At 57.0% G+C, this 135037-nt stretch overlaps 7 protein-coding genes and 2 long non-coding RNA genes across 11 annotated transcripts; 6 read left to right on the top strand and 3 right to left on the bottom strand.

The window, feature by feature from the left end:
* Positions 1-15492: 15492 nt before the first annotated feature.
* On the top strand, positions 15493-21921 carry LOC148592276 (uncharacterized). Its single transcript, XR_015913957.1, has 2 exons — positions 15493-15566; positions 21823-21921. It is a non-coding gene; the product is annotated as an uncharacterized LOC148592276 (long non-coding RNA).
* Positions 21922-21983: 62 nt separating this feature from the next.
* Positions 21984-33931, top strand: MEF2D (myocyte enhancer factor 2D). Of its 2 annotated transcripts, none has more exons than XM_088535522.1 (10): positions 21984-22144; positions 23167-23370; positions 25765-25902; positions 26281-26491; positions 28670-28726; positions 30699-30886; positions 31009-31029; positions 32368-32494; positions 33303-33492; positions 33606-33931. In XM_088535522.1, exons 1-10 carry the CDS (start codon positions 22091-22093, stop codon positions 33925-33927), a joined length of 1512 nt encoding a protein of 503 aa, XP_088391648.1. In that variant the 5' UTR covers positions 21984-22090; the 3' UTR covers positions 33928-33931. The 2 variants fall into 2 exon arrangements, with proteins under 2 accessions (XP_088391648.1, XP_088391647.1); XM_088535521.1 differs by having other exon boundaries at positions 32365-32494.
* A 14460-nt stretch (positions 33932-48391) lies between these two features.
* LOC148592275 (uncharacterized) lies at positions 48392-63042 on the top strand. The gene is made up of 3 exons (XR_015913952.1): positions 48392-48437; positions 50355-50379; positions 62964-63042. It is a non-coding gene; the product is annotated as an uncharacterized LOC148592275 (long non-coding RNA).
* Positions 63043-86742: 23700 nt separating this feature from the next.
* Positions 86743-90690, bottom strand: RHBG (Rh family B glycoprotein). Its single transcript, XM_088535419.1, has 10 exons — positions 90507-90690; positions 89810-89996; positions 89500-89650; positions 89226-89376; positions 88921-89087; positions 88558-88695; positions 87997-88130; positions 87712-87833; positions 87283-87356; positions 86743-86898 (listed from the first exon to the last, which is right to left on the bottom strand). Exons 1-10 carry the CDS (start codon positions 90688-90690, stop codon positions 86743-86745), a joined length of 1464 nt encoding a protein of 487 aa, XP_088391545.1.
* A 1350-nt stretch (positions 90691-92040) lies between these two features.
* HAPLN2 (hyaluronan and proteoglycan link protein 2) lies at positions 92041-94933 on the top strand. The gene is made up of 6 exons (XM_088535413.1): positions 92041-92089; positions 92223-92336; positions 92456-92806; positions 93598-93714; positions 93833-94018; positions 94650-94933. Exons 2-6 carry the CDS (start codon positions 92249-92251, stop codon positions 94931-94933), a joined length of 1026 nt encoding a protein of 341 aa, XP_088391539.1. The 5' UTR covers positions 92041-92089; positions 92223-92248.
* A 750-nt stretch (positions 94934-95683) lies between these two features.
* Positions 95684-104557, bottom strand: BCAN (brevican). The gene is made up of 13 exons (XM_088535418.1): positions 104473-104557; positions 104014-104400; positions 103261-103435; positions 103050-103177; positions 102582-102875; positions 101130-101357; positions 99930-100577; positions 98284-98394; positions 97999-98157; positions 96917-96999; positions 96515-96659; positions 96233-96415; positions 95684-96000 (listed from the first exon to the last, which is right to left on the bottom strand). The coding sequence occupies exons 1-13, from the start codon at positions 104555-104557 to the stop codon at positions 95975-95977; spliced, it is 2652 nt and encodes an 883-aa protein (XP_088391544.1). The 3' UTR covers positions 95684-95974.
* Positions 104558-112499: 7942 nt separating this feature from the next.
* On the top strand, positions 112500-118882 carry NES (nestin). Its single transcript, XM_088535417.1, has 4 exons — positions 112500-113312; positions 114295-114419; positions 114794-114867; positions 115281-118882. The coding sequence occupies exons 1-4, from the start codon at positions 112500-112502 to the stop codon at positions 118880-118882; spliced, it is 4614 nt and encodes a 1537-aa protein (XP_088391543.1).
* Positions 118883-124642: 5760 nt separating this feature from the next.
* Positions 124643-128154, top strand: LOC104567292 (dnaJ homolog subfamily A member 1-like). Of its 2 annotated transcripts, XM_088535396.1 has the most exons (7): positions 124643-124781; positions 124863-125064; positions 125862-125966; positions 126726-126953; positions 127029-127259; positions 127708-127808; positions 127903-128154. In XM_088535396.1, exons 1-7 carry the CDS (start codon positions 124650-124652, stop codon positions 128128-128130), a joined length of 1227 nt encoding a protein of 408 aa, XP_088391522.1. In that variant the 5' UTR covers positions 124643-124649; the 3' UTR covers positions 128131-128154. The 2 variants fall into 2 exon arrangements, with proteins under 2 accessions (XP_088391522.1, XP_088391521.1); XM_088535395.1 differs by having other exon boundaries at positions 124643-125064.
* A 3573-nt stretch (positions 128155-131727) lies between these two features.
* On the bottom strand, positions 131728-134277 carry CRABP2 (cellular retinoic acid binding protein 2). Its single transcript, XM_088535409.1, has 4 exons — positions 134199-134277; positions 132721-132899; positions 131940-132056; positions 131728-131784 (listed from the first exon to the last, which is right to left on the bottom strand). Exons 1-4 carry the CDS (start codon positions 134266-134268, stop codon positions 131734-131736), a joined length of 417 nt encoding a protein of 138 aa, XP_088391535.1. The 5' UTR covers positions 134269-134277; the 3' UTR covers positions 131728-131733.
* Between the last annotated feature and the right edge of the window lie 760 nt (positions 134278-135037).

Raw genomic sequence — 135037 nt, 5'->3', positions numbered from 1 at the left:
TCGGGGCCGCTGTGGATTTTGGCAGCTAATGGGGAGCAATAGCTGGTGGTGGGGAGCTCGATGCCATGGGGGTGCCCAGTGCTCGCTTTGGGGAGCTCGCAGGGATGCGTGCAGCGAAAATGAGCCAAAGTTGCAGAACTAGCCCCAAAACGGTGCCGAGGCATCGCTTACCCCCCTTGCTGAGCACGGCGGAGGGGCGTCACGTGCCGCCGAGACGCTAATCCCGCTCTGCAAACCCTCTCCCGGCTAATCCGCCGCGCCGGCGCGCTCGGACGGCCTCTGGATTTACCTCGGCGCGGCCGGAGCCGGGATTTTCCTCACCCGGCGCCAAGAGAGCCGCTCGCATCCGTGTCCTCCGGTGGCCTCGTCCTTGAGGATGCCCCGTGCAGGGAGGTGCTGAGCCCAGGCTGGTTGGATAGAGCCCGGCGCCGGCATCCGCAGGCCTTCCCGCGCGCGAGATCCAGGAATCCCGGGAAAACGAGCTCCCGAGGTGGGATTCACCCCGGCGCGGTGCCCGGAGGTAGGTGAGCGCCCGCAGCCTCCCCTGGCACGGCTGCATCCCGGCATCGCGGCGCGAGCATCGCCCTTCCCGGGGCTGCCAGCAGCTTCCTTGTGGGAAAGGGGGAAAAAAGCACAAAGCAGAGCGGGGAGGAAATAAGAGGGGAATGTTTGCCGACTGTCTGCTGAGTGTTGTTGCTGTTTTGTTGTGTTTCTGCCGTTGCCTGGGCAACCCCGGGGAAGATGTGCCAGGCTGGAGCATCGCTCGGGCATCGGAGCGCTCCGGCAGCGCCGAGCGGGACCGGCCTCCGGAGAGGCCTCCGTGGGGTTTGCGTGGATGTGGTTGCCCCCGTGGCTCTATGGGACAACGGATTCGCCTCGTTCATGGGGAAAACGGGCCCCAAAGGCTGTTTTTCCATGCGCTGGGAGGACCTGGGACACGGGGGCATCCGCTTGCGGGATGGGGAGATTCCCAGCGCGCATCCGCAGCCAAGCAAGGAGCACCGGGTCCAGATGGCAGGAGCGGCACCGCACACCCCGCGGGCACTGTGGGCAACCTCGGCACTGTTGCTGCTAGCCAAGGGCTCGCGGGGAGGCTGGGGGGACTCGCTCGCTTCCCTTTCCCTGGGCACCCACAGGGTAGTGGCGCCCGTTTAATTAAGTGGCTTAATTGCCCCATGGTGCTCGTTAGAAGCCAGACCTCGTTTGGGAAGCGGCAGCTTGTCCCATGGGGAATTCTGCCTTGCAGGGGGAGGGAATTTGCTCCTAGCCACAGGATCAGTGCCGCTGTGCAAAGAAACACATAAAATTCCCTCCACTCTGCATAAAAACTGGACGCTGGAAAAAAACTCCAATTTGGCTGGATGAGGGTCCAAAAAATCCCTGCCAGAGTGCATTAAACCCTGTAGAAGCTCCCAGCTCCCGTTTTGGAGGGTTCCCTGGTGCAAACCCAGGTGTCGGGAGCAATTCCTCCCGCTCCGGCTCCTTTCCCAGCCCGTGCCCCCGTCCCCTCCCTGCTTCCAGCCCAACGGGTGCAGCCGAGAGCGGGAACAGGTCGAGCAGGCGCTGCCCGGCCGGGGCGGAACGGGGAGATTCCTCCGGCGAGGGCGCAGCCGCCGCGACCCTCCGGGCCAAAAAAATCCCTTTTTGGTGCACGGTTTCCTCCAGGGAATGAGTGAGTGAGTGAACAGGAGCGGGCAGGTGCCAAATCTTGGCTGGATTAGCCAAAGGGATCAAGCAGTGCAGGGATTAGCGAGCAAAACGGAGCCCTCCGCACGCGGATGCGCGGGAGGCCGGAGGGGAAGAGCGCCAGGCCGGGCGCAGCATCTCCATGACCCCTGGAATAAGCACATTTCCTTAAATCGGGAATCCACTGCTTGATCCTGAGTCTGGGTGCGGATGCACAGGGAGGTGACAGCCAAGGGGTGCTTTGGGGACAACCCATGGGACCATCGCCGCGGCCAAGCACGCAGGACGGTTGCACCAAGCCCGTCCCTCCCATCCCAGGAGGCAGCGAAATCTCCAGCCCCGAAACCTCCCCACCTCATTTTTGGGGGGGTTTTGGGTGAATTTCCCTCCCGTTCACACCCACGGGTTTTGCTCTCGGGGCGGAGGGCGGCCGCACCCCTGCGCTGGGGAGGGGACGCGGCCGTCCCCAAATTCCAAGGCATTTTGAGGGAAAACCCTTTTGCTCCAAAATCAGGGGAGGAAAAGAAAAAAAAAAGGCTTCGAGCCCATCAGCTTTTCTCGATCCCAAATTCGGTCATTATTGTGTTTTTTTAAAAAATTTTTGGCTTGCAAACTCTCTAAATTGTCTCCCTGTCGTCAGCGCATGAGGGAAACGAATGGGTGCAAAGAGCCTTGGCCGGCCTCGCGCATCCTCCTCGTTAGCCTGACCCTTCGTTACACCCGGCAGGCTCTGCATCACCGCCGTTGCCGGGGCGACGTGTCGTCGCCGCGGCAACCGTGACAACCTTATGTTCATTAATTTAAAAAGGGTCCCGGTGTAGCGAGGGAAACAGTTTGAAGCTTGTCGGGGTGTTTGGGAGCGAGCGGTTGACAATTCCCTAATTTGGGATGCTTTTGAGGCGTTTTGAGGCAAATTCTTGCAGTTTTGGGGGCAAAGCATCGCTCGCTGCTCCATTTTTTAGTGCTGGTTCTAAACTGCAGGTGATGGCCTTGGTTGGGTACTGGCCAAAAAATGAGCGTTTTGGTTCAATTCGGGATTTGGGGTCCAGTGCTTTGCAGGAGGAGGTTGGGGCTGGAGACGGACCCATTCCTGATGGTGCTTCCCAAGCTCCAGAGCCACTTGGGATCGGACGTCACAGTGAAGGAGTCAAGGCCAAATTGGGTTTTTTTGGCCTTTTCCCTGAGGTTTCCACCGGAGGGATGGAAACAGTCCCTGCTGTCCAAGAGGGATGATATCGCTCCTTGCTTTTCCTGGGAAACTGGGGAATGAAATGTTTCCGTGTCCTCATCCCAGCTGGCACAACCCTTCAGACTCACCATAGCCCAGTCCCGGATCACAACAATCCCAGATATGTCCCAAAATAAGGGGTATTTAACACATTCCTGGACTGTCAGTCCATGCATCCATGCAAATTCCCAGGATGGGAATTGCATTCCTATAGGAAGTGTTAAAAGAGGAGGGGAACCTTGCCAGATGCCATTGTGCTTCCTGGGATGCGCAGGCCTCCGATCGGCATCCTTAGGAAAAGGGGTTGCAAATGCAGCGGAGCACCCGGATCTGGCGGGTTCCTGGCTCAGGATGGGGGGGCACATCCCATTCCCAGCTTCCCAACCCGGCCTTTGCAGAAAAATTCCCTCATAGGGAAAGGCGGGCGGCTCGGCTGCGCGTTACATAACCGGGAAAAACGCGGCCTCCGGAGCGTCGTGGCAGCCGGCCAAGGGCTGGCATCGGAGCGGAGGGATCCGGGACGGAGCCGGGAGCGCTTTGGCCTTTTCCCACCCTCCTATCCCGATGCAGCCGAAGGGACCTGGTGCAGGGGGGGGCGCATCCATCCAGGACCCGGCTCTGCTCCCTGCTCCACGCAGCCAGGCTGCTGCAATTCCTGGGAATTCTTGGGAATCAGGCTGCTCCCGCTCAGCAAAGCTCCTCCCTCTATCTCCACGCTGCTCTGGTGACTGGAAAAGCAGAGCTGCCGTGTCCAGGCTCGGGCAGAAAACGGAGTTAATTTGAAATGGCAGGATGCTTTTTTTTTTTCCCCCTTTTCCTTTCTTTTTGCCTTTTTTGGGGGGGAAAGGGGGGTGTATTAGAGTTTAGGGCAACTGTTCCCCAATGTCAACCCCTTCCCACCGCAGACCCTTCCCGTCCCGGAGCAGGGAGCTCCGGCATCCACCCCCTCATCCTGCTCCTTAACACGGCCCTTTTCCCCCGGGAAAGGACGCCGGATGCCGCAGCAGGAACGGCGCCTTTCCGCGCTCGGCTTTGCCCCAATCCTGGCGTTTCTGCCCCCAAAACGGGGTTGTTTTTTTGGCCCGGGGGGGGTGCCCAGCGCTGCCGCTTTAAGCTCCGGCTCTGCCACGTGCCGTCTGGTTGTGCTGGCGACGGTGACGCAGGAGGGACGTCAATGGCCGCGGTGGGAGAATTCAGCGAGGAAGAGCAGGGGGGGAGCGGGGAGGAAGGGCCCTGGCATCGCACCCGCTCCCTTTCCAACCCCATCCCGCCCTTGCATCCCCGCTCCGCAGGGTGGATAATCCGCCCCCGGAGCGCCGGGATCGGTGGTGGTGGCGGCAGGGGGGGGACAAGCCACGTGAAGGTGACGCGTCCCCGGGCCACCCCCCACCCCCGCGTGGCACGTGGGCCACCTGCGGCCACGCGGGTCATCGCTGCGGCGAGCGCGTCCGGCCTCTGCTGGCCGCCAGCTTGGCCTGGATCCCCCCCCTTCCCAAAGCCCCGCATTCCATGCCGTGCTGGGACAGGGAAAAGCTGGAGCAGCCCTTTGCTTTGCCCACCCTGGTCCCCCACTTGACCCCAACTTTTCCTTGGGGGATTCACCCCACTCTTAGGAATCCTGCCTGTTTTGGGGGCTTCACATGGGGAACATCCCAGAGGAGCCCAGGAAAGGAGCAAATCTTTTCCAGGTTTTTCCTTCATTTCCTTCTCCCCCACAATTCAGCTCCCTATAATCCCCCCCATCACAGCCAGCCTGGGAAGGGAGCAGCTCCGTGCTGGCTTCCCAAGGGAAAAGCCAAAAAAACACATCCCAGGCCGACTTTCCAAAATACTTTGGAGGCTCGTAGTACTCCTCGACTCCAGCTTGGAAATATCCAGCCTTGGATCCTTCCCTGCTTTCCGACGGCAGCTCGCCGAGGCGGCTTGCCTGGTGCCCGTAATGATGACTGGTTTTATTTTATTTTATTTTTTATTTCTTTGGCTACATGATCCCAGACGATTGGAAAACAAACCCCGGAGAAGCCTTGAGGAGAGACTGCAAACAGCTCCCGGTGGGATGACTAATCCCATCCCCAGCTAAACCAACGGGGCACTAAAAATAGCCCCTTTGCTAACAATAAATATAATAAAATAACCCACCGCCAACAAACAGCCCCAAAAAGCCAAGCGGATGGCAAAGTCCAACGGCAGGGCCCTTTTTCCGGATATCGGGCCTGGCCTTTTCCAGCCTGCGGCTGCAGCGGATCCATGGTCGGGATCCGGCGCTGCTGGGATCCACGGGCTGCTGTGGCCCCCGCGCTGGGTAGGGGGGCCCAGGCGTCCTGGGGGCTGCCGAGACAGGGAATTAGGAGGAAATTAGGGAAAGGGCAGGGAGCGGGGGCAAATCCTTGGATGGAGGCAGAGCCGCATGGGAAGATCCAGGTCTTGCAAGCCCGGGAGAGGGTCTGAGCTGCTCCCCATTGCAGTGCAGGGGGGGGCTGCGCTCCTGGCAGCCCCCCCGAGCCCCAAATTAGCCGGGAACGGGGCTGTCCAGAGCAGCCGATTCCCCGAGCAAGGAAGCGACATCCCGAGCGCAACCGGGGTGCGGAACCGACCCCCCCCTTGCAAGGGACGGGGGCAGTTTGCACCCCCCCCCGGGGGCAGAACACCCCAAATTACATGGGGGGGGGGGGCACCCTTGCACCGGGGCAGAGCAGGAGGAGGAGGAGGAGGAGGAGGAGGAGGAAGGCGCCGGTGCCGGAGCCTTCCCCGCCCCGAGCGCCGCTTCCTGCCGCCGCGGCCATTGGCTGCCGCCGCCGCCCGCCCCGACGGGGCCGCCCCGGCCATGGTCGCTGCCGCCGGCCCCGCCGCAGCCCCCCCGCAGGTGCGTGGCCGCCGCTTCGCGTTTCTCCCCCCTTTTTTTTTTGTTCCTGTTTATCTATTTCCCCCCCCCCCGCACCCCCCATTTCGTTGCGGGGCAGGGGGAGGTTTTGCCGTTTTTATTTTCTCCTTTCATTCGCGTTACGCTTTCGGGGCGATTTGCGCTCCTTCCTCCCCGCCTTCTTCTTTCCCCTGCGGCTGTGGGCGGGGAGGGGGGCGGGTGGAGCTCCGTGGTTTTTTTGGGGGGGCTAATTGCACCCCCGGGTGCCCCCTCCTCCCCCCCGCAGCCCCGAGGCGGCGGGGATGGGCGCGGGCGGCCGGAGCGCGGCGCGCGGGCGGCGGGGGCGGAGAGCGTAGCCTTCCTCTTCCTCCTCCTTCTCCTCCTTCTCCTCCTCCTTCCCTTCCCTCTCCTCCTCCTCCTCCTCCCCGCCGCTTCAAAACAAACCGTCACCAAAATGGTGCAGAGGTGAAGGAGGGAGCGGGAGGAAGCGCCGCGGGGGGGCAGGTGAGCGGGGCGCGGGCCGGGATGCGGGATACGGGCCGGGATGCGGGATACGGGCCGGGATGCGGCTCTCGCTTTGACCCCCGCTTCCCCCCTTTTGGAGGGGGGGGCCCTTAGCGAACGTAGGCCGGATTGGGGGGGGGTCCCTGGCCCCGGTGCCCCCTTGGACCCGCCGGGATGCGCGGCCCTGCGGAAACCACCGGGATTTGAGGGATTTGAGGGATGAGGGGGACAGGAGGGACATTGGGGAGGGGGTGGCAGCGGCACGGCGCGATGCTGCGGGGGGAGAGAGGGCGGTGAGGAATGGCACGGGGGGTTTGATTGGCAAGAGCAGCTTTTTCCGAGCGGACGGCGGTAAATCGAGTCCCAGAGCTTGGCCGGATGCCGCTTCCCGAGCCGACAGCTGGGATTGTTTGTTCCTGCCCGGCCGCGGCGGGGACGCAGGGATGGGGCCGCCGCCGCGTTGGGCCCCCCGGCTTTGCCGGTGCTGCTGGCTGCCCTTGGAGCGATGCCGGGCAGGACATCCTGGCTGCCGGGTTCGTTCCTGCTTGCCGTCCCTTTGTCTCCTTGCGAGCGGCTTGTCCTCCTTGAGGCTTTGTTGTTGGCTTTTTAAATTATTATTTTATTTTATCATTATTATTATTTTTTTACCCTCCTTGCCTGCAAGAACAGGCATGGGACGCTTGTACCCTCTGGCATCCCGGGATGCCATTCCCATGCACTTTGCGCTCCCCCTGGATCGCTGCGTTGTTTTGCTCAGCTTCCCGTCCCACCCTGGGACCCGATGTGCTTTTTTCCCCCTGTTTTTCCCCCTGAAAATCCCCCCATACCGGTTTTGGGATGGGGATGCCCAGCACGGAGAGGCCTGATCCTGCACAGGGTGCCAGGCCCATGTGGCTCCAGACCGGAGCCGTTTTCCTGGACCTTTTCTCCCACATCCCCTTTTCCGCCTTCCTCTGGGCGGCTCCACGGGCCGGCAGAGGTTAAAAGCGGAGCCGCTGGGATCGCTTCCCGTGAGCTCCTGAAGGTCACAGACCTTCCAGGGCCCTGGAGGCTCCTTTAATTTTCTTATATCCTTTCCTTTCCTCCCCCTTCTGCCACCGCTTTGCCCTGCGGATCCGGTTATCCCTGCGCCAGGATGCTCCGTGCCCGGGAGCACCAGCACTGCAGGCGGCCGGCGTGGGAAGTGACCAGCCCCGGGGCTGTCCCTTGTCACCGGGTGACCTTGGGCCAAGGCAGGTGACTTTTGGCCCCGCTGCCACGCAGAACGAGGCGGCTTCTCACCAAAAATATAGGGCCTAAATATGGTCACAAACTGCTGGTGTTGAGGGTCTCCGTGCGCTTCCCGCGTGCTGGAAAAGCAGTTTGCGCCAACTGAGCTCAAAGTGTCCCCTTAAGAGCATATCTGTGTGCACGGGCCATGCTGATAGCACATATGTTTGCATGCAATGTATTTTATCCCTTTGCTTTTGTTTCTCTTATTTTGTTTTTCCGCCTGGAATTCAGGATGAGCCAAAACGCGGCGATCCGGGTAGCCGAGTTTGTCCCGTGTCCCCCCGTCCCGGCGGGAACCCTGCGCCCCAAAGGGAGCCCAAAAGCGGCACGGGGGTGTTTGCCCAAACCTGGGGCTACTGGTAGGGCAGGGAGATGGTGACATGTGTCAGGCGGAGCCACCATCCGGGTGTCACCCGCCTGTCCCCGCCGTGCACGTGGCCAGCGGCACCGGGTGCCTTTTATTTATTTTAATTTTTGCAATTAAAAGTCGGGGGCCCGGTGGGGGGTGGACGTCATTCCGCCGCTTCCCGTCCTGGGAATGGAATCGTGGCCACGGAAAATCCCGGTGGATGAAGGGGAACGGTTCCTTGGGGTCCGTGTTGGTGCAAGAACCGCTGGAAAGGTGCGGATGGAGTGACCTATTTCTGAGCAGGGCCGGGGAAGGGGGGGAATCATCTCTTGCTGCAATTTAAAGTAGCTTCCAGAAAAAAAAAAAAGGGTGCATATATATATATATTTATATATATATGTAGCATATAACATATACATAGTATATAGCAGTTCCAAGGGGTTTTACTGCTTTTTTTTTGCACCCCCACCTTCCATGGTGCCATAGAAACAAATCCAGAAACGCATCCCATGAAGAGCCGCGTGGGGCAGGTAGGGAAAGGACACGGAGGGGACAACGTTTGGTTTCGTTTCCCCCAAAAAAAGAAAGATAATGGGAAATGTTGCTGGGTTCACTGCAAGTTTTCTATCGGGGGCTCATGGAGGGGGCGAAAAACAGAGTTTGCAGCAAACCTGCTGCAAGTTTATTTAAAATAAAAATGGGATGAAGGAGTTTGGTTTGACCCAAACTGGAAGGATTTCTGGGAATTTTGCTGTTGTAAAACCTGAAATCCTCCCCCACCGGTAGCCTTGAGACGCAGGGCCGGGAGCAGAAGTTTCCACTGGCAGGAAAAAAAAAAGAAAAAGAAAAATCCGAGAAAAATGCAGCCAAGTTATTTTGACCGGTTGGATCTTTTTTTTTTTCCTTAAGAACACATTCCCTGAGACCGTCAGGAATCAAAACCGCGGGAATAAGGTGGTCCGGATTATCCCACTCCTGGGAGCCGCGGGAAACGGGCTCCGTCCGGGCTTCCCGGTCGGCAAAGCGGCGGAGCCGGTCCTTGCAAAATCAATCCAGATCGCCGATAACCCCCTTGGCGGGCAGGGATCCTGCCCTGGCTCCCGCCGGAATGCCGCCCCTTCCTGGCAGTGCCGGAGCCGTTGGCAGCGGCATCCGATGTGTCCAGGGTGGGAATTTTTGTGCCTGTTTTTTGCTGGAGCTCTTGGGGTCTCTTCCAGCTGCTATCCATGTGGAAAGTCCAGATGTCGAGGGTGTATTTATGTTACATGGAGTATATATAGCAGGGGTTAAATGTTGTATGGAATATATGGAATATTGCGCAGGATACATGTTGATGGCCTGGGAAAGCTGGAGAGCGCAGCCTTTCCTGGGTCTCTGCCAAGGAGATAAATCCCGTCTGAATTCCAGGTATCCCGTGAATTCCAGGTTCCCCCATTGCCACTGCTGGATAAGCAATGGCAACTGTGCAACATCTGGGGGGACGGGGACCTTGTCCCCAAACAGCCACCTGGCACCAGCAGCACCAGGGGAAAAAAGCATAGGAAAAAAGCTCGGAATTGCAATGGGATCGTGGAGGTTTTGGCGGGATTTGCTGCGTGGCTTTGCCCCGGGGACGGCGCGGGTGCTCGCGGTGCCACCATGGGTTTGGTGTGGCCTTGGGGACATCCCACGGAAGGCGGCTTTGCATACGGTCCTGCTGCGATGCCCCGCGCCAAACCCGGGTCTTTTTGTCATGCAAATGCCACGTTGTTTTTAGCACCTCGCAGGGCTAAATATGGGTGCTCTGAAAGCACCCAGAGGCCGAGACCGGGTGGGCTGGGGCCGCTTCCTTCCCGGGAGCCGCAGCAAAACGCTGCAGTCCGTTTCCTTTTCCATCCCCAAGGATTCCCAAGCTTTTGGGAAGCCATTTCCAGCCAGGAAAGCCGTGCGGAATACCCCGTTGCGCCGCTGGCTGCCCTGCAGCTTTTGCATTTTGGCAGCGATGGCTGTGATTTTTCTTTTTTTCCTTTTTTTTCCACCCATTTGTCCATCTGCTTTTTTTTTTTTTAGTAATAATATTACTATTAATTAATTTGAATGCCTCTCCAAGTTCGGCTCCCCCAGTTCTCCTCCTGCTCCTCCATCCTGCTCCGGCGCTGAAGTCTCGGATGCCGAAATTGAAGCATCGCTGTCGTTTCCATGGCAACGTGCAGGGATGTATTTAAAAAATAATGAAAAAAGAGGAAAACGGGAAAAAGAATATATATATATATAAAAGAAGGAGCAAGACCCATCCAAGGATTATGACTTCATGGAGGGATCAGGCAGGAATCTGGGTCACGGTTGGAGCTGGCTTTTCTTCCTGTGTGTCTTGGGTAATTCCTATTAGTGGGGGGACATGGCAGGGGCACCCATGGGTGCCAGGCACCCTGGATCAGCCCTTGGCACGTCCTGGATTTTGGGGAAAGAAACGGGAAGCGGATTTGCTGCCCAGGAAAGGATTAACGAGGAGTCAGTCTTTGGGAGCAAATCGGGGCGTTTTGGGCACGAATGTCCCCTTTGCAAAGCGCAGCTTGCGCGCGCCGAGTTTTCCCTCATCCCCCCAAATAAGCAGGACTTTTTCTTTTTTTTCCTCCTTTTTTTCCCTGCCTTTTTCCACACCCCCGGAGCCGCTGTTGCGGATGGCAGGGAGCCCAGGCGCGGTAGGAACTCGGAACCGCCGCAGCTCCGGGCCCCGGCTGCCCTCTGCCTTTCGCAATCCCGGGAAAAGGCGGTGGCAGCGGGGTGGGGTTTACGGAGAGGGGGGACAAAATGGGAGGGGATCTTCATTTCTTTAGAATTATTTTGCTTTATCAGGGATTTACAGACTTTCCCACCAGCAGAGACCAGGTGGCCGATTTGCTCAGTAAGTTTCTGACACCGTTTTTGTTCCTCTCCGGCCCCAGGGCCGCTGTTTTTTTTGGGAATACTGGGGATATATGTGTGTGTGTGTGTATATATATATATATATATATATATATGTGCATATATATATATATATATATATATATATGTGCATATATATATATACACGCACACGCAGGCATATTAACAAAAAAAATGTATAAATATATATGTATTTTGTCGACTTTCGTGCCTTTTTCTGCCGGCTTCGCCTCCCCATCATGGCTTTATTTTTAGGTGCAGCCTCGCAAGGGAGGGGTTTTTGGCCAGGGGATTTTAAGCAGCTTGTTTTTCCCCTATGGCCCAGCTCCTGTTTCCTTGAACACCGGGAAGGGGCCGGATCCGGATCCGTAAGGACGGGCGAACAAAATCCCTCCGGGATAATTTGCGTGCGCCGATCCCTGGATCCTCTCCTGACAGCTTTGCAGGATTGAGTTGCCGTCCCCAACACAACTGCTTGCCCCATTGCCTCCCGTTTTCCTACCCTCCATCCCAGCGGGATAACAGCCGGACTAAGCATCACGGGCACATGGGACCGCGCAGGGATGGGCGAAGCGCTTGGGAAACGTGTTTAAAAAACCTTGGGAAAGCTTTTCCCATCGCCTGGAGCTCGCGGAGCTATGGGGGGAAAAGCAACCCTGCGTTTGGGTGCTGCGCCCGCCCTTAATCCCTTTAAACTCCATTGGACTAATCCTTCATTAGGATCTCTTTGTGAGCTTGTTATCCAGTTACGGCTTAGCCGGCGGTGCGGCGCCGGAGACCTCTCGTCACCCCTTTCCATCCATCCAGGGCAGCGGGTGTCTGCGCGCTCCGAGGCCGGGAAATTCGGGAAAACCGGCTTTGCCCCCAGCCGGGTTTTCCTGCATTTGCTCCAGTGAAGTTGGGGTGAAACGGAGGGATTTAGTTCACATTGAAAGTCGTGGGAGCCTTAAAAAGGGCATCGGCGGCAGCCGCGGGGCCCCTGGAGCAGATTCCTTGCCCTTAGATAGCGGCGCGGGCTTGGGAATTTGCATCCCTGCAAGCGGAGACCCGCTGGGAAAGGCTGGGCAGCGCCGGCAGGGCGAACGGGAACGCGGGAGCCCGGAAAGGGAGAAGCTCCCCAATAGTTTGGGATTTCTCTGCCCCTTCCAAAATGATATTTTTGGCATGGGAGGCAACTCAGCCCGACATTGCCCGGAGAGCTCACGCTCCGCTTTGCCTCCCGCTTGCATCCGACGTGAATCCAGGTTTTCCAAACCCTCTCCTGGCTCGGGGCAGCCGGGGTTGCGCGGCTCCCGGCTCCGCTTTCTTCCCGGACCCATTTTCCCGTGCCTATAATTAGCGTTGGCTCCCGGCCACCGCGCGCCTCGCCGCTTTTCCAGCCCCCTCGGGAAGCAGCCGGGCGAGCGGTGCTTTTCCCAAAGAAAGAGGATGGATGAGGCCCTTCCCTGCGCCGGGATTGTCCCGTCGCCTTGGACTTGGCACAAGATGCTTCTTTCCCCTTCAGGGAAGAGCCCATGCAGAGTATGCCTAATAATAATTATTATAATTATTAAGTAATTAGTAATAATCTGTAATTCTGGATTATGTATTTATTTATTGGTGGATGTGGGTCTCTCGCTTCCTGCGGGGCCCCGATGCAGCCTCAAAGCGAAAGGAGCCGCTTTAGAGGCCCGAAACTCCCTTCCTCGTGAAACGGGGGTGGCCAACGGGCCGCAAAATCCCCCAGGGAAACAGTTTCCCGAAGCTTTTATAGCATCTTGCAGCCACCGTGTAATTCCGAGAAGGAAACGGGATAAATCAGGCTCGGGAGTGAGCGTTTTACAGTCGTGATTTTTTTTAAATTTTTAAATTTAATTTTTCAATTTTATTTGATATCATTTTTGCAAAGTGCTGGTGGAAGGGGGTCAGACGGACTTTTTCTCTTGGGAAAAGCTCCAACGCGATGCCCGATTCCGGCAAGGAAGCGATTTGGGAGCTGCTGCCGGCGGTCGGAGCGGCAGGGATGTATCGCCCGGAGCGTTTGGAGCCCGGACGTCTTTGCAATAATAATAATAGTAATGATAATAATGATAATAATCTTTTCCCCGTGTCCTTCCTCTTCTCCCGGCATCTGCCCCAAATGGGAGCCTAGAACTTGGACCCGGAAGGCAATGTGGGAATTGCAGCAATTTGTCCCGGGACCAGCCTTGGCTTTTCTTCCGGCTCTCGGAATCCGCGTGGAAATTGCTTCTATCCATGGACACGGCGCTTCCATTAGCCGTGGCAAGTGTGGATCAGTGGGAAGCAGGACGGATACTGCGTCTATCGCCCTTCCCTGTGCAAAGGACCGCGGGTGGAAAAGAGGGAATGCGTTTGGGATGTTCTGGAATCGTGAAGTAGGTTCGGGATGTTCCCGGAGCACCAAGAGGGTTCAGGATACTCCCGGAGCACCAAGAGGGCTCGGGATGCTCCAGGAGCACCAAGAGGGTTCGGGATGCTCCAGGAGCGCGCAGCAGCGGCATTTTTGCATGGATGCGAATTCCCAGCGGAGGTTACAGGCTGGGCACACATGAGCTATGGCAACGTTTTTTCGGGATTTCCCTCCTTTTTCCCGTTTTCCCCCGTAAATCAGCAGCAGGGAGGGAAGCTGGCTCGCATGCCAGCCTTGGAGGGGCTCATAAGTCGTCGCCGCGCTCCCTGCCTCAGTTTCCCCACGGATGCGGGAGGCAGCGCCGGGTCTATCCCGGGATATACGGCATGTCAGGCCAACCCGACGTGCCTGCCCTTCCTCCTCCTCCTCCTCCTCGCTCCAGCTGGCGGTTTCGCTTCCGCATCCCGGCAGCCGAAGGGGGAAGTCGGCCGGCGAGAGCGAAACCCGGCGGCCCCAACGGTCACACGCGGCCCCCGCGGCCGCCGTTGCGATGTCACCGGCCCCGGGTGGCCACGCGGCCACCGCGACCGTCCCAGCCTGGGGCTGACAGCCCCGTGCTCCTTCCTGGATGCAGAGAGAATTTGGGTTTTATCATCATTGTTATTAATTTTCCCCCTTTCCGTATCTTGGGGACAAGCCCAAATGCAAAAGGCTCGTTAGATCTAATGAAGCCCCAGGGTAATTGCATGGGGCTGGTGCAAGCTGGGCATGGAGGAGCAGTGGAACCAGAGCAAGAAATGGAGCAAACGCAGTTTTCTTCCCTTTTTAACGATGCTGCGGTAGAGTTTTGTGCTGCCGGAACCGCAGCGAAAAGGGAAGGAGAGATTGCGGCTCTGCCCCCGCCACAATCCCGGCCTCCCTCTCGGCCTCGGGAGCCAGGAAAAGGAATGGAAACGCTTCCGGAGCCCGTTTTGCCCCAGATTGGGAGTCCATTCGCTGCCCACCAGGCTCCTGTCCATGCAGTTCCTGCTGCTCCCAAGGTAACACTGTAATTCCTGTCCTGCCCTCAGCTTGCACATCGATGAGATGAGTTGTGGCCGGTCTCAGCCTCCGGCAGGGCCGCAGCGTCGGGGCACCCGGTGGCCGTAAACGCAGCCGGTCGCTTTGCTCCTGGTGGCCCCGTTTGCGCCAGGAGCCCGCGGTTCGAGCGGCTTTAAATAAACAGCCCGTGACATTTTTGCTGGCGGGGCTCGTAAACAGTGGGTGACATTTCTGTCCCAGCTGTCGCGCCGCGGAAGGGCCGCGGGCTGCGGAGAGGTGGCCGCGTGGGGGCAGGTGATGAAGATGATGGTGGGTTTAAGGGAGGTGAAGCTGGGCGCCCGCAGCCTCCTCACCCGGTGCAAACCTGGTGCAAATCCGGTGCAAACCTGGTGCAAATCCAATGCAAAGATGCAAGCGCGGTGCAAACCTGGTGCAGATCCTGTGCAAACCTGGTGCAGATCCAGTGCAAACCTGGTGCAAATCCAATGCAAAGGTGCAAGCGCAGTGCAGATCCGGTGCAAACCTGGTGCAAATCTGGTGCAAACCTGCTGCAAATCCAATGCAAAGGTGCAAGCGCAGTGCAAATCTGGTGCAGATCCGGTGCAAACCTGGTGCAAATCCAATGCAAAGGCGCAAGCGCGGTGCAGATCCGGTGCAAACCTGGTGCAGATCCAGTGCAAACCTGGTGCAAATCCAATGCAAAGGTGCAAGCGCGGTGCAAACCTGGTGCAGATCCGGTGCAAACCTGGTGCAGATCCAGTGCAAACCTGGTGCAAATCCAATGCAAAGGTGCAAGCACGGTGCAAATCCGGTGCAGTTATTGCACCCGGCGAGTGTCCCCAGGAGAGCTCCGGGCGCTGCTGGGTGCAACCATAGAGCAATGCTGCGCTGGTGCAGGTCATTTAGGGAGAAAATGCTTCATTTTGGTTTATTTTATCTCTTTTTTTGTGAAGCGGAAAGCGCATCTACAGTCTGAGCGTGTTTGGCTCTGGCTGCGTGTTTCCTTTCCCGGTGCAATTTCCCAAATTGTCCTTCTTGGAGCGCTCGGATCCGTGAGGCCGCATCCGAGTGGTTCCGGGCAGGACTACACCTCCCAGCATGCTCCCGTTGCTCCGCTCCGCTTCTGCTCCCGAAATGGGAGCCCGGGCGCCGGAAACCCGGGAGCGCGGCCGGCTCATCCTCTGCGGTGCCGTGGCCCCATCCCGTGCTCCGTCCCCAGCGGCATTCCCGGCTTTGGATGCATCCGTGCTGCGTGTGTTTTTCCCCAGAACTCATGGATGTCTCCCGTTTCTTCCCGTGCAGCTGGAGTGAGGAGCAGTGGCTGCCGAGCATCTCCTGGCCGGAGCGCAGGATGCAGGAATCTGCATAGCAGGTAGGGGGGCCGAATCCCAACTCCGTGCTGCAGGCATCTGCGGGGACCAGGAATTCCCGAAAATTGCAGCTGCGGAGCCGCTCATTCCATGCAGGAGCTGGGAGGAATATCCCTTTGCCCCATCCCAGCTGTGGCTTGGGAATGCAGCAACAGTGCAAAGGTGCCGTGGGGATGGGAAAGTGCTGGGAAAAGAGGCTCAGAAATAGGAATATTTTCCATATTTCCCATCCTTCAGCAATAGGAGCTGCTCTGTGAGCTCCTTCCCCAACTCCCTTTCCTGGGGCTGATGCTCCAACATCTCCGGCACCATCCGCTTGCATTCCCAAGTCTCTTGCCGCGCCGGCTGTTTTGCAGCCACCGCAACCGCGATGGAGCCAACACTCCTGCATCCCAAATCCTCCTTGCCGAGCGCTTCCCTTGGGACAGAACCTGCCGTTTTCCAAGATTTCACCCCGTTGTGCTCTGGAATTTCCCTCTCCGGGTGTCCCGGCAGCTGCCGGCAGCGCCGTCCTCCCCCCGCCCCGCGCGTTAACCCCCTCCCTCGGCTCCTGCATCTGTCCCTGCCCTTTAGCCGGGCCCCGGCGCTCGGGGACAGCGACAGGGACCGCGCGCGGCCGCCCCGGCTCCCGTAAGTACCTCTCACTCTTTCCAGCAGTTAAAATTAGCAATTTAGTTTTTTTTCTCTTTTTTTTTATCGAAAAGTGGCCGCTTTCCGCTTGCTTGAATTCCCCCCTCCGCCACTGCCAGCGTTTTTTATTATTTGCTCCCGAAAGGCTTATTTTGCCCTTTCCTGTCTCTTTTTCGCCCCCCCCATCCCCAGCATGGGTACGGAATTCGGGAGCGAACGGAGTGCATGTGCGGACAGCATCACAGTCATTTGCTCATTCCCAATTTCTGGGACCGATGCGGAGCTGGGAGGCCGGTTTTGTTGCTTCTCCCACCCCGGTTGCATTTGCAGGGAAGCGAGCGGGCGGCACCGGTGTTTTTTCCCTGGGAAAAGGGGGATCTCGGCCGGGGGGGGCAGTTTTTTCATTGAAAACATCAGCTGTGCAAAAGGGAGGGGGGAAACTGAGGCCGGGGGTGGCAGGAGGATGTGGCTCCCTTGAGGGTTAGTGAGTGGGAGCGCTGGGATTTCCCCCTCGAGAAACCCAAACCGAGCTAGAAACGGCAGCGGGCGCTGAGTGCCGACCCGCTCCGTGCGGGAAGGAAAAGGAGGAAGGCGGCACAGCCGGGAGCATGCGGCTGCCGAGACCCGGCGCACTCGTTGCAGCCACCAATGCAAGGAATTTGGCCTGTTTTGGTGGCTTCGGGCTCAGAGCTGGCGCCGTGGGATCCTGCGGTCGCGCGCTTGCAGGGAAACGCTCCAAAGGACCCGGGTTCCTAAGGCCGGGATTAAGGAAACTGGAGTGGAGGAAAATCTGCATCCCTTGGGCTGGACCTGAACTGTCGGCCGACGCATTTAGATGTGGCGATTTTCCCTGGACTCTTTGCATCTCCATCCCCAAATCCGCGTTTTCCCGAGGGGAACGACCCTGGCAGCTCATCCCGCTTCATTTGCACCCTTGGCTGCCGCTGATGCTGTGCCCGTTGGGGCAGGAAACCCGCAGCGGGACGGGGAGCAAAGCCCGATTTTTGGGATTTCTGGCTCCGGCGCGCTTGGCCGGCGGCTGCGGATGCTGCCAGAGGAGGAGGACGGGATTTTGCACAGGAAAATGCGGCTCGTGCGCGAGCGGGGACAGCTGGGCAGCAGCTGCCGCGGAGCCGGGGCCGGCCAGCCGCGTTCCGCCAGCACGGTCGGGACCGAGCCCTGCACGAGGTGTCCTGGAGGGGATGGAAAACATTGCGGGGTTGGCACCTGCGAGCTGGAATGGGGTTTGCACGCTTGCAAACTGGGTCTTACACCTCCAGTCTTGCAGAGCAGTGTGGGGTTGGCATTGGTGCACAGGCAGGTTGGAATGGGGTTTGCAAACTGGTTTGGATCGAGTCTTACACCTTGAGCCTTGCAGACCAGTGTGAGGTTGGCATTGGTGCACTTGCAAGCTGGAATGGGGTTTGCAAACTGATGTGGATCCAGTCTTACACCTCCGGCCTTGCAGACCAATGTGGGGTTGGTACTTGTGCACTTGCAAGCTGGAATGGGGATTGCAAACCAGTGTGGATCCAGTCTTACACCTCTGGCCTTGCAGACCAGTGTGGGGTTGGCACTTGTGCACTTGCAAGCTGGAATGGGGTTTGCACGCTTGCAAACCGGTGTGGATCCGGTCTTACACCTTGAGCCTTGCAGACCAGTGTGGGGTTGGCATTGATGCACCTGCAAGCTGGAATGGGGTTTGCACACTTGCAAACCGGTGTGGATCCAGTCTTACACCTCTGGCCTTGCAGACCAGTGTGGGGTTGGCATTGGTGCACTTGCAAGCTGGAATGGGGTTTGCACACTTGCAAACTGGCGTGGATCCGGTCTTACACCTCTGGCCTTGCAGACCAGTGTGGGGTTGGCATTGGTGCACTTGCAAGCTGGAATGGGGTTTGCACGCTTGCAAATTGTGACTCACTTTTCCTTTTCCCTCCGTGTTCGTTGGCTGGGGTGGGAAGCGGCTCTCGCGGCTCTGGGTTTGCGCGCCGGTTCCTGGCTCGCTGGTGGTGAATCATGGCCCCGTTTTATTTCAAAATCACCATTACTGGGCATGAGCCATAGTTCCCCTTTTCCTAAAAAAAAAAAAAAAAAAAAGGCATCATTATCCATCGGAAAGCTCCCAGCTCTCCAATTCAGGTATCAAGGGAGTGCAGAGTCAAGCAGCCTAGTTGCTGTTGGGACCAGCATTTTTTTTAATGCCTTTTTCTTAAAAAAAAAAAAAAAAAGATTATTTTGGCCCAATCTTTGCCCTAGGGTTGGTGCTGGGGTCCTGCGGAGTGCGATGGATCCAGCTGCCGAGCTCCTCTGGGAAAAACGCAGCCCAAGCGGGAAAGGCGGTGGGAGCCTTCCTTGGGGTAGGAAAGCGAGGCGGAAAAGGGAAAACTGGGGGCAAAGAGGACATAATCCAGGCAGGTGATGGGCGCTCCCCCTGGTTCCTCCTCTGTTGATTCCTCGGATTTAATGAGCCACCCTCTCCTCATTACCCGGTGCGGCAAGCGCGGTGACAGCGGTGACAAGCCGCGAGCAGGAGGCAGGTGGTTATTTCATGCCCCGCGGGGATCCGGGGGGGACCCACCGCATCCCCCCCGCATTTTCTGGGTGAGAAAGAGGAGGTTCAGCTTGCAGGCAGCTCCCAGAGGAATGTTTTTCCCTTTTCCTTGAGCTTTTCCTGGAGGATGGGAAAGACACGCTCTTGCCAAGAGAAATATAGGGAAAGGGGGGGGTGTTTGCAGCGGGAATGTGCACCGGAGTGGGATGGAGCCTGGCATTATGGTGCACACTGTTGCAAAGGAGGGAGCGCGTTGCAAGGGCGTTTGCAAGGAGCGGCTCCGGCCGGGATGCACCGCTGTCCCGGAACACGCGTGTCCATCCCCCCGCCGGTGTTTCCAACATGTTTGTGCCAAGATCCCGCTCCAAACTCCCTGCCGGATTGAGGGGCTGAGCCCCCATCCCGGGGCTCCATCCTTGAGCATCCAAGCCCATCCTTGTCCCCGTGCTGCTGTCCGGCATAGTGTCCCTTTTGCACCGTGCACTGTGCCCATTCCGTGCAAGCGAGCGCGTGGCTTGCGGAACAAGCGGAATCGGGTCGCGTTTAAGTATTTCCCCCCATCCTTTCGCCGCTTCTGCAGGTGCTGGTTTTCCAGCATCATTTAAGGCCTTGGCTTCCTTTTATTTTTAATCCCCCCCAGCCCCTGTGCATGACGGCATGGCCGGCGGTTTTGTTGCAGCACAGCAGAGCTGGCTGTGCACTTGGCAGATCTGCTTTCCTCTGGAGAGGACGGGAATCTGGGTCAGGAATATATGTATCTCCTCAAATTCCTTGGAGACCAGATTGAATCCAACCTTGATTCTTCCCTTCGGAGCCTCCCGAGATTTCTACCTGGTGCGGCGGGTTGTGCACGGGCGGATGGAGCCCGAGCTGCCGGTTTCCTAAATCCCAGGGCTTTGCACAGCGGGATTCATGGCGAGGTGCTCGCTCCAAGCACCGGGCGGCTGCAGCTTCCGAGGTTTCGCTGCGGAGCGCGCGGCGCCGGAGCCCCGGTGCAGGAACCCAGATAGCATCGCCCCCGAAACCAGAATAGAAGCTCTGGAGGAGGCCCGAGCGCGTCGCTGCGGTTGTGATATCGGTTTGGAGATAACAGGGTGCTCAAGAGTGCGTGGAGCTGGGCCGGACACCGCGAGGGCTGCACCAGCCACGCGTGCATGCATGCGCTTGCATGCAAGTGTCCCCTTGCATGCAATTGTGTCCCCTCGCATGCAAGTGTGTCCCCTCGCATGCAAGTGTGTCCCCTCGCATGCACTTGCATGCAATTGTGCACAACCTGGTTGCTCCCTTTGCATTTCCTCGCTCCCTTCTTGCCTCCGGCTCGCTCCCGCGCCTCTCCGCATCCCGAAGCCGAGCCGCGGAGCGCCCTTGCCCGGAGAGGAGGAAAAGCCACGAGCAGAGCTCCGGGGCTGCGTTTTGGGGAAGTTTCTCGTTTATTTGCTTCCCCCACTCCGCCCCTACAGAACAGCAAACTTGCCCCAAAGGAAATGCAGAGCCTTTGGTGGCGGCGCGCGAAAGGAAACAGGAAGGCCAGCACGCGGCTGAGCGCGCGGCCCCAGGGGTCATTGAGCTGCGGGGGAAGCGGAAGGGATGCTCAGTTTGGTTTTTTTCTTGCCTTTTTTCTGCTTTTCTTTCTACCTCCCTCCAGAGCTCGACAGGAGCTTAGGGCACGGGCAGCGGAGAGCTGGTGAATTCATAGAGTCATAGAATCATGGAATTATGGAATGTTGAAGGTTGGAAGGGAGCTCTAGGGATCACCCAGTGCAGCCCCCTGCACACGCAGGGTCACCTAGAGCACGTGGCACAGGGCTGCGGCCAAGCGGGTTTGAAGATCTCCAGAGAAGGAGACTCCACAACCTCTCTGGGCAGCCTGTTCCAGGGCTCTGGCACCCTCACTGGGAAGGGATTTTTCCTGAAGTTCCTGTGGAACTTTTGGTGCTTCAGTTTGGGGCCGTTTCCTCTAGTTGTGTCGGTGGCCACCAGTGCAAAGAGGCCGCCCCATCCTCCTCACGGCCTCCCTTGAGGTACTTCTAGACACTGCTCAGGTCCCCTCTCAGCCTTCTCTTCTCCAGCTGAACAGGCCCAGCTCCCTCAGCCTCTCCTCACAGGGCAGATGTTCCAGGCCCCTCCTCATCCTCGGAGCCCTGCGCTGGCCTCTCTCCAGCAGCTCCACATCCCTCTTGTCCTGTGGAGCCCAGAACTGGACACAATCCTGCAGATGTGGCCTCAGCAGGGCTGAGCAGAGGGGCAGGATCCCCTCCCTGGACCTGCTGCAGACGCTCTCCTTAACGCAGCCCAGGATCCCATTGGCCTTCCTGGCCACGAGGGCACCTGCTGCCCCATGGTCACCTTGTCGTCCAGAATTCGTCACTCTGAGGCCACATGCGGGCAGTCTAAAGGGCAAAATTTGCCTGTTTAAGGAAATTAAAAGCCAAGGCCCACACGGGTCCACAGTAAAATTGCTTAGAAAGGGTTGAAGAGGCTTCGCAGTGCATGCAGGCAGTAAAAATATCATGCTCCTCAACGCCCGTCCCTCCAATTGGAAGCAATTTGCTGCGAGCAGGCTAGGAATTACTCAGCACCGAGTTAACCAGCACCTGCGCTCGCTTAATTGGCACGTCTGCTAATTGCTGGGAGAAGAATCCTCTTGGAAGCGCGCGGGAGGCACCTGGCAGCTCCCTAGCGCCCCGATTCGCCCGGGCACGGCTGTTCCCTGCCTTATTATTTATCTATTTTTATCTATTTTAACTTATTCACGTGCAGAGATTCTCCAGTGGCTCGTATAGCTGGGGCTCGCGACACATCTTTGCCAAAAGGGAGCCGGGCGAATACATCGAGTGGGAGCAAAGTGTGATTTGCTGAGCCTCGGTTTCCTGGGAAAACCGGGATTTAGCTGTTCCGAAAGGAAATTGTGGCTGTGTCAGCAAGGCTGGAAAACACAAGATCCCAGGGAAAATATTACTCACCAAAATAAATCTAAGGAACAAAGTTACTCAAAACTCCATGAATCCCCCAAAAAGCAAATGCAGATGCGTGCCGGGAAGATGTTTTCACTGCTTTCTCTCTCCTCCCGGCAGGCTCCTGATCGGATGCTGACGACTCGATCCCGCAGGATTCGGACACGCACGAGGGTACCATGAACTGAGAAGGCCACGTCCGACCTCTTTTTTTTTTTTTTTTTCCTTTTTTTTTCCACACGTTTCTCATTTAAAAAGAGAAGAAAGGGGGAGGAAAAAACAAACTTTTAATGAAAGCGTTTTAAAAAAAAAACGGGTTTATTTCCCCCCCTTCCCCTTCCCCTGCACGGAAGTCGCTGCCGCCGCAGGGCAAGGATTCCCGGCGAAGATGGGGAGGAAAAAGATCCAGATCCAGCGGATCACAGACGAGCGCAACCGGCAGGTGGGTGTCCCTGTGTCCCTGATCCTGTAAAGATTTGGGTGTTTTTCCACCTTTTCCATAGAAAACATCCTCTACTAGTTTCTCCTCAATCTTTTCCCTTCTTTTTTTTTTTTCTGGAGCAAATAGGTTGTGTTTGGCATTTTTTGCAGCATTTTTCCAGTAAAAGCAGATACTGTATCTGCTTTTCCATCTGATTGCAGGAAAAAAACCCCAAATGGTTATTTTTTCCATCGCCAATTGTTATGGATAATATATTGGGAGACCTTGGGAGCTATTCGGCTTATAAGGGGTCTCGGGAAGCCTGGGCGAAGCCTGAGGAAGAGGAGGAGCGCGAGGAAGAGCCCTAATGGCATTAGCAGAGTGACGGGGGGGGGATTTGCCAGGATCAGGCTTTCGTGGCCGCTCCGGCAGCCCGGAGAAAGGCCGGAATCCCAGGAAGTAATTCCTTCCTGACCCCTTTGGTGATCGGCTTATGCCTGCGAGCTGGAGATTTCATTCCTCTCGGCGACTTACAAGGTTAATTCACCAAGAGGTGGATCGTGATGGTGGGAGCAGCACCAAATTTGGGGTTTCTGCCCCATTTTGCAGCCGGCAAATTTTCCTTTTTCCCTTCCTGGCGCAGCCGATGGGGTTGGTCCAGTCCTGCTGGAACGATGGGTGGGATTGGGGCCAGATTGGGAATGGGGGGAACCATCCCAACCTCCCGATCTGGCCCTGGTGATGCTGAGCATTGCCCTGGGTGAAAATTGGGGTGAAAACAGGAAAAATCCCGGCAGCCCCTGGGCGGATGGGAGCTTGTCGGGGGATTTTGCTGGAATTTCTCCTGTTTTGGCAAAGGGTGCTTTCCAGCATGGATAATGGTCCCCATGCTCACTAAGCCTTCAGCAGCTCCGAAAATGGGATGGGAAGGGGAAGGAGGAGGCAGTAGGGATGCTTCCCGCATCCTTCCTCTGGTGTTTTCCCATATGGGGCTGGGGGTGGATGCTGGATGCGGCTCCCTGAGGTTCTCCACGTGCTTCCAGGTGACCTTCACCAAGCGCAAGTTCGGGCTGATGAAGAAGGCGTACGAGCTGAGCGTGCTGTGCGACTGCGAGATCGCCCTCATCATCTTCAACCACTCCAACAAGCTCTTCCAGTACGCCAGCACCGACATGGACAAGGTGCTGCTCAAGTACACCGAGTACAACGAGCCCCACGAGAGCCGCACCAACGCCGACATCATCGAGGTGGGCAGCAAAAATCGGGAAAACGGGGAGAAAATCCGCCGCGCGCTCCCCATCCGCTCCCTGGCGCATCCCGGCCATCGCGGCGCTCCCTGGCGCATCCCAATGCACTTCCCAGTGCTTCCTGCTGCTTCCCAAGCACCGGCTCCTCATCCCATCGTGCCGGGGGAGGAATAAATCCCCGCTCCGGTGCTGTTGCCGCCCAGAGCCGGTTAATCCCGTGCGTGCCGGAGGTGAGGATTTGGGGCAGCGGCGCGCACGGAATTTGCTGGAGCTGGGTCGCTTTGGGCCACATGATTTTGAGAGCAAAAAGAACAACCTATCTCATATATTAATATAGATGCATACTTAATATATATATAGTTTATATATCATTCAAATCCCTGATGCTCCCAAGCGGATGAGCATCCTCCTTGGTACCCAGAGAGGTGCGCGGCTCCGTGGAGCCACACGGACACTCGGTGTTTTCCTTAATGCCGGCTTTCCCCGTAATATTTTTTCCCATTAAAAACAAGGCCAAGCGGCACCCGGAAGCCGCATCCAAGGGCACGCGGTGACATTCCAGGCCGGGAGCGGAGGACACCGCTCACCCGCGGAGGTGACAGCAGGGACCTCTCGCTGCAATTCCTATGGGCAAAGGCACCAGGAATGTCAACAGCGGGGTCGGAAATCGGGACACAGGGATAGCAGGGCGAAGCACGCCCAAAATAACGTTTTTTTTCTCCCCTAATCTTGATGTTTTCAGCCCCATTTTCTCCTTTGGAGAAGTTGAAGGAATCCGTTTTGTGACACCTTTAAGTGAAAGGTTAAAAAAGGAAAAGGAAAAACCTTGTTCCTCCCTCACCTTCTGCTTTTCCTGTGAAAAAAGGGAGAAAAACAAGGGTAGGAAAATGGCACCTTGTTGCCCTCTTCCCCTTTCAAAAGACCTTTCAGAAACCCTGAAACTGAAGGAAATTGTTTGCTTTTGATTCTCCCCAAAACAAGATTGGCTCCTTTTCACATCATGCCATGAAAACTGTGGGACACGTATTTTTTTTTTCCTTTTTTTTTTGCTTCCTCACCAAGAAACAGCAGCTGATGTTCACATGCTCAGCAAGGGCATTTGTTGCCCAAAAGCTCCTGTTTTTTTCCCCCAAACAGTGAATTGGCCCGGGTGGCCCCAGTGCGCGCGGGACCTCGGCGTGGTGACAGTGACAATAATCTGATCTTACGCTTCAGGGCGTCCACCGGGTGCCGGGAAGGATTTTTTCCTGCCTCTCTGCATGCAATTGGCTGGGTTACCCTGATTTCCTATGGAATGGAGGGGATCGCGGCCAGCTGGGCATTGGGGACACCAAAAAAGCCACCCCAAAGGGAAGAAAACCTTGGGAAACAGGGACAAAGAGCAGGTTGGGCTCCCAAATCCGCTGCCTGCTTTCGCCCACGAGTTTCCAAAGATTTCAAGGAATTTCCTCTGAGTTTCATAACTAGGAAGAGGCTGCCATAGCGGCACAACCCTTATTTGCCACGCGCGAATCCCCACCGGCAGGGCCCTGGCAAAAAGCCGCCTCCATCAATCCCGCTGCTCCTGGAATGACTTTTTTTCTGCTTTGCCTTTGAAAAAGAGGGAGGAAAAACACTTTTTTTTATTAAGAAAGCAAGAAGAGAGCTGCAACTTTCCATATCTTGGCTGAATTGGTGAAACAAAAGGTTTTGGGAATGAAATTCCCCAAAAGTCACTTCCAAAAGAGAAAACAGAAAAAGGTGAAGCTGTTTCTTCTGCTCTATCTCTAAAAGCAGCCCTGAGAAGGGGATAATAGAGCCCTAAGTTGCATTTTTTGCCCCTTCTTGCTATAACCCCACATTTCCCAGCAATAAGAGAGCCTCTCCAGGATATATTTGGCCCTAAAAAAGCCTATATTTATGACTGTTTAGGAAGGCAAGAGGAGAATTGTAATGTTTCTTTTTTTTCCCCCCTGCTGCATTTGGCATGAAAAGAGACCAAGACTTCCAGGAAATTCTGCAGTTTTGACTCAAAAAAAAGAAAAAAAAAGAAGAAAAAAATAAAATTGGCAAGCGGGGCTGCCATCATAACGCCTAATTGCTTTGGGTGTTTTGCAAATAAAATGATGAAATGTGTGTGCTGCCACCAAATGGGATGGGGACACCCTTGGGGGCATGTGCTTTTTGGTGCAAAATGGGGGAAATTTCTCTGGGCGAGATCCATAATTGCATCTTTTCCATTGCTCGGTGGCGTTTTGGGGCTGCAACCATGAGTTTGGGCAAGGGGATGCTGCTCGGAGGAGGAATGGGAGTGGGAATGGGGTATCCGGGTGCATCCGCAGGACCAGGGGGCCCTGTCCTCTCTCCATCCTGGAGCTCTTGTATCCTACCAGTATCCCACTTGTTGTTTTCCAGACATTAAGGAAAAAAGGGTTTAATGGCTGTGACAGCCCCGAGCCGGATGGTGAGGACTCCATAGATCAGAGCCCGTTGATGGAGGATAAATTCCGCAAAGGCAGCGAGGATTTGGACATCCTGTTCAAGCGCTACGGTGTAAGTACCCCTGCTCCGTCCAAAAAACTTCCATTTTATATTATATATTTTATATGTATTTTGGTGTTGTTTTATTGGCTCCTGGAAGGTTTTATCCTCTGGTCCCAGTCGTGGCATCAGGATGGGAGGGGATTTATGGCAGCAGAACGAGGCGAAGCAAGCGGGGAGCTCGTTGCAAATCGGCTTGCAATTCAAGCAAGCCGAAGCGAGCGATGCAAGCCATGCACGGGTGCAAGGTTGCACTGCTCCCTCCTTATTCCCAAGCTGCTTCCCAGGTCTTTTGTGTTGGAGGAGGGGAAAAAAGGTTTAAGGAGGAAGCCCCGGTGTGCAAGCAAAGCCACCAACGAATGTCCCCTTGAATGTGCACCCTGTGCTCAGTCTGCAGTGCCGGCTCCCAACTTCGCCATGCCCGTGACGGTGCCCGTGAGCAGCCAGAGCTCGCTGCAGTTCAGCAACCCCGGGGGCTCCCTGGTGACGCAGACGCTGGTGACATCGTCGCTCACGGACCCCCGGCTCCTGTCCCCGCAGCAGCCGCCGCTGCAGAGGAACGCGGTGTCCCCGGGGCTGCCGCAGCGGCCGGCGAGCGCAGGTGAGCGCCCCAGCCCAGGTGCCAAAAATGCACGGGTGCATTTGCTTTTTTTGGGGGGGAAAAGGCAAAAATGCGCGTGTGCATTTGCTTTTTTGGGGGGGAAAGGCAAAAATCCATGGGTGCATTTGCTTTTTTGGGGGAGAAAAGGCAAAAATGCATGTGTGCATTTGCTTTTTTGCAGGGGGGGAAAGGCAAAAAGGCATTTGTGCATTTGCTTTTTTTTGGGGGGAAGGCAAAAAGGCACGTGTGCATTTGCTTTTTTTTGGGGGGGGGAAAGGCAAAAATGCACATGTGCATTTGCTTTTTTGGGGGGGGAAAGGCAAAAAGGCATTTGTGCATTTGCTTTTTTGTGGGGGGAAGGTAAAAAGGCACGTGTGCATTTGCTTTTTTGGGGGGGGAAGGCAAAAAGGCATTTGTGCATTTGCTTTTTTTTTGGGGGGGAAGGCAAAAAGGCACGTGTGCATTTGCTTTTTTTGGGGGGGAAAGGCAAAAATGCACGTGTGCATTTGCTTTTTTTGGGGGGAAAAGGCAAAAATGCACGTGTGCATTTGCTTTTTTTGGGGGGAAAGGCAAAAATGCACGTGTGCATTTGCTTTTTTGTGGGGGGAAGGTAAAAAGGCACGTGTGCATTTGCTTTTTTTGGGGGGTTGGGGAAGGCAAAAAGGCACGTGTGCATTTGCTTTTTTTGGGGGGAAAGGCAAAAATGCACATGTGCATTTGCTTTTTGGGGGGGGAAAGGCAAAAATGCATGTGTGCATTTGCTTTTTTGGGGGGAAAAGGCAAAAAGGCATTTGTGCATTTGCTTTTTTTGGGGGGGAAGGCAAAAAGGCACGTGTGCATTTGCTTTTTTTTGGGGGGGAAGGCAAAAATGCACGTGTGCATTTGCTTTTTTTGGGGGGGGGGAAAGGCAAAAAGGCACGTGTGCATTTGCTTTTTTGGGGGGGGGGGAAAGGCAAAAATGCACGTGTGCATTTGCTTTTTTTGGGGGGAAAGGCAAAAATCCATGGGTGCATTTGCTTTTTTGGGGGGGGGAAAGGCAAAAAGGCACGTGTGCATTTGCTTTTTTGGGGGGGAAGGCAAAAATACACGTGTGCATTTGCTTTTTTTTGGGGGGAAAGGCAAAAATGCTAGTGTGCATTTGCTTTTTTTTTTAGGGGGGAAGGCAAAAAGGCACGTGTGCATTTGCTTTTTTGGGGGGGGGAAAAGGCAAAAAGGCACGTGTGCATTTGCTTTTTTTGGGGGGGGGAAAAGGCAAAAAGGCACGTGTGCATTTGCTTTTTTGGGGGGGGGGAAAAGGCAAAAAGGCACGTGTGCATTTGCTTTTTTTGGGGGGGGGGAAAGGCAAAAATGCACGTGTGCATTTGCTTTTTTTGGGGGGAAAGGCAAAAATCCATGGGTGCATTTGCTTTTTTGGGGGGGGGAAAGGCAAAAAGGCACGTGTGCATTTGCTTTTTTTGGGGGGCAAAAGGCAAAAAGGCATGTGTGCATTTGCTTTTTTGGGGGGGAAGGCAAAAATACACGTGTGCATTTGCTTTTTTGGGGGAGGAAAAGGCAAAAAGGCACATGTGCATTGCTTTTTTGGGGGGAAAAGGCAAAAAGGCACGCGTGCATTTGCTTTTTGCGGGGGGAAAGGCAAAGGCACGTGTGCGTTTGCTTTTTTGGGGGGAACCCTCCAAAAGAAAGGCTTTTCTGCATGCAGCCAAGGATGCAGTCGTATCCAGTGATCCCGGTGCTGCTCGGAGCAGGGAGATGGGCTGAGGTCTTCCCAGATGCAGGGACCCTCTGGGACCTCGCAAGCCCCTCTGCCCACGCCGGTCTCTCCAAGGTCACCCATTTCTATTCCCTTGGCCATGGCAGAATTCCTGCTCGGAGGAGCCAGCACTTTACATGTTGTAGGAGCTATTTATTTATTTTCTGGGTGTTTTTTTTGGGCGGCAGGGAAAGGGTAGGTTTAAAACAGTGGATTTCAGGCAGGACGGGAGCACTGGGTTACGGTTTGCAAAGCAAAAGCGGCATTTTGGGAGCTTGCTGCCATCCCAGCACTGCCAGCTGCTCCGGGCTCGGGTTTTCCCCCCGTTTGGATGGAGAAACCATCGGATTGGTTGCAGGGGTCTAGGATGGTCTTTTGTGCTCTGGATTTTTCCCATGCTGATCCCGTGTCTCTATTTGGTTTTCCAGGGGCGATGCTCGGGGGAGACCTGACCAACACGAACGGAGCCTGTCCCAGCCCTGTGGGTAAGTGAGGGCCACGAGCTCGTTAATCCTCAGCGCTAACGAGCCCCCAAACACAGGGCTTAGCTAACGGGCTAATGGCATCTCCTCGGCTCCGGGCATGGCACATCCAGGAGCCAAAAAGGCCGCGGAGGAGGGTGGGATGGAGCATCCTGCCGGGATAACGCCGTATCGGATGCCGCATCCTGCTGCCTCCAACGGCGTGGAGGCCTTGGGAATAATCCCAGCTTCTTCCCGCACCGGCAAGTGGCCAGTGGCTCTGTGAGGAATTTCCCACTCCGGGATGGGTTTGCAAGGGCTGGAGCCTCTGCTGGGGGGAGATTTTTTGGGATGGGGGTTTCTCCGGAGCTGCCTGCGCGGGGTTGGGAAGGACGGAGCCGGGCTGGGGGCCGGCGGCCCCCGCAGCAGCTGCCGCGAGAGCCGCCGCGGTGCTTGGCAGGGCCCCTGAATGTCACCATTGACGTCACCGCGGCATTCCCGGCGTTCCTGCCGCCGCGCCGGGAAAGGGCCGGGCCGAGCCGAGCCGGCCGGCCCCAGCGCCGAGCCGGGATGCGCCGGCCATGGCAAAGCCGGGCTGCCTCCGGCCGGGATGCGGAGGCTGCTGGGGGGCTTCCTCCTCCTCCTCCTCCTCCTCCGTCCTGGCATTCCGGCCTCTGAGTCATCCCCCTCCAGGCGCTGCCGGCTCCGCTCCGGGCTGGATGCCCCGGATCCTGCAAATGTGCCTCCCTGCTCCCCCCCGTGCCGGGCGCAGGCGCTCTTCCCGGCCCCCGGGCTCTTCCCGGCGCTCCGGCTGTCCCCGGCTCCGCAAGGGCAGCGCCGGGAACGCCGCCAGCCCCGGGCGCGTGTCCTCGCCACGGCCGCTCATCCGCCTCCCGCCGCCCTCCCTCCTCCTTCCCGGCCTCCCGCTGCCTCCGGAGCAGCCAGCGGGTCTGGCCCGGAGGAGATTCCTCCGGCGGCAGCGCCTGGAGCAGGGATGCCCCCTTCCAGGGACGAGATGGGAATGGGACCGGTGGCTTGGCAGTTGGGTGGACATTCCCATTCCCGGTCCAGCCGGAGCGGGGCAAAACCCGTAGCAGCCCCACTCAGCCGGTACCCCGTCCGCCTTAACACATCCTCAGGAGTGGGAATATCCCAGATTCCACTCTTCCCACCATCCAGGTGGGAGACTTTAAGACATAGTGGCAGATTTCATGCACCTTCACTATAAGTAAAAACTGAAGCCGGTGGCGGAGTGAGCAGCATCCCAGGACACAACCCGGATTTAGCCCTTCCGGAGCCGGGCCCGGAGCGTCTCTGCCGCAGCCGCTGCGCAGATGCGGTGCTGGTGGATGTGATTAATAATGCAATCAGCGACCTATTTTTTCCCAGTCTAACGTGCAATGAATCCGAGGGCTGAATCCTGGTGATTGCTAAACGCCTTTCTATCTTTGGGGCCTATTCATAAAAAAAAAAAAGAAAAAAAACTCTCATCAGAGCAGTAATCTGATCCAATTTATTCCTTTCCTGATGTTCATCAAATCCTTGCCTTTTGCAATTTTTTTTTATCCCTTCCCTTTCTTCTCCTTTTTTGCTTCTTTGCACACAAAATCTAAGTGGGGCAGCAGGAGGAGGGATAGATCTTCAGAGGGGCAGCGGGAACTGGATTCTGTTCCGGTGCCACCAAGGGTCCTTAAAATGATCCTTGAAAGCCGTGTTAAGAGTAGTTATAGCTGCTCCGTAGGGTTCCTTCTGGAGTGGCATGAAGAGCTTGGATGCAATATCTGCAGCTTGCAAAGATGCAATATCTGCAGCTTGCAAAGAGCGCAGCCAATGCACACAGCAGCTCCAGGGCTAGCGGTGGCCAGAGGCTACTTGCCCCATGGCGGTGGCAAGTTGCCCGTGCACCTCAGGGCGCTCGCACCATGTGTCACCTTCCCGCACCGTGTGTCACCTTCCTGCACCGTGTGTCACCTTCCCGCTTTTTCCTTTTCCGCAGGGAATGGCTACGTGAGCGCCCGGGCTTCCCCGGGGCTCCTTCCCGTGGCCAACGGCAACAGCCTGGGCAAGGTGATCCCGGCGAAATCGCCGCCGCCGCCGGCGCCGCCGCAGCTGGCCCCGGGCAGCCGCAAGCCGGACCTGCGCGTCATCACGTCGCAGAGCGGCAAAGGGCTCCTGCACCACTTGGTGAGTGCCCGGCGCCGGCCCCGGTGCCCCGGGGGCCACCGAAACGGCCCCCCGCGCGGTCCCCGCGCGCGCTCCCGCCTAACGGAACCTCTCGCTTCTCTCCCCGTCGCTCGCGCGGGCAGGCGGAGGACCCCTTGGCTCTGGTGAGTTGTGCATCTCGCCGCCCTCATTTCCCTGCGCCCACCTGAAATTCGCACCCTCGGACAAGCTTGCGACCCAAAGGGAATAAACGAGATCCTTTGCTTATTAAGGCTGTCATTTGAAGCATGCCCCCACTAAGAGTCCTTGCTGCATGGAGATGGTTTTCCACATTATTTTGTGCTTTTCCATGTTATTTTTATGCTTTTCTGCACCCCCATGCCCAGCAACAAGGGAAGCAGCACCTTGTCGGTGACAGTGGCTCTTGTGGCCGCCGGGACTCCGAGCGCGTCACGATTTCCCGGAGGCCTCATTGCAAGGACGTGCTGAGCCCTTTGCCTCTTGGTGCATGGTTGGAGCAGCTCCAAAAGCAGCCCAAGGAGCAATCCCCCTCCGCCGAGATCCGCTCCTTCCACGTTGCTCTGCCCACGCGTGCGCGGGCGGGCGCTGAGTCACCTGCCCCTTGGCCACGGGCTCAGCCCCTCGCGGCGGTTTTAAGGGCGGTTTTAGGCTCGTCGCGGTGCAAAGCGCCGTTCCCCGGGGCTGCAGGCGCTTGCACTAGTTGCAATCGAGCCCACGTTTCGCTCCTGGGCTCCGTGGCCTCGTGGCCACTGCTGCGCCCGGTCCTGCAGCCCGGCGCTCTGCTTGTGTGGGGCAGCGGTCACCAGCGCGGCCAGCGGGACGCAGGCCAGGAAAAACTGCCGGCTTTAGCAATTAGCGTCCCGGTAATCGCCTTGCCCGGGTGGCTGGAAGCTGGGCAGTGCCCGGGCGCTGCAAACCCCATGTTTTTGGGTGCTCTTGCACTGCAGCAGTGGCCGGGACGGCATTTCGGGCACCCAGTGCTTGCCGTAACCCACCGCGTGTTGCACCAGCAGCGCCGGGAGCCTCAGGGATCCGGTGCCGGGTGGGAAGACGTGGCCTTGAGCTGACGTGTGCCCGTCGGCAGCTCCGGATTAGAGCCAAGCCTCTGGAGTCCGATTTAAATCGGATCAGCAGAGACAGCCCAGATTATCCGTCTTGTAAACAGGGCTGAAGCCGACCCTCCGATCCGCCCACGTAACGGCCCGCAAAGCTGCCGGGGGGGAGCGGGCCAAGGGCAGGATTTTTCCACGGCGCTTCCTAAGGCACGCGGGATGCTGGAGGGGCCCCATCCCGCAGGGTGCCCAGTCCCACTTTGGAGCTTCAGGGATGTCCGGAGCATCAATCCTGCTCGGGCGGCTGCAAGGAGCTCGCCGAGGGGCTTGTTACGGATCCAGTGGGTCCATATGGATTTGGGGGGGTATCCGCGACCCACGCGCACGGGGCTGGGTGGTAACGGGGTCTCTTTGCCCCCGCAGCAGCAGAACCCGCCGCGGTTGGGCGCCTCGCAAGCCGGCCACTCGCTGACCACCCCGGTGGTTTCTGTGGCTACTCCCAGCCTGCTGACGCAGGGGCTGCCCTTCTCGGCCATGCCCACCGCCTACAACACAGGTAAGAGCGCGGGGAGCGCTCAGCTAATTACAGCGCATGGCCCTAATTAGCAGGTGGAGCCCAGCGGGTGGCACCCTGCCCGGGATGGGTGTCCCCTCTGCGAGGGGACGTTGCAGGCAGCCCAAGCGCTCCCAGCGAGCTTGGGTGCTGCCTGAATCCTCCAAATAGCCTTAAATTTGGTCTGTGCACAGCCCGCCCGCTGCCCCACGTCAGCGGGAAGCCGCTTGCAGAGCAGCCGGCCCCGTTTGGGTCCCCCAGAGCAAGTGGTGGAGGCGGCTGTTGTCACCCCCAGGGTGTTGAGAACCCCCAGACCGTCACCCCCAGAGTGTTGAGAACCCCCTGACCGTCACCCCAAGGGCGTTGTGAATCCCCTGGTTGGTGTCTCCGGTGCCCAGGAGCTGCAGGTGCCTCTATCAGATGCAGACGGATAAGGAAAGCAGCAGCGCTCGCTGCACCGCGTCGCTTCTGCCTTGCAAACGGCTCCGCGTTGCAAACGGCTCCGGGTCCCAAGCGGCTCCAGGTCCCAACGGGCTCCGTGTCACCCCAGGGCCACATCGGGCACAGGCAGCGCCACCTGCCGATGCGCAGGAGGGGGACGCGGCGTGCCAAAACGGGCTGAAATCCCGCAAAAACGGTTCCAGCACCGCTCGCGTGCGCACCACGCTCAGCCTGCAAAGGGCTGCGAACTCAGGCGATCTCCCGGGCGAGCTCCTGCTTAAGGAAGAGCTTTAGGGTCTGTGCTTTGGGGCGAAACCTCGGGATTTGGGGGGCACTTGGTGACGTGCTTGATGCGGGCGCCTCTTTGCAGATTACCAGCTGACCAGCGCTGAGCTGTCCTCGCTGCCCGCGTTCAGCTCGCCCGGTGGCCTGTCCCTCGGCAGCATCTCTGCCTGGCAGCAACAACAGCAGCAGCAGCAACAGCAGCAGCAACAACAACAGCAACAGCAGCAGCAGCAGCAGCAGCAACATCTCGTTCCCGTATCCCTGGGCAATTTAATGTAAGTAAAACCAAGTCACTGCTGCAAAATATGGGGTGGGGGGGTGAGGAAATGCTCTTGTGGAACTGAGGGGAAAAAAATGTGGGTTTTTTTTATTCTTCTCGCCTGCTTAGCCAAGGGAGCCACTTGTCGCCAGCCACCACGCTGAGCGTCACCACCAACGCCAGCGTGAGCATCAAGTCGGAGCCGGTGTCGCCGGGGCGCGAGCGGGGCGCGGGGACGCCGCTGGGCGCCTTCGCGGCGCGCCACGAGCCGCCGGGCCGCTCGCCCGTCGACAGCCTGAGCAGCACGGCCAGCTCGTACGAGGGCAGCGAGCGGGACGAGGGCGCCCGCGGCGACTTCGGCCCCGCGCTGGGGCTGCTGCGGCCCGCGGGCGACGCCGACGCCGAGAGCCCCGCGGGGAAGCGGCTGCGGCTCGACGCGTGGGTCACGTAACCGCGTCCCCGTCCCCCTCGGCCGCCGTCTTCTCCGTCGCGGCGCCCGGGGGGGAGCCCGGAGATGGAGGCGGGAGGATGAGGATGGGGGCGAGAAATTGCAGGGGGATGATGTTAAACTGCCTGAGAAATAGCTTTAGGGATGCGGGAGGGCGATGGGAGGGACCGTTCCCCGCTCCCAAAAAGCAGCCCTAGGGATGCGCGTCCCTGCAGGGGCTTCGTGGCGGCTGCTTTTCCCCCCTCATCCCGTTTCTGCAGAATTCCGCCCCTCTGCCAAGCTGCGTGTCCCCAGGGGGGACGGGCCGGTCCCCCGGGGGGATCCCGCGCTGGGCGCTGGGTCCCCGAAATGCTGGGAAGCTGGTGGGGGGGGCGGGCAGGGAGGAGGACAAAACGCAGTTATTTGTTATGGAACAAAATTTATAAAGAAACCCCAAATCTCACCTCGAAATCCCACGGCTTGTTCCCACTTGCTCTGCACGACAGAAAGCTTTAAATTAGGGGGAAAAAAGGCAAAATCAGTCCGGTTTCTCGCACCGGGGCAGCTGGGCAGTGGTGACGGAGCAGGGACAACTTTGTGTCCCCATCGTTGTCCCCTGAAATCACTGCGGCTCTGCAGACTGTCGAAGGTGGGAAGCTCCGTCTCTTCCCACCTGGGTCTGGGCAGATGCCGGGATTTTAACATCGGCTGCGGGAGCGGATGCTGGGAGAGCTGTATTTGAGGAGGACAGTGGGGGAAAAAAAGGGGGAAAATGGTACAATTCCCTAAAGGTTGGGACTTTTAATCCCCGGCCTCCTTCTTTTAAGGGAATGAGATTTCATTTGATCCCAATGGAATTCCAAAGGTTTGGATACGCTTTACATGAGGGATTATATCCTGGTGTGTCTCCTTGGACTGTCCTCCTTGCTGGCTGCTGTTTTGGTCACTCTGTGCTGCTCTCCGGCCCACTTCTCCATCCTTCCATCCGTCCGGAATGCCGCCAGGAAGGGGGGTTTGCTCAGGAATCTCGGGAAGGGTGGGATGTAGCCGTGGGATGCTCCGTCCCCACAACTGCTGCTGCCAAATGTCAAAAAACCGGCTCAGATTCTCCCTGGTTTTGTTTCTTTTTCCCCGCTTTGGGAAAAGCCCAAATGCAGTCCCGCGGTTGTCCATGAAATGCAACCAAATCCATGGTTTTCTAAGCTCTCTTTAAACCTTTTTAAAAAAAAAAGAAAAAAAAAAGAAAAAATTGCCCTCTCCTCCATCCCCTTCCCTGGATTTTACTCAACACCGGGAACAGGGGTGGATCCAGCAGCCGAAATGCCATCCATCCGGGATGATGGAATGCTGGGGACTGGCTCCGGGATGTCCTGCACCAGGAGCCACAGCATCCCGGTGGGGCTCCGACTTCTTTGCACGGCTTTGGAAATTAGGTGGGATTGATGGCGTCTTTCATCGGTGTCATTTTGGGGTTGTTTTGGGGTTTTTCTTGCATCACCAGCCTGCAATGGGGGGAAAGGAAAAGCACAGCAATCCCTCCGGAATGTTTCCTCTCACGCGGGAAGAGCAGTGCAGAGAAATCGCGGAAAAGACGAGCAAGATCTAAGGGAAGCAACAAAAAAAGGGAAGAAAAAGGAAACAAACACACATAAAAAAAAACCCAACCATTTTCGCCCATGAATCCATCCCGGATTCCCACATCCGGCGCCGCGGGATGCAACGCGGGACCCGGCTCCCACCAGCAGCATTAACTTCAGCGGCGCCACGATGCGGGGCTCCATTTGCAGGGGGGACTTTGCTTATTATTTTAGGGAGGAATTGGGAGTTATTATTATTTTTTCCGTCTGGGTAACTATTCCTTATTTCCCCATGGACTGTAGAATCCAGTAAAACCCCTCCTAATTTTCAAAAGACAACGAGAAGAATGACAATCTTAAACAACCAACACCCTCCTTTTGTGCTTCTATAAATATGTTTCTGATCTTATATAATTTTATTTCTTGTGCTCATCTGTACTGTTGACAGTTACAATTGTGTATAATTCTTTTTTTTTTTTAATTTTGGATTTTTTTGCGTTGTATAGGGTTTAGTTTTAAAATATATATATATTTTTTTCCATTTTTTAAAAAGGGGTGTTGCAAAAACAACAAAAAAATTGCACGGTTTAAATGACAATAGTTAAAATGCTGCAGTTTTTAGAGATGTGGAAGCAAAATGGAGCTTATTTATTCTCAAAGGCTATAAAGGTGTAAAATGCATGAAGAAAAAGAAAAAAAATACAAAAAAAAGACAAAAAAGTGTAACCTGAACAAAGTGTAGCGTTAAAAAATTTTAAACGATGCCGACAACAAAAAAGAAAAAAGAAAAAAAAAAGAAAAACGGCTAATATATTGTGTTTGGGCTAGTTTGCTTTTGTTTTTAAATGTTCCTTTTTTGGAGAATGAAATACAATTGTGTATATTTTCATATAAGAAGTATGCACTGATATGTTTCAAAAATGATATATTACTTTCTAAAAGTGTGGTTACTTACCAAAGTCTGTTTCTGATCTTTCACCTTCCCAAAGTCTGCGGATCCTCGGAGTCGACGGCCTCCAGGGCTGAATGCAAACCCTGCTGCCGGTGTCAGTGGGGTTTTTTGGGAATTTTTTGCTTTTCTTCTTTTGCAAAATTCTGCAAACCTAAGGCTGGTTCAGGCTCTCTGTATAATTGTGTTTTGGGGGGGAATTTGGGTGTTTCCTCGTGGGAATTTGGACGGGCTGGTGTGGGAATTGCCTGGGGCTTGCAGCGTTTCCACGGTTCAGTATTCCCAAGGGATGCAGGGCAAAGATGTGGCAGGCTGGACAAAACCCAAGGCAAATTTCCCCCATGAGGGTCCACTCGGAGCATCAGCATTTGCCATTTTTGGGGAGAAAAAGGGCAGAAAGGGTTTCACAGAGGCCTGATCCTGCCTGCTTGGATGATGAGGAATGGCTTTCCCTTGGCATGGGAAAAGGGAGCAGAGATGCACGAGAGGCCTCAAAAGAGCAAAATGGGGATTTTTGCAGAATGGTATTTGCAGGAAAAGCTCGTGTATGGCATTTTGCAAAAAGTGGTATTTTTACAAAAAGCAGTATTTTTTGTGTTTTTTTTTTTTTTGCAAAAGCAGCCAGCAACAGAGAAAAAAAAAATCCACATTTTGCTTGAAAATCCCCCCCCTGCCTATTATTATTATCACTATTTTGCATTGCTTTGGTGAAAGAATTTACTTTTCTTCCCTTCGCTGCTGCTACTTCTTCCTTTTTTAATGCAAAATCTCAGCCCCTAAAACGAGTATTATGTTTTTGCTACCTCCAGTGCCCGCAAGCCATGCCTGGGATGCAAGAGGGTCTTTGCCCTTTCCCCCCTCTTTTTTCTCCAGAAATCCTGTCCCTTTTTCCCCTTTTCTCTCTGCTCTCTCAGCTATAGTATTTTCCCTGGCTGCTGTAACTGTAAATAGCCAGTTTCACTATGTTAGCAATGGTAACAGTATGGGGGGGGGGAAAAATGTTGTTTTTGTTTTCGTTGTTGTATTGATATGAAATGAGATTATATTTTTGTCAGAGTATGTTGTAATAATACCGATTTGAACACAGCCAGGACTGTATTTCTTGGGTTTTTCCCTCTCGGCTCTTCCTGTGTCTCCAGTCCCCACATCCCTCCTGGTCCTTGATGGAGCGGAGAGTTTGGCCTGAGTGAAAGGGCAGTTTTTCAGCAGAATCCCCCCAAAATAACCCCTTGGGGTGGCTGCCGGGTTGCAAAAATGACTAATTTTTTGCCCCAAGAACGATCCCTTTTTTAATGCTATTTTCTTTCAGACGAATTCTCCCTCTGTCCCTGGAACTCTGATAGAACCCGTGTATGCTGAGGCATAGAGTAGACCATTTAAAGGATGCACTAAAAAAATAATATTTAGAAAGAGCATAATAAACAAATAACTCTCCCCAATCTACCCATACTGCGGTTAGTCAAACCCCTTATGTGTCCCAGCCCATCCGGATGGTCACAGGGCAGCCCTTGTCCCCTCCCGCCCCAGGATAGAAGTGACAAGAAAACATGAAAAATAAAGAAACGTGCACTTCCCCCTCGGTAGTTTTATTTATTGTTTTGAGAAGCAATTCAAAAATAGGCTGTGTATCTATAAATATATATTATATATATATTTGTAGCCTCTTTTTCCCCCCGATGCTGCTCCATGTATGCGTGCGTGTGTGGGTGGGTGCGTGAGTCACGGGATGCTGCACCCATGGGTGGTGGCGACGCTGAGCCCTGGCAAACTCACATCACGAGTTGCCCCTCCATTTGGGGCCCATCCTGCCCCCATCGACAATCAGCGGCTCCTTCCATTTTTTTTTTTTTAATATTCCTTTTTTTTTTTTTGTGCTGTACAGTGACACGTTATTGTATAATCCACAATAAGGGAAAAGGGAAAAAAAAAAGATTAAAAAATAATTACCATAAAAAAAACAAATCTTACGAATTTTGTTTGAAAACTCACTTATATTTGTTGTAAAGAGGTTTACTATTAAAAAGGGAAAAAAATACACGTTTCTGATAATTTGCCTCCTGCTTTTTCTTGCCTACCCTCCTCATCCTCTGGTCGGGGTGGGTGGCTTCGGAGGGGGGGGGGTCTTTATGTCTTTATGCAGGGCCGAGTCCTGCTTGCTCGACGTGCTCCGGGGGAGGTGACACCGCTGTCCCCTCCCTTCCCGCGCGCCGTTGTCGCCTTGGTGGCCCCTAGAGGGCACCCCCCGCCCGCGGTCGAGCCCGGAGCCTCGCGGCAAGGGGAAGAGGAGGGAAAATTGGAAAATTCACTCCCCCAGACAATAATTTTAAAAAATAATTTTAAAAAAATCGATGCAAATCAAGCTCCGCCCGGGAAAGAGTCGGGTGCTGCACCCAGGCGCAGCCCTTTAATTTTCGCAAATCCCGCGTATTGCATTATTAAAAATAAGAGAATTGCTCAATAAAAGCCCGACGCTCCCCTCCCCACCTGCATTTCCCCCCAGTTCCTCCTTGCCGTTTTTCCTGCTTTTCCCCCAAATCTCCCTTTTTTTACCCATCGCGGCTGTTGCGCCCCGGCGCGGCCGCGAGGTGGCGGCAGAGCGCGGCGCGGCCGGTGATTGACAGCTGTCAATCAGGGCATCCCGACCCCGCAGTTTTACTGGAAATGAGGATTTTGGGGCAGCTTGGTGGCTCTCTTGGAAATCAACCCAAAGTGCCGATTTCCCCTATTCCAAGTTTCTCCATGCTGCCAGCTCATGTGATCCCCCCGCTGCAGAGCAGCGTTTTTGTCATGTTTGCCCCCAAAAAAGCCTCCCCCCTGCCATGAGCTCCAGAGGCTGATTTGAATTCCTTGAGAAGAAATAAAAATACATCAACAGATCTTCAGCTGCCATCGCCTGGCTGACCCACAGAGTGCGAGCACCAGTATGGGAAGCCTGCGGGATTTGCACCCATGGAGATGAGAGGAGGACCTGGACCTTGCACGTCTTTCAATCTGTGCGGATCTGGGAAGACAGATTTGGAGCTGTCAGGGGATGCACAGAGTTTTTTGCAGTTTTTTTTTGGAAAGCACCATCTTACCAAAATTGCTTTCTTTAGAAGAAAGCAGGCCCCGTGCAGCTGGTTGCCACCGCACAGAGCGTTTGCTCTCCTGGAGCCAGGGCAAGCAGAAAATGTAAATAAAAAGGATTCCTCCAAAAACGTTTTCCAAAATAAGGACGAGGGTATTGGCATCGCATCGCCCTTTTGTGCACAAGCGTGCAGCGAGCACATGCATGCAAGCTGCAATGGGGCCCAACTGCAAGCTCCCTGCCAGTTTGTGTTACAAACCACCCCGCTCAAACTTTGAAGTAGACTTTAATTCTGTGGCTGTTGTTTTATGCCTGGTATAAATCTTTAATCAGAACATGTTTTTTTTCTCCCTCAGAGCCTGCATTGCTGTGTACAATCAGAGCACAAATCAAAAGAAAGCTGAGTAAATTATTCATTGGGAAGCTATTTCTGCGTTCGCTACGTGCGAGTGCCGGGTGCTGGGGTGCGAGGCCGTCTTGGGGCTATTAATATTCATCTCGAGAAGCTGCGTGGTGGCCACGGCATCAAGAGATGGAGCCAAACGGCCCGTTTGCAACACTGACTTTGCACAACTTCAAGCAATTCCCTCCTGCAAGCTGAGAGTGATTCTAGGGGGAAAGAGCGGCTGGAAAACCATGGGATGAGCTGCAAACACCCTGCATCGAGCCTTATTTTCTCTCCCTATCAAGCATCCTCAGATGAATCCGCCCCGTATCCCACGGGAAAGGTTTTTTTGCATGGGTAGGGGTGCACAACAGGGTTCTGCCTGCTCAAGAAGGGGCTTCATGCCTTGCATCCCCCTGGGCCACGCACTTCACCACCTCCACGTGCTATTTCTAAGCGAGCATCGCGATACGAAGGCGGCCCTGCCCAGAGCGGCCTTTGCAGTGAACGTGACATGGAGACAACTGAGAGATCTAAACATTTAGGCAGAGTCGCCAAAGCTGCTCAGAAAACAGCACAGAATATACCTGGAGGGGAGCATTATTATTATTGCTATTATTATTATTGCTATTATTATTATTGCTATTTTTATTATTGCTATTATTATTATTATCATCATCATCATCACTGCTGTTGTCATTGCTATTATTATTTAAGGGATGCTTGGGTCTGTATATGGATAACTGTCTGGCACAGCACATTGTTCGCTGTCTTTAGTGCAAGCAGAAACCTCTTTCTTTTTTTTTTTTTCCTTTTTTTTTTTTGGTCATTTTTCCCTCTTTTTTTAAGTCACGCTCCACAGCACAAACTGCAAAAATACATTTTCCAACAGGAGGGGAAAAAAAAAGCAGAGCCAGGTCGGGACCTTTCTGTTAACAACCCTCCACCTCATCCTCTCAGTCTAAAGCGGCAGGAGGATTTTGCAGGGGCGGGAGTCGGGGGGGACGGAAAAAATAATGGATCATTTTCCCATTTACTCGTGATTCAAGGATTAATAACTAATCCCATCAAAGGACATCTGCTTAGATTGTTCCTTGTCAGTGGAGGTAAATAGAGCCTTTTAGTCCTCAGACCTAAAGTCCTCGGAGGTTATTGTGCCCAGGGAACCTCCTACAAGCTCCTGCTTTCTCTCCCGCTCCCGCTGCGATAACCCTGGAGGGAGAACGCAAACTTTGCGGGGTCCTGCATGGAAAGGTTATTTGCTAGAATTGAGGGTTTATTTTAATGCAAGGCTAGCTAAGCTGAGACCCTCTCCTGCTCCTAAGGCTGGGGTATAACAGGGAGCATCGTCCTGCCTCCCAGGACCTTTGCCCCGTGCCAAAAGCTCCGGCTTTTGGAGGGATCCCCTATTGCTGCGGTGGTGCAAGGGTTAAAGGAAAGAAATTTGGAGAATAAGAAATTATCCACACCTGGGATTGGGCCCCAAAGCTCTGGGTGACGAGGGAGCTCATGGTAGGAGATGGACCCGGATGGAAGCAGCTGCAGGAGGGACCGGCACAGCTCAGCAGGAATATGGATAAAACGAGGAGGAGGGAAGGTTTGGGGACAAAAGGGGCTTTTTCCTAAGCCCCCTGAACCTCAGGGCGGTCTCACCCACAACAGCACAGCAAACACCAGGGAATTCCCTACCCTCAGCACAAGGGTTCCCCAATGGAAGGACTTGTGATGGTAACGGGGATGTCGGGAGCGGCACGGGGACACGTGGGGACACCTGGGGAGAGAGATGACAGGTTGGCCGTGGAGCTCGTGCTGAAAATAGGCAGCACACGATCGTGCCGGGACGCGTGCAAGTGCCACTCATTGCAGGCATTGCAGAACATCTAAAATTAGATTTTCTTCCCCCATTTTCTCTCTTTTTTTTTTTCCTGCCAGAACATGTCTGAGCGGCTCCTCTATGAACACCCATGGATTTTGCCGTTGCTTTGGGAATGTTTCCTTGGAGAAACAACTTGCTGCTCCAGGCTCGAATGACAAAAACAACTTTAAAATGGGGCTGTAAACCCCAAATTAAAAAAAAAAAAGTCTCAAGGTAGCCCTGGTGGCACCTTTGCCCTCCAGCCCCGTGGCCCTGGCGCCTCCGTAATCCTGATTCCTCTCACAGCTCCAGCACAGGGAACAATTGGAGGCAAAGAGGGTGGGAGTTCAAAAGGAGCAATGCCGAATTAAACGATGGCAATTTCCCGTATTTTCCACCGCTTAAAGGTGCACGCTGGGAATGTTTAAATATCCTTGTTATCCCCTTCAATACCTACCGGAGGGGGTTTATTTTAACGAGCAGGGCTGTAATCAGGCCGCGGTGGTGCCAGGCATCCTTTGGGAACAAGCGGTGCTCTCCAAAAGAGCCGTCCGGCTCCCAGGCGAAGCCCTTTGATGCAGAAGAAAAGGCACCTGCTGACCTGAAGCCTTTGGGCAGCTGTGCTGGGATTTTCCTGGGATTTTCCCGATTTTCCTGGGAGCAAGCAGAGGTTTCCCTGGTGTTCTGGAAAGAGGGAGGATTGTCTTAGTTATTATTATTTTTATTATTATTTTTATTATTGCTATTGCCGGTTGGGGAAGGAGCCAGCGGGTCTGAAAGAGGAAATTAGGATCACACCACATTTCAGGCCAAGATTCCCCAATAAAAATGAATTTGCTTGTGATCAGGCTCCAACCGCCTTCCCTCACAGGTTATGCAGGCAATTCTGAAGGCATCAAGCTGCGGCTCTGTTTTGGGGGAGAACTGTTAAAATCTCAGGCCAGGATGGGAAAATTGGCATTATCTGGTAGGAAGGAACCAAGTAGGAATGTATCCGGAGAAGGTGGTTGGGACAGGAGCACCGGGAGCTCATGGACAACCACACTGGGGACATTTATAGATAAATAAGCACCTGTGGTCTGTCTAGTATTACATGTGTTTGTGCAAGGTTTTGTGCAAATAATAAAAAGCCAGAAAAAAAAAGAAAAAAAAATAAGGAAAATATTCTTCTTTGAACCCTCTGTGGCATTTTTTTGAGCTCAGAGATCTTCCAAATGGAGCCTCTCTGATCTAGCAAGCAGAAAGAGAGGGATTTCCCTTAAAAATCCTGCCAGGGAACCATGTGGCTTCATTTTGCTCTGGTGTCCTGCTGGCTCCATATGCCCGTGGCCTCCATGGATGGGGTCTGGATCCAGACCTGCACAGATCCGGGTGTGATCCGGAGCACACGTGGCCTGCATGCATTTCACACCCTGCATGGTGACAAGCATGCTGCAAGCATGCACGTTTTGCATGCGTGCTGGTGCATGCTACATGCATAGGCCCTGCACACACGGCCCCACCAACCTATAGGACGTGCACCTATAGGGCATAGGCAGACAACCCTCACCTCACTGAACCCAGTAAAAATGAAACCCATGGGGACGGCACATTAGCAGCATTTTCAGATTTTTTTGGGGGGAAATGTATAGATATACATGCTTGTATATACTATATATAATATATATTTTTATTTTAAGTCCATTTTGGGTGGATCCGCAGCAGTGCCGGCAGGTCCGCAGGTGCCAGCTCATGGTGTGTGCACGCGGTGTGGACCAGGACAATGACACCCTCTGCCCATTCCCTGTTGCCTCCCTCGGGGCAGAGCCCGCAGAAAATCGCGCTCTGTTTTCCAGAGTGAAAATCTGCCTCTTTTTGTCAGAGATTAACCCTTCCTGCAGCCCTGAATCCTCTCACTTTAATATATATATATGTATATAAAACGCCTGTTTTCCTTAAATAGCCCTCTTTATTTGGCTATGCTGCAGATAGATAATGCTTTGGAAAAAATATATATATGTGTGTATGCATACACATATACATATACATATATATATATATATACATATACATATATATATATATATATATATATAATGTGAGACGATGCAAGTCATACAAAACTCTTCAACTCCAGACTCCACTGCGGAGGCTCCGAGCTGCCATCTCAAACCTTGGGGGAGTTCATTTTTCTTTTCCTCCTTCCCCAGCTGCTGTTCTTTACAGTGCAGTGCGAGGGATAGAAGATAAAGCAGATCTATGTAAGGAAAATAGGATCAAAATAAATAAAGTGTGACAGGTCCGGACACACATCACCTCAGTCTCACTGGCTAGCCTCATTTGAAGACCAAAAGTCGCTACTTTCTTCAATTCCTACTTTGGAGAATAATAAATTCTCTTCTTTAGCATAATCTGGTGAGCAAAGCTGCCTTCTGCACCCGCGGGCAGCCCAAGGGTGCCAGGATCTCTGCTGCCTGGAATGGGCATTTTTGCAAGGAAAATGCTTCATCCCGTTGGTCGCCGGGAATTGCGAATTTTCCAAGAGCCGGGAAGCCGAAAGCAGTGCTCTCTGCATTTCGCTAAGTACGGGGGTTTTACGGAGACTGGCGGCTTTCCTCCACGAATAGAAATCAGAACCGCTTCAAGATCTAAAATAAGAAGGAAATTAAATGTCCAGGGGGGAAGGCTCCTTCAGCCTGTAGCCATAGAGGCTATTCGCTGTGCCAGCCCCTCCGAAATAAATAAAAGGATAATATAAATCCCTACAGCTCGGGAATTAAGGAGGGGTGGAAATGTGGAGAGCAGAGACCTGACCGGAGCTGGGGGAACGGGCTCGGTTGCAAAATTCAAGCAGCGAAAGCGTTTCCCCTGCCTCCATTTGACAAAATAAAATAAAATAAAATAAAATAAAATAAAATAAAATAAAATAAAATAAAATAAAATAAAATAAAATAAAATAAAATAAAATAAAATAAAATAAAATAAAATAAAATAAAATAAAATAAAATAAAATAATAAAATAAAACCTCACTGTTACCTTTTTTCGCTAGCCCCGGGCGAGGGCGGGGCAAGTGGGCGAACGGGCTTCGCAAAGGGCTGCAGCACAACCGGGGCTCCCAGCAGCGTGTTGCTTCTCGCGCTTGCCTGAAATTTAGCCTGGTTGCAAGAAACTGCCCTCTCGTTACCTCCCTCTGGGTATTTTTGCTCACTTTGCCTTTTATTTTTAATTTTTAATCATCATTATTTTATTTAAACCAGTCAAAAATGCTTAGAGGAAAGAATCTATTCCTGATCTTGTTTCATTATAGTTACTTTAAGGTTTGGCTCGCTGGTAAGATAGAGGAAATTTTACCTATTCGCTACTAAAAAAGAAAAAAAAAAGGGGGGAAGAATTTGAGTCCAGCTGGAAGTGTGCAGTGTTCCTATTTTCACTGCTGGAATTAAGGTTTGTGGAAAGATGCAAGGTCGTTTTGCAAATAGAGGTAGGGGAAGTCGATTATAACTTCATAAAATGCCATCGTCGAAGCTGGCACTGTCACCGCCACTTCCCTCTGACGGACATTCCTGAGGAAAATCCACTCCCCTGCATCGTTTCTGGAGCTACACCCCCAACTTTGATCCGTACTCAATAAATGCCAGGGGGGACTTGGCTGCTAATCTCTGCTTGTTAAGAAAAACTAAACTAAACTAAACCTAAACACACACACGCAAAAGCAAACAAACAAAAACAACGACCACGCTTATAAAACTGTAGGTAACTCTCGCTTGCAACGCGGAGCGTGCACGCCTGCAAACTGCGGGTTTATCGGTCAAAAAAAATCTCAAAAATCATCAATTACTTTTAAAATAGTCCCTATATAGAGTGAGTACGACTCGCTCCTACACCCGAAGTGATGCACCCATTTTATTTTTTGCTGCCAAGAGGAGGGTTGGGAGCTCTTTGCTTCCCGCAACAGCTCCCGGTACTTGGAAAGCAGCATTTTCTCCTAATTTATTGTTTTTCCCTGTATCCAACCTGCAGATTCGATATGGCCGAGGGCGCTGCCTCTGCTCGGGGCTGCAAGATACTGAAGTCGCATTATATATACATATATATATATATATATACTTATATGTATATGTACTTAAATCCGGCCGCAACACGCACGCTCATCAGCAGAGGAGCATGTCCTGCCCGTGTCGCCCGCGGTGATTTTAGCCTAATTAAAGGCGTGATTCGAAGCACCGTGGAGGGGCTCAGGCGAGCGGGGCTACCTGGGGGATTGCTCTTGGTGCCCCCGAAACCGCCCAAACGCCTCGAGATCCCTTTTTTGCTCCCCTCTCCATTTATCCTACTCACTTTGCCCTGTTTTTTCCCTTTCTCCCCCTCACACCCCCCTGTTTTCAAGCACAGAACCGCGCTGTGATTGCATCGCCTCGCTGAGAAACGCTCCGCGCAGCTCCGCGGCTGAGGTAGACAGGTTGCCGCATTTGCATATATGCTAAAGAGCGCCTAATTGCCGGGCTGCTGCGCTTTGCCGATCGCTTTCTCGAAATACACGTGTTAAGGAAGCCTTGAAATGTCGCCGCTCCCCCTCGCAGCACCCCCCGCCCCGCCCCGCTTTTTCCTCCTCCCTTAGCGAACCCCCTCGTGCTGGAGCGCACCCCGCATTTGCATTGCAACTTTTTTTTTTTTTTTAATATAATACGTATACTTTACGTATAGGCTACGTGGAGGCTCCTCGGCCGCTCCTATATATCCTTTCGCCCGGGCCCGGCCGCTCCGTTACCCTCCGCCGGCTGCGGAGCCGCCGAGCGGGGCGGGCAGGTGAGGGCAAGGGAGGAAGATGAGGGTAGGGGAGGAAGATGAGGACAAGGGGGGAATGCGAGGGCAGGGGAGGAAGTTGGGCAAGGCTCAAAGAGAGAGATGAGGGTTGGTGCTCAGGGAGGGCAGGACGGGGGCACAGGACAGGGACACAGGGCTGGGGAACAGGACAGGGCAAGGCAGGACAAGGGACACAGGACGAGGCAGGATAGAGAGGCAGGGAGGGACAGGGCACGACAGGGACAGGGAGGGTAGGACAAGGCAGGAGGGGCAGGACAGAGAGGGGGGAATGTCAGGACAGGACAGGGAGCGCAGAGCATCAGGACCCGCGGCGGGGGCTGAGGGTGGAAAACGGGGACAAACCCGCGCAAAACGGGGCTGCCGGGCCGCGCTGCGCCGCCTCCGCGTCCCCGCCGCCCGTGTCACCGCGACGCGGCTTCCCTCGGGCTGCGGGCGCTCCGCGGGCCCGAGGGCGGCCAAACAATGTGAGATTTGGCGGAACAAAAGCCCCGGGGCTTGAGTTGCTGAACACGTCTGAGGCCAGACGAGGCGCTCAATTTATTGGACTCGGTGAGAAAATAATAACAATAATAAAAAAAAAAAAAAGGCGCGGGGTTTGGGGGCGGGGAGCCGCCGGAGGGAAGGGGAAGCCGCAGGATTTGGATTTCTCCAAGCGTCTTTATTCGGGGCTGGGAGCAGAAGCCGCCCCGGGAGGATGAGCCGGGCCGAGGCCGCAGTGAGGGGCTGCAGCAAGGCCGGGGGCACCGCGGTGGCCGCCAGCTCCCCCCGACCACCTCGCGCAGGTCCTGGGGGGTACACAGGGCATGGGAGCTGTCCCCAAAGGGACGGAGGCCGCGGGCTCGGGGTTCCGCACATGCCCACCCGGGGTCTCGCCGCTCGCGTCGTTTGGGACTAGAATAGTTTGGGAAAGGCCGAGCACGGCGCCCTCCCCCTGCCCGTCTAGACTTTCCCTTCAGTGTTTCCTTCATTCAAAGCAACTTGCCGGGATTCTTATGGAAATGTTCCCCCCTTCTCCGCCGGCGCAGCCCGCCCTCCTCAACCCCGGGCTGCCCGCCCGGCACAATTGAGCACCGCAGCATTTCCACGATCCCGAGGGTGACCCAGACGGGGGACAGACAGCAGCAGCCCCTGGGCCGGGGGTGCTAAGCGACCCCCTCGCTCCGGGGCAGCCCCTGGCCGGTGCCGGCGGGTCCCGTCGCCCACCCGACCATAGAGGCATAGGGGCTGCAGGCGCCCAGCGGGGCTTGCGGCCTCAGGGAAGGGGAAACGACTTCCCCTTTCCCCTCTCCCCTTTCCCTTTCCCCTTTCCGCTTTCCCCTCTCCCCCCTCCCTTCTCCTCCTTCCTTTTTCCCCTTTCCCCTTTTTCCCCTTTTCCCGTCTGTCTTCCCCTTTTTCTCTTTCCACCTTCCCCTTTCTTTCCTTTTCCCCTTCTCCCTTTCCCTTCTCTATTCCACTTTTTCTCTTTCCCCTTTCTCCTCTCCTCTTTTCCTCCCTCACTCCTTCCCCTTGCCCTCTTTCTTCCTTCATGCTTTCCTTTCCTATCATCTCCCACCTCCCCTCTTCCATCTCCTTTCTTTCCCTCTCCGCACCTCCTTCCTCTCCCTCCCTCTCTCTTTTCTCCTCTCTTCCTGCTTTTCTCCCTTCCTTCCCTCTCCGGGCTGACTCGGGGCTTCGGTGCATGCAGAGAAGGGAGAGGGAGCTTTGGAAAAGAAAAAAAAAAAAAAAAAAGGGGGATCGAGAAGAGCGAGACGCCGCGGGGGGCGGGAGGGGAGGGCGGTTCCTCCCGCTGCGGCCCCGGGCCCGGCGGCGGCTCCGGGGGCCGGGTCCGCTCCTCGCCTCCTGCTCGGGCCTCGCTGCTTCGCGGCCGGCGGGGACGCGGCTTCTCCGCAGCTGCTCGGTAGGTGCGGGAGCGCGGGGGCCTCTTCCCATCCCCGCTTCTCCCCGGCCCGGGCCGCCCCGAGAGCAGCCGGGCGAGGCGGAGCGGGGAAGCCGCGGGCCGCTCTCCGATAACCCCGCGCCGCCGGTTCGGAGCCGCCAGGCTCAAGGACAGGCCTCGCGGGGAGGCGCGGATCTCCCCTTCCTTCCCCCAGTATCTGGGGGCATCGCTGCCCTCTATTCCCAAAGCATTCCCGCTTTGCCCCCAATCCCCCTCCTCCTCCCGCCGCCGAGCGCGAATCCACCGGGAGCAGCGAGGAAAAGGGGCTTTGTGCGGTGCCCGGACGGCCGCGCAGATGCGAGGGGCTCCCCCGCGTCCAGGGCTGCTCCCCTAAACCCTGCGGGCAATGGGGGGGCTGCGGGGAGGGGACCATCAGTGTCCGGGCTGGCACCCGCACATTGCACCGAAACGCGTTTTCGGTCCCCAAGGACTTTGCTGCACCCTCTGGGGGCCTTGGCTGGCTCCCGCAAAGGTGTGAGGGCTCCTTCCAAAATTCCACCCCCTCCTTTGCCAGCCTCGCTTCCCACCTCGGGCTGCGCCTAAGAGGAATTTTGGGAGGAAGGCGAGAAGCACGACGGAGCGCGGGGATAGCCCTTCGCGGGGCTCGGTATCGAATTAGCAAATCCTGAGGGATGTGCAAGAAAAAGAAATTAAACACGAGTTTTTGTTGTGTTGCATTTCTTCTAATTCTCCCTCCTTCTGACTGCGTGTGAGCGGCCGAGCTCGTACAGCCCCGGTAGCTGCTCCGCTCAATTAAAACACCTACCTATTAATTCGGATGTGCAAACCTGGCCTTTCACCGAGGCTCTTTTTAAAGCAGTCCACGGAAATGAGCAGAAACTTCTTTTTTTCTTTTTTTTTCTTTTTTTTCCTTTTTTAAAGCAATTCTCGCCCCCCAAACCCACATCCTAGCAGGTGCATTGCCCGTTCCCCGGAGCCTCCTACTCTCTCTCACACGGCTCTGCCGGAGACCATTTCTCCCTCTCTAAAAAATAACATCGCCGCAATATGTTCTTTTTTTTTTTTTTCTTCTTCTTCAGAGGCAGGGGAAAGGAAAACCAGCCCTGCTCCAACCTTTTATGTACGGGGGAATAAATATTAATAAAGAAATCCGGCGCGTTTTGGTCAGGTGGTCCCTTGATCTGCCATGGCTCCTGCTGGAGCTCAACGCGTTGCTCCTTTAGCATCCCCCAAATAAGTTTAGCGTTACGCAGTTATGCCCGTGCAATATGAGAAACTGTAAATCGCAAAATCTTCCGTTAAACCGTGCGATCCTGGGACTTCCACTGCTGCCATGGAGTGCTTTATTTGCTGGAGGTTTTGTCCGGCTTCACTTTGGAGAAGCGACCTGATATGAAACCAGCTACCTATAGAAGCGGCTTTGCATTTGCTAAGGAAACTCAAAACCCGCCCGAGTATCTTCAAATGACGCTTCTCCTTTCCCTCAGCCTTCACGGATCGGAACGTGTCTAATGCTAGGTTAATAACAAAAATGCACTGTCATCAGGATAATCCTCTGGAGAATATAAGTTTGGGTGCTGCACGCATGTCTTTGCAGCGCATCACAGGAAAAAAAAAGCGGCATTCATTGCGTTTCATCTTCTGGCAGTAAAAAAAAAAAGAATTTGAAAATGACTATTTATTATTTTTGGAAGGACCTTATATTAGATATTCAGGTTTTCTATGTAGATTTATTACGTGGATTTATTAAAAAGGGAAATGAGAAGTAAGCGGGGCGTACGCCTCTGTCTAAACACAGACACAAAACCCAAACAAACAAACAAAAGCCCCCAAAATGGCTTAGCGAGTGCCGAGAGTGATTAAAGAAAGCGGCCACATTTATAATTGTGTTTTTTTTTCCCCTTTCTTCTCTTGCAGGACGGCCCCACTGCCCCGGCTGCAGGTACAGTCTTTGCTTTCCTTCCAAACTCTCTTCCCAATTCCAGCTCCAGGCATTTAGTTCTCGCTTTGCAATAGCCGAGCTCCGCTTGCTCTCCGTGCCGTCCTGCTCCTCAATCCCGCCCCGGGTCCCTGTCCCGGGAGGGGGAAGTGTCCCTGGAGTAGGAAAATATATATGTAAAGATCCAAAAATATAAATATAATATCTATATATATTTTCGAGAGAGCAGGTTTGGATGTGTCCTTGGAGGAGAAATTAACAGCGGTTTTCAGGGGAGCAGGTTTAATAGCAGTGCGGTCACGGATGCCTGTGGCCAAGGGGAAGGAAGGAAGGCAGAAATCCTTCCCAGGGAAGGAAGGAAGGCAGAAATCCAGCCCTCTTGCAGGTCCCAATTTTGGGAAAAGCTCCAGGAAGGGATTGGAGCCGCGGAGGGGGAAATAGGGGCGATCCCCCTCCACGGCCGCCCGGCAGCTCCCCGCTCTCGGAAGCCCCCGGCTCGGTGGAGCCATCGGCAGGTTGAGAGTTCCCTACAAGCGCGAAGAGTCCGAGATACCTTCGAGGGAAAAAAAAAATCCCGTGTTTTTAGGGGCCTGAGAGCCGCCTCTGCAGGCAAAAAAGCAGCGCGTGCCCCCGAGATGTTCCGTAATCCGCGGTTATTTCCCCGTGCAGAAATGCAAGCGAAAAGGTGGGGAGAAAAAACAAACAAACAAAAAACACACTCACAAATAACAGCAACAACAAAAGGCGAGAGGCAACAGGAAAATACAGGCAGGAGGCCACGAGGAGAGCACCGAAAATATAGAGCGGGGGCTGGCCCCGTGCCCCGCTCCGGCAGAACCCGGGAGAAGAGCTGCGCCCCGTCGGGGCTATTTTGCTAACACGATCCAGCCTTTTTTTTTTTTTTCCCTTTATTTTCCCTCTCCCAAATTCCCAGGACATAGGTACAGGGCTAAACGGGAACCTGATCCCGGGATTCCATGTGGGAAACGGGGAGAGATTGCTCCGACGGGGAGGATGTGCCAGATGCGCCACTGGCTGGGACCCACTGGCTGGTTCTGGGGAGTAATAAATAAATTTCAGTAATAAATTAGTCAGGAATAAGTAAATAAAATAAAATAAGCCCCAAACCCACACAACCCTAAACTGGCCTATTTTTACACTAGAAAAAAAAGCCCACCCCGCATGGCAGAGATTTATTGAACAAAGAGGAATTTTAAGGGAAAAATAACTGATTTTTGTTTAAGGGAAAAATGTGTTATTAATTTTGATGTTATCTATATTATACAAGGGAGAAAATAGAAGAGTAATTAATAGAGAGCTGATGGGGTTAAAACTACAGAAATAAAATCGCATTTGATTTCTGTCTGGGGTCCAAACAATACGGCCAGGCCCCTGCATCGCAGCAGTGTGTAGGGAGAGCATCGAGTCCAGGAGGGGGGCTCCAAGTAGGGGTGTTTTTCCGAGTATTTTCCTTGTTTTGGTGTCCACAGTGTGTATGTGTGCACGGTGCTGAGCAGAGCCAGTGCTAGCGTTGCTGCTTGGAGTGTCAGGAGGTTCTGATTTATTGAAAATTGCAGTTGGGGGAATGCATACGGGTTGTTGTGCCCTGTGCGCTCCTTCAGCCTGGGTGGGTTGAGATTTTCCTGGGGAGTTAGGAGATGGAGAAGGCAGGACGAGGCTAGGGAGGCTGGGAATATGGGACGATGGCAGTGGTGGTTATAGATGGTTGATGGGGCTGGAGCTGATGGCTGCTAGAAGTGATGGAGGTGATGAAGGGAGTGGTGGTGGTCATGGCGGTGATGCTTGTGGTGGTGGTGGCAGAGGTGGTGACGGGTGGAGGTGGCGATGGGTGGTGGTGACGGTGATGGTGACGGAAATGGGAATGGTGGAGATGGGGATGGTGGGTATGGCGATGCAGGGCACGGTGGTGCTGGAGATGGTGGTGATGGAGATGGTGGTGGTGGAGATGGTGGTGGTGGAGATGGTGGTGATGGAGATGGTGGTGGTGGAGATAGTAGTGATGGAGATAGTGGTCATGGAGATGGTGGTGACGGAGATGGTGGTGATGGAGGTGGTGGTGGTGGAGATGGTAGTGATGGAGATGGTGGTGAAGGAGACCATGGTAGTGATGGTCACGGGGATGCCGCCGATGGCCATGGTGCCGGGATGGGAGGCGGCGGGGACGGTGGGGGTGGCCGTCATGGTGGCAATGGTGACAACGGGGACGGCGCGCGCGCCCAGCCCCTCCCACGCCCTTTGATGAACCGAGAGGCGCTGCAGAGGGGTGGGACTCCGGGGAGGTGACGTCAGGCGGGGCCCAGCCAATGAGCGGCGGCGGCGAGGGCCGGGAGTGTGAAAGCATGAATGAAAAGTGCCGCGCGCCGCTCCCCCCGGCGCAGAGGCTGCGGGCAGCGCCGGGCAGCGCCCGCGCCCCCGCGGGCGGCGGGGCGGAACGAGCCCATCGGAGCCTCCGGAGCCTCCGGAGCCGGGCTGCCCGCCGGCCCGGCGCGATGCCGGGCAGGGCCGAGGCGGGAAGCGGAGCCCTGCGCTTCCCCGCAGCGTGGGACGTGCCCGGACCCGCCGCTCCGAAGGAAGGAGGGATGCAGGTGAAGGAAGGAGAGGGAGGCAGCTCTCCCGAAGGATTGAAGGATGGAGGGTTGCGGGTGCCCCCGCGGAGGAAGCGAAGGACGGAGGGCTGCGGGTTCTCCCGAGAAAGGAGGACGCAGGGTTTCGGCTTCCCCCTCCCCGAAGGAAGGAGGGTGACGCAGGGTGTCCCCTACAAAGGAAGGAAGGAAGGACGGAGGGATGCGGGTTGCTCCCCAGAGGAAGGAAGCACGCAGGGATGCGGGTCCCCCGGAGGAAGGAGGGATGCAGGTAAAGCAAGGAGAGGGATGTGGGTCCCTCCTGAGGGGAGGGCGGGGGGATGCAGGTGCCCCCCCACCGTGGACAGAGGGATGCATATCCTCACAAGGGTGGAGAGACGCAGACCCCTCTCCCCACCTTCTCTTCCCGCCTCCCCCCGCCAAAAAAAAAAAAAAAAAAAAAAAAAAGGACAGAGAAAGACAGAGAGATGCAGGTAATTGTCGAGGAAGGAGGGATGCAGGTCTCTCCAAGGATGGAGAGATCTAGATCTCCCCAAAAAGCAGGGGTGCAGGTCCCTCATCCCCCAAGGACAGCGGGATGCAGGTGTATGCGCCCCATGCACAGGGCCAGCGGATCCTGAGCTGGGGGTATGAATCGTTCCCCTCCTTTCTTCCCTTCCAGTCCCTTCCCTTCCTTTCATCATTTCCTCTGTGTTTATTCTTCGCTTCTGTTCCTCCGGATCTTGGCTCTATCCAAAGCATCACAAGTTATTATGTATTTTAACCATTTTAATTTTTTTCAGTCATTTTGTTTACAGGCTGCTAAATGTATCTATGGGTGGGGAAATATCCCTTTGGTCTTTTATGCGTATTCAAAGTTATGGGCGCAAATGATATTTGCTTGGCTTATTCTTGGTTTGGATGTGTTAATTTGATAGACCTTGTGGTTATTAAAAAAAAATGTGTGCCTAATTCTCAGCACCTGCAGAACTTGCAAATTTGGTTTGCAAATGAAACAAATTCAAAATTTGCAGAAAACAGACTTCCCCTGTGTAATTCTGCTCAAAATTCTGTTTTTTGAGGGTCTGATCCTGCCTGTCCCCTTGATGTCCAGGAGAGCTTAGCCTTGGCTTCTCTGGGTTGCAGGAGCAGAGCCACTGCTATAACTGTGTGCTCACAGTCCCGATCTCATTGCTAATATTTGCAACTCTTTTTATTCGTTTCCTCCCCTCATTTCTTCCTTAAAAGACATATGCCACCGAATACCACTGGAGAAGAAGGAGGTTGGATTTTTTTTTTTCCTTTTTTTTTTTTTTTTCCCTGCTAATGCTGTAGACTTCAGGGGTTGGTTGTTATCTTTGGTTATCTAGCTGTATGAGTGGTGTCAATTCTTCATAAAGCTAGATAACCGAAAGTAAAAATAACCCCATTACACGCCTGAGGAGGATGTGGAGAAGAAAGGGAATTCATCAAAAGGAAGACGAGGAAAAGAGAGAGAAAAAAAAAAGAAATGAAAAGAAGAAAGAGAAAGAAAATGAGAGGCGAAAAAAAAGAACTGGGGAAAAAAAGACAACTTTTTGAAACTGGAATTAAAACCTGAGGTAGGATTTTTTTTTTAAGAATCTATTTGCCTCCTATGATTTTAAGAAAGAGTTTAATGATTCTGTGCATGTGAAGAAAACATCTGTCTTGAGAAAGACAAGGATGTTGCCGCTCTCTCCTCTTCTCCTCTGCCGTTAACTATAATTGAATTAACAAAAACTTCCAATCAGATTATGAATTAGTTAAGTACAGGAGGCAGCCTGCAGATCCAGGATGAACTTTCATTGCATAACGAGTCATAGAGCATCAGGGAATCCATAAATCAATACAGATTACCATGTTGGATTATCTGTTTAATAAAGCAGCAACAGAGCAATGTTTACTAATGGTCATTTCCAAAATATGAGCATTGAATTCTATTTTTTCTTTTTCCTCCCATCCCTTATACATTATATTTTTAATTTTGGTCCCAAACAAAAATAAGTAGAGTGTCAGGATTAGACAGAAGGATTTGCTGATTTGGGAAAGTGCTTCTGCAGTTTCTTTGTTTTTCTTTCCTTGCACCTCTGCCTTCTTCCTTTTTCTTTATAAATATTTCTCTAAATGGAGTCAAGATTCCAAGACTGGGGAATTACAACAAAAACAAGAACAAAAGTTATGTATGAAACAGTATGAGGCTAACAGGGAAGTTTGATTTTTTTTTTAATATATATATATAATTTATCTCTTCTGACTACAAATTCACGCCGGCCCTTACCCCTTTCTCTGCATTATCCCTCAATTTGCTCCATTTGGAATCTGTGGTTTCTGCCTCTTCTATCCTAGAAGGGAATTAGGACTCAAGGGTGTGGATTTGGTGCCTTTTGATGGTCTGGCTGGTTGACTTAGATGCCATCTGCAAAATGTGGCAACTTATTTCGAAAGGTGTCTGCATGATGCTTAGAAGAACACAAAAGATCTCCCAATAGATTAAGATACACTCTCTATATAACCTCAGAACAGTGGTTAAAAAAAAAAAAGCATAATAAAAAAAATCGATAATGGGTGACAGCAGTAGTGGGGAAAAGGAGCAATTTTAGCATTGCAACCTCCCATTGGGTGAGACATAGGAAAAGAGCTGATGTTTGAGCCTTGCTGGACACGCTCATGAACCGGGGACCTTTAAAAAGAGTAGAAGATTGTCCCTGGCCATATGGCCCAGTTGTAGTTGTGGATGCAATGGGAAAGACTCGTCCTGCTGGTATGATTACTCAAAATTAATAAACAAGATTTTTTTTCTCCCTTCCGTCACTCCATAATTCAGAATTAATTCACTGTGTGAGTTCGGTCCCCACTGCGATCTGCTTGGGGGAACTCAAGGGAAATCTCTCTCCCAGTTTTTGGGATTCATTTAGGTGCTGCTATTCCTACCATTTTGTCCAAGCTCTGGGCAGCCTGTCAGGGTAGGGACCTAGGGGACGTTCTTGCAAGCTCTGGTTTTTATCCCCTGCCTTGTTCTCTGCCTCCTTTGGGCTGCAACGGGCCAGGTCCTGGAGAACTGGGAACTACCCGAGCTTTGATCCATCAAAAAGAAGGAAAGGTCCCCCTTGGAGCTGGTGGGACCTGGAGTATCCCACAGAGCGTGATGCAGCTGCCGCGTTTCAACCGTGTGGGGTTGTCTTCGCCGCCTCTGTCCCTCTGTGGCACTTGGTGGCCCTCGGAGCCGGGTGCAGCCCCATAAATCCTCTCGCGAGCTGGTGCGGGCGGCCCCGACGCTTTTATCCGTGGGCGAGCATCAGGGAGCTGCCATGTGCCGGTCACCATTGGCCAGGATCTCCCTTAAAGGGAGGGAAGAAAACGCGGCTTTTGTCCAATGAGGGGCAGGGTGTGATGCCGCGCGATCGTCTTCGGGCTTTCCGAGGTGGCCAATCCCGCTCGGCGCCAGGGCAAAGATGGGATGGTGTCGCTCACTGGAGGGGACAACAAAGGCACGGGCAGGAATCGGGAGCACTTTGAGCCAGCACTTGGGTGAAACACGGGGAGATTCAGCCCAGCAGAGCCCGTGTATGCGGGGCCAGCCCTCTGGCCGTGGAGGTTGACCTGGTGTCCACCTCGTCTTCCTCCAGCCTGAGCTTGTGCCCTGCAGCAGCCAAGGATCCCTTGTATTCCTGGCAAGGGAAGAGTAGATCGAGCCCCATTGACCTCACAGGGGGAAGTTAATCTGATTTTTCTTTTTCTTTTTCTTTTTTTGGTTGGCATTGAGGCATGGGAGCCTTCCCTGGTGTTGAAGTGGTGGCATGCCCGACTCCGAGGTCTTTGGAGCTGGGATGCTCTTGCAAACAGCTCATTTCTCCCTCACCCTTTTCTCTCTTTTATTCCTTATTTGCTCCCAGGGAGCCCAGTGCCTTGGTGTCACCTTGATCCAAATCGCAGCTTACACGGTGGCCGCTCAAGCTTGCTCGGCCACCCTGATGTGACTGGTTAACACTCAGCACTGTCGGCTCTGCTTTCCCTTATGGCCACGTAACTGCTGGAGACGTTAGTAGGTGACGGGTTGGATGGGCTCCATGGGGAGATCCACTCGCCCCAGTCTTCTCCACGGTCTAAAATGCTGTGGTTGGATGGAGGGAAGGAGCAAACACAACACTGGTGTTTGTGTACTCAGTCGTTGAGAAGTAACCGATACCAATGCAATTATTGAAAACAAATAATTTAATCCAATAGGTCACTTAGGAAAAGCTCTGAGAAAGAACATGGGATTGAGCCTCTTTTGGCTCCTGTCTTTTGTGCTTAGACTAGGGCTGAGGATCAAGATGTTATTTAAACTAAAACCCCTCCATGCTGCTCTCATGATATACAGGAGGCTGGAGCGAATGCAGCTAATCTTGGGTTCCTTTGGAGCTGCATAAGAAAAAAAACCTTCTGGAAATTAGATTTCTAGCTGCAATATGCTGCCCTTGTCCTATCCATAAGGCGGAGAGTTAAGAATAAGTCTCCAGAGGAGGTGAGGGGACAGACAGACAGTCTAGGGCTGAACTGAGCGGCTCACCCATGGGTGCTGAGCTGTTTCCTCTTGGTCTTTGGTCTGACAGTTCTGGGCTCATTCCCAGCTCCTTTCAGAGACGTGTTCATTTTGCAAGCACAAAGAAAAAGTGGGTTTGGGTGCTTTTTTGTTATTTTGCACCTATGCAAAGGGCTTTCCAGCCTTTGGTAGCTATGGAGGTCCCTGTGGAGCATCCTAATGCCAGTGTGGATATGCAACCATTGCAAGGGGATGGAGAGGGGCGCGCGCCTTTGGGTACCATCTCGCCCTTGCCGAGTGATCCCCCTTTCCAGGGAAAGATGCTTCCTTGCTCCATATCAGTCTTTATAGGAGCAAAAAGCAAAATATCCTTTAAATCTGATGAAACCCCCCTGGGTGGCATCGCGGTTAGGATGCTCTGTGCTCCTCGGGCTAGTCCGAAGCGACAGCGCACGGTCGCTCCGACGCAGCCGGGATGGGATATGATGGGACGTGATGGCTGGAGAGCAGGAAATGCTCTCCAGGAGAGCAAAACATCCCCCTTTTATGGTGTTTCCAAGGTATTTTAGGGATTTTCATCTGGGAAGGCATCTAGGCAGTGGAGGGTGGAAATAAAGAAAACCCCCAAAGGAATTTCTGGCAGTTGCTTTCGAATTTGCTTTTGTGCTGCTGGAAGTGGTTCATCCAGTGCTCGCAGCCCCTTCCCTACAGCTTTGTCCCCCTTGGATCCAACCCTGGCCGGGAGAAGCACCGTGACCAGTGGATCTCTGTCTCGAGTGCATTTTCTCCCTTTTTCCTTTCGTTTTGGCTGGTGGCCTCCAAAAAATGGCTGAACTCCCCAAATTTGGATTTTCCTAAAGATACATATATAGCGATTTTTCTCTTAAAAGCACCCGTTTCTGGGGAAACCTCAGCAACGGTGAGCTTTGCCACTGGCGCTGCCTCGTTCCGAAAGCAGCCGCCAATATTTAGGGAAGCGGAAAAGCATCCGGGATTCCCGGGCTCACCATTTCACCCAACAAGGCATCCACGGTGCGTGGGTTGCCATGGAAAAGAGGGATTATTGCACAGGAATAGGTGTGCGTGATGGGGGGGTTGCTCCGGAGCCTAATTTTATTTCTCCCCTCTTTTTTAATATTTTTTTTTCCAGTTTGCAACCTTTTTTTCGCCGTTTGCAACCCACGTGCGCGCTCCGCGTGCTTCCCTCCCCCTCGGCGAGCTTGGGCAGCCCCGGGGCTCCTCCCGCGGGCTCTTATCTCCCGTAATCCCCCGGTAAGAGGCCTTGCTGCTTGTTATGACACCCGGAGAAAGCCGGGGAGAAAGCGCCATTCTTCGGCCCCGGCCACGGCCGTGGCGCTGAATGGGGAGCTTTTTTGTGCCTCGGTGTGCCTGACTAATTGAGCTGAAGGACTTGCGTCTGGAAGGGCTTGAAAGGGACTTTTGTTGCCTGCAGCGGAGTTTGTGGAAGGCGAGCGAGCCCGGCGCGCTCGCGCCTTCCCTGGGAAAATCAGCACGGGGATGGAGCGGGAAGGGGGGCAATGATTCGGGCCACCAAATGGGGCTTGTTGAGGCTCCGTGCGCTGGCGAGGGGATCCGGTGCCGGGAGCATCGGCCTCCTGCGTTTGCTGCCGTCGGAGACGTTCTCGCGCTCGTGCCACCTTTGTATCCCGTCGCGTTCCGTTTGGGAATCGCTGTAAAATTCCAAGGTGTTAAAATCCGGGATGCTCATCGGGATGGGCAGGAAGCAGTGCTTGGTGCGAGGCTGGCCTCGTGGTGGTGGCATTTTATTGATTTTCCAAGGGTTGAGGTCCCCATTCCCAAGCTTGGGGCACCTTGGCCAGGATGCACCAAGATGCCCCAAAATAGCATAAAAATCCAGTTGTGGTTTCCTTTTATTTTTTCCCCTCCTTTCATTTTTTTCCCTGCATCTTTCCCCCTTTAAATACCGGTGCAATACTTCTTTAGCAGGAAACGCTGTCGACGCTGCCAGAAACCATTGCACCCCTTGCAATATGTGCTCAGCGTGTGCCATTTGGCAGCAGGTTTCTATTGCAAAGTGATTAAAATGTTTTGGAAGGTGAATTTTTGCTGAGGCAGGAATGCAAGACCAGGGAATGTGTGTCATCTACCAGGATGGAGATTTGCAGGCTGAAGAGGCACAAGGCCGGTCGTGGAGAGGGAAAATTGCAGCAGATCTTTGTGAAATAGGTGTAAAATTACATATATGTCTATATATAATGTATATGTGTGTATATATATACATGTATAGATATTTATAGTCATATATGCACATATAAAAACATAGAAAGCAAAAGAGGAAAGCAAATAGGAAACTCATTTAAAAAATCGCTTTTAGTGGAAACGTTGCCTAACTCTGTGCATCGTTTGGGGCATTTTGCACTGCGACGCTACAGGGCAGGTTTTAAGAAACTTCCCCTTTTGTCCCATGCTAAAAACTCCAAATTTGACGTTATTTTTGGCAGTCTCAAGCCATTGCTACTGCCTGTGGAGCCCCAGGGACAGCTCCGACACCAGGTACCTCCTCACTGGTCCAGGTTATAGTTGGTTTGTGCACGATTAGTGTGCAAACCGCGAGCAATGAAGAGCGCGCTGTGCCTGGCACACACAGACCAGCTTTCTGCCCCCCTTTTTATTTCTCAATTGCTCTAATTTCCATGAGTTTGTGGAAGATTTACCCACTTCCAGGCTTCTGGAATCACAAACAAGCTTGGAAATAGGGGTTTGGAGTCAAAAACTAGTGAAGGGCACTATTGCTGGGAGCACAGCAAAGCGAGGAAACCAAATTGCTGATGGATATAATCAATATATTCAATAGCAGCATCCATACCTGGACTTATGCAATGCATTTATTTGTGCATTTGTCTGCTCCCTGCGATAGGCCCCGCTCCCGCAATTCCCGTTTTCTTTTTGCAAGTGCAATTTCGTCTTGCTGCAAAATTTTCCAACAGGAAGAGAAAAGAGGAATGGGTGGGAGCAAAGCCAGAAGTGCTGCTGGGGCCCATTGCCTTTGGCCTTCATCGCATTGCCCTCCTCTTCCTCTGCAGGACCATCTGTGCAGGGGAAAACTGATATAATTTCCCTCTCAGTACAAAATGCCCCAAACGATGCACAGAATTTGGGCACGCTTTCTCACATTTCTTTGCTACCGATGGCCACGTTGGGTTTATACCTGGGTTTCTAATGCAAAACCTGCTTTTAAACCTCCCTTTAAGCCCTGCTTTGTCTCATCTCCCACTGACACGGCTAACGAAAGGCTCCTGTGCCAATGTTTTTTCATGTTTTAGGGTGTTTTTGCCTTTTTTTTTTTCCTCGTGTTTTGCTCTAACCAAGGCCACATCCAGCCCGATAGCAGGGAGAAAAACCAGGGGGGCAAACAAAAAACTCAGGCGTATTTTTCCTTGCGGCGTCGCACTCCCGCGTGCGAAAGAGTTAACCCATTAGCGATGCCGAGCCAATCTTCCGATAGTTAGAGCTGATTTGCATGCATTTGCATAATGAATGTCATTTGCATTCCTGGAGGTTGGCTACTTCTGTGGGAAAAGTCAAAGCGGGAGAGCGGGGGGGCTGCCGCAGAAATCCAGGCGGATGCTCCCTGCACCCCCTCCCGTGACACCCCTTCCCGACACACAAAAGCCACTGGCACCTAGGCCACTTCCCTCCCTTTTCCCTTTTTCCCCTCCTTCTTTTTTTTCCCCCTTTTTTTCCCTCCTTTTTTTCCCCTTTTTTTTTTTTCTTTTGGATTTGCTCCATCAATTCCACCTCTGCTCCCTTTTCTCCCATGGCCTCCGCTGCTGGTAGGGACACTCATGCTGGAATGGGAGCGGAAAGGGGGAAAAAGGGAAAAAAAGAAAAAAAAGGAAAAAAAAGAAAGAAAAAGTGGGAGCCACCATTTTAGGCAGCCGGCGTGTGCTAAAATGGCCGATGCTGTTCCCAGGGCCTGGCAAGGTGCCGGGAGCTGGTGGCATCCCCGCTGCATTCCCGTTGCATCCCTGCTGTATCCGTGCTGCATCCCTGCTGCATCCCTGAGCGTCCCTGCAGCACCTTTGCATTGAGACCTGGCCCAGATGCCAGTGCCCTTTTGCTCAATGGGATTTTCTTTTTTCCCTCCCTTTGGATTGCTGCGATTCCATTTTTTTCCCATTTTTTTCCCCCTCACTTTTCCTTTTTTTTCCTTCTCACCCTCACAACGGTGGCAAGAGCGGGACCCCCTTAGACCTCATTCCAGAGCATGGGGCTCCACATGCCCCAGCCTAAAGGGAGCTCAGAGAATAAACTTTGAGGGCATTTGAAATGTATTTAAAATTTATTTAATTGAAATTTTTGCAGGGAGAATAGATCCAAGCACAATTGTCTTCTTAAAATAAAATACTCAATGGTATAACTGAACACAGAGCTATCTGGGCTCCAGGGTTCAACCCCGGTTTCGGTCGATGAAATTTAGTCTTATTTTTTTGTAGACTGCAGTAATATTAAGGAAATAGATTTTTTGATGGGGAGGCTGGAAAAATGCAACATATTTGGTTTTCTGTTGCTGAGGACATTTTTTATTTTTTGGCTTTTTAGTGGAAACCAGCGTGAACCACAGTTGAGCTTGCACCCAGCTTGTGCCCCATCCACCCAGGGAAAAATCAGTGCAAATCGCTGTAAAATAGCACTGTATATAAAATTGCCCTAATGAACCTAGGCTGCTATTAATTTTACCACAGGATTGGAATATTGGGAGGGATTTTAGCTAAAGAGTCAGCTGTGAAGCCCACAAAGCGGGTTGTCCGAGAGCTGCTCCATTGCTTTTCCCAGTACATCCTCATCCCGCAGCTTCCTCAGGACCGGGGAATGGGACTTTTTATGGAATGTGCTCGGGCCCAGGAGTGGGAAAGGCTCTCTGCAAGCTTGCAAAAATGCACTAAGGCTCTTAGCTATGCAGCTAAGCTGCGCTGCTGTAGCCGGTGCCGCGCTCCTTGATTTGCAACCGTTTGGGCCACATTGCATGGATTTTTGCTCGGGAAGTTCACGAGTGAGGCTGGAAAGGGCTGACGGGCTCTGGATGGTCCCGCTCTTTGGGTTCCATCCTCGTTGGCCTTTGGAAAGGGAGCATATGCTATATACAGGGTGTGTGTGTGTGTATATATATATGTGTGTGTGTTTATGTATGTATTTATATATATAAATAGCGTATACATATATATAGTATTGCTTTGGGTTGTTCTTTTGCACACCTTGCTGGCCGCTCACTTGCCCAATCTCTCCAATCCCAGGGATTTTGTTCTAGCCATAACTTCTATTATTTCTCAAAAATGGCTCCAAAATGCTTAAAAATGCTGTCTTTTGCATCCAAGGCAACAAAGAACACCTTGTTTTTCTTTCTTTATTTTGTCTTTTGAGCACAATGTTTATGGGAGAGGGTAATAGAGGTGCTCTTGTTGCTTTTGTCTTTATTTCAGGTTGTGGAAGCGGAGCTGGCAGCGAGGGGCAAATCCTCGGAGGCAGCGGAGCCGCCGGCGGCATCTCCCTGTGCCGGGACATGAGGAGCCGCTCGTGCCTTCCTCCTCCTCCTCCTCCTCGCTGGCCATGAGCATCCCAATGAGGATGCTCGGGGCTCCCACGGGAGCCAAGCTCAAAGCAATGCGCATTGGTGAGCGCCAGGGGATGATTTTGGGGTGATTCCTCAGGATTTCGGGAAGGCGGAGGGGGTCTCGGGTGCTAACGAGGCCCAGCCGAGCGGTGGCCGATGCACAAACTCGGCTTTGTTTCGGGGCAGCGCCGGGCCCCCCCTCGCCACTCGCACAAAGATGTCATTGTCCCGGCAACGTGGCCGTGGCCACATTGTTCGGACCAAAAAAACAGAAAAAAAAATTAAAAAAAAAAAAACAGAGAGAGAGAAAAAAAAGAAAGAAGCGGGGAGGGCCCGGGGGGGGACCCAACAAGGTGAAGAGGTTTAAATCAGCTTAGCCCAAATGCCAATTAAAACCGAAAGAGGATTAGGCTTGGGATCGGCAGAATAGACGGTCATTGTAGCCTGGCGAGGGGTCCCCCCTGCTATGGTGCCACCTTGGCCGCGCTTGTGGTCCCTCCATCCGCTGTTGTCCCATCTCGGCACGGTGGGATGTGGCAGTTTAATCGCATGAGCTCGTGCATGCTTGATAGGACTGGATATCCACCTTGGATTGATCTAGGATCTCCATTGGGTCTTGGAGCTCTCCAAGAGGTGCCCTTGGATAGAGTCCCGTTGCCAGGAGGAGGATGTCCCCGATCAAGGCTCGTAGCCGGAGCGCGTGGAGGATGCCGATGTGGAAGCCAATTTTGGGTGCCAAGGGTCTGCTGAGGTGCTCGGGGCAGATCCATCCCCACCTTCCCTTACAAGGGAGTCCCCTTGGAGCGCTCGTGGCTGGACTGCCACCTTGGATGCCCATGGAGAACTTGCCCCAGATCCCCCCATGCGGAGCACAGGGACATGCCAAGAGGACTTCTGCCACCAGGACCACCTGGGGACGATGTTTCGGTGCCTTCCATCCCGTCTCACACCTCGATTTGGGGTCTCGAAGGTGGAACTGGAGACACCAGTGAGGACGACACGTGTCTCTTGACACGCACCAGTGACCAGGTATCTCCTGGAATGGACATTTTGTACTGATATGGCAACTTCATAGCCCCAGAGCACCTTTATATCTCACTGGCAACGTGAAGATTGACAATTTTCCACCAACTTTGAGGCTTCTTTGTACTTTCGGGAGGAGAGGTGCCAAGCGTGCCCAGGAACAGGCCGAGCACAAAGACATTGTCCAAGGGACATCAGGAGCTTTCCCATATCCTTTGCCTCGGCCCAGGTTCCAGGAGGTTTGATGTTAACGGCATCGATGGGTTGACGACTCCATCCGAGCCGTGTCTCCCTTGGACATTTGTGTTAAGGAAGCCCAAGTGCGTCGGGGCTCAGCTGGGAATTCTGCCTTTTGCTCGGAATGGAAGGGAAAAAGCATAAAAGGCCTTTTGGCTGAAGAAGAAGGAAGCATCCCACCTCCAGGAGCAGGATCCGTTTATCCCTGTCTCCCGGCATGCTCGATCCAGAATGGGCCGCAGTATCCCGAGCATCCTGAGCAGCGCCTCCGCTCCCAGGAAGCGTGCCGGAGCATTTCCCGGCATGCGGAGCGCCGGCGCCCCATTCCAGCCGGGAAACGGGGCAGAAGCCGCTTCTCCTCCTCGCCGCGGCGCAGGAGGCCGCTGCGGACGCCCAAGGGGAACAAACCCCGTCCCCTTTTGTGCTCGCCGCCTAATTTATGAGAGGAGCCCGCGGCGCTTTGTCCGGCCCGGCCGCGCCGCCGGGGGCTTCTCCGTCCCTTCCCAGACCCCCGCTGGGCCCCCGCACCGTTGCTATGGGACCCCCGCACCCATCCGCAGCCCCCGGCCCCGGCGACGTGCCGAGGGCCTGGGAATGGGGCTGGTGGCCCCTCCAAGTTCAAGGCCGGCCCGGGCTCCATTCTCCCTCCGCCTTTCAGCGCCGGCGGGTGCCTCCCTTTTCCCGGGCTTTTCTCCCGCTGACAAGCGCGCACATCAATAAATTACCCCCCCTGTGCCAGTGCGGAACAATCTGTCCCCGAACCGCTATTCAGCGCCAGACAGGCCCCATTATTCCCCCGATTAAAGCCGCTGGAGTAGCTTGCAAGGGTTACAGTTGCTCTGTCACACTGTAAATAAGACGCTCAAAATAAAAGGGAGCGAACGCGAGAGCGCGGCGAGCGCGCCGGCGGCGGGGGGAAGGAAAGCCAGACTAATGCCTGCTGCTAGGGAAACCGAATGAATCCCTAATGTGTGCAAACGGGGAGGAAAAGGGGGAGAAGTAGCCAACGGCGAGCTGCTTGGGAGCAACTCGGAGGTCTTCTTGCTGGCTTGGGTACATTGCAATGGAAAAGGAAGTTTCTGGGCTTGGAAAAGCTCTCCGGTCCATCCTTGGCACTGCAGAGCTGAGGATGCTCTGCCTCCGGAAAGGATCAGCGGATGCTCATTTTGGGCTTGTCTTTATTCCGTGTGGATGCCAGAGTTTTAGTTTGGGACATCTCGGATCAGATATAGCACCTGCGAAGCGCCTTTCCCTCCCTGTGCTGCGGTGTTAATGCTCATTTTTCCAAGCAGAAGTCGAATAGCAAAGGTCTTTGCATGGTGCAGAATTCCAAACAGCGGCTCCGAGCATCCCATTGCTGTCCAGCTGCCCTGGCTGCACGTGCAGATTTGCTCCATAGCAAATCCCAGGAAAAACTTGGCACATTGCTGCGCTTGGAGGTATCACTCGCCCCGGCTCATATCCAGCCGGGGCTGAGCTAAAAGGTGTTTTGCCCTTGGGAATTGGGAATTGGCTGCCTGGAGCAAGGTGAAAAATGGGCATTAAACAGCACGATGGCAGTTCTGAGAAGACCTCGTGCCACTATCTCATTACTTGGGATTTTCCCTGAATATCCAGGAGTTTTTTCTCTCTAGGGACCTATCCTAGATGCTCCTCCCAGATGCACCCAGGCTGCTCGGTGACCCTTGGTGTTGGGTTGGCACCACTTCCAAAACGTCCCTCCGGTGCCTTTTCCCGGATTAAGAAGAAACGAGCACTTGTGCTCCAATTTAATGCTAAATAACCTGGTTTCAAAGGTGTTTGCTAGCACAGAAGGCCCACAAAGCACACACACGTGCAATAATAACCAGGCAGCTTGCATGGCTATATCACTTAAATTTTTTTAAAAATTATTTTTCATTACAACCCCCTTTTTACTGCATATGTAAATACTTCCCTGCAGGCTCCTGCAAGGGCTTCATGTGAATAAATAAGTGTCCAGGTCACCACAAACCCCTGGCAGCTCCTGCTCCAGCGATGGCATTGGAGACCTGACAAAGGGGCTTCAATGCTACATGTATACATGTGTATACATATATATATATGTGTATATATATATATATATATATATATATATATTTATGGCATATATATATATTTATGGCATATATATATATTTATGGCATATATATATATATATATATATATATATATATATATTTATGGCACAAAGTGGAGTAATTAAGCAGTGGTAGTTTTGATGACTTCAAGCAGGGTTGACTCGAGGAAATAAGCCCCTTCTTTATAATTAGTGGGATTTCCTCTGCATCAAACGGGGCGATTTTGCGGCTTTAATCTGCTCACATGCTTTTGATTTGGGCTTCCAGCGCCTTGTACCGACTGCTTCCCCTCCCCGCGCTCGCCCATAAAACCCCATAAAGGAGATTTGAGGAAGGCATGACCTGAGCTGAGGTCTAGGATTTTCGTTGTGTGTGGTGGTTTGGGGTGGCTTTTAATTTTCGGTAGGTGATGGCGATGATTTTAATACAAATAATGGAAATTTTTGACATCTGTAGAAGTTTAGGTCAAATACATTTTTTGCTGTGGTTGCTCCCTTGTCTGCCTTTCTCATGTGGCCAGGATGGAGGTTTCTTCTCCATGGAGAGTTCGGAGGGGATGAAGACGGGCTCAGCGCCTGCACCCCGTGCCACCCAGCCCCAAATTGCTCAGATCTTGAGTTTTCCCCCCAAAACAGCCCGGGTGCAGGTGGAGGCCCTGGGGTGCAGGCGGGAACGGCAGCTCTGCACGTTCCTTGCGCGCTTTCCCTCCTCCGACTCCACGTCGAACACGGATCGTGCAATTAGGGCACCGGTGAGGACGTAACCGTGCAATTATGCAAATGGGGGATCCAAATCACTGTTTTCAGCAGAAACGCCTGCAGATCAAGACAGGAGCTCGGCGTAGCCTTCATTTAATCCGGTCCTGCAGGAGCGGGGAGCTCTGGTGCATGCCCCAAACTCGTTCTTGCTTGCAGGAGGTGAGAAGAGCAGCACCGGAGCGAACTGCAGTGCATAGGATCTCCATGCACCAAGGAACCCCAAGGAAACAGCCCCGTGATTACAGCAGCGTGTTGGCAAACGGGGGAAAAACCCAGCACAAACGGGAGCGCCGATATCCACAGCACATTCCCTCCCTTGCTTTTGATTTGCAGATGGAGAGCGTGAGGCTGGAAGGAGGAAAAAAGCCGAAGGAAAAAAGGCAGCAAGTCCTCAAAGCTGGGAAATCGGTGTTAATTGCCTATGAATGTCTCTGTCTCCAAAATTAGCGAACTGATGTTGTTGTGCGTTTTTTTTGACAGCCTGTCTGTTAGATTTTTTTAAAATATTCATGCACAGAAATCTAATTACCAGGCAAATTTAATGATAATGAAATGAAGGCACTTTAGCAGAAAGCACAGGGCCCTGTTAATGTTTTTTCAGACTCTGTATTGTTCGTATTTATATTTTTTTTTCACAACTGCCTTTCTGGCATTAAAAGAAAAAAAAATGCCAAAAATAAACCTTGGATTGCTGAAAATGTTTGTGGTGGCTCTGTTCATAATGACGGGGAATTTGCAAGGTGATTAAAGGTGTTTTGCAAAAATCAAACGAGCCGAACCTAATCAGATGAGGCAGATGAAATATTATTATCAGAGAGGTCATGCTAGAGAGGTACCGCTCTTAAGTCAAGCTCTTTGCTCCCTTGGCAAGGGCCAGAGCTGCTCGTGGAGCTGCATTTATCTTGCCAAAACAACAGGTTCCTCCTAGAGAGCCAAATCTCGGCTCTGTGATTATAGTTGTCACTATTTTTTTGCCTTTGGGTTGGCACCTTTGCACAGCGGTATAAAAAGAGGCAGGTCTCCCACTTGCTCGGGGTGAAGGCGGCTCTGAAAATGCCTCTAAAAGTCAGTTTTTTTGGGGGGGGAACATCCATAATGCCCAGAAATGCTGCTTTCCACCCCAAAGCCGTGTTAATCCTGTGTAAATCAGTGCAAAGAGGGGGCAAGCGAGTAGGAAAGCACCTGCAGGAGGGGAGTGCACGAGCTCCAAGAGGGTAAAATATGTCCTTGGCTTTTTGCATTTATACTGGGGTCACAAGAGGGGAAATACGCCTTCTTATTTACCTATTTTCCAGCTTGGCGGAGCAGAAATTCCCAGGCAGAATCAGTTGGCTGAGGTCCTGTGATACCCTCCAAACTTCTCTCTTTTCCCCCCCAACCAGAAACAACCCCTTGAAACAACGGGGCCGATTGTGCCGCCAACTGAAAATCACTGGCCCGGCCAAGAAAATATGTGCGGCATTAAACTAAAATTTGCATCGCAATAATGCTTTATTAAGCACATTAGGAGATTAAAAGAATCGACCCATTTGTTCCCATTCACGTCGCACCGGGATTTGCATTTCTTTCTTCCCCACCTCCAACTTAGCCCCTTGCTTGCTCGCTCGCTCCAGGCTGGCTCTGCAAGTCATTTTCTCAAGGAAAACTTGCAAAAACCTTCCCCTGAAGAAGGTGTGTGTGTGTGTGCGGGGTGCCCCCCGCCTTATATTATTTTTAATCAAATCACTTGACTCGCTTGCGCGTTTGTCTGCCCGAGCGCGCAGCAGAGGAGGGGCGGCCCGGCGAAGAAAAGGGTTGTCTGCTCCCGTTTCGGCTAAAACGGTTAATTAAGACAATAGAGGCTCTATAACAATCGAGGCCCGGGCTCTGAATGCTTGTCTAGACTCTATAGTTCGCCGACAAGTTCTCTGTCGGAATTTTAACTTGGCCGGGCTCCCTTCCCCTCCCCTCTTTCCCCGCCTCCCAGCTCACGTCCAGAAGTTCCCTTTTCTCTTTTGTTTGTTTTTTTTTCTTCTTCTTTTTTTTGGGGGGTAGGGGGCCTTAAACAATCAAGCTTTTGAGCGGCCGGGCTCGGATTGACAGCTCTGCTCCAGCTCCTCGTGCTCTGCTTGCTCCGAGGAGGCTCTTGCAACGCGCTGGGTTTGGGGACGTCCAGGTCCCTGGTTGTCACTGGGTCCCCCCTTTAACCGATGCTCGAGGATCCTCCTTGAGCTGCTGCAATTCCTGGGGGATCTGCAGGGATCCAAGCAAAGCCGTGCAAGAGGCAGCGGAGGCACCCAAAGAACCTGCCCATGGGCATTTCCAGCTGCCCTTGGGGACTTTATTCCAACGTGGGGACACAGCAGGACACGCGGGGTGCTTGCAAAGCGTGCCAAGCCTCAGGACATCCCATTGCTGAGCGCTTATGCGTGCTTGGGGTGCTCCGCATCGCAACACTCCGGGTGTACACGGAGCATTGGGCCCGTTTTTCCCCTCTTCCATGGGGTTCGTTTCCCTGGTGGTTTTGCAGCTGGGCTGGAACGGGAGGGACCCTCTGCAAAGGAGGATGCAGCCGCGTGCTTGAAATACGGGCGAGATTATTCCAACTGCATCCATGCAAATGAAGCCTGTCTGCATGCAGGAAAGACAAAAGGTCATTAGCTTCCCATGCAGTGTCCTTCACACAGAGTCAAATTTCCCATCTTCCTAACCCTTTTCCATCCACCTTGCATTTTTTTTTACACTCAAACTGTGATTTTTGGGTCAAACAGTGATATTCTGGCAACTGGGGTGCAATATTGCTGTCAGTCCTAACAAACTTCTTTGATTGCCTGGGTGAAACTTGCTTTCTCTGAAAATTCCCAGCTCCTGGAACATGCGCATCAGACTGATGGGCATCAGGGCGCTTATTTCAGTGCTTCCCGGTGTTGCTGAGCCCGGGGGTGATCCTGGCATGCCAAAGATGCTGGAATTGGGGTGCAAAGGGAGAAAACAGCATCGCATGGGGTAAGGATGTGCATCCCCAGGGCTGCCTCAGCCTCCGCTTTGGACCACGGCGTCTCCGCGAGGATCGTCCCGGGGCCGGCGCTGCCTCCTCCAGCGCCGGGATTGAGAGTTTATTCACGCGCTAATCAAAGTGACATGATGGTCGTCGCAGACTGGAGCCATTCAGCGTCGGCACCGGCGAGGTCGGGAGGTCGCCCAAGTTCGCAAGAAGGGGGGTTTTTGTCATGCAGATGAGCCCGGAGCGCCCGGGCGAGCGCCGAGGGTCCCTCCCATGGCCCGGCAAGCGGTTTGGATGCACCTTGAGAGGGGATCCTGGCCCTAGCTGGGTCCTCGTCCCTGTCCTTGTCCACCTTGGGCTTGGGGCAGCTGCACTGTGGCTACCTGTGGGCCAAGGAGCTGGGGAAGGTGCTTCCAAGCGAGTAGGAGGTGGCAACCAAAGGGCTCATTCCTAAATGGAAAAAGTATCTCTTCTATCAGCCTTTGAGCAATATCCCATCCATTGGTGATCCTTTTCTGACAAAGTGTCCCAGCGCAGAGCCAGGATCACCCTGTGTGCTGGCATCCGACCACAGCGGGGTCATTGCAAGGATCCCGGAGGGTTTTCCTTCCCCTTGGAAGATGGAAGGACCGGACCCTTTTATGGGCAGGATGCTGAGGGCTTGGTGGGATGGAGGTGGCCACGAGCCTCGTCTGGGCCTTGGTTTGTCCATCTGAGCCCAGGTGACTGCAGGCCAAGCCCAGGATCTTGTGCTAGGATTTGGCAACCCCAGTGGGATTTTCCATGCTGACTCCGCGCTGGAGTTTCCTCAGGGATGCTCCAAGCAGAGCGAGCCGATGGCAGGTGACCCCCTTGCACACAAGTAGGGGAAGCAGCAGCGTTGAGGAAACAAAAAAAGCCCAATATAACCCCAAAATGATGAGATTTTGGGTGAAAATCCCAGGTTTTGGGGACCTTCTGGAGCATTTGCTCCCGGACACAGCTGTGCCGAGACCTCCGCGGGCCGCCCTGATAGAGAGATACGGCCGGTGGCAGGGCATGAAATCCGCTTGAATAGGTGACACCCAAGCCCTTGCTGTCACAGGAGCCTGAAATAACTAAATTACCTCGTTGCTGCCCCCGAGGGTTAGCAAGGGCGCCCGGCTGCTGCCTCCCGTGCAGCCTCCAGCCGTGTTGGGGCTGCTCGGAGCTTTGGGGAGAAAAGGCCCCAATATTTTTATTTATTTATTTAGCACTTTTGCTGCTGTAACAGATGGAAAATTTCCCATCCGAGGGTCTTTCTGTCCCTCTGTCCCCTTCTCCACCTGTCCTGAAAACCCTTTGGCAAAAATGTTGAAAAAGCCGGGCTGGGAGCAATGGAGGGGTAAAGATACCAGGATGGGTTGGCCCCGTGGTTTTTATCATCATCCTCTTTGTCTTATTATTATTTTTCCAACCCAAGGGGTGTTTCGGTGCCCTGGGGTGGCACTTGGGGACAGGCATGGGACGCGGGGGCTGCTTCCTGCTTCTTTTCCCTGTCTTTTTTCCCTCTCCCAGGGGAAAACAAGGGGATGAATCCAGTGCCAGGGCCACCCTTGCAGCTAAAGGGGGTTTTCTATGGCAGCTGGCTGAGCCGCTGGATACACAGCACATCCATGAGCGATCCCGGTGCTTACTCGGATCGACCACGGCATCTGGTGCCGCTCCGGCCCCAACAAGTAGCTCCAGATGGTCCCTTCTCCCAACCCATGCGGGATCTTCTCTCACTTTCCCCCACTGAAAAAAATCCAGTTGTCCCCAAATTGCTCCTTTCTTTCCCATGGGCATTCCCATTCCGAATCTTTTCTCCGTAATTGCTGAGAAAACGAGGGTTTTTTTGCTGAGCAGGCGTTCCATAGATCCAAGACTGATCATACTAAGGCAGCCGGAAGGGGAAATGGATGTTTTAAATTCATTGGCAAAACGTGAGGTTTTTCTCCTCGTCTCCTTCCCCTTTTCTTCCCCTTCTTAGCTAGAACTGTCATCTTTTTTCCTTTTTCCACCAGAAAAAACATCCAGCCAGCTCCACCCACCAAGCCATGTGTTGGTGCTATCCCCAACTGCCTTTTTTTTTTTTTTTTCTGTTTTTGTACAAATAAGGACGAGAAAAGCTTTTTAACCCTGGCAATGAACTGATGATTCTTCCCAGGTGCTCTGGACCTGGCAGTCAAATTCCCCCTGGCCAAAACTGCAAGCGGCAAGATAACACCCTTAAAAGCTCTCAGATGGGGAGGACGGGCTGTTTGGGGGGTGTTTTTGTGCAAATCTGATGATTTTTGATGTCTGGTGCTTGCAATCCCACTTGGATGCGCCTGCTCCGGGAAGAGAGGCCGAGGTTGACATGGGGCAGTAGGGGAGGAAAGCAGCGACATTGCCCTGAAGCCCTGGGAAATAGAGAGCAGCTCTCACAGGGTTATTTTATTATTATTAAAAAGCAAAAGTATAATTCCTGAGTTTCATTCAAATTTAGTGCGAAAAGCAGGGAGAGAAGCAGCGGGGGTGGCTTTGGTGGGGGTGGGCGCTCGTCTCAACTAGCCACCAAAGAATCCCCCTGCCCCATTCCTTATGTTTTGCCCGGATCTGCATTGACCAAATGGCTGTTCCTTGGGCTCTATCGGTCCAAGAGAAAGAAAAACAACGTTTTTAGATAACACATGAGCTGAAATACTAAGAAACGGCCGAGTTAAGCGTTGTTTAGAGGGTCCAGAGACTGGAAGCTGCAGAATGGAGCGGCGATGCCGCCTCGCAATAATCCCCATCCCTGCATCCCTTGCACCGGCCTGTCCTTTCCTGTGCCTGAGGCTGTGATATCAAACAGCCCTTTTTGAAATGCACCCTTGCTGGAAGGGAGAAAAAGCATTTAGGAAGACAAAACAAAAAAGAAAAAAAAATCCATTGCTGCTCAATGAAGAAAATCCCTTTGCAACTGCACTGATGTGTATATATATTTATATGGGCGTGTGTATATGTTTTTAAGGAATGTTTGTGGGAGCAGCTGAGCATGGTTTTAACGTGGGAGGGGGCAAACGTAGTGGTTCAGCTGTGAGGAACTGGGAACTTTTCCATTTATTTCCCGGCAATTAACACGGATTCAGGGCACCACGGCCCGGGGCTGGCAGACAAAGAGCCCTTGTGCAGCCGCAGGTATGGGAGAATCCGATGGGAATCGTGTCCATGGACATGTATTTTTCCTCCTGTATCCCATGTTGTCCCAATCCATGGGGCAAGAGGTTCTCAATGGGCCCTTTCTAGGATGGGTATCGGCCTTGATGGGATCCCGTGAGCTTAATGCATTGGCATGGGATTCCCCAAGGATTTGGGGTTGTCGCTGCTCCGAGCATTCCCCTCTCCGTGGTGCCGGGCGGACGGTGGCTCTTGCCCCATGTGTTGGGGAAGTTTAACAGGATTAGTGATCCGAGGAGCCCTTGTGTGCTAAATCCAGTGACTCCTGCGGCAACAGCAGCGCGGAAGGGGGAAGAAGCCCGTGTGGAGCAGCCCAAACTGGTCCCAAATGCAACAAAAGAGCAGGATAAACAACACACAGGTCTGTGCTGTTTGGTGCAAATTAGCCTGGCTTTGGTCACCATTAAATGGCCAAAAAAATCCCGATGGCATTTGCTTAGGGGGAAGGATCAGGCGGGTTCATGCCAATGGAAGGTGATCCCTTAGATAAAGGTTAAATCAAAGTTATCAGGATTAGAAAGGAATGAGCATCCCAGACAATGTTATCACAAAGTATTTCTATATAATTAAAGGGTATGTATGTATGACTTTATCATCTTCCAGAGGACAATGTTTTTATTTTCTTGCTGCTGAGGGATTAGGAAGGACTGATGTAGGGCATTGGTAATGTGAGCGATAGCAGGGAAATAGCCTTGCCTGCTTTATAAGAGAACAATAAAAATGTAATAAGAGACATCGTCGTGAAGTTCCCTTCATTAAATGAAGTGGGTATTCCCCGTCATCATTGGACTTGGTGCTGGGTCCATCTTCAGCCTGGCTTTTCCAGAGGGGCAAAGGGGAAAGGGTTTTTACATGGGAGAAATGCCCAAGAAACGAACCACGAAGGAGGGTTTTGCTCTGGGGTACAGGAGGGTCCACCTGAACCTTGGGACCACGTGTGACACTAATCTGCTGGCTTAAATATTTCCTAGTTGGATCAATGACTACCACAAAGCCGCTCAGTCCCATCCAGGTGATTTTTGGGGTGCAAAGACCTGCAAGGAGAGGATGTTGCACTGGGTCCTGCTCCATCTTCACCGCCTGCCCCTTGTCCTGGTCTGTAGCTTCCTTGGGACAAACCTCTTGGCTTCACTCTGCACCAGAAGGTTGCAAACAGGAGGGTGCTGCAAAAATAATTAGCCTCTTTTAACGTTTTTCAGCATGGAAAATGTCTTCAGAAACACTTCGATTTCTAAGGCTGGGGTTAAAAATGAGTATAAGATGAAAAACTGCCCGTGCTCGGCAAATGGCATGAGTCTGAGACAGATAAAAAAGATTATAATGCTGCTATAGGTAAGTGCATATCGGTATATGTGTAAATGCAGGTATGTATGTGCATAAAGCAAAAAAATGCCTTAGTTTCTATACTGCGGAAAAGTCATTTTCTCAATTTCTTAAATTGTCAGATGATATGAAACATGCAAGTTGTAATCCTGTTTTCAATAAAAATGATCAAATAATAACTGCATATGCCAGCAGGAAAAAGGGAAAAATCTGAAAGTTTTTTTCTTTTTTTTTTTCTTTTTTAATCCAGTTGCAGTACTTTCTAAATGAGCTGTGAATTAAACAAACAAACGAACAAAACAACAACAACAACAAAACAATATCTAATCTCTATGACTAAATTATAGAAATTGTGTTTAGGCACGCAAAAAACTCCTCATTAAAACAATGAAATTAATAGTGGAGGATCAAGTGGAAAGCTTAAACCACCGAAATCATTTATTATTTTTCAGGATTTACAGTTCTCTGTGAAGTCCTAACAAACTGATTGTGCATTAAAAATATGCTTTTTAAAATACATGTTTCTGAAGCGCCGTTTTTAAAAATTTTTATTTATTTATTTTTCCTGAAGGTTACAAACATGAAAAATTGCAAGGTTGCAATTTGGATGTGGCATCTGTGGGTGACGGATGGGCACGGTGCAAATATTGCTCTGCTCTCTGCAAGGAGAAGCTCCAAATCCTCTCCCTCCCTGCTAAAAAACGATGCAAGGGAAAAAACCCGCTCTTTTGGGGGGATATTTACAATTGATTGACGATTAGCCCCAAATTTAGCGAAAACTGACAGATTGAGCCGGGTTGGGGCGGGGGGGGGGAGCGCGTAAAGCAATTTAATTAATTTGTAATCTTAGGTTTCATTAGAAAATGCAAGAATAATGACCGCATCCAGCAGGCAGCGGGGGCAAAAATCATAAACGGAGATTTCCCCCTCCCAAATCAGATTATAAAATAAGTTATTATTATTATTATTTAAATTAAATTAGTTGGTGCGCGGCTGATCGGAGTAACCCCAGATTAGGAGCGAGGTAAACGGGACTAACAAACAAATAGAAATGACAAAAGGCACCAAGTTAACTCTTTCTCCCCTTTTTCGGTGCCTTCTCCGGCGCTGCCAAGGGATTTTCCCCGCACCCGGCTCGCAAACCGGGCAAATATTCGTTTGCAACCAGGGCTCTGCCGGCAACGAGGAGCTCCGTGTTGGAGATGCAGGCGCTGGGATGCTTTAACCCGGTTTAAAACCTGCGGGAAAAGGGTAAAAAATGAAAAAAAAACGGGCCGAAATGATCCCGTCCCCACCATCGGAGCGGGATGTGCAGAGCCCTAATTACCCGGTTGCTTCTTGCTCCGTCCTGACTGGGTATTTTCGCTATTCCATTATTATTATTGTTAGTATTATTGTTATTATTATTGTTATTATTATCGAGATTGTCTCTCTCCCTCCTTTTCTCGGAGAAACGTTCCTCTTTTTCCCTTTCTGACCGTTTTCCTGCCGTTTTTCTGCCTCTTGCAGCCTCCCCCCGACGGCTGAGCCGAAGCGAGCGCTCCCGCCCGCAGGCGAAGGCGTGGGAAAGTCCCAAATACCCCGCAATTCCCCCCATTTTCTCCCTTGCCAAACTTCGCTTTCGTTTCCTGCCACTTTTCCCCTAATTTCTTCTACCCAATAAATCGGCAAAAATTCCTGAAATTCGCCGACTTCATTTTTTTTTTCTTCTGAATATCGTTGAAGTTAAATTGTCTCCTTTAAATGCGTGGTTGCGGGGGGGAGGCGGGGAAGTTTGGGGTGATATTATGTGTTTCTGGTGCTGGTACTAGCTCTGTGTGGAAGGAAGTGTGAAATCTCGGCTGCCACGCTTCCAAACAAAGCCTTCTTGTTACCCGGGATTTGTCGGGTCAAGCAGGATCCCATTTAAGCCAGTTATTAAATGTAATTCTCCCACCTTGACTCTCCCTATCTCTCCATTTATTTATTTACTTATTTATTTATTGTTATCAAAACGAAAAAAAATCGTTTTCTGCTTGGGACATGTATCTCAGTGATCATTTGCCTCTAGGAGCTTTAAAAAAGAAAAGAAAAATCGGCTGCATTATTACTGCCACTAAAAAGTACGTTCACTTATTTAATGAACAATACTAGAGAAATGTCTGAAAATACACCAAAGAAGTCAGCATTTTATTTAAAAATATTCTTGCAAAATGTTGCAATTTATATTAAAATTTTAAATGTCCACACTTAAAAATAAATTGAAAATCTTAGGCTTTTAGAAGATCCGGGGCTGGTGGGAATCAGTTTGTCTCCATTGTGTTGCAATGTCCGAGGGTATCGCCTATTATTCCCAGTGGTTTTAATTGATTACTTATTGTAAATTACATATTTTATCAGTGTTCCTTTTTTTTTGCAATAAAAAAAAATCTAAAATTACATCAAAATACATATGCATCAAAATCCCAGGTGTGCAGCAGGCTGAATTTCTACACTTGGGTTCACCCTGCTCAAAACTAGTTTGGGTTGAAAAAACAACCCCTGATCAGATCAGGTCCAAGAGCTAATCAGTTATGGAAATGTTTGGAATATGATTAAAGGGAAATAACAGCAACCGTGGTGAATTTTCACACTTTTTTTTTTTTCCTGGGGTGGTGATGGAATATGAGCACGTTTTTTTCCCCTCCCTGGCCGTAAACCCTCAAAATGAGTGCAGTTTGTGCAATCCCTGCTCCGCGACTCCACGGCAGAACGGGTGGAAAATGCAGACTTTTGTTTCTAGTTAATGCACGGAGCAGAGGGATGGGGGGGCGGGAATGGGGTTGGAGCGAGTCCTTTGGAAAATCCGAGCATTCCTGGGGATCCATCTGGGTCCTTGTCTGTGGTTTGTGGACCCTTCAGGTGGAATTAGCTGCCTTGAACAAGAAAATGCTCATTTTTGTGTTTCTTTCTTCCCCCCTTTTTTCATCCCTTGTTTCCCCTTTCACACAGACCCATGCAATTTTTTTTTTGCACACTGGACAGCGAGAAGGGGCCAGTATTAGGCTGGAGCTAGTTGTTTGCCCAGTCTATAGATATTTTACCCCAATATCGAGCTGCTCCATGGAGCCGGCAGCTGAGGGGGATCCCGGTTTGAGGGATCCCAATTTGGGGGAGCAGCCGGGTGGCAGCCACCTCATCCATGGTTGCTGTGTTTTGGGGCATTGCACCGTTGCTTCAAGCCCCTTTTTCTTCTCCTCCTCCTTTTTTAAATTTTTTTTGATTGTTTGTTTTATTTTGTTTTTTTTTTCCATGCATCCAGGTGTTTCTAGAAAACATCCCCTCTTTTGGGTCAGGTTTTGGGTAGGGGAATGAGTGGTGAGAGGTGGCTTAAAAAAAAAAAAAAAAAAACCCAAAACAAACAAACAAAAAACCCAAACCCAAACCAAACCAAACCAAAAAATCACGTTTTCTTTAGTGCCACGTTCGAGGGCGGGGATCCTGCATCCCTTCGCACCCGGACTCCTGGGCTCCTCTGTCTGTCCCCCAACTCCCCGCTGCCATGGTGGCCCTTAGGACCTTGCTCTGAGAGCGGTTTTGGGGCTAAAACCTAGGCTTTTGGGGGCTTGGAGGGGGCTGCTGAGATGAGCTGCTCTCCCTGTTTGTGGAAGGAGGACGCATCCCCATCGCCATTGCAGCTCCGAGGCCTGGGCCTGCCATGGCGCCATCTCCTAGCAACCGCCCAACCAGGCCGCCATGGCGCCCGCAGGCCTCCATGGCCCCCGCAGGCCGCGGCAGTGCCAAGGGGCCACCATGGCCTCCGCAGGCCGGGCCGAGGGCGGCATGGGGAGCAGGACGACAAGGCCTGGGGCTCTGTGGCCGACCTGGGGCTCTGTGGACGACCATGGAGGCACGGCCTGTGGCAGCACCTCCCTGCCGGGCGCCCACCAACAAAATGGCGCCCAGGGGGCTCCCAAATGGCGGAGCAGGGAATGGGGGAGAAGGGCGGCCACGGTTGCGCAGCGGGCACGATGATGGGCACATAACGGCCGCCTCCCCTCCTCCTCCTCCTCCTCCTCCTGGCGCTGCCGGTGCCAGCTGTAGCGGCGGCCCCCACCTCCCTCCGCCTTGGCACAGACAGGCAGCCCTGCCATGGCCGCTCTCCTAAGGCGGATTAAGGCCGCAGTTGTGTCTCCCTCTTTCTTTCCCCCTCAGTGGCTGAGAACAGGAAACGTGAACCTACCCGAGACTAATTGACTTGCAAATTAATCGTTTGTCCCTCTGCCTGATAATTAGTGCTAACGATTTTTACACCCCCCCTCCCTGCCTTTGGCTTTCTCCTCCTCCTCTTTATTTTAAAGGGGGCTCTTTTTCCCCCATTTTTTGCCATCTCCCCCTGCCTTTCTTGTTTTTTTTTTTTTCCTTTTTTCCCCCTCCATCCTTCCCCAAGGCCGCCCCCGCGGGGATGGCAGCGGGTTTGGGGGTGGCCCCGCAGCTGCGGCTTCGCTTCCCACGCCTCGGTGCCAGCCTCGCGGGCGTGAGGAAAAGCAAAGAAAAACGGCCTGGAACAGGGCAAAATGCTGCAAAATCCCTGCTCTATTTCCCTCTGCCAGCTTTGCCTCTTTCCTTTTTTTTTTTTTTTTTATGGGGAAAAAAAAGTGGCCCTGAAACCCATATAGACTGCTGCTTGTGCTGAGCATCGGGGAAGGCCGAGGCCTTCTGCAAGTAATTGTGTTGGTGACTTTGGCCATAATTCCCACCAAAATGCTCCGATACTGACAAACTGGAGGTCTCGAGGAATTCTGGACAGCATAGGACTTAATCAGCCCCCAGCAACTGCTGTGAAGCAAAACATGGGCTGTTTGGTTCATTTTTCCCTGTTTCCAACTCTGAGGAAAGGCTGTGGGTGAAAACCTGCTGTCCATCGTGCCTTGCTAGCCACGTTGCGCTTCTTCCTCTTCCTTAATTGATAATTAAAGGGATCGCTTTGGTTGCCCAAATGCTGCTGGTGTCTGGCCCAATTTGTTCACGTGAGCGTCGCTCACCCTTGGGCTGCCACCCGTTGTCCCCGAGGCCTGGGCGGCCGGTGCGTGTTGGCCATTTAATCCGTGCACTGTGGATTTACTCCGTAATGTGGATTCCAGGTTACTGGGGAGATACAGCCGAAATAGAGAGGGACATAGAAGCCATGATCACTAAATGAGGGTGAAAGAGATGTTAGGGGTGGATTAACCCCTACAAGAGGTTTTCCAGATTCAGCCCAAGTGCAGTCGGCTGAGGATGCTCCCTATTTTGCTGGTGCTTGGCTGGAGCATCCCTGGAGTTGATGTCGGATCTCCAGCCAGTGGGAGGGACAGGATCCTCTGTGCTGATACAGGGACAGCATAGGGGAAAGAAGCAACCAGATTTTGGTGCTGTGAGGCCTGGAAAAGCAAGGAATGCTCCATGAGCCCAAGTCCGTGCACTCCAGCTTTGCTCCTGCCCTTGGAAGCCTCCATGGGCAGAAGAGAAGCGCTCGGCGGTGCTAGGAGGGCGATATTCCCATGCGCCGCTTTGTCCCTGTGTCTTACGGGTGACGTCCCGGAGGCACCCGAGCCCTTTGGGTGGCTGCGTCTCGAGGCGGTTTTCCAGCCCTGCGCACCTGGTACTTTGTCAATGCAGCCACTTGGCTAAATGTGGGTCATTGTAGGAGGGTTTGCACTTGAGCAAACAAGCCTCAATTGCCCACTGATTGGGGTGGCTGAGAGTCACCGAAATTTCGGAGTGGGGGAGAGGCATTAATAATCCCCATTCTGCCTCGGCAGCCCTTGCCCCCTTGTTATTTCCCTCTTTGTGTCTTAATTTGGCCCATTATTATTATTTTATAAAAGGAGCCTTTTCTCCACCCCCTCCCTCTTGAAGACACTCCTTAGACCGATGGGAAAATGGCAAGGAATAATTATGAAAAAACATCAGTGCAGAGAGGGCCATCTGAGAGGGATTAAAGGATTACAATTAAAACTCATTTTAGGGAGGTGATGTGACATTAGCGTTTTCATTCTCTCCCCCCGTTGCCCCCCTTCCCCAAACGCCCTCCAGGCTATCTGCGTCTAAGTTGATTAAATGACAAACTCCCGTTCAGAGAGAAGCGACAACAAATTAAAAAAAAAAAAGGAAGAAAATGAAAAACAGCAACCCAAAAATGATTTGCGAAATGAAGTGAAAACGAGCTCAGTGGGAATTACGGGAAGTCTAGCAGCAGCTGGAAATGGGGTGGCCAAAGCTTGAAGCAGACTTAGGAATGTGGGAGCATCTCCCTCCTGCCTGGTCCAGGTGAAGTGTCCGAGGTCCCTCCTGTGGGGCTGGATTGGGGGTTTTCAAGTGGAAATTTCTGCTTTCGGCATGATTCCCGCTGCTGGAGTCGAGCTTCGCCTCCGCCGGGATAAAGCAAATAGGAGGGGATGTCTGCATGGACGAGACCTCCCTTCTGCTTATCCATCAGGGCACGGGAAGGACGAGATAAAGGTCCCAACGTGGAGAAACGGGACGTTGTTCAGGGATGAGCAATGCTTGTGGTGCCCTGCAAACTCGGGCCGGTTGCAAAGCAGCAGCAAAGGGAAATGCAGCTTCCTTGGAGCTGATGGAAACAGCTCCAACTTTATTTTGGGAAAGAAAACAAAGTGCCAAAGGGTTGCAGCCGGAGTGGCTAAAGGCTATGAAGCCTGGGAGGAGGGATTTCCTTTTCTAAAACAAAATGTGATAATAAACCAAGTGATTCTGGTGCTCTGGGAGCCTACACCCATGCTGACCACGCAGGATGTGGGGGAAAGGATGGGAAGGTGCAGAGGTGGTGGAAATCCTTAGGAAATCCCCTTAGAAAAGCTGGCTGGGGCTATGTGGGCCTGAGAGCAAGAGCAGGAGCCAAATCCGTGCCCTCTTGCTGCAACAGAGGCCTGCGAGCACGGAGCATGGGAATGCTTTTCCCAAAAGGGTGCCTTTTGGGAATTCCCGCAGCACTTGGGAATTCTCCACAGCTTCCCTTCGGCATCCACATCTTCCTTCCAGAACCCGATCCCAAACGTTTCTGCCATGGCCTCTCCGCCTGGCACAGCCGGGCACGTCACCACGTGGCCGCACACGTGGGCACTGGCTCTTGTCACGTGAGGTGCCACTTTGTCCCTCGCATTGGGGCAGCGGGGAGAGCTGCAAAAAAGATTAACGGAAGCGAAACTCCCCTCCTCCCCTTCCCACCCCAGATCCAGCCTATTTTCTTTCCTCTCCTTTTGTTTCCGATTTCCGGAACTACGCAGCAAAGCAAAGCGAGGGGAGAAGAAAGAGGCTGAGGAGAGCTGGCATCTGGCAGGGAAAAGCACAAAAACGCGGGGCAGGGGGGTTGCCAACCTCATGGGGGAAGAAACCTCTCCAAACACGGGCCAGGAAGGTATTAACTGGAATACCCACAAAATAATTCCCTGCGGACGCGCATCCTTGTGCCCATCCTGCTCCGCACCCGGCACAGGCGATGCCCCCGCGGCTACGTTTTCGGCAGTGGAAACATCCGGAGCCGAGTTGTTCTTTCTCCGATGCCCCTTTTCCAGGCGGAGATGCCTGCATCTATTTTCTCCTTGTTCTTTTTCCTCTGTCCCGAGCTGTACAGAGGAGGCTTTTGCATGCAGCCCCACTGAAGATAATGTTAATTATGCAAATTAATTAGGACCAGGATGCAGTGTTTTCCCCCCTGAGGAGGAAATACAGTAAACTCCATTTCTGTGAGCTGTTTATTCAGCCAGGGGGGTCGGAGGAGAATAGCGGTGTCAAAGACGCTGCCACTTCCAAGGTCCTTGTGTCCCTTCTGCGCGGCGCTAGAAAGGGAACAAAACTCTGTTGACAGCAAAATCTCAGTGGGAAGCAGAGTGCCAAGGGTGCCAGGTTTCCAAGCGCCCGGGGGGAACGGACTTTGCTCCCGGCCTCTCAATGAGCCAGGGAAAGCAAATCCACCCTTTCAAGGCCTCTGGCTCCCTCCGGCCCCTTCCAGAGGCTCCGATTGCCCCGCGCGCCTCCTCTCCCATCCGCATTGCTCCATCTCCCATTCCCAGTGCATCCTGGGAATATCTTTCCCTCTTTCCCCAGGGCCTGAGCACCCCCAGCCTCATCGTGCCGACAATCTTCCATCATCACTTTTAACCCCCCTCCCCGTTGCTGATCCAAGTCGGGATGAAAGCGGCTTTTTTTTTTCCCCCCCTTTTTTTTTTCCTCCCCTTCTTTTCTTTCTCTCTTTCTTTCTCTTTTTTTAATGGCGTTTCATTAGCCTCCAAATCAGACAGGCTAAACAAAAGCGTCCTGTCAGCGATGGGCTTTCGGGCTGATTTCATCTCCTCTCTCATCCGTATGCAAACCAGGCTCCAGCGGGCTTTGGGCATGCCATGGAAACCGAGGTGCAGGCCCGGAATGGGGGGTTCTCGGAGTGGGAAATCTCCCGCTCGCCTTTTCCCATTTGCATAATGCAACTTTTCTTCCTGCAGACACTGAGGCGCTTTGTTTCTAGGAGAGAAAAGGGGGAAGGCGGCCGGCTAGGAGGGGGGCAAGCGCAAAGGGACGGCAGCGCTCGCCAAAGCCGGGGCCGCGGCGACGGATGGGGAATATATATGAGGATGGAGACTGGGAAATAGGGCTGGGCTGCTTCCCCGTGATCCCGGGACCCGCTCCTTAGGGTGTCGGGGGGGGTTTGGTGGGATGGAACATGCAGCTGGGAGCCGGGAGCTGCGCGGGATTCCAAGCCGTTATCCTGATAATGCCCTTCCCTTCCCATCCACGGGGAGAACAGGAGCCTTTTCAATAACCGCAAAGGGGCTTAGGGTGAGAAGTTCAGCGGGTGGAAACCAAAAGGCTTTTGGGGGGAAATAGTGGCCCAGGGCTAGCGGGGAGGGTGGTTATGGAACGGCCAGTAAGGAGCCTGTTGCCCCATTAGGAGCAGGGAGAGAGGGGAAAATCCCAGATTTATTTGCAGGGAGGCCTGGGGGTGGGAGGGAAGAAGCTTCTTCCACTCTCCCTTGAAGTCCAGGAGCAAAATTATCCGGTCCTGGAAGATGCATCCCGTCCCGTGCCGGGGTATTTCCATCTTGCAGTTCTCCCTCGTGCCTCGCTTGAGCCCAGAGCTCGCAGGGTTGTCCTTGCAAACTGCGTATTCCCGGGCCCATCCTCCTCATCCTCCTCCTTGCTTTATGAATCATGAGGCTGCACGTTTAATAGGAGTAATAATAATAATAACAGCAGCAAAACATATTCAGCAGTGACAGATGACAGACATGGAACCTGCACTTAATATTTTAGGATACACAAAGATCTCCGTGAAGAGTTTGGAGCAGGCACCCTATGGGGATGTTTGAGGGCTTCGCCTCAGCGCTGCTCTGTTTTTAAGGTGATTTGGTGCAAATTGGATGTGCTCTTGGGCTCTCCCCTTTGGCATCATGGTGATGATGGGAGATGGGGGTGAGCGCTGCTCCAGCCCCTTTGAAGAGCTGGGATTTATCCTGGGCGATGCCGAGATTTCCATGAGATTTCCATGAGATTTCCGTGATCGCGAGAGGGCATGTCTATCATCTCCCACCACCCCTGGCAGAACTTTGGGACAATTTCAGCCCTTTTTGGCTTCACATTGTGCTCCCAATTGCCCCTTGGCAGCTGCTGGAAGGCCTTTGGGCCTTAACCCAGCGTTTTCCAGAGAGGCTCCTTTCCAGCTTTCTGCTGGAGCACAACGGGTGCAAAATCTGCCCAGAAATAACGGCTTCCCGGGTGCATCGGAGCATCCTGGTCCAGGAAACTCAGAGCGCCTGATTTCGGGCGGCTTCGGAGATGCACGTCCAGATGTTGCCACATCTGGAACGACTCCATCTCCAGCGCCGGAGCAGGCAGAGGGCTCTGGGGCCGCCCTCCGGCCCGCCGGTCACGGCAATTTGTCACCGAGCGGCGGTTTCAAAGGCAGCCCCCGACGCGGGGTCAGGGGTTATGCAAACAGCGTCGCTTAAAGGCCACTCGCCCCGGGTGCTGCCGCCGGCCCCGTGCGCCGCACGGTCCCGCTTGACCCGCCGCCACGGCCGCTTTGTCCCATCCGGGCCCGTTTGTCAATAAAATTAACCCCCGAGGAGCGGGGAGGGCAGCACTGGCTCGTGGCCGCATTTCCCTTTTCCCCCCCGATTTTCTTTCGGCGTCTTCGGCATTAGCCCGCAATTCCAAGCAGAACGCACTAAGTCCCTCCGTCTCCCCTCATTCCTGCACGCTCCCGTGCGCTTCCATGTGCTCCTGCTCCCGGAGCAGGATAGCCGGCGATTCCGGAGGAGCAAGCGGCAATTAGGATGGGCAAAGAGCCCCTTGGTGCCCATGTGTTACATAACACCTCCATCCCCATCCCTTCGCCCTCCACTCGATGCCCAATTTTTAATTTTCCCCCCCGCCTTCTAATTTTATTGTTATTTTAAACCGGGCGAAGAAGGCGCTAATTGTTCGGTGCCAGGGAACAGCTTGTCCCCAAAAAAGCCGAAACAGGGGCTGATAGTGACACACCGGCCCACGATTTTAGCCAACAATTTTAATGACCAACACGGTGCCCGGTGGCTCATTAGGGGGTGACATAGATGGAGGGAGGGATCCAGCCCTCCCTTCCTGTGGCCACTGCATCCTGCTCCAATTCCTGTGGTCATTTCGGCACCTCTTCATGTCCCTCATTGCCCCCAGCTTTAAAATATATATATATATATATATATTTCCATGTTTTCCCTTGCAAAAGTCCCTTGAAACAGCAGTTGGACCTGCTCTGTCACCAAGATGAGATCCGGGCAGGTCTCTTGGCAGCTGGGCGCTTTCCTGCTGTTGCATTTTAGGAAAAAAAGCCCTCTTTTGGGAAGAGGAGGAATTGTAGAGGAGCTTTTCTAGCATGTGGCATCAGCAAAAATGGGGCATTTGGGTCCCTGAGTCGCAAGTGCACGCGGTGCCCGCGGGCAGAGGGTCTCTCTTTGCGCCTTGAAATGGGGTAAAAAAGAGGAAATCCAACTTTCTCGGGTGCCTTTTGCTGCCGTGCAGGGAAAGGGGTGATGGGGGGACGCGTCGAGGCCTCGACGCCGCCGGGTCGCGGTCCCGGGAGCCGCCTCCGGAGCGGCGGGCCGAGCCGGCGGGATTATCCGCTTAGGCGCCATCTGCTCGCCAAAGCGCCCGCATTATTTTCCTCCCGGGAAGCAAACGGCCCCTACGGAGAAGCAATTTGTTCGCTGGCGAAACCTTGCAGGTTTTCGCCTTGGCGACCTCCCCGCGCCGGGGCACGGACCGAGCTCTCCGCACGCTTAAACAAGCTGCGGCCACCACAGTGGCACGTGGGCTACTTAAACGGGGCCGCTGGGCTCTCCGAAGGTGCTTGCCGGAATTCAGAGCTTGTTGAAAGCGACCAAGGAGGGCGGTTTGGCCCCTGGGGTCTTGCAAGAAGCTCCTTGCCTTGGAGAGGAGCTCGCGAGGTGATGGGGAAATTCCCTGTGTGGGAAAAGGCTGGGAATTGCGGGATCCCCTAAGCTGGGTGGGTGCTCCCATAGGAGCTATTGGGATCAGCCTGGTGCGCGGCCCTGGTGCTCCGGGTGTTCTCCAAGAGCAGCAAACTCACTCGCGCGTGCGGGGGGGCCGGGGCTTCCCGCTGGCTCCAGGTGGGGAAACTGAGGCACAGCACAGGGATAGCGGAAAACCAAATGTTAAAAGACATGGAAAGCGGTTCCTATACCACGGATTTTTTGCCATTGGGCATCTTTTCCGCGGGATGGGAGGAAAAGGTCCAGAGGGGAAGGTAGGGGACATCCCCGCGCTGGGACACCAGTGTCACCCGCGGTGCTGCTTCCCAGGCACGGGCTGTCCTGTGCTGTCGCACCCTCTGGTGGCCAAAACTTGGGGAAGACTCATCCCGCAGCGGCAGGACTTGATAACAAGGACACCGAAAAAAACAGTAAAGGACCTTTTTTATTGATTTTGCTTTTTTTCTCGTGCCCATGATATCCCTTCCCGATAGAGCAACCTGAAAGGAAAGGCCCCCCCTTTCTAGCACTCCTCCCTTCCTCAAGCCTCGGAGAGCGGCGTGTGGGGAAACCGAGGCACAGCCCGGGGCTGGGAAGCGACTTCCAGCTCCACGTCCTGCTTCCCAAGCCGGCGGGTTCCTCCGGAGCAATCCGGCCTGTCCCCTCTCCCGGTGCTGGCGCATCCTTTCGCCACCAGCTGGTCCCAGAAAGGCCCGTGGGGCCCCGGAAAATCTTTTTGGGGACCAGATCCCGCACGGGGACGGTGAATTGGGCGCTGCCCGGCGCTGGCAGTGCCTGGCCGCAGCGCGATGTCACCTGAGCGTGGGGACGGCTACACCGCCGTGCTGGCACCCGGCTCCTCTCCGCGCGCTGGCCGCTCGCTGGAGCCCTGCGCCAATGTAGGGACATGAATCCCGCTCCATCTGGAGCGGAGCAGCATCCCGTTACGGCAGGGGGGATATGGGGATTTCCGTCCCATCGGAAGCTGTTCCCCCCCAGCCTTATCCAGCCGGGATGCTCTGGCCGGGGGAGCCGCCTGTGCCCTCATCCGGGTGTTTTAGCGATAAAATCACTGCTTTACCTCCCAGAGGGTCTCGTTTTCCAGGTACGGTGTGTCCAGAGCAGATCCCAGACACTTAATTTTCAGGATGGCTCCTGGAATGCCAAAAGCCGCATAAGGGCATTTCGCAAATTGTGGGGGAGCCTCCCCACTCCCCCTGCATCCCACCCTCTCCATCGGTGGATCCCACTATCCGGATGGGGCCAGGCTGCAGCCCCCACATTGGGAAAGGCTCTGCCATCCCTGGGAATCTGCACGGGCTTTCCATGACATCTAGCGGTCACCCAGGCAGGGACAGCTGCTCGCAGGGAGCCCGAACCCCTTCCCGGGTTTTTCCCAGCTGGATGGATGCAGGATGTTCCCACGTTTGCCCAACATGGTGCATCCCAAGGCTGCCCCCGTCACCGCTCCGGCAGTCCCCGTGTCCCGTCCCGCTGGAGCGCGGCTCACCGGTGACGCTGCCACCCAATACGGCGAATATCAGGGTGATGGGCAGCGCGCAGAGCTGGCACAGGGCTTGGTAGGTGGCCGTCCTGCTGCCATCAGCGACGCTGGGGAAAGCCAGCTGCAGCCTGCACGCCAGAGAGGGGACACATTCTGAGGGGACATTAGATCCATGGGGACGGAGGAGTTGCACGGAGCATCCCCTATTGCAGCGTGGGTTCCGGGCAGGTCCGTGGGGACACTGGTGGCTCCAGCCGGGTGCACGGGGCCACCCCGCGATGCTCTTCTCACCTGTCGCCGTAAGTGTCAGCGGTCGCCAGCGCTGCGAGCAGCGTCCCCAGCAAGGTGCCCAGGGTCCCCGGCACGCCGTGCACGCCGTGCACGCTCCGTGCATCCCGGATGCCCAGCTTGCGGAGCAGGACGGGCTGCGGAGAGCGCACGGGACAGCGCTCGGTGGGGAGGCCGTGCCGAGCCTCCGGCTTAAGGATGCGCCAGCGGCACATCCCGTTTCTCCAGCAGAAACGCGGCCTAGCCCAAGCTGCAGCGCTCCAGGGCTCATCCCACCCCATGCCGCGATCCCAAAATCACAGAATCATAGAATTGTTAAGGTTGGAAGGGAGCTCTAGGGATCATCCAGTGCAGCCCCCTGCACACGCAGGGTCACCTAGAGCACGTGGCACAGGGCTGCGGCCAAGCGGGTTTGAAGATCTCCAGCGAAGGAGACTCCACAACCTCTCTTGGCAGCCTGTTCCAGGGCTCTGGCACCCTCACTGGGAAGGGATTTTCCCTAATTTCATGTGGAACTCATGAACTTAACGACAATCACTCACTTAATCGCTCTTAATCACTCACTGCGAGGAACCTGGAGCTGAGCGGGGGTATCAGGCCGGCCAGGAACCCGGCGATGAGGGCCCCAAACGGGGCAAGCAGCATCTCCCCAGCCATGCCCATCATTACTGCGCCGGCCATGGTGGCATCCTGGACCTGGCTCTGCAGGAGACAGGACAGGCTCAGGGCCCTGCTGGGGTTTGGGGACACGGGAGCTGAATGGGAAGGGACCCCAGGCTGGGTCTCAAGATGCCCGCGGGTGGGACATTCCCGCACGCCATCCTCCCATCCCGTCCCCTCATCCTTCCTGATGTATGGATGCTCGTGGTCCCTATAGGAGAGGCTCGGGGCAGTGCGGAGGACGAGGGCCGCGTCCCTAGGCCCTACCATCCATGGCGTGCCGTCCTCGCGGAGGAGAGGGGACATGACGAAGGTGGCCAGGGTGCTGGCTGCCATCGCCATGTAGGTGTTCAGCTCTGCCCAGGGCTCCACGCTGGCGGGGACCGCGGCGGCCGAGACAAAGCCAGGCCAGAACATCCACAGACAGACGATTCCTGAAGGGAAAGAGGACAGGCAGGATGGGGAGCTGGAATCAGCTCTTCTTGCAGTGGCCATGAATGGCAGGGATCCAAGCAGGGTTTTTGGGAAATTGTTTTCTTTGGCCGCAGGTCTGCAGGATTCGGGGTCCGTACCCACTGCAGCGAGGACATCCGCAGAGGGCCCCGTGTCCTGCTGCTGCTGCTCCCTCTTGTCCGCACGGTGCTGCCGCAGGAACCGCGAAAGCGTCAAGCCAAAATAAGCTCCGAAGGTGTGGACGGTCAAGGAGCCCCCGCTATCCCTCACCTGGTGATCCAGAAAACACCGCGTTGGGAATTCTATATCAAGACGAGCCACGTCTTGATATAAAAAGGCTAATAGAGACCCAGGGTCACCTCCTTTCAGGTGGCCCTGGGGACAAAGACGTACCCCCAACACGTGGAGCAGGATGTATTCGTTGGCGCTGAACACGGGGACTTCCAGCAGTGGCAGCAGCAGCATCTGGAGGGGGTTTCCCCAGCCCAGAACAGCTCCCACGGAGACCAGGACGGCTCCGGCACAGAAGTCGGCACCGACCATGCTGGGAAGGGGATGGATGGAGGAAGGAGTATGGGGTCGAACCCGGAGCGGCCAGAGGGATAGCACGAGTATTTGTCCCTGTGATCCCCTTCCAGGTTAAAACAGAGGGGAAAACGAGTGTGCAAACCCTGGACCTCGGGTCAGCTCTCCATTCCCATACCTCTGCGCTTCCATGTAAATCTTGCCATTCCGGAAGGAATAGATGAACCCCTGGATGAACAGGGCCCACTGGATGGCAAAGGTGGTGACGAGCAAGCAGGCAGCCACGCTCCCCATGCTGTAGCGGCCGAGGAAGACCATGAGGAAGCCGAAGCCCATGAGAGTTTGGAGACAGACATTCCGGGAACCTGGAGCAGGAGAGGCAGCACGGAGAGGCTGGAAGGCTTCAGGTCTCTTCAGGTGGCAGAGCAAGCCGGGCTGGGAGCTGCTGTCCCCATGAGTCACCTCTCGGGGTGGGGTGACATGAGCTGGGGAAACCGGGAGAACCTGCCTGTTCGGCAGCTCCGGGCGCAGTGGGATTTTGCGGCAGTCGTTTTTCCACGACTCCATGGGGAATTTGTCGGCCTCCCAAGCAGCAGGAGCGGCTGCTGGGCTTTGCAGAGGGTCTGCGAGGACTTGCCGGGTTTGTCACCTCGCTGGGTGACTTTTACTATATTCTGGACCCCAGAGGTCCCATATTCCGGACCCTGGAGGTCCCATATTCCAGGGGCGCGTTTGTCCAGGGAAGAAGAGGAATTGCACCCAGGCCTCGGTGGGACGCACAAGCACCCGGTCCCGTTCAATGATTTGCTCCCCACAAAATTCCTCCTGCTTTTTGCTCACCAGCTCGGGAGCCGGCATGGGATGGGGATACTCACGCGGGTAGTACGATCCCGATCCGGGGTTTCTCCTGCTGCTGCAGTTGAGCTGCGGGGAGCGGAGGCCAGGGCTGGCGTCCGGGCTGTACCGGACGAAGACCGCGAAGAGGATGATGAGGAGCATCTGGAGGAGGAAGCACGTCCCGGAGACCTTGAGCCTCGAGGAGGCAGCGTGCGCCGACATGGCGAATCCCGCGGTGCTCCCGGGCCCGGAGGCTTTTCCCAGAGCCCGCGGCCGCCGCTGGCTCCGCCTGCGCCCGCCGCCCGCCCTCGCTTCCCGCGCTGCCGCGTCCGGGCGCTTCCGCACGCCGCGGCGGCCGGAAGAGCCCGCTCCGGCCTCCGCCGCGGGTTGTGCCGCGGGGGAGCTCCGCTTTGCTCCTTGCAAAGCTCTGCTGTGGGGCGGCTTAATCCTCCCACACGGCCAAGAAATGGAGAAAAAGTGAGCGGATTTCCCCCAAATCTACTGCATGAATCTGCGGCGCCGTGCTGGGGTAGCTCCCAAGCGCCGGACCCTGTTCCGATAGGATCCCCATTCCCGTGGTGTCACCCTGAGCCAGACCCGTCCCCACTTGTCTGGAGCTCCCAGGAGGGTATCCAGGGTCTGCAGAGGCCGGAGGAGAAGATCCTTGTGGAAAACAAGGCACAGGCCCAAGGCAGGGCTTCGTTTTCATCCAGGCTCCCCTTCCCCTGCACCATCCTCACCGTTATTCCTCCTACTTTCTTTCCTTTGGCTGCCTCTGCTTTTGCGAAACACAAAAAAGGGAGAGGAAACAAAAGGCGCTGACAAATGAAATAAAACATTTGCTGGGTCGGTGCTAGGGGAAGTTTCTTTCCAAAGAGCGGGGCCGATTTGTGAACTCAGATAACCAAAAGGGAGCCAGGGGCTCTGCACGGAGCAAGCGGGATGGGGAAGTGGCGGAGGCGCCGCGTGGGAATGAGTCACGTTTGGGCTATCCGAGGCCCTGCTTTGGGCTGTAGTTTGGTTAGGAGCCTCTATAGGGGGAAAAAAGGCAGGAAAATCCAGCACAGTCCCATTGCGTAGCCGTTTGGCAGCCGGCAGCATCCTCATACAGCGCTCCAAGGTCCCAGCCGTGATGCATTTGGATTTGGAAGTCTGCAAATTCTTGCATAGTCCACGCCAGGGATTTGGGGCTGAATCCACTGTGTTTCTTCACGCCACATCCCTGCGGCTCCGGCCGGAGCCCGGCGCGATGCTGACATTTTCCCTGGATTCTCCGGCTCGGCAGCGGGCGAATAAAGACGCGCTTGTTAGCAGGGCCCGCTCTGTTTTGCCGAGCAGAACAATAAAGAGAAAGACGCTCACAATGGGAAATTGTGCTTCCTCCTCTCCCCGCGTTCCTCAGGGAGGTGTTCGGGGGGAAAAAATAAGGAATAATGTAAAAAAAAAAAAAAAAAGTGGGAAGAGACGGTGCCTGGGGAAGAGAGGAGCCAAGGAGCCAGAGCGGGATCGCGCGGCCGCCCTGGGAGCAAGTGACATCCGAGTCACCGCGGGTGCCTGTGGCCGACGGCTCCGCTGGCTTTGGATGGGACTGGTGGCCTGGCCAAGGACACGGCCGGGGACGGTGAGTGGTGGCCGCGGGGCCATGGCGGGGTGGCAGCGCGGCTCCGCTTGGGGACATCCCTCTGTCGCAGTGTCCCCGCAGCAGGGACGGTCTCCGGACAAGGCTCTTCCCGATCCTGTCTGCTTGTTCCCAGGCTCGTTCCTGCCTCCGTCTCTAAGGATGCAGCAGCTTCTCCTGCTCAGCTCCCTCTGGCTCTTGGGGACACCGCCAGGCTCGACCATCTACCAGCAGCCCACAGAGAGCCCAGGTAGGGAGCCCATCCCCGTGGCCTCGGGCCTGCGGGAGAGAGGGATGCCGGGAGGGCACGGAGGGCCGCTCGGTGGCCCCCGAGGGGCCCCCGGTAGCCGAGCTTGCCGTGTGCTGCAGTCACCCCGCGCCTGCAGTACCTGCTGGAGCCCCTGCACGCCGTGGTGCACACGTGGCGCGGCGCCACCGTGACGCTGCCCTGCGTGCTGCGCGCGCTGCCCCGCGGCTACCGCGTGCGCTGGAGCAAGGTGGAGGCCGCCAGCTACGCGGAGAGCGTCATCGTCGTCACCAACGGGCTGGCGCACAAGAGCTACGGGCCGCTGAGCCCCCGCGCCAGCCTGCGGCAGAGCCACCGCTACGACGCCTCGCTCACCATCGCCAACGTGGCCCTGGAGGACGAGGGCCGCTACCGCTGCCAGCTGCTCAACGGGCTGGAGGACGAGAGCGTCCTGCTCATGCTGCACCTCGAGGGTGAGCGGCGGCGGCGGCTCCTCCGCCGGGCACGGGAAGCAGAGCACGGGGAGAGCGGGACAGGGCTTGGCGTGTCCTGGTGCCTCCCAGCTCCCAGTGGGTCCCAAATCTCAGTGGGTCCCAGCTCCTGGAGGTTCTCAGCTCCTGGTGGCTCCCACTTCCTAGTGGGTCCCAGCTCCTGGTGTCTCCCAGCTCCTGGCGTCTCCCAGCTCCTGATGACTGCCAGATCCCAGTGGGTCCCAACTCCCAGTGGGTCCCAGCTCTGAGTGGCTTCCAACTCCTAGTGGGTCCCAACTTCCAGTGGGTCCCAGCTCCTGGTGGTTCCCAGCTCCCAGTGGCTCCTAGTTCCTAGTGGATCCCAGCTCCTGGTGGCTCCCAGCTCCTGGCGGGTCCCAGTTCCTAGTGGCTCCCACTTCCTAGTGGATCCCAGCTCCTGGTGGCTCCCAACTCCTAGTGGGTCCCAACTCCCAGTGGGTCCCAGGTCTTGATGACTCCCAGCTCCCCTTGGCTCCCAGCTCCCCTTGGCTCCCAACTCCTGGTGTCTCCCAGCTCCTGGTGGCTCCCAGTTCCTAGTGGCTCCCAACTCCCCTTGGCTCCCAACTCCCGGTGGCTCCCAGCTCTTGGTGGCTCCCAGTCACTCCCAGCTCCTAGCAGCTCCCATCTCCCAGTGGCTCCCAATCCCAGCTTGCTGGACACCAGCCTCCCCCTCAGCACCCAAGGGGGATCATTAGCCAAATCCTCCTGAGGGAAGAGGCTCCTTGACACCCTGCACCTCTGTCCCCCCACCCCAGGCGTTGTCTTCCCCTACCAGACCAGCACCGGGCGCTACCAGTTCAACTACCACGAGGCCAAGCGCGCGTGTGAGCAGCAGGACTCACGTCTGGCCACCTACCAGCAGCTCTACAGAGGTGCAGCCCAAAGGGTGCCCCAAACCCCCTTCCCGCCCCAAAAAACCCTCCCCGGTAGGGAATGATCCTGGTGGCACCGGGAACCCCTCACCCAACGCGGGTGGTTTTGCCCTCCCAGCCTGGATGGAGGGTCTGGACTGGTGCAACGCGGGCTGGGTGCTCGACGGCACCGTGCACTACCCCGTGATCAACGCGCGCGAGCCCTGCGGCGGCCGCGCGCTGCTGCCGGGGCTGCGCACCTACGGCGCGCGGGACAAGCAGCGGGACCGCTTCGACGCCTTCTGCTTCACCTCCGCCCTCAAAGGTAGGACCCGAAACCGGGAGAACCCCGCATTGCACCGGGCTGACGCCAGCAGGTCCAGGGAGGGGATCCTGCCCCTCTGCTCAGCCCTGCTGAGGCCACATCTGGAGTATTGTGTCCAGTTCTGGGCTCCACAGGACAAGAGGGATGTGGAGCTGCTGGAGAGAGGCCAGCGCAGGGCTCCGAGGATGAGGAGGGACCTGGAACATCTGCCCTGTGAGGAGAGGCTGAGGGAGCTGGGCCTGTTCAGCTGGAGAAGAGAAGGCTGAGAGGGGACCTGAGCAGTGTCTAGAAGTACCTCAAGGGAGGGAGTGCAGAGGATGGTGCTGGTCTCTTTTTAGTGGTGGCCACTGACAGAACTAGAGGAAATGGCCCCAAACTGAAGCACCAAATGTTCCATAGGAACTTAAGGAAAATTTTTTTAACAGTGAGGGTGCCAGAGCCCTGGAACAGGCTGCCCAGAGAGGTTGTGGAGTCTCCTTCTCTGGAGATCTTCAAACCCGCTTGGCCGCAGCCCTGTGCCACGTGCTCTAGGTGACCCTGCGTGTGCAGGGGGCTGGACTAGATGGTCTCTAGAGGTCCCTTCTAACCTTCAGCATTCCATGATCCCGCTCCCGTGTCCCCGCTCCCCCAGGCCACGTGTACTTCCTCCGTGGCCAGCTGAGCTTCGAAGAGGCCGGACGCGCTTGCCGCAGCCGCGGGGCATCCCTGGCCAAAGTGGGGCAGCTCTACTCGGCCTGGAAGTTCTCGCGGCTGGACCGCTGCGACGGCGGCTGGCTGGCCGACGGCAGCGTGCGCTACCCCATCGCCACCCCGCGCGCGCGCTGCGGCGGCCTCCCGCAGCCCGGCGTGCGCAGCTTCGGCTTCCCCGACAAGGCGCTGCGGACCTACGGCACCTACTGCTTCGCCGGCACGTAGGAACGCCGGGAGAGGAACCGGGAGGAGGGTCTGGATGAGCCCGCGGCGGGCATTGGTTTGGGGTGGTTTCAGGGGGTTTCTGCGCTCTCCCGCTCTCCAATGGCATTTGAAGGCTCCCTTGGTGAGCTGGGATGAGGATGCGATGTGGGCAGCCCTGTGTCCCCCCGTTCCCGCCGGCCCTGGCACATTCTTTTGCCTTCCTGATTAATAAAGCGATGGCAAAGCCGCTTCTGGCCTGGCTGGGGTCGCTGGCCCTCTCGCTCTGGGGGGTGCTTTGCCAAGGACTTTCCGTCCCGCTGGCATCCTGGGGAGCTTTATCAGTGTCCCTGGCTCGGCAGCGTGGGGATTTCTGCCATTCCCTGCGCGGGGCGACTATAAAAAGCCCCGGAGATGGGCACAGAGGTGCCAGCATCCCTTGGCAATGTCCCCCCTAACTCCCATGTGCGCTGGAAGCCGCTTCCCAACCTGGCACTTAACCGTTCCCGATTGCTCCCGGGTGCTGGGACGCAGCGGAGGCTGCAGCTCCCTGTTATTCGGTTGCTTCGCCCTGTCTCTTCCTCCCCATCGCTGCCTCCGAATGATGCCACCGCTCTGCGCCGTGGGTTTATTGGTTTTAATATCAACAGCAGCCTGGGGGGTGGCCTGGGACAGGGGGGACAGATGCGCTTGGAGCTGCCAGGACAGCAGCTCTTCCCTGTTCTTCTGGGATGCGCAAGGTCCCCCCCGTGCCCACAGTTTTGTCCTGCGTCCCCGGCATGTGAGGAGCCGAGCATCCGAAGGCGACACCAGGGGCATCACCCTGCCCAGAGGTCCAGGGCTGGATTTGGACTCTGTTTCAACCGCAGGAACCAAACGCAGAGTGAGGTTTCCCACTGCTGAGTCTCTTCAAGGGGATCTTTAGTTATTAGAAATTCCTTATATGGGTAGAAAACGGCCAAGAAGGCCCAAAATGGGGACGTTTCCCCACCGGTTTCGGTGCTGGTGTCCTGGGTGCCACCTCCGTCCGCGCCGGGGCTGGTGGCTCCTGCCTGGGTGACGGGCTCAGTCATTGCGGATCTGAGCTGGGCCTTGAAGGGGACAACGAGAAGCAAAATGGAATGTCCAGGGAAACCAGACCAGTTCCCAAGGTAGGAAAAGGGGGAGTTGAAACCAGCACACCCCTCCAGCTTTGCCCAAAATTTGTCCTGAGTTGCACAGACTGGAGCAGGGGCGTCCCAGGCTTCCACGGCTCTGGAACGGTGCAAAAGCAGGGGAAAACAGTGCAAAAGCAGGGGAAAAAAAACGGTGCCAAGGGCTCACCGGGGAGGCAGAGCAGCCGGGGCTGTTCCCACGTCCCATCCTCCCGGCATCGGGCCACGGGCGAGCGGCGGGCGACGAAGCCCGGCCGGCAGCGGTAGCGCACGGTGGCATCGATCTCATAGCGCTGCTTCGCTTTGCCGAAGGGGCGGCCGTTGCTCACGGCCGGCGGGGAGCCGCACCGCACTGCGGGACAGCGTCGTCACCCAAAGCCATCGCTTTTCCCCCAATTTTCCCCCCAAAAATGCCCACCCGAGGGGGATTTGCTGGGCAGCTGCGGCTCACCCAGGCCCATTTTGCACGTGTAGGAGAGGTGGTAGTTGCAGGGCACGTCGCTCCACTGGCCGCCGTCGTGCCAAACCATCACGACGCAGTTTTCCCCGGAGAGGAAATAGCTGTCGGGCTGCCCGGGGTGCCAGTTCTCGTAGAGCTTTGCAAAGGGGGCCAGGGCGTTATCGCCGAAACCGCCTCGTGTGACCTCCCTCCCTCCAGTCTGATGCACCCAAAAGCAGCTCTGGGTGCTCGGCCGGGTGTCTCGTCACCCGCTTTATCTGCAGATAACGGGTGACTCATCCCACGGGATGTTTTCCATGGGATGAGGAGGCACAGCCGGGTTTCTTTTCCCAGGGGACCGTGGCGGGGGGGATGCTGAGGGGCCATCGCAGTGGGTCGGGGGTCCTGACTTACCAACGGGCTCCCATCGGACCACTGGAAATCGCCCTCGATGGTCCGGTCGTTGAGGCCGATCCACTGGTATTCCCGGTACTGATCTGGGAGGACTCGGTGGTTAGAGGAGGGGAGGGTGCAGAGGTGCCCCCCGGAAGGGGCTCGGGGGTCCCGGGCCACCGGCTGCGCCGTTTGGCTTCTCTGGCAAAGGAGGGAGGCCGGGATGCCCCGAGGCGGGGTGATGGGCGGCGGGGCCGGTGGAGCCGGGGGCCGCCAGGAGAGGGCAGCCTGTCCCCGCTGTCACCGCATCGAGGTCCCCGTCTGTCGCTCCTGTCCCTAGAGGTCCCTACTTGTCCTCCACTGCCAGCTTGTCCCTACTGTCCCTACAGGTCTTTTCCTCTTCCCAGAGGTCCCTGCCTGTCCCTACGGGTCCCTGCATCTCCCTAGTTGTCCCTACCTGTCTCTGCCTGGTCCTGCCTCTCCCTGGAGATCTGCTCCTGTCCCTGCCGTCTTCGCAGGTGCTTGCCCAGTCCTGCCTGTCCCTAAAGGTCCCTGCTTGTCCCTCCGTATCCAACCTGTCCCTCCTGCAGGTCTCTGTCTCCTCATGGAGGTCCCTGCTGTCCCTTCTTGTCCCTACCTAGTCCTGCCTTTCCCTGGAGGTTCCTCCTGTCTCTGCTTGTGCTTGGAAGGCCCTGCCTGTCCCTGCAGGTCCCTGCCTGTCCCTGCAGGTCCCTGCAGGTCCCTGCCTGTCCCTGCAAGTCCCTGCCTGTCCCTGACAGGTTCTGCAGGTCCCTGCCTGTCCTTGCTTGTCCTCTCCCTGCAGGTGTCTGCTCTCTCCCTGCTTCTCACCGACGTCCCTCCAGGCACCTTCGCTTTCTGCACTGTCACTGCAGCTGCCTCCTGTCCTGCACTTTCTCCTCTGCTCCCTCTTCCATGCAAGCTTCCCCACGGCTCATTGCTTCGCCTTCAATTCGAGCTGGACGCGTCTAACCGCTATCAATCCACCCACCCATCCATGCAATGATCCGTCTCCGTGCTCACCCACCCGTCTCGAGACGCATCCACCCCGCCGGAGCCCGGAGCGCGGGGTTTGTGGCACGTACCGTTAATGAAGTCCTGCTCCTCGGGCGTCAGGATGGTGGCCAGGTGGCCCCCGTGGTGCCTGCACTGGCTCTCGGCATCCTCCCAGCTCCTCCGCGTGGAGAAATGCTTGTAGCAGGCGCCCTGGAAGCCGTCCCAGCCCGGGTTGCACTTGTGCAGGGCTGAGCGGTGGCAGGGGGGAAAGAAAAGGGTCAGTGCAGAGGGACCCGAAAAGCAAAGTGTCACCTGCAGCCACTGCATTCGCACGGCAGGGACGCGGCCACCGCGCTGAGGCCGCGCGCACTCACGTCGCTCGCAGGTGCTGCCGCCGTAGCCGGGCAGGCACATGCAGCCCACGCGCTCGCCGTCGTCGCTGCACGTCCCTCCGTTGAGGCAGGGGTTGGGGACACAGTCGTCACCTGCAAGGCACACGCACCCTTGGTGAGCGTCCCCGAGGACAGCGGGGGACAGAGCTGGCCTTGGCACAAAGGCTGGCTGCAAAGCGGCTGGCTACACACGGTGGCTACTAGGTTCCTGCTTTGGCCACCAAGCGCTTGGAATGCCTGTGTGGAGGGGGAAGGATGTCCAGGGATGTCCTCCTCCTCCCGGATCTCACTTTAATCTATGGGAAGCAGTCAGCTCAGCTGGCCGGGCTCGGAGCTGGCCGGCTTGGTGGCTTTGGCCACCGCTTGTGCCCGCACATGCGCAAGAAGGGACACAAGCGCCAGCCCATTGCGTGAGCGCTGACAGAGGCCACCGGTGCCCTGCGGAGCTGGGGGCTGCCGTGTCCCCAGAGCGGGACACAGTGTCCCCCCCAAGGCCAGGGATGCAGCCCCAAGAGACGCGCCTGGTGCTCCATGGAGCCACCGAGCCCGTCACCCTTGGGACACGGAGCACCCGGAGCGCCGCGCGTGCCACCCCCGCCCCCTGCCACCCCCAAGCGCCGAGTCCTTGTCACTAATCACACATTTAATGGCCTTGGCGATGCTGGCGGCTCCGCCAAGGACATTGCTGCTGCTTGGCTTCACCCGCCTGCGTCCGTCTGTGTCTGCCGGCCAGCGAGCCGGAGCGCCGAGACGCCGGAGCGCGAGTTATTTTAGGGCCCCTGCTGCGTCGGGCTTGTGATTTGCCACGGGATGCTCGTTTGGTGCCCCGATCACGGCAGGGTTTTAATTAAGCCGCTAATTGTCCCCCCTGCCAAGGTGCTGCAAAGCTGCAGCAGAGCCGGGAGCAGCTCGGCCCGGGGGCTGTTTTGGGAAGGGGAGACGCAGCCGTTCCTGCCTTGGAGCATCCGGCGGGGATGCTTGCAAGGAGCTGCCCCCCGGCTCTGCAACCTCCCCCCGACGCAAAACAGCCGATTTTCCCCCAAAAAACAACCCTTCCACGGAGGAGCATCTGGAGGCGGCGTGTGGCAGGGTGGGGGCGGTTAGTGCATCAGTGGGAGCCGCGCAAGGACGCAGGGACCATCTCGCCGAGGTGCTTGTTCTAGAAAGCTTTTAATTCCCTTTATTAGTACTGGTTAGTCCGAGTTGGGTGGGGGGGGGGACTTCTTTTGATTTTTTTCCTGTGTTTTTTTGCCTTTTTCATGGAAACAGTCGTTAAAAACACTTCACAGAAGTAGAAGAGGATTAGGCGCATGCAGAGCTCGGAGTAATTTGTTTGACAAATACGCGCTTCCTCCGGACCCGAAACCTTCCCTTATCCGGCTGCGGCGACGGATGGACGGACGGACGGACAGACAGACGGACACGAGGGGCGGGCGGCCGCTCTCCCTAGTGCCAAAGAGCCGCCAAAAGGGCCGCTCCGAGCGCCAGCGCGGCTCGGTGGCCGGGCCGGCGCGGGGGGCTCCCGCTGGCCCCACGGCTGGCTCGCTCCGTGGGGCGCCCGGGCTCGGCCGTGGGGGTCCCCGCTGGCCGGGAGCCGCCTCCGGGTGGGCTCTGGCTGCGGGTCCCACCTGGTTCTCCAGGAAGGGCTGCAAGGAAACCCTCCACGGTGGCCACGGAGGGAGCGGGCTGCCCTTCCTCCTCCTCCTCCTCCTCCTCGGCCGCGGATGCGCCGGGCGAGGGGCTCCCAGGGCCGGCGTTGCTGCTCGTCCCGCCGGCCGCGTGCGCTGCCGTGGCCGCCACCGCGGTCGGGGGGATCCACGGGGCGCCCGACTGCTCCTCGCCGTCCTCCGCCGCGGCCGCGGTGGGAGGCAGCGCCGCGGCCGGGCCCTCGGATGCTCCGGCGCCGGGTGCCGCCTCCCCGGAGAGCTCGGCATCCTCCGCGGTGCCGGCCCAGCTGGGCGGCCGGCCCGATGCCAGGGTGATGGGCTCGCCCGCTGCCGGCCCCGGGGCGTCCGTGGAGGCTGCAAGAGGCAGCCGAGTCAGCGGTGGCTCCGGGGTATCCGGGAGAGCCCGGAGTGGCCCCTCGGCATCACCTGCAGCCGCTGGCTCGGATGAAGGCGGCTCAGCAGATGCATCCGCGGATGAGCCCATCCGGAGGAGCACGGAGAGGGTCTGCCCGGGAATGGCTGCCTCCGTGGGCTGGATGTCGTCGCCGCCGCTCTCCTCTGCTGCCGAGGAGCCCCGGGGTGATCCTGGCTCCGGCTCCGACTCCTGCTCTGCAACAGGGAAGGTGGAAAAGCCATGAGACGCTTCCCCTGGTGCCGCTGAGAGACCCCATGGAACCGACGGGACTGGCACCAGCAAAACCTCGGAGCGGGTCGGCTCCTTCCCCATCTGCAGCCACCCCCTCTGGAGCAGCCAGCACGAGCAGGAATATTCCCCCATTCCCAAAACACATTCCTCCGGCATTTCCCAGCGAGGTGGACACAGCCCCGAGCCGCAGTGCGATGTCCCATCCGCCCCATCCGTCCGGCATTCCCAGCGAGTGCCCGCTCGGCAGCTCCACCCTGGTGCCACGCGGAGCTCTGATGGGTGCTCCGACCTCCAGCCTCGGCCTCCTTGCCTCCTCTGTGGCCGCTAGCCCCCTCCTTGCACATCCCAAATCCTGGACTCCCCTGGGATGAGGTGGCCCCATCGGGTGCCCATGCCCAGTGGTCTGCACCGGGTTGGGATGCAGCATCCCCCCCAGCGGCACCCTATGGAAAACTGCTCCGGAGGCCTGCAGGTGCCTTGGCCCCAAACCGGGATGAGGGGGTTTCCTCAGGTACCTCCAAACGCTCCCTGGGGTGACACGGTGGGGGGGACGGGGCCAGTGGCCACGTCCTCAGGGGCCCGGGTGGGGAAGGGGACGGCGTAAATGGCGCCGCGCGACTCGATCTCCACGTCCGCCCCGGGCAGCCGCAGCTCCTCCAGCTTTTCGGCCACGCTTACAATCCCGGGAAGGCCCTCGGGCTCTCGGGCTTTTCCTGAAGCCTCAGGGATTGAGTTTGTCCCTTCTGTGGGCAGAAAGAAAGTGGGATATTACTGCCTTGTCCCTGGTTGGAGGTAGGATGCTCCGGGTGCCGAAGCCTTGCAGCCTTCCCTAGGGATAGCGCCGGCATAGGAATTTTTCTAGGGGGGAATCTGGGTGTCCTCCATGAATTTTCCCCTATAAAATGGGTCTCCATGGGGCCTTTCCAAAGGGTGTTCGAAGGAGAGGCCGGGTTATGGAGCGAGGCACCTCTGGGCATGCCGGAGCCAGAGGGAGCCGGGACAAAGCCGGGGGGATGCCCATGTCCCCTTCTGCAGGGAGAGGGGGAAACCGAGGCACGGAGCTGTGCCATCCTTTCGGGATCATGCTAGGAAGCGGGAACCGCTGGGATGACACGTGTCCCCAGGGCATCCTGGCCACTCCGCTGCTGCTGCTGCCCACGGTGGCTTGTCCCTGTCACCTTGGGTGCCCCCCGCCCCTGCCGCCGTGGTGCTGGGCACCACTTGAGCATTTCAGCTCCTTTTTACTCTGGTTTTGCTCCAAAAGACCCTTGGGAGCTGCCCGGAGAGCCCCGGAGAGTTGGGAGCCAACAGAGCCAGGCAGGAGCCCAGCCAACCCCTGTCAGCCCGTGACATGGCCCTGCTCTATCGCGATATGACGGGGTGCAGTGAGGCCGGTTATTGCTCCTCCGTCACGATATATCAGCAGGCAGGAGCCCAGCTGATGGCAGGGCCCCGCTCTATCGCGATATGACGGGGTGCAGTCAGGCCGGTTATTGCTCCTCCGTCACGATATATCAGCAGGCAGGAGCCCAGCTGATGGCAGGGCCCCGCTCTATCGCGATATGACGGGGTGCAGTCAGGCCGGTTATTGCTCCTCCGTCACGATATATCAGCTCGCGTTGAGCTCACGCAAGGCAGCCTCTGTCGCGACATGCAGCACTGCGAGCATGCCAAACACCCCCAGCGCTGTCCCGGGATTGCATATCCCAAATCCTGGGCTCCCCGGGGATGAGCTGGGAAAGGCCCCGCCGGGTGCCCATGCCTGCATACTGGGATGCAGTATCCCCACCAGTGGCACCCTATGGAAAACTGCTCCAGAGGCTCCAAGGGAGGGCGCCGGGAACGCGCCAACCATTGCAACGAGCAAGCGCAGCACAACCAAGAGCACGCAGGAGCGCAAAGCACGCGGTGCAGCAGCCCAGACACCCCAGTGATGGCCCCGGGAGCATCCACAGGCCCTCCTTTACCTCGGAAGCAGTAGGCGTCGTATCTGCTGTCGGCGTTGGGGAATCCCGTCTGGTTGCGGAAAAGGAAGATGCTCTTGACCCCCGGGAGGCTCCCGCCGCAGCGCTCGCGGGGGGTGACGATGGGGTAGCGCACGCTGCCGTCCGCCAGCCAGCCGGGGCTGCACGAGTCCAGGCCGCCGCTCCAGGCCACGTAGAGCTGCCCCGTGGTGGCCAGGGTGGCCCCGAGCGCGCGGCACCGCGCGGTCGCCTCGGCCAGCGTGAATTTATCCGGCGCCGTCTCCAAAAAGATCTCCCCTGCCAACGGGAGCGGGGAGGGAGCATCAGAGCCAGCAAGTGCCCCGTGGCTGCAATTTTGGGGTCCCCAGCGTCATCTGAGCCATGATATTTAAACCCCATGGCAAGCGGGTCGCCCCGGGCTGCCGCAAGCGCGTGGCACCGAGCGCATCGCGCCGAGCGCGCCGAGCTCACCCGCCAGGTCCTGCGCGTAGCAGTAGACGTCGTACAAGTCCTGGGGGTCCACGACGCCGTAGTTGCGCACGCCGGGGAAGCCGTTCATGTCCCCGTAGCAGGGCTCGCGCGGCGTGTGGATGGGGTACCTGGGGGGCGCAAGGAGAGCGCGGCTGGTGGCTCGGAGCCTCCCGCGGCGCCGGCGGGACGGGCGTCCCCGCGCGCTGCCCACCGGACGGTCTGGTCGGCGAGCCAGCCGGCGTCGCACTGCTCGTAGCCGCCGCGGTACGCGGCGTACAGCTGCTCCGGCGTGGCGATGCTGGCGCCCAGGCGGGCGCAGGCGGCGCGCGCCTCCTCGAAGGTGTAGGCGTAGCGCGCCGAGCCCTCGCGGTAGTGAAACACAACCCCTGCGGGACACGGGGACGGCGTGAGCGGGGGCTCCGATGCGGCCTCGGTAGAGCCCGCCAAGGTCCCAGATGCCCAGATCTGGCCACCCCTTGCAGTCGTGAAGGTTCCAGTCATCCCTTTGCACCCACCAGGATCCAACCACCCCTTTTCACCCTCAAAGGGTCCGGCCACCCTTTTGCACCCATAAAGGGTTCCCTCTTGCACCCCTGAAGGGTCTGACCACCCACATGCACCATCAAGGTTCTGACAACCCCTTTGCACCCACAAAACGTCCAGGTATCTCTTGACACCCCTGAAGGGTCCAACCACCCCCTCGCACCCAACAAGGGTCTGACCACCCTTTCGCACCCGAGAAAGGTCCACCCTAGGCACTAACCACAGTCCAGCTACCCCTTTGCACCCACAAAACATCCAATCACCCCTTTGCGCCCACAAAAGATCCAGCCACCCCTCTGCACCGGCGACAGGTCCACCCCTTGCACCCCGCAGGATGCAACCGCCTCTTGGCACCCACTCATGAAGGGTCCAGCAGGCTCCAACCACCCCTTTGCCACCGCGAAGGCTGCGGAGCTGCTACCTTTGACCTTGAGGTGCAGGACGTCGTGGCCGTCCTCGATGCCGTGCTGCACGCGGCAGCGGTAGACGCCCGAGTCGGTGGGGCGCAGCTCGGTGAGCAGCAGCGACGCGTTGGTGTCGTGGTGCGGGAAGGCGGGCAGCGACGCGCGCCGCCGGTACGGCTCGCTCACCTTCACCCGCTGGCCCCGGGCCACCAGGATCTCCCGCTCGCGGCCCTCGGGGGCCACGAAGCTCCACTTGACGCGCGGCGTCCCCAGCGCGGCGCGCCGCCCGCCGCCGTCCCCCGGCCACGCATAGGTGACGAAACACGGGATGGTCACGTCACCGGCCAGCACGGCGTGCAGGGCCGGGTGGCGCGGGATGGACACCTGCAGCGCCTTGGGGTCCTCTGCGTGGTGGAAAGGGACAGTGAGTGGCCAAGTGTCACCCGCCCAGGACGTCCCCAATTCCCTCTTCTTACCTGCGCTGTCCCCAGGGGCAAAGTCATCTGGTGCCACCGCAGGGACAAATGCACAAAGCAGCAGCAGGGTGAGGGACGAGGCCATCCTGTGTCCTGCAAGGAGGGGACAGTCCCACCAGGTTGTGTTCAGCCTCAGAAACATCTTTAAAAGGGAGATGTCCCCTCTCTGCGCCCAACGGGTGCAAGAAGACAGGGTGATGCCTGATGCAAGAAGCCAATTTGAGTGCAAACTGGAGCAAAACAGGGCATGTGGATCAGGGTCAATGAGATGTGTCACCGCGCTGCAACGGGGCTCCACATTTTATTTAATTGTTGGGGTTTTAGGGAGCCTGGATGCCAGAGCCACTGGGCTGGAAAGCACGCTGTGAGCGTGCAGGTGCTCATGTGCATGCACACTAATGCATGCATGCATGCATGGGTGTCCTGGTGCATGTATGGGCATGCTTTGGGGGGACACACACCGCACACTGCCCTTGCACAGAGCCCTGGGGCCAGGGAAGCACCGCGTGGGACGGCTCCTTGTTGCCATTCCGCTCACGCCAGAGGCTCCCTGGGAAAAGCAGGACCCAGCAATGCAGCCATTATGTCCCCAGGCGCTGGCACAAAGGGGCCCTGCAGCCGGGCCACTAATTCCTGCAGCGGGACCGTCAGGACACGCTCCGCACAGGACCTTTCCCTGCCCAGGGAGAGTGTCGGGGCTCCCGTGTTCCCCGAAATGAGGAGGCGCCGGGTCCTGTCTTGGTTTCTGAGCTCCATGCGCTGCATCGATCGCGGCAGCTGTGGGAGTGGGTCCGGCTTATAGAGCTCCTAGCACCAGTGCTATACAGCCCCCAGCACCTACACCGGGGATGTACAGCAGCCAGCAGCCAGCATCGTGGATATAGGGCACTCAGCATCGTGGGCACATACAAACCCCAGCACCCAGCATCGTGGATATAGGGCACCCAGCACTGTGCATATACAGATCCCAGCAACCAGCCTCATGGATATACAGCACCCAACTGTTCATATACAGGCCCTAGCACCCAGCACCGTGCACGTACAGCATCGTGGATATAAGGCACCCAGCACTGTGCATATACAGACCCCAGCACCCAGCATCATGCAGGTAGAGCATCCAGCATCATGGATATACAGCACCTAGCTGTTCATATATAGGCCCTAGCACCCAGCACTGCGCATATACAGCTCCTAGCACCGTGTACATACAGCCCCCAGCACCTACACCGGGGATGTATAGCAGCCAGCACCCAGCATCGTGGATATAGGGCACCCAGCACTGTGCATATACAGACCCCAGCACCCAGCATTGTGGATATACAGCACCCAGCTGTTCATATACAGGCCCTAGCACCCAGCACCGTGCAGGTATAGCACCCAGCACCATGCACTGTGCATATACGGCCCGTAGCACCCAGCACTGTGCACATACAGCACCCAGCACCCAGTCTCATGAATATACAGCCCCCAGCACGCAGCACGTACAGCCCCTGGCACCCAGCACAGCACATATACAGCCCCCAGCACCATGCACATACAGCATCGAGCACCAGGCACCTATAGCCCCCAGCACTGGGCACGTACAGCTCTAGCATCACGCACATATAGCCCCCAGCACGTATAGCACCCAGCACCACGGACCTACAGCTCCTAGCACGGTGCACATATAGCACCGGGCACATACAGCCCCTGGGACCCTGCCGGCAGCGGCTCTCGCCCTGCCTGGATCATTGGAATTCCGTCTCGCTGCTCCGGCAGGGACAAAGCGCTCCTGCGCGGAGCCGTGGCCGGGGGCCAGCTCGGGGGCTGGATGGCAGCCCCGGCCCTGCTCGCCCAGGGCCGCCGGAGCGAGGAAGCCTTTTGTCCCCGCTGCCTTTTCTTCCCGTTCCCAAGGCGCTGGCGAGGAGGGAGCGGGGCCGGGCGAGCCAAGGACGCCGGGGCCCCCCCCCGGCCACAGCCCTCCGAGCCCCGGCTCCAAGCGCCTGGTCAGGGATGAATGGAAAATTTCCAGCCCTTGGAGGGGGAAAATTGAGGCCAAATGCAGTAAACGAGCGGGAAAAGGGTCACAGGCACTCAGATGGTGTAGACTCTCCAGTGGCTCGTAATAGGGTTGAGCCCCCAATGTCCCAGACGACGGGGGAGACCCCGCCTGGAGCCGGAGCATGGATTGGGGAAGGGGCTGCAGCGGGGGACGCGCCTCATCCCCCTCTCTGTGCCAGTGGCTCCTGCCAGCTGCCAAGGTGCCCTGCCAGGCCGCAGCGAGCGCGGAGGGGGGGAAGGACAGGGGACGAGGCCAGCGGCTTTCCAGGGACGCCGAGCTGCAGGGTGAGTCAGCAGCCGCGGCGGCAGCGCCTGGCCCCGCTCCAGGCGGGAGCCGAGCTGCCTTCCCGGGAAGGAACGGCCTCTTCCCCGCCGACAAGCCACGGGCGCGCTCGGATTTGCGCTTGGCGGCATCGAGCGGGCGGCTCCGGACCAAACGCCCCCTGCGAAACACGCCGCAATTCCCAGAAAAGAGTATTCATCTTTTTAAGCGGCGGAGGGCGGGGGCTGGAGCCGGGGGGGAAGCATCCGTGCATCTGGATGCAGCGGATGCAGGGATGGGGATGGAGAGGGGGCAGCCTCTTGGCAGGGGGAGCTGGCAGGGTTTAAAAGCCCGGAAGCAGCTGGGGGAAAAGGGACGGGGACGGGGACGGGTGTCCCTCCGGTGGGGGGGTCCCTCCGGTTGCTGGGGCTTCCTGGGCTATCGGCAACAAGGAGAAAGGGGGTCCTTGTTGCAGCCGGGTAGGAGGGGGGATGTGTCCCCTCCCAGGGCTCGAGGGGGCTGGGAGGGCCCAGGCGTCCTGGCCTCAGCATCCTCCAGCTCGCTGCTCCGGCACGCAAGGAAAACCAAGGTGAAAGAGTTCCCAGCGGAGCGGCTGGGAGCTCGCGGCTCTGGCATCAGCCCTCCGGAGGGGCAGGAGGGTGGCAGGGAATATGGACACTGATGGGGAAACTGAGGCACGAGCTGGGTGGCACTTGGTGCCTGGATGCCCCTTGGTACCAGATGCACGTCCCATCCCCTCCACATGGGAAGTCTCCAGACTGGCACCTACATCCCAGCCCCGAGGAAGAACCTGATTCTGCCCTCAGTTTGCCCAGTTTAACCCCTTTTCCCCAGACCGACATCCTCAGGGGGTGGCCTTAAGTCCAGGACCCTGATGTCCATCTCCCCAGGGCTGGGCTAAGCCCAGACTTAACAAGAAAGCTGCCAGTAAAAGGCTGGGTGCAAATATCCTGGGGGCAAAGCGGGTCTTTCCCAGCCCTCCGGCATCCATATGGAGAAGCAACAGGTCCCGGGTTTCGCCTGGGCTTTCCATGGCTGGCTCTGGAGCTGGGATGGTCCAGGGCATCCGTGTAATAAAAAAGGGAGCAGCTCCCAGGCTCAGACTGCTCCGGAGCAGCAAAGGCTCCATCACTGGGGTCAAAAACTCCAACTGGGATGGGGGGCAGCACGGAGACCCCAAACCCCCCCCAAATGCACGTTTCTTTCTCCCCTCCTATTCCCCCGTTGTCCCGTGCCTCAGTTTCCCTCCCCTGGTGCCAGCCCAAGGCCAGAGACTCTGCAGGACGGGGACGGGATCCCACTAGCCCTGTGCTCATTACAGCCCTGTGTTATCCTATTATTTGCTATATTTCTCATAGGCTGAAGTCTCTTTTTCTGCTTAAATTAGAAAGAAACCCCTCAAAACCAACCCTTCAGCACTACAGAGTTGACTTGTATTTATATATATACATATATATATATATATATAAATGCTTGTAGGTGCTGAAGGACGCTGGGTGTCAGGGCTGGGGGGCACCCACCGGTGCCAAGGACAAACCTCCTGCTCCAGCATCCTCTGCCGCGTGTCACCCCGGGGGGGACAAGCACAATTGTCCCCCCATCCCAATCCCAGCTTTTTCCCGGCACCCAATGAGGAATAACTCAAAGGAGCCATGACCCCCCCACCCCAACCCTCAGCATCCCTTCCCGGCGGGGGGGCTCCGTTCGCATCCCACCTCTCTCCGGCGTTCCCGGGGCGGCCGCCGTCGGGAGAACAACTTTCTGCAGGCGGGAGGAGCCGGGGGGGGCTGCAGGCGCGCGGCGCCGCAGAGCCGGGATGCAGCTCCGGAGGGAACGCGCAGGCACGGGATGCGCCGGGCAGCGGGATGGCAGCGGGGCTGGGAGCGAGCGGCGCCGGGCATAAGTGCAGGCGCCGGGAAAAGAGGAGAGCGCCGTGTGTGTCCGTATCCGCTCCTCCTTTTTTTTTTTTTTTCCACTCCTCCTTTTATATTTTCTTCCTTCCCCTAATTAAAGAGAGAGAGAAAAAAATTACTACTGTGCTGGCAAGTGCTTCGTCCCTCCCCTTCCCTCCCTCCTGGCAGCTGCCAAGAGGCAGCGCAGTATCCCGAGCAGGGAGCGGAGGATGCTCCGGCCAGGCGGATGCAGCACGGGAAGGCGAGTGAGCGCTCCGGGTACCCGAGCATCCACGCGGCTGGCGGAGCTGGGGGGCAACGCGCAGGGGCTTTTGGTAGCCAGGAGGGTTTTGTCGTGCATGGAGGTGATGGAGGGGGTGCCACGGGACAAGAGGGGTCCCTCTGATCCGCTCCAGCTGGCACCCGCTGCCCGCCCTGGAGCTGGGTGCGTTTTGGGCTGGTTCAGCCAAATTCCAGCAGCGCTCCTGTTATACAGAGGCAATGCAGCCTCACAGGGCAGGACAGGGTGGAAAACACACACAGGGGCATCCCGGCGTGCACTCCAGCCCAATCCTGCTTTTCCAACGGGAATCATTGGGGAAGGTGCTCAAAGCCACATTGGGCTCAGACTTTCCCCTGCACATGACTCCTTTTCCCCAGCACGGCCAGGGAATCACTGGTCAGCCAGGGAAATAATTAAGGGCTGCTTGCAAGCTGGCACCCGCATCCCTAAAATCCCACAGATCCAGCACCGCAGCAGCTCCTCAGCTGGTGAATCACATCCGTTGCCGGGAATGCTTGTGGCAAAGCAGTGAAGCCTGGGGAAGAGCCAAACTGCAAGCTCAGCAAGGAGCATCACGAGCCCTAATTGAGACCAAGTGTTCCCGCCAGCGCTCCATGCCGCTCCACTCTTGGATTTCCTGGGAGCTTTGTGCTATGGCCATGGGTCTCCTGGAGACCCTCGAGCTCCTGGAGCTGGAGAGGAGCGGTCAGGGAAGGGTGGCGATGGGCACACAACCCTTATCAGACGTCAGAGAATCCACAGGTGGCCCTCGTGGCAAACAGCTGCGCTGCGTTGCTGCCTGTCACGGTGCCATGAAAGGAGCCCCATGGCCCAGCTGTCCTCCTTCCTCCTCCTCCTTGCCCTGGGTCCTGCTGGTGGCCACGTACCAGCGCCCACCGTGTGCCCTCATGCTGAGCTCCCTGGCACCGAACCAGCCCCCAGATGCCACGTGTCCCACATACCCATGGCTCAGAGCAGCAATTCCCAGTTCCCCTGTATCCCTTCGGGAACCGGGAAAAGTCAAGCCTGGGGGGAGGGGTGTACACGGACATTCCTGTCCTGGAGGGTCCTGACCCCAGCATCCTGCAGGGACACATGGGCATCCCCAGGGAGTTCTGATCCTGGCATCCCAGATATCCCATCTCAAGGAGCTCGCGACCTCCACTATCCTGGACATCCCATCCTGGGGGACTCCTGACTCCACAGGGAAACAGACATCCGCAGCTCCAGGGACTCCCAAACACCAGCATCCAGGACAGCCCCATCCCAGGGGCTCCTGCAGGGACACACGGGCTCCGCAGGGGCTCCCGACCACCTGCATCCTGGACATGCCAATTCTGGAGACTACCAATATCCTACTGGGAATACACATGGACATCTCCAGCTCCAGGGACTCCTAAACCCCATCATCCCAGGCATCCTCATGCCAGGGAATTCATGACCCTCAATGTCCTGCAGGGACACATGGATGTTGTTGGCTCCAGAGACTCTGGATTCCCCTCAGCATCCCTAAATTCCCCACCCCAGAGACTCCTGGCCCCCAGCATCCCTCCAGGACACATGGACATCCCTATACCAGGGACTCCTGCCCTTCAACATCCCTCCAGGACATAGGGACATCCTATCCCAGAGGCTCCCAATCCCCAGCATCCCTCCAGGACACATGGACATGCCAATCCCAGGGGCTCCTCTGTCCCTAGGGGACTTCCCAAATAGTAGCTCTGCTCCCAGACAGACAGTCCCAGTTTGGCCATCGAGGGGAGACCAGGAAAAGCCACGGAAAAGGCATGAAGAGGGATGGAAGGAGACGGGAACAGGAAGAGGGCTGGAGCTCCCAGCACAGCTGCGAGCCCTGGGGGCCTCCTTGTGGCCACTGCGGATGCTCCGGCCCCGGCTCCCTTCGGATGCTCCTGCGAATCCTGAGAGCCTGGCACCCACACAGGGTGCTGAGAGAAAACTGAGCTGGAAAAAGCCCTGGTGGAGAAAAAAAGAAAAAAAGGAGAAAAAAAAAAACAAAAAGCAGGACAGCAGGGACAGGTAGCCTGCCCCAATTAGCATCCCTTAATTAGCAAGCAGCAGTTCCCAGGGACTGCCTTAGCTTCCCTGCCAGTGGATGGTGCCCCAGGGAAAAACAAGATGGATGGGAAAAGGCAGGATGGATGGGTAAAGATAGGATGGATGGGAAAAGATAGGATGGATGGGAAAGGTAGGTTGGATGGGAAAAGATAGGATGGATGGGAAAGGTAGGTTGGATGGGAAAGGTAGGATGGATGGGAAAAGATAGGATGGATGGGAAAGGTAGGTTGGATGGGAAAGGTAGGATGGATGGGAAAGGGCAACATGAATGGGAAAGGCAGGATAGACAGCGAAAGGTAGGATAGAGGGGCAGGGTGGATGGGAAAGGTAGGATGGATGGGGAAAGGCAGGAGGAGGAGAGAGAGGAAGGAATGCAACCCAGATGCAGATCCGCAGCGCCGGATCCCTTGGGAGAGGATGGGCCCCCATGGCTGGCACATAATGGCATTCCCATCCTGAGCTGCGGCTGGGGGAATGGGCCGGGATCCATCCAGGAAGCGCATCCCTTGCGGAGCCGCGCTGGGACGGCCACCCCAGCGGTGCTGGGGACAACGTGGCTGCGGTGGCGGCTCCCGGTGGCTTTTGCCAGCAGAGGGGACTCTTGTTCCCCTCTCCGGAGGCACCAGGGTGGCAGGAGCCAGGGCTCCCGCAGGGGAATGCTGGCTCTTTGCCACATTGCATGGGATGAGGACAGAGCAGGGACATCCCCCTTCCCCCCCGGAGAGGAAAATCCCCAGGAAAGAAGGAGCCAGGGAGAATCCCCATTAAAACTTCTTCTTTTTTATTTTTTTTAATCGTTGGTTCTTTTGTTTGCAGAAATCCCCACAGTTCGAGTTTTAAACCCTTCCCCCCTGCAAATAAATCATCAGGAAGCTATAAACCTCCTCCCCCTGAAAAACGCTCCCCGGGAAGCAATTCCCATCCCGCCGGGAAGGAGCTGCCCCATGCAGGAGAGAGGCAGAAGCAGAAGGGAACACTTGGTTAACGGCTACTGAGTGTCGGTGGAACCAGGATCGACCCGCAACAAGATCCCAGTCGGATCCAGCTGTGCAACATCTGGGAAGAGAGGCGTTTGCAGCTGGAAGTTTGCAGCTGGGTTAGCACAGCGTGAGGAGGAAGGCGCTCCGCTGGGGATATCCGTGACACCCCATCCGCATCCTCTGCCAATTCCCTCGCTGGGAATGGGTTTCTTCTCTTGGAAATGTCCCCAAAGGGCTGTTCCAAGCCTCACCGGAGCGATCCCTGCTCCGGAGCGCACAGGATGCTCGCGCACGCTGGCGGCGGAAGAGTTAATCGGCGCTGCGGCGCCCGGGGCCTCCCCCTCGCCCGTGGTGGGGTATGAATAGCTCGGAGCCGCTCCGCTCACATCCACTCACTCCGGCAGCCGCTTTCCCTCTGCCGGAGGGGAGATCCGGGCAGCGATCCGGGAGATCCGGGCTCCGGGGCAGTGGCGATGCTGAGCATGGAGAGCTTGGTGGGTGCCCGAGGCCTGGGCGAGGAGTCCCTGCAGATGTGGGACCTCAACAAGCGCCTGGAGGCTTACCTGGCCCGCGTGAAGTTCCTGGAGGAGGAGAACGAGGTGCTGAGAGCCGAGATCCAGAGCGCCAAGGGGAGTCCCAGCGAGGACTCGTGGAGGAGCAAGTACGAGGAGGAGCTGCGAGCCCTGCGGACCGCGCTGGATGATGCCTTCAGGGAGAAGTGGTCTGCGGAGCTGGCCCGGGACAACCTCTACGAGGAGATCCAGTACGTGAAGAGCAGGTGCCAGAAGGAGCAAGCGGCTCGCGAAGAAGCCAAGAAGCTGCTGTCTGCGAGCAAGAAGGAGCTGGAAGAGGAGCAGAGAGCTCAGATCTGGCTGAAGGAGAGAGCCCTGCACCTGGAGAAAGAGGTGGAAGCGCTGCTGGAGATGCACGAGGAGGAGAAAGCAGGGCTGGACCATGAGCTCGCCAGCTTCTCGCAGAGCTTGGAGAGCTTCCGCTGCGTGCCCGTGGCTTTCCAGCCTGTGGAGGTGGAGGACTACTCCAAGAGGCTCTCAGAGATCTGGAAAGGGGCCGTGGAGACCTACAAGACGGAGGTGTCCCAGCTGGAGAGCTCCCTGTGTCAAGCCAAGGAGAACCTGTGGAAGGCCGTGGAAGACAACCAGCAGAGCCAGATGCAGCTGCAGCACCTGGAGAAGGAGCTGGTGGGGCTCAAGGCGCGCAAGGACCTGCTGGAGGAAAGTCTCTCACGGCAGTGGCAGGAGCAGAGAGGGGAGGCTGAGAAGTTCCAGGTAGGTGAGGGACACCCCAGCATAGGGATGTCCGAGGGTCCAGGAGGGGGCTCAGGGCACCCCCATCCTGGATAGGTGGAGGTGAAGACAAGGAGGGAGCAAATCCCAGAAGGAAAAGGCATGGGGAGGATGGAGAAGCTGAGGACATTGCCCCTGGAAGGGAGGAAGAGGGTGGGAGGAAAAGCAGCCCCGGGACAAGACGGACCCAAGGCAGCACCATTGCAGGGGATCCCCTCTGTGCCCCGACTTGCCTTCTCCACCAGCCAGGAGGCTTTTCCCCCTGGGAAACAGTGGATTTTCCCAAAGGAAGCAGCTTCCCCTCCCAGATGCTGGGAGGCAGGAGTAGGGCCAGGCCAGTGGCTTCACGGAAGGACAAACTCCAGGCGGATCCACTGCAGCCCGACAACAAATTCAGCGGAGGAGGCTGCGGAGAGGCCACGGTGGAGAGAGGGGGCTGGAAATGCCGGGAATGGCCAGGCCCCTCCAACGGGAGCGGCCGGGACGGTGGGGAAGGGCTCCCTCTTTGTTCCAGCTCCGGCGGGTGCCGGGAGCGGAAGGGAGTCATGGAGCTGTTTCCCACGCTGGCCACCCGGCCTTCCCCTCCCTCCTCCTCCTCGTCCTCCGGCTGCATCCAGCTGCTTTTGCTCCGTTCCCTGTGCATCGCTCTCCTCCGCGCTGCCCCTCTCCCTGCAGCATCCCTCGGAACGCTCCGGGACCCGGGAAAGCCCCCGGCACCAAGTCACAACCGGCTCGTCCCCATCCTCCGTGCCCCACGGCAGGAAGGGGGACAGGGCACGTATTCCCCAAGCACCCAGAGGATGAGGACAGGGAGCAAGAGCGCCCACGGAGAGGGGGGATTAAGCCACATGTGAGAGCTGCCCATGCCACCCAAGGGTCCCATGCTCAGACATGTGCCAGCCCCAAGGGGGGACACGAGCGGGTGGCCGAGCAGCCCTTATCCAGCTGTGCTTGCCACCCACAGCTGGCACTGGAGGCCCTGGAGCAGGAGAAACAAGCCCTGCGGGTGCAGATCGCCCAGGTGCTGGAGGACAGGCAGCAGCTCATGCACCTGAAGATGTCCCTGAGCCTGGAAGTGGCTACCTACAGGTGAGGTCCCTGGCTGGGCCACCGTGGTGGCCACCTCAGAGTCCCTCTCCCAGCCTGTCCCTTCCAGATGGCCCCAGACAAAGGGAGGCCGGGAGAGGACTGGGGGGACCATTAGCATGAGAATAGGGGCTGTCCATGATGTCACCCGCCACCACAGACACCAATCCCAGCCTGGGGGGGATGGGACGAGAGCCCCGTTGAGGCAGCGGCGGTGGGAATTCTCTTGCAAAGGGAGCAAAATTCCCTGGGAAAGGGCAGCACCAGCGGGCAGCCCGGATCCCAAGTGACTGGTTCCCTGCAAGGCGGGAGAGATGGAGCCCAAGGGAGCTCCGTGCCCGCTCGTGGCCCCGCTAAGCGCGCGCCTCTCCTTGCAGGACACTGCTGGAAGCGGAAAGCACCCGGCTGCAGATGCCCACCAGCGAATACAAGCTGGCCAACGGCTTGCGAGGTAAGAGGGAGGCCACCAGAGAGACCCACGGGCAAGCTCAGAGCCCCTCCGCTGCCAGGTCGAGGCCGTGAGGCTCAATATAGACGCGAGCGTCTTCCTGGCAGCGGTGGCCCCATGATAAGAAGGTGCTAACGGATTCCCGGGCCTGTCTGGAGCTGGTTTTCTGGACACATCCATAGTGGGATGGATCGTGTCAGGTATATCTGCTCCTTTGCCTCTCAGGAGCGTCCCAGGGAGTTGGTTGTCCCCAAGTTGAGTGTCCCCAGGACCCCACCAGCCTCCCCCAAGTCCCATGGGGTTCAGCAGCATGGGGACCATCGCAGCAGGTTGACTCCTTGGAGGAGCCCCAGTTCTTGTGGGACCTGGTGCGGATGCCCCCCGCTAATCCCAGCTGGTCCTCTCGCCCTTTGCAGATGCCAAGCTGGAGATGAAGCTGCAGCCCGTGACGCCCGAGAGCCGGCGGGTGCTGTCCTGGGACCTCTGCGTGAGCCCCTCCATCTTCCCCAGAGCGGAGGCCAAGCTGGCAAAGACCCAAAGCGATGTCCCCAAGGCCCCCACCCCCAAAACCAAAAGCCCCATCACGAGGGAGTTCCAGAAAATCAACTCAGTTCTCCAGGCACCGGTGCTGAAAGCTGCTGGCACAGCCGCTCGCTCAGCGCCCAGCCTGGGGACACCCAGTGGGGTGCTCCCATCTGCCCGTCCCTGCTCTCGGGAGCCACCCGAGTCCCCAGGTCCAGAGCCAAAGGAGGGGGACAAGGAGCCTTGTGAAGAACCCCAAGACCCCAGCGAGGAGCCACCTGGGAAGTCGCCCACCTCACAGCTGCTCTATCCCGACCGGCTGGTCACCGAAGCCTTGGAAGATGCCCTCAAGGAGGTGCGAGAGGATGCTCAGCCCCAAGAAGAGCCTGTGTGTGAGGCCGAGAGGGTCACAGAGGGCTTTGGGGTAGCGAGTGAACCAGAGGTCCCCAGCTGGAGCAGTCATCCCATGGAGGAGGTTGATGGTGCCAAGGACACTGATTTGGAAGCCCTCTTGGAAGAGAGGACTGGAGAAGACATGCAGGAGGAGGCAGGCATGGAGAGCACCGCTCGGCAGGATGGAGCAACGTCCCACCTGGAGCTGGGACCTTCTGATGAGCAGGACCAAGGGACACCTGAGCTTCTTGCTGCTGCACCAAGTGAAAGAGAAACCCAGAAGGAGATGAGACCTTGGGAGGAGAAAGCAAGCCAAGAGGAAGAGACATTGGCATCTCGGAGCCCAGAGGAAAGCGGGGAATCAGAATTTGCATGTGGAGATGCTGAGAGTCCACCAGGCAAAGAGACACATGAGCATCTGAGCAACTCCTGGGAAGGGAGTGAGGGTCTCCCCAGCCCAGGAGCTGCTGCCAGAGGAGACCTGGAGGAGCCGGAGCAGGGAGATGAGGACGGGGGTGCTGTGAGCATGGAGGCGTTGGACCTCCTGGAGGATGAGGAGAGACCCTGGAGCCCTTCAAAGGAGGAGGAAGAGTCCGATATCCTAGAAGAAGTGAAGGAAGAGCGAGAAGAGGAGTCTCTGCAGGAGGAAATCCAAGCCACTCATGCTTGTCCCATGGAAACTTACCCTGTTTTAGCTGGAGAAGGCCATCCTGGAGATGATCTTGTTGAGAGAGAGCCAGAAAGTTTGGAGCAGCGGGACATGCCTCTGTGCGGGGCAGATCCTGCTGCAGATGAAGAAGGGATGGAAGAGATGTGCCCAGAACATGAGCCCTCAAGCATCAAAGAGAGCATTTGGGCAGAAGAAGCTTCGCCAATGCCTGTAGAAGACATCATCGGAGAGGAGGCCACAGATGGCCAGGGAGAAAGGGGAGAGCCAGAAGAGGAGGCAGTGGAGGAAGAGGAGCTTGAGGCTGAAGGGAAGACACTGGCAGCTGAAGAGCTAAGGCAGGAGGAAGGTACTGTGGAGGAGTCTGTGGACATACAGGAAAACAGCTTTGATGATGACATGGTGGAGCAGGAGGACCTGGAGGCCCTGCCAAGGGAGGAAGACCTGGGCGGCGGCGATGGTGATAGCTCCCAAAAGCAGTGCCCAGAGGAGTGGGAAAACCTGGGAAATGAGGAGGACACAGAAGGGTCTCCAGGGACAGAAGATGCCAATATGCCCCAAGAACCAGCTGGGGCAGATGACATGCTCACAAGCACAGGAGAACCTGAAAATGAGGAAACAGAGGGCATTTCACTGGCGGAAACGAGAGAAGACGGTGATGATGATGATGATGATGCTGGCAGTGGAATCTGTCAGCAGGAACCAAGGCCACAAAACAAAGCAGAGCAGGAGACCGAGCCGGTCTCGGAGCTGATGAAGGAAGCCCAGGAGGGCCACCATGATGAGACCACCCAGGTGTCCAGGGACGAGGAGCTGCCCATGGCTCCAGAGATCCCATGGGAGGCAAGGGCTGAGGACGCCGAGGAGGAACTTGCTTTGGAGCCCGCAGGGGCAGAGAAGGTGGCCTCTCAGCAGGATGAGGACGTGGATAGTGATGAGTCCCAGGAGGAGGATGCTTGGAGAAGGGAAGAGCTGGGACAGGAACCAGGGATGTGCAAGAGCATCCGTCTGGAGGACACACTGCCGGACAACACCCCCCTGCACCTCTACAAAGGGGACATGGTGGCCACGACAGCACCCGAACTCAACCCTCTGGCTGCTGAAGATGCTACAGAACCAGCTCCAGGACCTGAAATGGTTTTGGAGGACGAAGGAGAGGTGGAGGGGAGCCATATGCCAACAAGTCCTTTAAAGGACAGCCATGAAGAGGGGACGGCAGGGATGGAGGCAACATCCGCAGCAGAACATGGTGAAGAAGAGGAAGGTTATTTCATGGTTTCTGCTCCCATCCAGGAGGGCTCCAGCCTGGAAGATGGTGAGATCTCAGAGGACTTTGAAGAAATCAAAGTTGGAGCAGTGGAAGGCATCAGGGATGATGTCCAAGCTCCCAAAGAAGCACCTTTGGCACCAGAGGAAGAAGAGCACTTTGAAGCACTTGCCGGTGAGGCAGACGAAAGCACGAAGGTGCCCCCAGAAGAAGGCGAGATGCCAAAAGCCGGGGATTTTGCCAACGAGATGGAGGAAGCCATGGAAGAGCCTCTGGGTGAGGGTCCTTTGGTGGGAAGCTCCGATGAGCTGGAGCAGGACATGGAAAACCCTGCTGTGGAGCCTGGCATGCATGAGGGACAAGGGGCTTCCGAGGAGGATGGTGGGGCAGGAGAGCTGGAGCATGAGGCTGGAAGAGCCTTGGAGCCTCCGAGCTCTGGCTTGTCCGGGCAGCTGGGGACCCAGGAGCCCATCCTGCAGCAGGAGGATGCGGCTGGTGCCACTGAGCTCGTCCCTCCCCAAGGGCTCCCAGCATCTCAGCCTTCAGGAGAAGAAATCCCGGAGAGCGGGAGCCTTTCCTTGGCCGAGCAGGAGCGGTGCTCCGATGCCAACCCACCTCCGGAGACGGAGGCCGATGACCGAGGGCACAGCGAGCCCGGCCAAGACGGTAGCGCGGGGGCAAATTGTGACGCGGAAGGGCTTGACCTCCCTGGAAAACTGCCTCCGGAGGATGTCATGAAAGCCTCGGATATTCTGGAAATCGTGGAGCAAGCCCTGGAGTTCAACCAGGAGCTGATGTTGGCAGCGAGGCCAGCTGAAGCGGAGCAGCAAGTTCCCGGGAGCATCCCGGCCAAGAAGCAGGAGCAAAACGGGCTGCCCAGCGAGGCCTCACTGGAGGACGTGGAATTTCCTCCGGAGCTTCCAAATGGCATCGGCGAGACGCAGCCGCCCGCGTGCCAGGAGCACACGGAGCCCAAGGCCACCTCTGCTGCACCTCCAGAAGAGCCGGCGCAAGGAGAAGGCGCCGTGGACAACCCGACCCCATCGCTGCTGCTCGCCAAGCTCGCCGGGACCGAGAGCGCCGCATCCACCCGGGGCAACGAGGAGCTCGGACAACAGCAGGACCAGCTCCGAGACGAGCAGGAATTGTGGTCGGAGGAGGACGAGTGATGGCGTCACCATCCCCACTCAACCATCGGGCGCCTCTCAGGGCGCGTTTCACCGTTTCCTAAAGATTTCTTAACACGTTCGTGTGGATTTTTCTTTTTAAAGGCAGGCGGGTGGGAGCCCAGTAGGTAGTAGAGCAAGGAGCTGGATGCAGTGAATGCAAAGAGGGGGCTCAGGTTCCCCCCACACAGCCGCATAATTCTTCTGGCACCTCAAGCCCGTTGCAATATTTAATTAAACTCTCCAACTTCATCTTCCTCACCTTTTTTTTTGTCCTGTTCTTCTTCCAGTCACCCTAAAGTACTGGACACGCACCCCTTAGTTGGCACGAATCCGATGCCGGGGCGCCTCTCACCGCATCCTGCCCTCGTGCTGCATTCACTCCCTTGCCGCTAATTTAATAAAGCATCGGCCTCCCACTTGCAGCCTCTGTTTCCTCCTTTCCTAGGGGCAGGTTTGGGGGGATGGAGGGGAGGGATGAGGCATTGGGATGGGGACAGCTTTGCCATCGCTCCAAGAGGGAACCCGGAGTGCAAAAGGCCACTGGGGCCACTATGAGAAACGGCACCGGGGCTGCGACGGGAGGTGCAAACCCTCCTTGCAGAACGGGACAGAGAGCAGCACCCTGCCTGGCTGTATTTAACCCAAATAAGCCCAAATCGACCCAAACAAGCCTGCAGCCCTGGGATTGCATCCAGCCGCAGCCCCACGCACCAGCGGACGCCGGGTGGCACCGGGGCGGCCGCGTTGACTCAATGGCCCCTTTGTGCCAACGTGCTGAGCCACGGGCTGAGTCACCGAGGGGGGGACCTGGCATCCCTTCCCGGCAGGACATCGCGGCGGGTGCCGGGCCCGCGGGTGCCCTCGGCAGCGCGCCGGGGCGCCGGGGCCGGCTTGCGGGCTGCCTGCCCGGCTGGCCTTGCCCACGCGCCCGATTTAGCCCGGGGACGCGATAAGGAGCCGCGACGCTTATCGGGCCTCTCCGCGCCAGAGCCCCCCAGCCCCCTCTGCTTGCCGGCTGCCTTTTAAGGGCAAACTCCCCAACGCCGCGATAAAAGGAAATAAAAAAATAACCGCTGCGATTAGCTCAGCCCCCGGTGCAAAAAGGCGAGCAGAGGAGCTGGCCAGGCTGGGGGCCACCGCGGCTGGCGAGGCAGGAGGTGACATTCCTGCCGAAATTAATACGCATTCCAGCTTGCTCCAGCGCTGACAAAGAGACAAGGGGGGACAGATGGTGCAGGAGGAGGAGGAGGGGGAGGAAGGCTCAAGGGTCACCAGGGTGCGGAGGGGCCAAGGCAGCGGTTTTGCAAAACCCAGGGGTTTCCATCTCCAAAGGGGGGGCTCTGTGCAAAGCCAAGCGCACCCCATTAACCACCTCCCGGAGAGCGGGAGCTTTCCTGCGGGGCGCTCCGGGCATTTCCCTCTCCAACACATCCTGCAGCTTTGCCTCTGGCACCCACATCCGACCCCAGCGCGGGGCAGCATCCCGGGCAGGCAGCGTGCGCGCGATCCGCTCGCTTCCCGTGCACCAAAAGGCCCCCGAGAGAAGCCGTTCACGGGGCCCATCATGGTTAAATGCAACCAGCCAAGCGCCTCTAATCTAATTTGGGGGCAAAAAGGGGAAAAGATGGGGCTGGAAGGGGAAAACACCGGACTCCAAAGCTGCTGGGGCACCCAAGGGTCCCATGCGAGCTCCAGCGCTCGCCACGGCCGGGCGGGCTCTTTAAGAGCCGCCCAAACCCCCTCGCGCCTCCTGGCCCCGCTCCAGAATCTTGGGGGTTTTGTTTCCTTTAAGCCTTGTCCAGGAGAGAGATTTCAATGGAGCCGGCACAAAACCCCCCCGCGGGGCCAGCCCAGCGCTGGGATGACCTCAGCGATGACTTCACTCCGCTCACGGCTCCCAAAAAACATTGCAGAAACCTTATAAGGAAAGGACTAAAAATACCCCCAGAGGGGCGCAGGCTCCCCCTCCCCAAAATGAGCCCTGGGGGATGCTAAGAATATATATTAGGAATGATGGGGGGGGCTGATGCAGCCTCTATGGATGGATTCGAACCCCTCCCAGGAGACAGACTGGTCCCAATGGACAACCCAGAGCATCCCGGCTGCTGCCAGGCCCCCCACCCCATTAGCCGTCGGGAATAGCTCCAGCCGGCTATAATAAGCCCCATCCCGCTTTTTTTCGGGGCTCTCCAGCTGCCGGGTCATGACCCCCCATCCGCGCTGCGGCCGCAACAGCTGCCGTCGGATCGGGACGAAGCAGATGCCAGCGGGACGAGCCTCCGTCGGGAATGCGCGCCTGGAGCCGTCCATCAGCGCGGGGCGAAGGACAGGGCGGTTGGTGGCAACCCCCGCCCCGAGCGGCACCCCGAAAAGCACCCAAGTGGGTTGGAGGTGGTGGAAATCACCTGGGTGGTGACCTCGGTGTCACCGTCTTGCAGGATTCGCACGGGTCTGGGGACATCGGGCCAGCCCACGTGCCGCACGCGGGGCTGACTCACCCTCCGGCGGAGGAAACGCTGACAAAAGCGGCTCCTTCCGCCCCGCGGGACCGGTCCGGCTCGCTCCGCAGCCGAGCACGGCCTTCCGGAGCCGAGCAGCCCGGGACCAAACCCTGATTGGGATCCAGCGCCCGCTCTGGGCCAAACGACCCAGGATCGGGGATGGGAGCGGGCGAGCAAAGGCCACTCGCAGGGTAGCGGCCAGCGCGGCCGCATCGCGCAGGAATTCGGTACAACCTTCCCCACCGAGCCCTTGGGCAGGTGGGAACGGGGTCGCTGAAACCCCAGTTGGGCGACAACTGCCCGGAGGGGTTGGGTTTCGCGGCCGAGGGGCGAGGGGAGATTTATCGCCTCCGGGCGCAGCACATTGAACCCTCCTCGAATTGCCCCCCGGCTGTGGGGACAGGGCACCCAGCTCCGGAGCCCGCGGCTTTCCCAAACATGGCCAGCGCTCCTGGAGGGTGACACCGGAGACGGCTCCACGGGGCTGCTGCAACAGGGGTGCTGGTGGCTGAAGGGGACCGTGTCCCCTGCCGCCTCCCGTGCGGCCCCAGCGCATGGGACCCGCCAGGGCCCTGGCAGCACAACTCACGTCTGCCACCTTGCTGCCTTCACGCCTTTCCAGCGCCCTCCTCCTCCTCACAAGCTCCGCAGATTTAGGGTTTTCTGACCTGGGTCCCACTCCCCAGGGAGCCCCAGCACGGCACCCAGCGCATCAGCCAGGGGCTGGCTCCAGGAGGGCTCTGCTCTGGCTGTGCCTCAGTGTCCCCAGATTTAACCATTCCCTTCCCCAGTTGTCCCCTAGGTCAGGGCTGCCAGGTGGGGCTAACAGCACCCGGTCGCTGAGCAGCGTTAACCAGGACGAAAGGTTCTCCAGGCAGCGCCGCTCCCCAGCCTTGCGCCTGAGGCTGGGCAACTCGGTGCACACATGGCCTGAGACCAGGCAACTTGGCGCATGGGCCGAGACTGAGACCAGGCAACTCAGCGCACGTGCTGTGCCTGAGACTGGGCAACTCGACGCATGCACTGAGATTGAGACCAGGCAACTCAGTCCGTGCACCGAGGCTGAGACTGGGCAACCCAGCACACAGGCTGCGGCTGAGACTGGGCAACTCGTAGCATGCACTGGGGCTGAGACCGGACAACTCAGCGCACGTGCTGAGGCTGAGACAGGGAAACTTCCTCACCACGGCAGAGACTGCGCAACTCAGCACATGCACCGTGGCTGAGACCGGCCAACTGGGCGCACGGGCAGTGGCTGAGACCGGGCAACTCAGTGCACGCACCGAAGCTGAGACCGGCCTGCTGGGCGCACCTACCGAGATTGAGACCGGCCAACTCAGCACACGCACCGAGGCTGAGACTGGCCAACTCGGCGCACACACCGAGGCTGAGACCGGGCGATTCAGCGCACGGGCGGCGGCTGAGACCGGCCAACTCAGCGCACGCACCGAGGCTGAGACCGGCCAACTCAGCGCACGGGCCGCGCCTGCACCACGGCGCCCCCTGCAGGCGAGCAGAGGCGCAGCCCCCTCTCCAACCTTCGCACCCCATTGGCCCTCAAGCCCGGCCAATGGGAGGGGAGGCGTCGTCCGGGAGGCGGGGCGCTCTCCTCTTCGCGGCCAATCGGGAGGCCGAGAGCAACCCCGCCTCCCGAGGCGGGCCGGCCGAGGCCGAGAGCCAATGAGAAAGCCGGAGGGGGCGTGTCCGGCGCTCCTGGGCGGGGCGCTGCAGGCGGCGGGGGCGTGTCCCGCGGGGTGGGCTCCAGCCAATGGGGTGGGCGGGGGGCGTGGCCCGCCTTCCAGAGAGTTCGGAGACGGGAGGCAGCGCGGCGGGCGGTGAGTGCGGGGGGGGGGGGCTCGGACGCCTGGGCCCCTTCCCCCCCACCCCCATACACCCCCATACACGTCCCCAACCGCGACACCTGGGCCCGCTTTGGCGACGTCGCCCCCCTCCTCCCGGCGGGCAGCCCCGTTCCCGGCCCCCTTCGCCCCCTTGACCCCCAGCCCGGACGCCTGGGCCCCTCGCCTGGGGAGGGGGGCACCGGGAGCCCCCGGCTCCTCTCGGACGCCTGGGCCCCCGCCAAGGTGGGGGGCGGTGGTGGCCTTGCTCGGACGCCTGGGCCCGCGCTCAGCCCGGACGGGAGGGGGGACCCCCCCATCCCCCGGCGGTGTCACCGCGCCGGTACCCGCGGGGGACGGGGACCCGGGCTGGGGACACGAGCCCCGGGATCGCCCGCAGAGCCGGGACGGGTCCCGAGCCGAGGCCGGAGGGTCCCCCCGGCTCCCGTTACTCGGGGACACTCGCACGGGGACCCGCGCGCTGGCAGCCGCCTGCCCGTCCCTCCGTGTCCCTCCGTGTCCCTCCGTGTCCCTCCGTGTCCGTCTGTCCCTCCGTGTCCCTCCGTGTCTGTCTGTCCCTTCGTGTCCGTCTGTCCCTCCGTGTCTGTCTGTTCCTACGTGTCTGCTTATCCCTCCATGTCCGTGTGTTTCTCTGTGTCCCTCCGTGTCCCTCCTTGTCCCTCCGTCCCTCCGGGTCCCTCCTTGTCCCTCCGTGTCCCTCCGTGTCCATCTGTCTCTCCGTGTCCCTCCATGTCTGTCTGTCCCTCCATGTCCGTGTGTCCCTCCGTGTCCCTCCCTGTCCCTGCGTGTCACTCCGTGTCTGTCTGTCCGTCCGTGTCCCTCCGTGTCCGTCAGTCCCTCCGTGTCCCTCCATGTCTGTCTAGCCCTCCATGTCCATGTGTCCCTCCATGTCCCTGCATGTCCCCATGTGTCCCTCCGTGTCCCCCCATGTCCCTCCCTGTCCGTCTGTCCCCCTCCATGTCCGTGTGTCCCTCCGTGTCCCTCCATGTCCGTGTGTCCCTCCTGGTCCCTCTATCCCTGCGTGTCCCTCCCTGTCCCTCCGTGTCCCTGCGTGTCCATCTGTCCCTGTGTGTCCCTCTGTGTCCTTCCATGTCCATCTGTCCCTCCATGTCCCTCTGTGTCCCCCCATGTCCTTCCATGTCCATCCGCGCTGCGGGGAGGACGGCGTCCCCAGCGCGTCCCCTCCGCGCCACCCCGATAAACCCGTCCCTACCCCGTGCGGGCCCTTATCAGCTGGCAGCACCCGGGGCCCCTGCGCTGGGCCCGGCCGAGTCCTGCTTTAAAACATGGGGAAACTGAGGCAGGGACGGGGGGCGACACCGCGATTCCTCCTCCGGGAGAAGCCCCTTTCCCTTCCGCGTGGGCTCACGGCTTTCTCCTCTCGCAGCACGCGGGGCAGCCAGGAAGATGGTGAAGGAGACCGGCTACTACGACCTGCTGGGCGTGCGGCCGGGGGCCACGCTGGACGAGATCAAACGGGCCTACCGGCGCCTGGCGCTGCGCTACCACCCCGACAAGAACCCCAGCGAGGGCGAGCGGGTACGTGCGGCGGCCGCGGCGGCGGCGGCCCCGGCGCGCCGGCCCCGCTCACCCTCCTCTTCCTCTTTGGCCTCCCTGCAGTTCAAGCAGATCTCCCAAGCCTACGAGGTGCTGTCGGACTCGCACAAACGGGCGCTCTACGACCGCGGCGGCGAGCGGGCCATGAAGGAGGGCGGCCTGGGCGGCCGCGGTGGCGGCGGCGGCGGCTTCGGCTCCCCCATGGACATCTTCGACCTCTTCTTCGGCGGCGGCGTGCGCATGCGCGGCCGCGGCGACCGGCGAGGTACCGGCACGGGGCTCGCGGGCTGCTTTGGGGACGGCAGGACGCGGCCGGTGGCCCGCGGGCCGCCTCCGTGCCGCGTTCTTCGTCACTCCCTTGGTGACTTTCTCCGTGGGCCCCTCTTCAAAGGGCCCGTCCCGGCCTTGCCCCCGCCGCCGGGGCCGCCGGTGACTCAGGGCTGCCCTGGGCTCCGCGCGCGCCCGCGGAGGCCCGGACGGGACGCGGGGCGTGCAGGGCCGCGCCGGTGACGCTGCGGATGCTTTGGGGCCTGGGTCATGGGAGAGGTTGGCCGGGTGACTCCGCCGCGGCTGTTGTTGCTGAAGCGGTTGGATTTAATAGCGGGGTAATTAGGGCACAAACAGGAGCGTCCCGGCGACTCCAGATAAAGCTGCTCGAGCTGGGCCGAGGCCGTGCCGAGAGCTGCTCTCCCAGGAGCCCTTCCCAACCGCCCCGGGCCCTGGGGCTGGCCCTGGGGACGCTGGCAGCTTGGGAGAGGCGAGCGGATCCCTGCCAAAGGGCTCTTCCAAGCTCGGCTTAAGCATTTTTCCTGTTCCTCCTGCTGTCCCCATCCCTAGGATTAGGCAGTGCCAGCTTCAGAGGGAAGCTGTCCCGTCAGCGTTCCTGAGGGAGAATTAGGGATGCTCAGGAGCCCAGGCAGGCTGTGCTTGGTGGCTCATCAGAGGGGACAGCGATGGCCAGAGGAGGGTGGCCTTGTCACGCGTGACGGCCGCGGAGCCCCCGCGTCCCCGGGGTGTCGCGTGCCGGGGTGCTGATCCGGGCTCTCCCCTCCGCGGCGCCAGGGAAGACGGTGGTGCACCAGCTCTCCGTGTCCCTGGAGGACCTCTACAACGGCGCCACTCGGAAGCTCTCCTTGCAGAAGAACATCATCTGCAGGAAGTGTGGAGGTGAGGGCCGGCCCCATGCCAGAGGGAGCGAGCGCTGGGATGCGCGGGATCCCGTCCCAGCGCGGGCAGGGAGCCGGGATCAGCGCCGGGATGGCCAAGAAGGCCAGTGGGATCCTGGGGTGCATTAAGAAGAGCATCTCCAGCAGGTCCAGGGAGGGGATCCTGCCCCTCTGCTCAGCCCTGCTGAGGCCACATCTGCAGGATTGTGTCCAGTTCTGGGCTCCACAGGACAAGAGGGATGTGGAGCTGCTGGAGAGAGGCCAGCGCAGGGCTCCGAGGATGAGGAGGGGCCTGGAACATCTGCCCTGTGAGGAGAGGCTGAGGGAGCTGGGCCTGTTCAGCTGGAGAAGAGAAGGCTGAGAGGGGACCTGAGCAGTGTCTAGAAGTACCTCAAGGGAGGCCGTGAGGAGGATGGGGCGGCCTCTTTGCACTGGTGGCCACCGACACAACTGGAGGAAACAGCCCCAAACTGAAGCACCAAAAGTTCCACAGGAACTTAAGGAAAATTTTTTTAACAGTGAGGGTGCCAGAGCACTGGAACAGGCTGCCCAGAGAGGTTGTGGAGTCTCCTTCTCTGGAGATCTTCAAACCCGCTTGGCCGCAGCCCTGTGCCACGTGCTCTAGGTGACCCTGCGTGTGCAGGGGGCTGCACTGGATGATCCCTAGAGCTCCCTTCCAACCCTAAGCATTCCATGATTCTATGATCCGCTCCTGCCTCATTCCCGCGCGCTGACCTCCTCGGCCACCCCTCGCCCGCAGGCTGCGGAGTCCGGGACGGTGCCCAGAGAAGATGTCCCAAGTGCCACGGCTCGGGTATGGAAGTCCGTATCCACCAGCTGGGGCCCAGCATGATCCAGCAGATCCAGACCATGTGCTCCCAGTGCCAGGGCCAGGGCGAGTGGATCCGGCCCCGGGACTGCTGCCTCACCTGCAACGGCCGCAAGGTCGTCCGAGAGAAGAAGATCCTCAGTGTCCACCTGGATAAAGGTGAGACGGGGCCCCGCGGCGCTTGGGGGCTCGTGAAGAGACCCGGGCGCTGAGCCCTTCCCGGGCATCCCGCAGGCATGAAGGACGGGCAGAAGATCACGTTCCACGAGGAAGGGGACCAAGTGCCCGGCCTGGAGCCCGGGGACATCGTCATCGTCCTGGATCAGAAGGAACACCCGGTTTTCCGGCGCAGCGGCGACGACCTCATCGTCAAGAGGGAGATCAGCCTGGCGGACGCGCTGTGCGGCTGCCGGCAGGTCATCCGCACGCTGGATAACAGGACCCTGCTCATCGCCTCGCAGCCAGGTGGGACGGGGCTGCCAGGACGCCTGGGCCCCTCGTGTGGGGTGGCGAGGCCTGGGGTTCTGGCACTGAAACTGGGGTTGGGAGGCGATGGGAAGAGCCATCCTGGCGCTCCTGACGCTGGAAGCGATGCTGTTCTGTGGGGTAGAACCGTGGTGAGCTGATCTCTGGGTTGGACTAGATGATCTCTAGAGGTCCCTTCCAACCCTAAGCATTCTGTGATTCTGTGATCTCCCGGCCCCTGCTCGCAGCTGTGGCCTTGCTCGCTGCGTGTGTGTGACTCTTCCTCCCTTTCCAATCCGCACGTGGCCTCCACAGCGTGGGGTGGGTCATGGGCAACGTGTTGGGTTGTGCTTGGATGCCCCATGGAGGCAGCGCCGGGGTGATGCCGGGAGGCCCCGGGCCAGGGCAAGGCCCTGCAGAGGACCATGGTGCTATTGTCCCGTCCCAGGTGACGTCATCCGACCCGGGGACATGAAGTGTGTCCCCAACGAGGGCATGCCCGTCTACAGGAGCCCCTTCCAGAAGGGCAAACTCATCCTGCAATTCCAGGTAAGGGCTGATGCTCGTCAAGCTCCGGCTGCTCCATGTCCCAGCTCCGGCCCCGTGTGCCCATCCCACCTCCGTGTCTCCTCTTTGCTTCCAGGTGAAGTTCCCGGAGCCCGGCTGGCTCCCCACCGAGCGGCTCCGCCAGCTCCAGGGCTTCTTCCCGCCGCAGGAGGAGGTGATGGCCACGGAGGACACGGAGGAGGTGGAGCTCAACGACTACACGTCGCAGGGGGGCTCGGCCCGGCGGCCCTACGCGGGCGAGGCGTACCACGAGGACGACTTCGAGGACGGCACGCGCCAGCACGTCCAGTGCCAGACCTCATAGCCGGGGCCCCTGCGGGTGGCAGCCGGGCTGCTCCCGCGGAGGGGCCGGGGAGCGGGGCGGCTCCGCGCGGAAGGGGTGGCAGAGAGCCGTGACATTCAGGGATGTACATAGGTCACCGTTCCGGCGGCACCTCGCCTCCCTCGTGCCCCCCAGGAGCCGGCTGCGGGGCGGCCTCCGCGTTCGGAGCGTCCCTGCCCGCGCGGAGGGTCCCGCTCGGGGGCACGGGGAGCGCGGGCTGCGCTTGGTGGCAGCAGGATGCAGCTTGCGGAGTCGCGGGGAGGCGGAAGCCGTCGGGAATTCCTGCCCGCTCCGGTTCCGAGGAGGAGGCCGGGCCTCGCCGTGTGCCTCGGTCTCCCCGGCCGTCACCGAGCAGCAGCGGTGCCGAGCGTCACGCGGAGCCGCGTGGCCGCACAGGGACACGGGGCCGGGGGACGCTGGAACCTCCTCTGCGCTGCCCTCACCCTCAGTGCCAGGGCTTGCGGGAGGCCCCCGCGCTGTTGGTGGCTGCGGCTCCGTCCGGTGCTTTTCCGTGCGCGGATCCGGACTCCGGACGCCGGCTCGCGCCCTGGGGCCCGCGCTGGACCTGTTTAACTTGCTTTGTCCGTTTTCTTTCCTTGCTGAAGCCTAGGTTGGGCCCTGGGGGGCGGAGGGGGATTTTCCTTTCTTTTTGCACAGAACAGAAGGGGGTAGGGGGGAAAAAACCCATCCCTCTAATTTATTTTTGGAAGAATTTAGGGTTTTCTTTTTTTTCTGGGAGGGAAACTTTGTATGTGGCATTAAAAGCAACCCGCCGTTGCCTTGTCCGCAGTGTTCCTGCTGCCCGCTTGGATCCGGTGCCTCAATCCCACCCCCTAGTGTGGCACACGGAGGAGGTGACAAAAACCGGCTCATCCATGGGGACACCCCAGCCTCACTCCCCAGGACACCATTGGGAAGCCACCCCCAGCCCAGCACATCCGTATCCCTGAGTCCCAGAGCACGGATGCTCCAGGCCCTGCTGTTCCCTGGAGCTGGGCTCCCTCCCTGCCCTGTCAGCACCTTCCCGCGTCCCCTGGGCACCCTTTGAAGTCACCCAGCCCTTTGGTGGCCCCGGGGCTCCCTGCACGCGCTGGCTGCCCTGGCCACGTTCGCCAGCGCCCCGGGAACGGGGACACTTTCCGCGGCGGCTGCAGCTGGATTTTCCCCTCTCCGCTCTGTCATTATCCCAGACTCCCTGCCCTGCCTCTGCTGCCGGGGCCGCGCGCGCTGAATCACGGGGAAACTGAGGCAGAGCGGGCGGAGCGCGGGGCCGGTGACAGCGGGGCGGGAGGCGGCAGCTCCGCCCGGGGCTGCGGGGAGCGGGCGGGAAGGAAGCGGGAAGCGGGCGGGAAGGGAGCAGGAAGCGGGCGGGAAGCGGGTAGGAAGGGAGCGGGAAGCGGGTAGGAAGGGAGCGGGAAGCGGGTGGGAAATGGGCGGGAAGCGGGCGGGAAGGGAGCGGGAAGCGGGTGGGAAGCGGGTGGGAAGCGGGCGGGAAGGGAGCGGGAAGCGGGTGGGAAGCGGGCGGGAAGCGGGTGGGAAGGGAGCGGGAAGCGGGTGGGAAGCGGGCGGGAAGGGAGCGGGAAACGGGCGGGGAAGGAAGCGGGAAGGGAGCGGGAAGGAAGCGGGAAGCGGGTGGGAAGGGAGCGGGAAGCGGGCAGGAAGCGGGTGGGAAGGGAGCGGGAAGCGGGCGGGAAGCGGGTGGGAAGGGAGCGGGAAGCGGGCGGGAAGCGGGCCGGAGCTGGGGCGGCCCCGCGCGACGCCGGCCGGTCTGGCCGCCCTAATCCCGCCTAGCGCGGCCGGATGCCGCGGCCCGGCTGCGGGGAGGAGGGGGATGCAGAGCGGCTTTGCCCCCGATCCCCTCCCCGCCATCCCGCCGAGTTCCCGGCCCGTTTTGCACCATCGTGTCCTCTCCTGCCCTCGCAACCCGGGACACCCCCCCAGCCAGGCTCAATGTGCCGCCCCCGCCCCATAAAACGCGTCCTCCCCATCCCGGTTCGGGCACAGGGGACAGAGCAGAGCGGCCGGCACCAGATGCGGCTGGAAGGAGGAGGAGAAAGAGGAGGAGGAGAAACAGGAGGAGGAGGAAGGGGGGCCGGGGTCTCCGCAGAACAATGCTGGCCCCCGGCCAGGGCTTCTCTGTCCCGGATCGGCGCCGGCAGCCCCCAGAACATGCACGGGAATAACCTGCCCCCCTGCTCAGTACAACAGGGAGAACCCGGGCGCCCGGGAACACAGGTCACCCGGGGGAGGGATTAGTGCGGGATTAGAGGCACCTCGGGCAGCTGGGGGCACCCGGTGCCACCCACGCAGCATCTCCCCCCCCGCTTCCAAATCACAAGGGAGTTCCCAATGGTCCCCACACAGCCGGATGCTCCCGGCGATGCCCCAAACAGCTGGCACTGCCCCCCATCCAGATGTGCCCCCCCCCCCCCATCCCCAAGTCTGTCTCTGCTTTAGCCCCAGCCGCGTTGGCTTCCCCTCTGGCGCGGAAGAGACAAATTGGAGCCGTCCCTGGGGCAGCCGTCAGGAAAGGGGATATTTCTCCAAATGGGAAAGGAGATATCGCTCCAAATGGGAAAAGCAGGAGAGGGGGGCGGTCAGCGGGCGCCTGCTTCTCATTAGGGGCCCTGCGAGCTGCTGCTTCGGGGGCTCTCCTGGTGCCTCGGCAGTGAGTGGAGGAGCCAGCTCTGCACCAAAGAGATCCCCCCACGGCCCCTAATCCTCCTCTTTCTCCCCCAAAAAGGGGCTGCCCTTATGCCCTTCCTGGCGTTTTCTGCAGGGGAAAAGCCATCGATCCTGGGGCATCCCCCTGGATGGGGCATTGCCAGGCTGAGCCCCCCCCAGGATGCTCAGCCACCCCCCACAAAGGGACTCCCCGGGGCCCCCAGCATAGTTAATAGCAGCTGCATCATTAAGTGCAATTAGCAGCTACCGCAGGGCCGAGGGCCAGACCTGCGCTGCACAGGCAGGATGCGCTAAGCCAGGTTTGACACCATCATGTCAACCCCGGTGACACAGAGCAGACCCCTCCCCGTGTCCCCAAGTCCCCATGACCCACCCCGACGCTGCCGTGTCCCTTTCGGCCCTCCCTGCCCTGGGGCCATCGGCGCCTCCGCTTCCCACGCGGGGCTGGGCCGTGTGGGTTTGCACAATCCCGCGGGAGCGGTACCGGAGCGGGGACATTGGAGGTGCATGTGTGGCGGGGTCTGTCCCCAGCGCTCCTCGCTGCAGGGGGTCCCGCTCCGGCTCCAATGAACGGTGGCCCTTTTCCAGGCGCCCGTTCCCAGAGCTCTCAGGTTTCTCCTGCTCTCCATGGATGAGGCCAGGGCCCTGGAGACTTTTATTAAAAAAAGCGGGAGGGGAATGGAGGCAGCAGAGAGGCCCCCGGGAGCAGGTGGAGGGGGGCGCTGAGCCCGGCAGAGCTGCTTGGTCTTGCGATAAAATATTAACAAATAAATACCGGGGCCGGGAGCAAGTGGAAGCTGTGGGAAAGCCGCTCCGTCCACGGCGGGCGGTACAAAATGCAGCTTGGATCAAACGGGAGGGACATCGTGTCGGGGGGTCCCTCCCTGGGGGTCCGCAGTGTCACTCGCGGACATAGACCCTGGTGCAGACGACGTCGTCGGCCGTCATGGTCTGCAAGGAGGGAGCGAGCGTCAATCCCGGCAGATGCTGCAGGAGCTTCCCACACTGCACCGGCCTGGGGCGCTTCCCAGGGCCCTGCAGCACCCCTGGAGCCGGGAGGAGGCTCCCTCCATCCCCACATCCACCCCATTCCCCATAGGCCTCACCAGGATGAGCTCCCCATCGTTGGTCATCTCGCGGGACCAGCCCGTCTTCGGCCCGTCGCCCCTGAGCAGCCGCTGCTCACAGACCATCTTGTTGGCGCTCTCCCACTTGGCCAAGCTCTGCGGTGGGCAGAGGGGGGACGCTGGGGTGGGGGGCACCCTGCAGCCCCCCTCCACCCACCCCCACACAGGGCCATCCATCAACACCCAGTGACATAGGCCCATTTGGTGTCCCCAGGCTGGCATGTGACCTGGGGACATGGCTTGGTGGGAGATGGGGCAGGACAGTGCCAGTAAGACCATGCAGGTGTGTGTGTTTGCAAGTAACATGCACGCATGCATCTATGCACACAAAATATGCACAGGTGCATCTCTGCACACATGCATCTGTGCAGAAGCACCATGCATGCACACTTGCACTTGGCTGTATGCTTGTACCTTGCATGCATGTATGGATCTGCATGCTTGCACTGTGCATGCATGTATCTATATGCTTGCACAGACCTGTGTATACAGACTGTGCATGCTTGCCTCTGCGTGCATGCACCATGCACAAATTCATGCCTCTGTACATCTGCAGGCATCTGCACACAGGTGCTGTGCATGCACCCATCTGTATGCTTGAATCTGCATGCTTGCACTGTGCATGCACATGCCTGTACACTTGCAAGCATCTGTATGCTGGCACCATGCACACATGCACCCGTGCACAAGCAGATCTGCATGCACAGCACCTGCCCTTCACTCAGCCCCATGTGCCGGGCTCAGGACGGGCCCCCCGCACCTTGCAGGGCCTCCCGTCCACCGTCTGCTCCTCGAACTCCTCGCCGATGCGGAAGGTGATCTCGGTGGTGCGCACCGTGGTCGAGGTCTTGATGTAGAAGCTCTCGCCGTCCTGCTTGATCTCCACGGCCGGCTTGGAGGCGGCCGCCACCGCGATCTTCCGCAGCATCACGTTGACGCCTGCGGGGCCCCCCACGCCGGCGTGACCGCCCGGCCGGGCGCGAGGCCGCGCGCGTCCCCAGCCCGGCCACGGCAGGGGGACCCCGACCCGACCCCTTCCCCACTGCGTGACCCAGAGCCGGGAGGTTAAGTGACTCTGCGGGGAAGGGGGGAAGCAACCCCCCCTCCTGGGCACCAGGGCCTTTTCAAGCCCCAACCATCCATTCTCCACTCCCCCCTTCCCTCCACCGCCCCCCAGATGCTGCCATGTTTTCATCCCCATCCATCACTGCCAGGTGCCATCGAGGAGCAATTGCTCCCGCTTGGGCCCAAAAGGGACCGGCGAGCTTGCAGCTTGCTTAGCAAAGTCCCTTCTGAGGACTTGGGGACAGGGGAACGGCGCTGCGAGGGGACGCGGCAGAGGAGCAGCGGGGGCCTCCGGGGGCAGCGGGCGGCTTTGTCCCCGCGGCAGCTCATCCGTCACGATCCCTGCTGCTCTTTGGGGACATTGTTCCTGCAACTTGCCCCCCATCCCGGGTCAGCGCCCGGCCAGGCCCCCCCCCTGCGGCCACCGACACGGGCAGGGGGTGGACACGGCCCCCCCCTCCACCCCGTTACCCTCCCCCCATTCATCCAAGGCTCATCCCAGGGCGTTGCTTCCTTCGGACCCCCCCGTCCCTCCCTCCCTCCCTCCCTCGCACGCAGGGAAAACCTCAGGCAACAAAAAGGAGCAAAATCTTCCAAAAAAAACCCAAAACGGGGGCGGGGTGGGGGGGGGGGGGGAGTTGCCGAGTGCCTGAGGCCTGACTCAGAGCCGGGATCTCCGGATTGCACCGAGCGCCGGTGGCGGCACCTTCCCGGGGGGGGATGGAGAGAAGCCACCACCCCCAGAAAAAAAAAATAGCAACAAAGCAGCAAAAAAGGAGAGGAAAAAAAAAAAAAGGAGAAAAAATGCAGCAAAAAATGTAGCCGCGTGGGTCCACTGCTGCCCGAGGGCATCCCTTTCCCCCCAAGGTGGAGGCAGGGAGAAGGTGGGAGTGGGGGGACAAAGGACGGGAGTGAAACCCAAGAACGCGCTAATTCCCCGCCTGGATTCCCGACGTCTCCCCTAACCTGGAAAATATTCCGCTCCAGCGGCTGCGCGGCTTGCGGCGGGGTCAGGCGGAGGGGAGCGGCGGGGGGACCCGCGGGGGGACCCGCTGCCACCCCCCCCGGGTGACGCTCGGGGCCGGGGCCCCGCGTTTTGGGGAGGCGCCCCCCGGCCCGTGCCTCAGTTTCCCCGCCCGCGATGGGGAGGAAGCGCCGCGACCACCCGCTCACCCAGGGCTTTGAGCAGCTCCTCGAAGTTTTCCGAGCTCCGCATTTTCCAGGTGCCGGAGAAATTAGGCATCGCGGCGGCGGCGGGCGCAGGTTTGGGGCGGGGGGGACCGGTGCGACCCTCCGCGCCCGATGCCGAGTGCAGGTGGCGGCCGCCTCGCTCGCTCGCTCGCTCGCTCGCTCGCTCCGCGTTTGCTCCGCGCTCCGTGCCCTGGATGTGGCATTTTATTGCCGGGCTGGTCCCACCCCCTCCAGCCCCCTGGCCCCGGCCCCGGCCCCGGCGAGCTCGCAGCGGGAGCGCAGGGGTGTTGCTCGCTCACCTGGGGGATTTTGCAAGCGAGAAAAGCGCCCGGCTGCTTGCAAAGCTGCCAAACCGCCCCGGCCCCGCAGCGCGGCCGCAAAGCCCCGGAGATCCCAGGCATTTTGGCGGATAACGCCCGGTGGGGGATCCCTGCGGCGCCTTTGCCCCGGCATCATCCCTCTAAAACAGCCCCCGGCGCTTGCGGCGTTTGCTTTGGCTCTGGGCCTGGGGGAAAGCGGGAAGATTAACGGCTAAGGCGAGGTGAAACCCCCGAGAAATTTGGCCCGCTTGAAGTGTGATGAATTGTCGCCTGGGGTTTTAATTTGGGGCTGGCAGCCTGCGCGAGGGTCTCGTGCAAGATCCTCCAGGTGGAAAATACAGGTTCATTGTATGGAAAAGCTTTGCTTGCTTCGGGTTAAAGTGGAAACTGAGGCACAGGGCATTGCTGCAATGTGGGGGCAGGTCCTGCTGTCCCAGCGCACTGTGAAGCACCAAAGCTCCCATGGGACCATCTGCATCCAGGTTCCCCCATTCCCTCCAC

This window comes from Tinamus guttatus, unplaced genomic scaffold (genome assembly GCF_059628265.1).
Source record: "Tinamus guttatus ecotype Peru unplaced genomic scaffold, ASM5962826v1 Tinamus_guttatus_pri_ptg000629l, whole genome shotgun sequence".
Classification (NCBI taxonomy): Eukaryota; Metazoa; Chordata; class Aves; order Tinamiformes; family Tinamidae; genus Tinamus; species Tinamus guttatus.
Note: the sequence above shows the minus strand (reverse complement) of the source record. Positions and strands in the feature narration are given on the sequence as shown.

Coding starts and splice junctions, on each gene's coding strand:
- BCAN (XM_088535418.1), bottom strand. CDS start 104,557: ATGGCCTCGTCCCTCACCCTGCTGCTGCTTTGTGCATTTGTCCCTGCG. Junction 103,178..103,260: donor CTCGCCGACCAGACCGTCCG/GTGGGCAGCGCG, acceptor TGCGCCCCCCAG/GTACCCCATCCACACGCCGC. Junction 98,158..98,283: donor CGGCAGCACCTGCGAGCGAC/GTGAGTGCGCGC, acceptor GCCACCGCTCAG/CCCTGCACAAGTGCAACCCG.
- LOC104567292 (XM_088535395.1), top strand. CDS start 124,650: ATGGTGAAGGAGACCGGCTACTACGACCTGCTGGGCGTGCGGCCGGGG. Junction 125,065..125,861: donor CGGCCGCGGCGACCGGCGAG/GTACCGGCACGG, acceptor CCGCGGCGCCAG/GGAAGACGGTGGTGCACCAG. Junction 127,260..127,707: donor GCTCATCGCCTCGCAGCCAG/GTGGGACGGGGC, acceptor GTCCCGTCCCAG/GTGACGTCATCCGACCCGGG.
- CRABP2 (XM_088535409.1), bottom strand. CDS start 134,268: ATGCCTAATTTCTCCGGCACCTGGAAAATGCGGAGCTCGGAAAACTTC. Junction 132,900..134,198: donor GGAGCTGCTCAAAGCCCTGG/GTGAGCGGGTGG, acceptor GGGGCCCCGCAG/GCGTCAACGTGATGCTGCGG. Junction 131,785..131,939: donor ACGATGGGGAGCTCATCCTG/GTGAGGCCTATG, acceptor CCCTCCTTGCAG/ACCATGACGGCCGACGACGT.
- HAPLN2 (XM_088535413.1), top strand. CDS start 92,249: ATGCAGCAGCTTCTCCTGCTCAGCTCCCTCTGGCTCTTGGGGACACCG. Junction 92,337..92,455: donor GCAGCCCACAGAGAGCCCAG/GTAGGGAGCCCA, acceptor CGTGTGCTGCAG/TCACCCCGCGCCTGCAGTAC. Junction 93,715..93,832: donor CTACCAGCAGCTCTACAGAG/GTGCAGCCCAAA, acceptor TTGCCCTCCCAG/CCTGGATGGAGGGTCTGGAC.
- MEF2D (XM_088535521.1), top strand. CDS start 22,091: ATGGGGAGGAAAAAGATCCAGATCCAGCGGATCACAGACGAGCGCAAC. Junction 26,492..28,669: donor GCAGCGGCCGGCGAGCGCAG/GTGAGCGCCCCA, acceptor TTGGTTTTCCAG/GGGCGATGCTCGGGGGAGAC. Junction 30,887..31,008: donor AAGGGCTCCTGCACCACTTG/GTGAGTGCCCGG, acceptor TCGCGCGGGCAG/GCGGAGGACCCCTTGGCTCT.
- RHBG (XM_088535419.1), bottom strand. CDS start 90,690: ATGTCGGCGCACGCTGCCTCCTCGAGGCTCAAGGTCTCCGGGACGTGC. Junction 89,997..90,506: donor ATCGGGATCGTACTACCCGC/GTGAGTATCCCC, acceptor CTCCTGCTCCAG/GTTCCCGGAATGTCTGTCTC. Junction 87,357..87,711: donor ATTGGGTGGCAGCGTCACCG/GTGAGCCGCGCT, acceptor TTGGCATTCCAG/GAGCCATCCTGAAAATTAAG.
- NES (XM_088535417.1), top strand. CDS start 112,500: ATGCTGAGCATGGAGAGCTTGGTGGGTGCCCGAGGCCTGGGCGAGGAG. Junction 114,420..114,793: donor CTGGAAGTGGCTACCTACAG/GTGAGGTCCCTG, acceptor CTCTCCTTGCAG/GACACTGCTGGAAGCGGAAA. Junction 114,868..115,280: donor GCTGGCCAACGGCTTGCGAG/GTAAGAGGGAGG, acceptor CGCCCTTTGCAG/ATGCCAAGCTGGAGATGAAG.